Source organism: Protomyctophum bolini, assembly GCF_963924005.1.
Source record: "Protomyctophum bolini genome assembly, chromosome: 5".
Classification (NCBI taxonomy): Eukaryota; Metazoa; Chordata; class Actinopteri; order Myctophiformes; family Myctophidae; genus Protomyctophum; species Protomyctophum bolini.
Window position 1 is genome coordinate 36,821,060 of NC_137866.1, and position 144,179 is coordinate 36,965,238.

The following is a 144,179-nucleotide window of genomic DNA, read 5'->3' on the forward strand; positions in this document are numbered from 1 at the left end:
AGCTGACTAAGCGGGTGCTGCTAGTTTGACTGTGGTAGGTGTGGTTGTAAATAAATATATGAATGTATGCACGTGCCAAGTGTCGTGTGGTGGGAGGTCTTCGGTTCAGTGAGGACCACATGCACGTGCACGCACGGACACACACACACACACACACACACACACACACACACACACACACACAGGCCTCTGATAATCACACTGTTTGATGTGAAGGGCAGAGGCTCTTCTCGCTGCTGCTGAATAAATGATGGCCTACAGAAGTGTAATATTAAAGCTGCAATCCGGTACTTTTTTCGATGAATAAAACATTTGAACCAATCTGTAGAGTATGTTAATACAATGTATGCTTAGATGTACAGTATCTCCTTTCACCTTCCTGTGCTTCATGTTGCAGTGCTGAATTTCCCCCGGGAGATCAGGGTAACAGTCACCGCCATGTTTTTCACCGGCACAGGTACAGTAGAAATTTCATTCATTTCTCCATTTCAGAAAATCTGCAATATGTCTAGAGTGTAATCAAATCCAACCAGGCTCCTGGTTAATCTTAATCATGACCATAAAACATATGGGGGAGGTACAATATGTGTATATATTTTAAGAATGAAGGAACTACTCCTGTGAGACATTGCACGTACATCTCCAATTATTCAGCTGTCTGTCTGTCTTCACATCTGGTTGGAGGGGCCCGGTCTCTTTCCTCTACCAATGAAAAATGTAGACCTTTGTGTCAGTTTAGACACCGTAGAAGTAGTAGTGCTACTGTAGTAGTAGTGCTGTCAATCACCTAAAATAAAATGATGAATTGCAACTTTAACATACTGCTCTACAGTTTCTTGGGAGGCCCTGCAAGTGCTGTGTTGTTTGCCTCTCTCCAGCACTAACACTAAGGTGAAATATATAGGCTAAATAAATATATTCCTATAATATTGTAGTCGCTGATTAAAGTGATCTGAACTGAGCCACAGGAGTATGATTAGGCTTAGGCAGTTCACATGTCGTCACCTGAGAGTATATCCACCATCGTAAACTTGCTTTGCGGTTCGCTGCCAGGGGCATAAAACACGCAGCTGACGGATTAACGTAATTTGAACAAATTTGCCAAGCCAAATCACTGCATGTGTCTTTCTAAACACTCTGGACTTGACACCCGCCTGTCACTGGGACTTACCCCCAATCCAACCCTTGATGCCGAGTGCCAAGCATTGGGTAACATTTTCATTGACTTTGGTATGACTCGGCCGGGGAATTGAACCCCGACCTCCCAGTCTCAGAGCGGACACTCGAACCACAAAGCCATTCTATTGTAAGGAGACCACACAGAGAAGTGGTCTCCCGAGACCACACAGAGAAGTGGTGCAGTCCCACGCTGAAAATAGCAGATCCACAAGCTCACAATGTGTCCCAATGCAGGCATTATAACTTGTAGATCTGCTATTTTTGGCGCTAGACACACGATATAAATTAGGCATTACTTTGCTGTTATGACAAGCTCTCGATTCGGAAGTCACAGCCTGCCTTCAGAAATGCCACCATGCTGCTGGGCATATTGCCATTTCTGGGACGGGACACCACATTGGCAGAAGAAGGCTGCACAGTTGCCTGACTTGACTCATCTTCACTGGCAAACTGCAGCAGGACTTTGGCATTGCTAACAGCACAGATACACATAGGCCAGGCCAGGCGATTTCTCAAACACTTCCCATTGAATTTACACGACAGCAGGCGGCAGGCTCGTGCAGGGGATTGTGGGATTGACGATGGAATGGAGCATGTGACGGCATCGTCAAAATAACTAGATTGTCTCAACTTTGCAAATGTAGCTGACTAATCAGAGCGTTGAATTGGGTAGCAACCTTGTATTCCCAGTCTAACCGCTCATTCCCAGTCTAAATCCATCTCACAAGGAGATGAAGCCTGGAAAGGAACTACCTATTACCTAACATGTCTTAATAGAAGTACAGGAAGTAGAGAGTACAATGTCCGGCCTACCGGAAACATCCCCTGGGGGACCACGTACATTCGGTGCTTTGAAGACCTGTGGTTAGACTCTTTTTGCAGTAGCAACTGCATGTTTCTCCAATGACGCGGCACCAACTTTTCGCTGATGGATATTTATCCATCTTACATTGTGTATGACATCTGTAATCGGTTAACAATCTAAATTAATTAGAAATGGCTTCCTACAAAAGCTCATGGTGAAAGGTGGTGTCATTACATCATGTGTTAATGAAATTTGGGGATCCTTGACATGAGAATGTTTGAGAAATTGGTCTATTGATCAATAAAAGATTTGAAGTTGCCTCGACTAAATGCCTGCATGCAAGACAAATCATTTGCATGTAAAATAACTTTATTTCACCTTCTCAAAATGTCTTTCAACAACATAAATGTTCATCATGGTGAGTTGGAATAATATTCACAAATTGCAATTAATTACACATAATTCCCCCAAATCCAAATGAGCATATCATCATAATTAATCAAATGCAACAAGCTACGAAATCAGTCTATGTCCATTTTGTCCGCCATCAAGCATCTTTATAAACACACTTAATACATTTTTCTTGGGCATTGAGTTTTCAACATGCAGCATTGAAACTTTTATCTGCGATGTTAAGTTTGACAGTCAACAATCATCATAATTCTCAACATAAATACATTAAAAGTAGCTTAACACATAAACAGAGGAAAGAGTTTTCTTTATTTTTTGCAACATATGAAACAAACAGAAAATCTCATCAGAAATACTTGACAAATATCAGTATATCGCTCTTTCATTGTACAAAGAAAAAGAAGAAAGATTCAGTATTTTATTTTCATGTCTACATGGTATTGGATGACATTTGGGCAACACGTTAATTTTAGATGAATTAATGGATAAAATGTAATTTTGTCCAATCTGAGGACATTAATACAATACAATTGGGGTGGTTGAATTTTGTCTCCATGCTCTTCTATTGACACATTTAGATCGTGTCAAAGGTCATGTCTCACCTAGACGCATGATCTAACACAAATTTTGACCGGATGGTCAAGATTAAATTTATCCCCTGATCAAGCAAGCAGGCAGGCAGGCTCTATTAGCTCAGCGGGAAACCGGCTTCAAATCCAAGGTAGAAGAGGAAAGTTGCAGCTTTAACGTATTAAGTACTGGAACGCATCTCTGTCACCTTTAGCTCTTAACCACTTTAACCGTTATTTTTAAACTTTTGCTCATAGCTATGAGCTTACACATGCAGCTATTTCTGAAAACTCGTGAAAATGTGGCGCAAATCTTTGAATATATATTCTTTCAGAGCTAATGTTTTAACTCAAATCTTTGCTTCTGGGGGGTCCCTGGAACAACATATTATCAGATGGGGGACAGTCAATTACATTGAGGGGCTCCTTGACATGATATAGTTTGAAAACCACTGATAGAAAAAATAGGTTTTTCAGAAAACTGTCAGGATTTAGAAGACATTTTGTAGAATCTGGTCTAAATGGGTTAAGCCTGATTTATTTTACTCATACAACAGTGTCACACTCAGACAATGCTTCTGCGAGTTTCATCAAACGACACAGGTACATGACAGAGTATAAATTAAGCCTTACTGATCATAGCCCCCCTCTGCTGCACCCCAACACATTTTGTTTATTTTGATTTAGAATGTACTTGCATGATATCGCATGGTTAAAACTACAGTGAAATCTTGGACAAATGAATATGACATATACATAATCAACAAACACTTGTCTGTTTCTAGATATTTTATATGACCTCTAATTAACAGAAGAATTGTCCTCCCAGCTCCACATATAATTCTGTAATTGAAGGCTGGGGTTCAGTAGGCCATTATTTGAGTGCAGTCAGTCAGTTAGATCATGAACCCAAAGAAAACTCGTAAAAAAACAAAATCAAGAACAGCTGCTCCATTCCTGAATCTTACTCCTACTGGAACTGGAGTACAGTATATACAGTAGTCTTCAGTAAAAACACTACAGGATCACTACTTGTTTTGCTGGTTCTGCACCACATTGGGAATTGAAATCAAGAGTTCTTAGAGGCACCTGCAGTGTTACAAATATGTGCTCATCAGTACTGTCAATTAAGGTATTCCTCAGTTCATCATATTCATCAAGTCCACAGGAACCACTGGCCAATGAACATCAAGGTTCAGAACCTCAAAGTGACCAATGAGACCTCTTTTATTTTTCCCCTCTTCCTTTAAAACCTTGTGTAGAATTGTCTTAAAAATATGTCCCGGGCCCATGAAAGTGTTCACAAATATATTTATGTCAGATCGAAGTTATGCAGATGTGCTGCCTAGATGTGCTGGACATGCTAGCGCAAATGTGCGTATCGTACCCAAACCTCACATGACCATGTTCTTTCCACAGTCGTGCACTGTTGATTATCTCTCTCTTTCCTTTTCAAAGGTCTCAATGATTTAAGCGTAATTTAACTCATTTCTGCTTCTATAATATTATGCTTTGAGGTGACGTTAGAGCTACTATGGAATTGGAGACAAATGATAGTGTCATAAATGAAGGCCCAGGACTCTAAGGCGTGATTCATACTTTGTCGTATGATGGTGTCTTGTTTAGCTGATCTACAAGATCACAACACATCATGGATGTGACGTGATGTGAGCTCGTAGATCGCTTGTACATCGACCAAGTATAAATTAAGCATAAGGTGGTTCACACAGGCCCAGGCCACATGTTCAACCAAGGGGCATGCAGAGCCTGTGTGAAGGGACAGCATTATAAGATTCAGCATTAGGGCTGTATTTTTTTTGTTTATTTTGTTTCAAAGGCCCAGTCTGGAAGCACAGAATAATAGTGCCCTTTTGGGCACTGTGCCTTGAACTGCCGTGCACAAACCTCACTAACAAAGGAGTGACAAGATCACTTTGAAAGTGATCTTGTCATTTGAGCAACTACCAGTTGCAAAATGTCAACCCCTTTTCAGATTTCATTACATGTGCATTTATAATGCGTGCCTCATCCTTCAGTTCCAGACTGAACCTTTAGTACAGTACTGTGCACACACTACAGCTTCCTGAGAGTTAGCTAGCTACTGTTCTAATTAACACTATACACATAGCTATCAGCTCATTTTACATACAGTGTAGCAATACAGAGTCTAATGAACAATGACAAGCTAAAATTGGGAATGCTAATTGAGGCCACGTTTACACGGCAAAGGTTTCTAGAGAAAACGTCAAAATAAAATATCAGATGCGCCTTCCGTTTAGACGGCAACAGCGTTATCAGGGTGAAACCCCCTTCCAGAGTGGAAATGTTTGAAAACGCTCTGCCTGGTGTCTCCATGTAAACAGGCAATACAGTCAATCCGCAAAACGTGTGACATCATGGCTCACGTCGGCTCACTTCGCGTATGTTTATTACATTGGTGCAGAGCCGTAGGTGATATTTGAGATCCTAGGATGAGCAACCCCTCAGCGATCCTAGGAATACAAATTTAGCGAGCCGCAAAACCACGCTGCAAAGGTGAAGGTAAACAAACAGCCATGTGATAGGAAGTAGAACGGAAGTGGTTCTCCGTGCATGCCTAGTCTATCTGGCACATAGAGTATGGGATCTGGCAGTGTGTCACCGCTACCTAGCATGCACACTACAGAATTTTCAATCAATTGTGCCTCCGTCTAAACACAATAAAAAGTGAGGACGACTTTGCCGTTTTCTCTACAGACTGTTGTCGTCTAAACATGGAGTTCAATATTTAAAACATTGATTTATACGACTCTAAACTAATTGTCTGCCTAATTGTTCCGAAAACGTTACAGTATCAGCCGATCCTTCAAGTTTAGGAGTTTAGAAACTCAAGAGGTATGGACAATGAAATAAATATCTAATACTGTGTGACAAATTATGTTCAAATAGGCTACAATAAGATTACGCTTAATCAATCCGTGTAAATTTGTTGAATATTTACTTTCGGTGGAGCTTGTTATGTAAACTACTCTCTGCAGGTGACAGATAATTTGAGACGTCTCTCAGAACAGCAATCATCTCTTGCTTTGGACCCTGGCGTCAATAGCTTCTCCAGGATAGAACGATTTCAACTGCTACACTGGAGCATTCACAAAATGTGCAAACATCGCCAATCTTTTATAATAAACTTGCACAACGTAAATTATATTGCGCAGGTATTTGTATTTTTTGTGTTTTTTTACAAAGCTACGGCTATGGTTATGTTATAATTCCAGCAATTAAAGGAGAATTCCATGCTAGAAGGCTTTCTTCCCTTTATTTGTAGTTGTTACGTCCCCACCAAAGAGGTCCAGGTGTTATTTTATGCAAAAGCTTCTTATTGGCTATTTCCCCTACCACAAGCCCTAAATGAATTGCATTGAATTGAATGGGAATTGAATGGGGCTATGGGGTGTTGTGCTAATTCACTTATTTCCATCACTCAAAATTATAATTTCTTTGTATATATCCTCTCTTCATAATGTAAATAATATCCCAAGCGGCACACTTTACTACTTCTTTCGATGGAAATAAGCGAACTAGCATAACACCCCATAGCCCCATTCAATTCCCATTCAATGCAATGCAATTCATTGAGGGCTTATGGTAGGGAAAATAGCCAATAAGGAGTTTTTGCACAAAAAAACACCTGGACCTCTTTGGTGGGGACGTAACAACTACAAAGAAAGGTAAGAAAGATAAGAAAGCATTCTAGCATGGAATTCTCCTTTAACAGACGGCTAGGTTCAGGTGAGATAATTTCTGTTTGCAGGAAGCACTGCTCTGAGGGGAAGGAGTTGTGGAGAACTTCTGTCACCACAGCCTGCCACTTCTGTTACTACAGCCTGTCACCCCTGTTACCACAGCCTGTCACCTCTGTTACAACAGCCTGTCACCTCTGTTACCACAGCCTGTCACCTCTGTCACCACAGCCTGTCACCTCTGTTACAACAGCCTGTCACCTCTGTTACCACAGCCTGTCACCTCTGTCACCACAGCCTGTCACTTCTGTTACCACAGCCTGTCACCTCTGTTACAACAGCCTGTCACCTGTTACCACAGCCTGTCACCTCTGTCACCACAGCCTGTCACTTCTGTTACCACAGCCTGTCACCTCTGTTACCACAGCCTGTCACCTCTGTTACCACAGCCTGTCTCCTCTGTTACAACAGCCTGTCACCTCTGTTACCACAGCCTGTCACCTCTGTCACCACAGCCTGTCACTTCTGTTACCACAGCCTGTCACCTCTGTTACCACAGCCTGTCACCTCTGTTACCACAGCCTGTCACCTCTGTTACCACAGCCTGTCACCTCTGTTACCTCAGCCTGTCTCCTCTGTTACTACAGCCTGTCACCTCTGTTACTACAGCCTGTCACCTCTGTTACCACAGCCTGTCTCCTCTGTTACCACAGCCTGTCTCCTCTGTTACCACAGCCTGTCACCTCTGTTACTACAGCCTGGCATTATGGTCACCAGTGCTATGCCGTTACTTTTAATTGGGGTTAAAGTTACAATAGTCAGTGTTGCTGCTGTTACAGATATGTCCACAGCACTGCTACCATTGTACAGCTGGTCTGGTATTATTATGACTCATTGTTACTGATGCTACATTAAGAATCCTTGTCATTGCCAATGTCACCATAACAGCGTAAATGTTCAATCTAAACATGATCAAACTTGCAGCAAACCAGGTCACAGTACTCGGGTGATGAAAATCCATCATACAAAGGCAACAAATAGCATTAGATGCCATTCTGCCCATAATGATCACCAACAGTGTTCTTACATATAATATTCACATCCTATATTCCTGCTGTCTGCATTGCGCATAGTCACAACTACAGTTGTCTAAATTGTATCATTTTAGACCAATACAGCATTTATGGGCGAGAGATCAACCAAAACAACATCTGTGGAGTACACCATTCACTATGCTGGGCTGAATCGAGACACTAGTTAGATACTAGTTACTGTGGGTTTATAAGACCCTCCAGAAAAATGCAAAAAAAAAAATCAAATTATGCAGTTAAAAAAAAGAAGAAAAAAAAAGCATAATCGCACAAACGTCCCGCTAATTTTTCAACTTCATCTGAGCAATTTTGCAACTTCCCGCAATTTCACCTCATAAAATGATATAAAACCCTATATATTTCATCCAAAAATCTATCAATTTTAGCCTGCATAATCAAGGATCTTTGCCCGCGTTTTTCTGGAGGGTCTAGTCTATATGCACAGTGGCTTAAAACTAGATTTCTTAATTCTGTTTTAGATTGTACTGGAAAAAATATCACCCGTTGCTGTTCATTTAACTCCAAAGAGTGTACAAATGGAACCATGTGTACACTCTCATGAGTTACTGGTCCATTTGGTACCAGTACCAGTAGTACTCTCTTTGGAGTTAAATTAACACTAAATATTTTGCATGCATAAAACAAATAGAATGGTGCAAGTATTGCAGGGGTGAAATTGTAATAGGTGGCTTGTCTAAAGGAAAATGGGTACAAAGTCCTTAACAAAATTCAACAACAATTCAACCCTTTAATTCCAATTACTTGTATACCTTGTATCTTCTGAATTGGATCAAACCCTTTACATATTTATGTTTTTTTTTAAACTGCTCATACAGTACTACGATGCTCATCCGGTTAACAGGGAACACAGAATTCAAGGGCAGAAGCGCCAATCTTCAGTGCGTCCGAGTCCAATGAGGTTTTCCCAGTAGTCTGTTCATCTGCAGTAATGCTATTTACATTGTCCGTTATGTGCAGCAGAGATTTCCCAGAGATGTTATGTTTTTGTAAAGCTGCAAATGGAGTACTCCCTCTTTCATTCCTCGCGCAGGCTTTCGATGAAGATCCACATACGGCCATGTCCGTTTTCAATGTCCTTAACGGATTCCGATTCTGTAGAGAGGGTCTCTCTCGCATCACCTCATAATAACACACCTCTATCATCGCTAACAGTGAATATACACAGCACTCAAAACTGAAACTTCCTTCTGGATTCAAAAAGGTTTGAAAATGCAACATCATTGTAAAAAGTTGAAACTGCACGGTTCTTTGTCTGAAAGATTAGTTTAAATTCTCACAATATTTAATTGCAGTAATGTTTTTAATTTTTTTGTATCAGAAACTTGTTTGTTGAGAAAGTCAAGTGTTAAATGCAATGTACAACCTTGTATTTTCAAAATTGTTTTTTTCAAAAAGTATTTTTTTTTTACATACGGTATTACAGAATGCCGTTCACTTCTGCATTGAAAGTGGATGTCATCCTGATCGTTGTAGAGATAGAATAGAAGAGTGAGGAGCATAATACAGTGCACAGAGTCGAGTCACACCAAATTCACACCAGCAGCAATAGCGATTTTCCTCAGAGCGTATACCTTTGTGTGTATAGGCCTGATCAATGTCAGACCAGAGTGCACTTCTGGTTGGCTGCTGCAGCGCTGTTTTGTCTTGCCTCACAGCAGCAGCAGCAAACTTGAACTTTTCTCAACTTTACTGCACTGCTTTTCGCTGGCCCTGCCGCAGCAAGGAGAGCGGCAGCTGTACTTCACCATATAGACAATGTATGGAACCGTGCCGCTTTCAGCACTGCCGATGTGAATTCAGTGTAAGACTTCATTTGTACTTTGAATTTGTAAAAATAGCCCACCTACAAGCTCACAATGCATTGCTTGGGACGGGTTGTGAGCTTGTAGATCTGCTGTATGATGAAGAGAAGAGAAGAGAAGTCCAAGGCAGACACGTGTTCAGTGTAGTCGCTGTACTCCAACTCCATATCTCGGTTCTCTTCTGTCCCGGACTTCAATCTGAAGTACGACAAGAGTGAAGATTCAACCAAACCTTTCCTAGCCTCAATAGAGATTACAATTGATTGAAGTCTCTATACTATCAATCTCAGTCTCTGTCGCAGATCTGTGATTTATTTTCCTTATCTGAGATTGCACAGTTACTTCAAGGGGAACATGTGCATTCCTTCGAAGAAGTTTCTAATCAAGAATCACTTTTTGGGTGACAGACTGTACAAACTCATAGGCTAAACCAAACACAGGACAATATAACTACCATTGGGGAAACTTTTTCACTCAACACCATATAACAAGAGAACAAAGGGAGGCAGAATTCAAAAGTCATAAGTTATACAAGCTGCTGTAGATGCATGCACACACGCACGCACGCACGCACATATTCACAAAGTGAACTTACCCGTGATACAGCAAAATCTGCAAAGACAAAAAAGAGCATATGTGTTGGTACAGTATAGGCACAAAAATGCAACATCAGGGAAAGTATAGAAATAAATAGAAATGTTCTTGCAAGATGTAACATTAGGTCATCATCAGTTACCGGTGGCGGTGGATGGGGGAAAAATACTATAGCCTATATATGTTCTGCCCCCACAGTGTAGTGGTCATGTTTAACTATTCTGTCAAACAGCACCACCCTGTGGTACCCCAGGGTTTCTTATTTTCATGTTTGCCTTGTGCTTGCAATTAGATACAACATATATTTCAGCTGTGCTCAGTCAGTCAGTCAAATGTCTTCAGCTCCAGTGTACTGCTGTTTGTGTCTTCTCTTGGGCTAAAAGCAATGCCTGTGAGTAACTTGATTGTTGATTCTATGATGGCAGGTTATTTTATGTTGTTTCATGTTGTTTGCATTTGTACAGATGTATTTTAAGTCAGCTTAAGTGATAAGTGATTTGTACTCTGTAGATTAGCTCTGTTTGTTTGACACATGTATATATGCTTTCTGTATTGTAACAGTAATTTGGAATGTTTGTATTTTGTTGTTACAGTGTGTGTATATATATATATATATATATACACACACACACACACACACACACACACACACAGTAGTTCAGACCTTATTTCAGTTACCTGATCTCTCCATAAGGAGAGGGAAACAACATGCATTGAACTTAAAGATTGTAGTTTTTTGAGTGCATCATTTTTGCACTATCAAAGATAGCGGAAGCTATTTTTGTGAGCTTACAGATACCCCCGCCCCCATGTTACTGGAACCTCTCCAGTTACCATGGAAACCATTATGAAGATAGACCGCCGGAGCGCTGACACATCTTATGTCATTACTATCCGTCCTCCCCCCAAACACACACACACACACACACACACACACACGCACCTCTGTGACGTTTGTGGTGACTTGGGACAGCCACATATGTCAGACCAACCAGCAGCAATGTTTTTTTTTGAGAATTTAGTTGTTTACAATATTTGTCTTTAAAGAACAACTTTAGTTTTTTTTCAACCAAGGTTCATGTTTTAGGTTGTTATTAGAGAAACTAAAAGATGATTTTTTTTCCTTCTTTTCATTTGCTGCTTTCTTTCGTTTTAAGGATTTTAGCTGTTTTTGACTGGGTGGCGGGGGCATTCGAGCATGGGGCTAAATATGTATATTTTATAGGGATTTATTTTTTTATTATTTACTATAGTCCTAATAAACCCCAGTAAATTTCATCTGGCCACAAAACATCACGAGATCTACTGAATGTGTCAAACTGACATTGAGCCTATGACACACTGGCTTCCCCCCAGTAGTCTACCATCACATTCAGTAGATCCTGTGATTTATTTGTGGCCAGATGTAATTTCCTGGGGTTTATTAGGACTATAGTAAATAATAAAATAATAAATCTCCATGATATTTTGTAAAAAAATACAAATTTAGCACCATGCTCGAATGCCCCCGCCCCGCTGTACATAACAGCTAAAATCCCTAAAACGAAAGAAAGCAGCGAATGAAAAAAAAATAACACTCATCTTTTACTTTCTCTAATAACATCCTAAAACATGAACCTTGGTGGAAAAAAACTAAAGTTGTCCTTTAAAATGTAGAGAATCCAAGTAAAGTAATACATATATATTTTGCACTTATTGTGACATAAACAATATACAGTTTTGTACTGTATTTGTACATTTTGGGTATGCGGTCAGGTTTAGGCCTGGCTCAGGGAAGAGGACGCCCCTGCCATGCAAGAATGGTCAGCATACCGTGACTGATCCTTTAAGGTGTACAGTGGGTATTTGAGGGGTAATAGAGTGGGAACATTGACTCTGCTTATGTAATATGTGTGCGCGCAACTTCACTGTACAGAAGGTTCTTTTGTGTTAAATATCTTTAGCCCTTTGTCCCCCGTCCCCCCCTCCGCCCCATCCCCTCCAAATTCCCTTTCAACCTTCTGTTAACTCTCTCTAGTTCTCATCTCTCTCTGTCTCACTCTTTTCATACGGCTGTGTGATTTAAGTGTTGTGATGCAACATATTGCAAACTGAAACAGAGTGCTCCTTGACTACACCCCCCCACACTCCCATCATAAGCAGTGACATGCTGGTATTTTATTTGAGTAGCTTTCCGAACACGGGAAATATAATTCTTAATTCAGATCTAACAAATGAGAGGTAGTTAGGGTAAATTTCTTGGTTGATTTGTCATCTATGAAGGTTAAATAACAAATTGAGCCCCTGTGCCATTCACCTCTAAGCATGCTTAAGAACATACAACAAATCTAGTAAAGTCTAACTTCTGGAAAGGTCTAATTTTCAAGATGATATCCAATGGCTGTATCTCAATTGCTATTCAGCCTACTGTAGAAAGGTGGTTTGGTGTCTAACCCTATAGGTTTTAGGGCTCAAGGAATGTGACAGAATCACTGAAATAACAATCAGTTAAAATTGCCAAGCGAAAAAGCCAAAGCCAAGATTGCATCCGTCATCAACTGCATTAAAAGCTTAATTCACATGGGATCAGGCAAGCGGTAGGCGGCAAACCGGACTTCATTTTAGTGGACGGGAGCAGGACAGTAAACGGAACAGGACGGCACGGCAGCCAGAACCGGCGACAGTAACGGCAGACGGCGGTCCTGTTCCGTTTACCGTCCTGCTCCCGTCTACTAAAATGACTTCCTGTTTGCCGTCTGCCTGATCCCATGTGACTGCAGCATAACTATCATACAGAATCTGGTCAGCTGCACACTGCTCACGCAGTGCCGTATCTCACCCTCCTCACCTTTGTTGTCGACCTGCAGGTCATCCAGATAGAAGTCAGTCTGCCGGTTGCCCAGGACGAAGGCCAGGAAGGACAGGATGAGTGCGTCCAGGATGCCCATAATGGCCAGCATGTAGGCCCAACGCACAGAGCAGTCCCCCAGGGAGTACTTCCCCGTACGCTCCCCGCACATGTCCCGGATCACCTCTGCATCCCAGCCGTCCGGGAAGATCATGCACCCCAGCACCAAGCACACCCCTGTGGATGGATGGAAAGTAAAACACACTCTTGAAATTGACACTTGTGCTTTGTGGGGTATGATTTAGGGCCTTAAAGATTAAAACAAAATTAATATCAAACGTTTAATACATTCCAATAATTAGATAGGGGGCGTGGAATTGAAATAAAGTCATAAAGTCACTTCCAGGTAGAGGAATCGGCAATAGGTCAACCACTAGAGGTGACCACTAGAGTGCCCAGCTGCAGTCACACCGCTTTCGGTAAAAACATCCTCTCAGTTCAGGGCTGTCCAGATTGTACTTCATTTCCATCCTCAATCTAAAAAAAGAGTTACTCGACAACTAAACCTGCTGTGAAAATTGAAATTGTGACAGGTGAAACACTGTGAAATATACACGTGTGCTTTCACTGTGCTTACTACCCCCTAAAGTTGAAAACACAATGAATATAAACCTTTTAATACTTTCCAATAATTAGATAGGCGGGTGGGGGTGGATGTAAATCCATACATAAATCACATGTTTTGGGTTCCACACGTTAAAAACAAGTGACTGGCACCATGCCATCTAGGGACCTTAGGTAGTATCCTCAGGGCATCATTGTAGGCTACTTTAAGCCTCTGCATGCTACCTTTCTTATATGCACCACAAGAAAGCTGTATACATGGGAATGCTTTTAGAAAGTGCACAAGTAACAGGATCTGAACGCATACTGAACCTTAGAAGTAGCATATTTGGGCAGAGACTAGTTTACGACACTGTTTATTCTGTATACAGTATATCCAAAATCCGTAGACGTAGACATTACACTTGAAGATTTTAGACTAGTGTACAGTATGTTATCTGCAGCACCACTGATGGCAGTAGAGCTTAGCTATGTTAATGTATGCATACATTATTCACGCATACGTGAGTCTCGGGGGAGAAACACTACAAACAAAAATGGAAATCTATACTTTGCACCTCTCCATCAAAGCCAGCTCCACTGGGATGCTCATTGTGTAAGGTTATGTATGAATGAAGAGTAGGACCCAAATACAATACAAGTCAAAATATTTATTAAACTAATGTTTCCCCAACCAACTGGACAGGCCAAAACCTAAACAAGAACTATAATACCTTTTGACAGAAGAATCAAAGCACTACTAAAACAAATATTGCTTTGTTTGCTAAACGGAGAGAAATATTAACCAACTAGAAAAAGTGCTCCTCCAGGCCAGCTGGTCAGCTTATTGTGGCCTCCTGTTGGCACTATAATAGGTCAAAGTGAAAAGGGTGGGATTTACCATATTCCTCAGCCTAGTAGGAAAGTGCATTTTCTTGAAACATTTCAAATTGCACGCTGCATTCATGATTTGAGGTTTTTTGCTCAAAACGGGCCAATCCTGCAAACTTTGGAAGCAAATGTGAAATATGCAGGTCAAAGGTTTGTATGTGTGTACAGTTTGGCATCGACCGGGCCAACAGTTCCAGCGATTAGCTATACACAGACGGACACACGTACTGTAGTGTGCAAAACATACTCTGACCCATGTAGATCGGCTATTTTTGGTGTAGGGGGAAGGATGGGGGGACTGTCCAAGTACAGAGCCAATTAACTCAGGTCCGTTTAACAAAGTCTAGACTACGGTCAGATATCAGTGATTGCGATGGATGGTGCCATACTTCAAACAGTAGTTTTTCCCAGAACGCAGTTGTAAATAAGAATTTCGTACTGCCTGGTTAAGTAAAGGTTGAATAAAAAATAACTAAACTGTAGTCAGCCTGTGATGGTGCCATATACTGACTGGCACCAGATGTTTTTGAGGGGGTTGCAGGGTACGTGTCCCCAGCCAGCAATATGCGGACCTTCTCTTTCTCTTGAGTCTTTACTGATCCCCAGCAATATAGCATCTACTTTAACCCATACCCATAGTACAAGCTCACAATGCTGTGAGCTTGTAGATCGATTATAAAAAATGTGTAAATGTTTTCAGATGGGGTTCCGTGGTGCTACAGATTACCTTGGAGGTCCTTGAGTCTGAGAACCACTGGTTTCAACTGTAGTCAGTGTGTGACGGTGCCATGCTGGCTGCTTGCAGTCAGTGTGCCTGAGGGGACTACTGTGTGACATCACTGTGGCTCTTCACTGGATACCAGGCATGTCTTGTCCACAGGCATAAGACATGAACGCCCCATAAAACATTCAGACTTTAAGCTGAGTCACGGATACTATAGATATAGCCAGGGTTTCTGCACAACTACGTAGCACTCTACACCATATCGTCGATTCGTCGATGTCGGGTGGAAACCTCATATGTCCAAAGCTGTGACTTTTCAGGAAATGGAAAGAAAAACCTACAGTATATGTTCCTATGGATCCAATGTCGTTTTTGTTTAGTCACAAGCTCAGTGTTTATAAAACCCACAGACAGACTTATAACCACTTCCACTTTCTTCCTGCATGCGTACAGTACATGCATATGAGTGCGTGCGTGCGTGCGTGCGAGCGAGCATGAAAAGGTGTAGTGAGAGATTCAATGGCATCTATTCATACTTTCTGAATTTGAATGAGACAAGGTGAAAAAGACTATTTAAAAAAAGACCTATCAGACAGTGAGAAGTACAAAGTGAGAGGAGGACATTGTTGAAATTGCTGAATCCATGTTACATCCTGTGTAGTGGTCTAGTGTCTTATAAGAATCTTATCTTATAAGATTTTATAAGAAGATCCTTGTCTGACCGAAACACTGAAGCAGAGAAGAGTGTGCATGGGAGTAGGCAGATATTTTTTACCCAAGGGGAATTACTTCCAGCACCACAGACATTTTTGTGAGGGTGAATATCGATCTTCTCCTTTCCCAAAGCATGCCATTGAATTCAGTTCATTTCAGAACGGTATGGCAATCATAGCAGAGGCTAGGAAACAAATGGACCCATGGCGTTCCATTTGGTTACACAGTTCTATCTGGGTACCCATTGGCAAAACAAAGGAAAAATAGTGCCCTCTTTTCCTGTCACTCTATGTAGTCTCGAGAGACTACATAGAGTTAAAGAAAAACTGAGGTCCCACAGAACTAATGCAAATCAATCCTTCAAGTCGGTCCTTAAAATGTAAAAGGTTGAGAATCACTGCCCCTATAATCGACCCTTCAATAATGGAAGTTGAACCCAAATGGAATAGAAACAGTTCCTGTGGTACGGCGCGCCTGCTATTTTCTCCTTTCTTTCGCCGGCAAGGATGAATGGACAAATGGCTACTAATTTTAGTGACCCCATAGCCTTTCATCTAGCATCACCCTTAGGCCAAACGTTCCATTTGCAAGTTATCCCAGCATCAAATGGCTGGATTGCCATGAAACCTGCAGAGCGTATGCATGCCTCTGGGATGAACTTTAAATATTTTACCATTCCAGTAGTGCCTTCTTCATGGCAAAATGTCATACAAACCAAACCAAAAACTTTGCGACCTAAGATATCTCATAACCTAATCACATTCTGAGATGAACCTTTTGTTCAGTCAATGGCCTTTCCTCGGCATGTACGAGAATGCGGTTACGCCTTACAGTGGTGCCGGCCTTTCCTCTAGCGCCACCATTAGACCAACATCAGGATGTACTTTAAGGAGCTTCAAAGTAGGGTGGGGCGGGGGGCCTTCCAAACTCATTGTCTTAAAAATCACACCTGTGTGAACTGAGTGGTGCAACTCCCCCCCCCCCCCCCCCCTCCCTCTCTATCTCTCTCTCTCTCTCTCATTAGCAGGCAACAGTGCAGCTCTCTCTTTCTCTGTTTCTGGACAACAGCGCCCCTACTGGTACTAATAGTTATACTCGTGCTCATTAACGTCACATACCTAGGCGGACGACACATTGGAGTGGTTGCACCACTCAAAAAAAGAGAAAAGAACAACAACACGGGAGATAAATTTCAAACTATAGCGTGACACACCACTCCTGATGAAGGGACCACCACGACGAATGTAATGAAGGAATGCAAGAGCAATCAAAGCAATGAGTGCTACCATGGGAAATCATCTCCTTATTAGCTTTGCTACGATGATTTAGATTTTATACACAAATGTAAAATGAAGCAATGTGAAACTTTACGGTGCAATACTAATGTCACTTTGACTGTGAATCTGAAAACAACAAAACAAACTAGGGCTGTAACACGTACTGCCAGACATCAAATGAAAGGCATTGACAGTATACGTTGTATATCCACTAACAATATTTACAGGCTTTCACAAACAGAGTTTGGTGACACTTAATAGGCACTGTAGTATGACGACACCTCACTGAATGAAGGGTTTCACGTTTCTCAAAGCCCTACTGTGGTGATATTTCATCTTGTAGCGTGGAATAAGGGAGGGTTGCACTGGGTTCAAATAAGTGAGCTAGAAATAACTCCCACATCCTCCCACAACCTGAGAAAAACCCTTTGAAGTTACTACCCACAGCCCACCATGCATGCGCGCGCACGCACGCACACGCACGCACGGACACACACACGTGCACCCTTCCTTCCACACAAACACTCTCCATCCTTAAGCTTCATTTATCTCTGTCATACAACAAAGTATAAATCAGACTTTACAAAAGTGACATTCTAGAGTCATAGAAGAAAAAGACAGCAGGTGGAGAGAACAGAGAGAGAGAGGGAGAGAGATAACAGTGTGAGAGTAACAGTATGATTGGACAAGATGCACTCGTTTTCACAGATGGAGGCGCGACTTGAGAGTGAGAGTCGCCATGAGAGTCGCCGTGTCGATCGTTGCGAAGTCAACTTCAGCTGACTCAGTGCCGTCCGAGTTATGTCCCAATAGTTACAGAATCGTAAATAAAAACCGGTGACCGTGGGCAAATACATTTTATTTTGGGGATTCACATGAAACTGTTTTTTTTCTTTATTTACCCAGGGTAGTAGCTGAGCACAAGTGCTCATTTTCAGCAACGCCCTGCACATAGAGACACACACACACACACACACACACACACACACACACACACACACACACACATTAAAACCTGGGAGCTGACCAGTACAACCTCAATCTTATGCTAAGCAGCTCCACTGGAGCAGTTGGGGGTTCAGTGCCTTGCTCAAGGGCAGTGTTGGGTGAGTGATGACCAATCACTTCCCGACCCAGATTTTTTCCTGCCCGTCCGGGGAAACGAACCGGCAACCTTTAGGCAACAAGGGCACTCCTCCAACCCTTAGGCCACTGCTGGCTTCAATTGGAATATACTAGAAATGGAAATGCATGCCCCACCCAGATATTATGCACTGCAAAAAGTCGGACTGGGCTGAAGTAATATTTATTTAATAAATCTCTGTTTATTATACTTATAAAAAGGACTGTGTGCAGTTTACAATTATATTGAGCTGAATTAAACTATATAATGCACTGGATTTTACTCAATGTTCTTTGCATAAAATCAGGTAGGAATCACTGAGTAGAATTTAATTGTATTTTAGAGTCATTTCAATTATGCAGGAATTATGTAAGTTTTATTCATATGGGATAAGCTGTTTTCATACAATTTTAATTATTTATGAATAGCATTCACAATTTTGTTTGGATATAATCAGCTCTCAATAACTGAGTAGAATTTCATTATGTGTCACTAAAATGATAGATGGACAAAAAATGGGTAGATTTGACTCATTTTACTGTTATAGATGTTAATCACTGCCCTATCAGTTGAACAGCAGCATATCAGTTCTTTCTGATCTCTGGATAAAACTACATTAGGACCATTTTTCCAAAGCAAGGTTGCTGTAGCAGCTGAACATTGTTTTGTGTTACTGCAAGTTTAGTTCAGCCCTGAAACATGTCGTCTGTCGTGTGATCCATGGAGCCAACTTTGTTCTTAAAGCTGTTGCCTTTTCTAGCCTGTGTCCCTTTTATGCCCATATATGAAGTTCTTTGTCAGGCATGCCCAAATATGGAGTTTATGCAGACGTCAGAATGATGTCAGAACAGGCCAGCTCAATATATGGACACTGGGCAGAGGCCCTGTCCAGATCCCGGGCAGAGGCCTTTTGGGGCGGTGCTGGATAACTAACTGTGGGTCCGACCGACTCGACACCGGGCACTGCACGGTGTGGAACACGTGCGTCGAATTTGAAGTCGGTGGGGCGAACGGTTCTGGAGTTACATGGATTACAACAGTACACACACAGACAGACAGAGACTTGGTGCATTTATACAGTATACCGTATATATCGATTTCAAAATTCCTCCCACCCACATTTATAGCACAGCGTGGCTATTTATAGACCTGTTGCATAATGATTTTGTCCATATCGGTGCGATATACCCCCCCCCCCCATTCTAGACAGTCACACTGCGAGAAAATGATTATGTAAGAGGCCTATAAATATATTATGCATACATTGAAGGTGGTTGCACACTGGACGCGTTTTTCGGAAAACCGACTGTTTCTCCATCGGTTTTCCGAAATACGCTGTGTGATGCTTTGAAGGGAGTCCATCTGCGTGCACAGCACATGCATGTTTGCGGTCAGTGGTGGGCAGTAACTATTGTACATTTAATTGACTACTGTACTAAAGTACTATACTTAAGTATCTGTACTTGAGTATTTATTATATTTTTGGATACTTGTGACTTCCATTCCACTACATTTCATTGACCAATTTTATACTTTTTACTTTAAAAAGCCCTATGGGAGGGAGTGGGAAAATATGCTGGCTTTATGCAAAAGTATGTACATTTTTTATTGGTAATCAATTAAAAACGCAAAAGAAACCATATGGTACTGTATTAAACAGCCTGCAGAACATGGGTATAATTGTTACTGTGCACTTGTGCAGATATCCTATACACTAATACTGTATGTTGGTTTGTTTACTGTTGAGTGAAAAAACAATGTTGCACATTAAATAATGTTCTGGGGACCTCCCAAAATAATTTGGGGACCCACATTGCCAGCCACTGTCCAAATCGCTAAAATAAATAAATATTGAATCTCGATTAACATAACGGTGAGTTAATTGCAATTAAATGCATTTAACCCAGACATCCCGAAAATATAATATTTTTTACAGATTTTTTTTAAATGTTAATTGATTATGCATTTATATAAAAAATATCACTAATAGTTTGGAATTTGTAGGCTACTTTTGAATTCAATTTCTTTTTTTTAAAGCAAATGGGCCTACTATAGGGCTTTAACTCGAAAGTTTGACAGAGCAACTTTGACGTAACATTTGACTCATTGACAAGTAGGCTTACTGGGGTTGAGTACTTGTGGTCACACTTAAGAGTATGCATGCCTGTCTGTTTTGTGTGCCCAAAATAGCAGATCTACAAGCCCATCACATTTTTCGGCAAGCGACACGGTGTGCAACCAATTAACATCACACAGTGTGCCCAGGCTCCACCGCACTCGTTTTACACCCACGATGACATTAATTATGTGCGCATAAGGATCTTCAGAGCTCGAACGCACACACACACACACACACACACACACACACACACACACACACACACACACACACACACAAAGTATTCACACATTGGCTGTACAAACAGCATTCATTAGCTCCTTTGTACAAACTATACAGTGCAGTGTTTTCTGTGTCATTATCTGATACCTTTCAGTGGCTCTGCTAAATCTTCCACTTCTATTATCCTAGTACTCTAACCATAGCAAACTACACTGCAAAAAGGTATTATTAGCGTTGAAAAGGAATTAATTCAACATACAGTATAGCTTCTGTTTCCTACAGTACAAAATAATAGAGAAACATAGCCTACGAGGGAATCCCTCTGTTTTTAAGCGTAAATTGACATTTATTTAGTGTGAATATTGAATGAAAATGTATGAAAACCGAAAACCCTTCAGTTTGTGAAGCCTCTCATATAGCTAATAGCTATAAGCACTGCCTGCTGAGGTGCAGTGTGGAGCAGCGCAGTGGGGAAGGTGTGAATGTTATTGCATTAAGAAATCACGATGTCGGCCAATCTATAACGCAATAAACTGTGGGAGGTCTGCCCAAAGTGCCCATGTCCCTGCCACAAGCTGTCCTGTTCAGACCTTGGACGCGTGTCCTACATCTATCTAATGTGTGTGTGTGTGTGTCGTGTGTGCGTGTGTGCGGCTGCACGTGCACGTGGGTGTTTGCTGACAGGGCGTTTAGCAGAATGTTGCTGCCACCAAGGTCCACTTGGACACGAGTTTTTATCTCTCTTCTTCATTCTATTCTTCTCTCATCAGCTTTCTGTCTCTCTTTTCAATGTATTGTTTCCCCTGTATTGTATTTCCGTTAATTATTCAGCGTTATATTATTCAGCTAATGGGGTATTTGCTGGGATTCATGACTCTGTCCCATAATAACTTGGCGTTGAGTCGACTGAAGGTGACTTCTCAAGGTTCTGCATGGCAACTCGCTTCAGGCGGGGTGCCTCCGATGGTGAATCCGAGTGCACCTTTTTCAATCTGACTGGTTTTCCAATCATACTGTGACATGCACAGACTGTTACACACAACACACAGCTAAATGTATGCAGACTCGGAGTGTACAAATGTACACTTGTACACTCTCCTTGTGTTATCCTTGTCTTTGAGTGCCATATCATCTAAGAGAGAATCATTTGATTCTATCAACCACTACATATGTGGCTTATTTACGAGATTCTCAACCCCCTATAGCCTCTAAAACAATATGAAGATTACTTCATGGTCATGTGCACATTCTGCACAAGCCAAAAAGCTCTTTCTTTGCATATCCCTCCTAGTTACACATACTGCTTTAACCATAAGAATTCTAGCGTCCCGATTCTGGGGACGAACATTCGGCGGAAATAGACGATCTATAAGCTCACAACATTGGCTTGTATAGATTGAAACGGGTGGATCAGAAACGGGTGGAGGGGTCTAATATAGAGCCCTGGGGGACTCCTACAGTACATAATATAGGGTTAAGTGGAAGACACAAATCATAGCGTACGTTGGTCTTCCATGTTTCTCTCATGAATGCGTCTTATCAACACGATATAGCTCTGGGCTTTCCCTCATCTCTCTCTCTCTCTCTCCCCCTCTCTCTCTCCCTCTCTCTAAAAGTGACAATGCAGAGACGGGTCAAAGGAATCCATTATTCAGCCGTCAAGGCTATTTTTGGCAACACCCCGGCGACTTTGAAATTATTTATTAAGCGCCTGATAATTAAAACATGGTACGTTTGCTCGGGAAAAGCCCAACACAAATCTCAGAGCTTATAGAATGGAGAGAGAGGCAGGGATATCCCCCGGGGAGACTCTCTTTCTCCCTCTCTTTCGCTCTCCCTCTCTTTCGCTCTCTCTTTCTCTCATTCTATATTTAACTCAACCACTGCAGCACCTATTGAGCTCCCGCAGGCTACTGGAAACACATCCACGTGGACACGTTTATCTACACGCACACACACTGGTACAGCCGTTCATGCTACCAACACACGTGCATGTGCACACACACATGCACGTGCATGCACACACACAGATTCAATGTGCATGCACGGGGTCTTTACATATTTACAAGCGCAGCGAAAAAGGCGTCCGCTAGACCGCTACAGAGGAGAATGAAAAACGCTGCCATCCATTATGCAGCCATCACACACGCACATGCATACAGTTACACACACACACACACACACACACACACACACACACACACACACTCACAAACACATATACACAAAAAACATGCATGAACACATGAAAACATCTCATTCATTTACATGTAGCCTCTATGACCATCTCTCTCTCTGTCTCTGTCTCTCCCCCCCCCTCTCTTTCTCTCACTCTCTGTCTTCTAGGCTTGCTGTTACTGCATTAAGCAACATTTTTCACACTGCTTGTAAGAACAAAGAAAATCTATAGTGCAGGACACGTTAACACAATATACAACTGCCTACAGTGTGTGTGTGCCTGCGTGTGTGCGTGCATGTGCAGAGATGATGGAGTTTCCCGAATGCTCACCTAATGTAGAGGACATCAGGACAACACCCACCCACGTGCATAGAATCACACACGCACATGCACAGAATGCAAATACGTATAGAGGCATTCACATGAATGCGCACAAATATGTATAAGGCATTCACATGAATACAAATGCAGTGCAGCAGCCAAAGCCAAACACATACACGTTTCATACAATGAGAGTAAATAGAATAATTTACTTTTGACAATCCTCGATTAGTCGATTCAGTCGATTAAAAAGAAATCGGTAGAATTGCTTGGAAGATAATCGATAATTGCAGCCCTATTGAGCGTCGCAGATAATAGTTTTTCTTCTTTCTAATTATTTGTTGTAATGTGTTTATTGTCATGAGTAGTCACCTGCCGAGTTGACTTTGTCCGAGGCTTTTTAAGGTCTTTAAATAAATACTTTTTGAAAAGTCTATGGGGACAATGAATGGGGAATTATTTCCTGGTGGCCTCGTCGTTTTGAAAGGGGACAGGACTCTGACGCTCTATACTCTCATGCACTGTATGTACAGATACTGTATAATCCATGCATGCACTGCATTATTCACAGGGAAGCATTGGCTTCTGGCATGAGCCCAGAACGGAACAATGTTTTGACTGAAGTGATTAATTCCATTAGGTCACGCCAGTCTTGACAAAGAGTCAAAGCAAGACTGTACTGTTCCAGAAGTTATGCAAGGATAAGGGTTTTGACAACCAGCTCTGCTGCTACATACAGTATAGACAGTGGCGTGCACAGATACACACTAGGGGCTCCATTTTCTCCACTTTCTAAATACACTGTTTTGGGATTTAGCAGTGGGGAAGGGGTGTTCCCCCACTAAAGTTGGTATTTTGGTTACCTGTCTGAATCCCTAAAACACCTCTGTTACCCGTTATATTATGCATAGGTGTGGTTTGGGCGTTACAATAATTAAACCAATCACCAGTGGAGCCATGGATGAATTCGGACATACTGACTGCAATGAAAGCCAGAGACAAAAAATGCTCTGAACTTCTTAAATGCAAGTCCAAGCTAGCCAAGCGCAATCGCTTCGACAGTGATCTCCAAACCAAACTGGGCATCAAACCCAATGTAACAAGCTAAGAAACAGTGTAACTGCCATGACCAAATCAGCCAAAAGTAACTTGACAATGATAAAGCCGAGGAAAACAAAAACAATCCTCGGGAGCTCTGGAAGCTACTAAACAACCAACTAGGCTGTGGTCAGAAACTAAAAACCAGATTTACAAACATAAACATCAAATCGAATGACACCCTCATCACTGACAAGCTTGATGTAGCCAACCACTTAAACGTCTTCTTTACAAACATTGCAACAATGCTGGTTAATAAATGCCCTCCCACTCTGGGCGTTTTGGTGTAGAGCACATCAAAGCCTTCTAAAAAAAAAGAAAATCTAGGTGTTTGTAAAGATGATTTTAAAATGGCAATGGTAACAACTGAGGAGGTACTTAAAAAACTGAGTGCCCTCCAACCCCACAAGGCCACTAGCCATGACAATATTCCCTCCAAATTTCTCAGAGACTCAGCCATTTCCATAGCTCCAGTCATCACCCACATAGTAAACCTCTCCATCAAACAGGGACAGGTCCCCCAAGATTTTAAACTGGCCAAAGTAACCCCCCTGTACAAAAAAGGGAGTAAATTAGAACCCGGCAACTACCGCCCTAATTCTATTCTAAGCTCCATCTCGAAAGTGATGGAAAAAATAGTCTATGAACAGGTTGAAAAGTATCTTGCCACTAACAAATTAATGTACGAGTTCCAATCTGGTTTCAGAACATCCCACTCCACTGACACATGCCTCCTCTATTTGAGCGACCACATCAAACACGAGGTGGATGCTGGCAAATACTGCGGCATGGTCATGCTCGACCTCCAAAAGGCTTGACACTGTGAACCACTCCATACTGGTTAACAAGCTAAAAGCTATTGTTTTTGTGTTTTGGTGGAGGTGAACGGAACACTGCCCCCCCCCCCTCCCAGTGAGCTGGGGCGTTCCACAAGGAAGCATACTAGGGCCTTTACTGTTCCATATGTAAACGACATGACATCAGCTTGTGACTGCAACTTGTTCCTGTTCGCAGATGACTCAGCACTGCTGGTCTCGGACAGGAACAAACTGCAGGTTGAAAAGACCCTCAGCTCTGAACTCGGTAGAATCTGCACCTGGCTCGCTGATAACAAACTATCCTTACACCTGGTAAAAACTGAATCCATTCTCTTGGGATCAAATAGGAATCTCAGCAAGGCATATGGCTTCTTGGTTAGAGTGGGTGACAATATTATCACACGAAAAGATGAAATTACCTACCTAGGTTCCATCCTGGAGGCCAATCTTTCCAATCTTACCAACGTAATCAAAAAAGTCAATCAAAGAACAAGATTCCTTTACTGGATCTCCTCACTGGTCAACAAAAACACCTTGAAGACCTTAACAGGAGCCCTCGTACAAGGTTTCTTTGACTATGCATGCACCTCTTGGTACCTTAGCACCTCAAAGGCCCTTAAAACAAGTCTCCAGACCTCCCAAAACAAACTGGTCAGGCTCCTACTTGGCCTCACCCCCCGAACCCACCTCACCCCTGCCCACTTTGACAGGCTGGGATGGCTTAGGGTCGACGACAAAGTATAGCATCTTGCAATGGGTCTGGTCCACAAGATTCGATACACCACCAAGATATCCATGTACAGTACCTGTCTAAATACTTCCTTAAAACCCTTTTACTGCCACCATTTATTGAGAAATTAGGACCTAATTCACGCCAGCATTTTTTTTATTTGACCTCTTATTTTGAAAAGCCACATTTTGCCTCAACCGGAAGTGGGCTTATCCCTGCCAGCTTTACGTTGCCAAGACAACCTTTGTTTACAACTTTACATGATCGCATCATGCCGGTACACTATAGCCCTCCACAACGTCGGCTCGTGCCGTCAAAGAAACGCTTTTTTGACCAAAAATGCCATCTGGGACAAGGAATAGGAGATACAGGCGATTGAAAGAAACGGATAGAATGGATTCTTATGGAGACGACGATCTAAGATGAACGATCCAGTGCTGTGCTAACAACACAGCTAGCTAACCGGCTAACGTAAGTAGCATTATGGCTCGATCGATCAAATGTACTATAAAAGCGCAATTGCCGAAGGTCTTCGGCAATCGCGGCAAGGGGGTTAGTGTAAACGAAGTCCACACCCACAACACCAGAGGGAGTGCAACAAACCATGTACAACCCAGATTCGGCACAAACAAGAGACTAAATTCTTTTCGCTCATATGCAACCAAAATGTGGAACGCCCTACCAACAGTCATTAAGACATGTGAATCCCTTGACTCCTTCAAAACCGCTCTCAAAGGGCACCTACGGACGGCTGCAATTCGAAACTGGCCCCCGTAAAATCTGAATCCCCCCCCCCCGTTTTTCCCCTCACTGTATATGTTTCTTTTCCCTTTTTGCTTCCTTTATGATGAATTCTTGTTCTGTTCTTTAACTATATAGAAGTGTCTATTTGTACGTCTCTAAATGTTTTGATGAATTGAACATGGTGGACCCTGTTGTAAACAAGTGTAATGCTTAATTGGGTCGTCCACTCACAGTTAACAGTCTTTGTATTGAGTTTGTGCTTGAAATGTACTGTAATTCTGCAAACTGTTAATAAATATTTCAATCAATCAATCAGTCCACGTGCCATTGCCCTTAAGAGATCCCATATCTGTTGCCCGTTATGCCCAGTTCTATATTGCTTCAAGCCTTACGGTCTATAGCCCATGGAAGAGCGATGTGTTGCTGCCTTGAAGTCTTGATGCACCCTGCTCCCATTTAGCTGACAACAACATGAAGCGGAACACAAAGAACACAGAAAACAGAACACAGAGAACTGTTGACAAACTGGACATGCAGGCCTCTCATGGATAACAACACGGCCCACATGTGAGAGTCTCATTGACGTATGCTATTTTTGGCATGCAACACCGTCATGCAACAAACGGTATGAATAGGCTTACGTGTCTCATTGTTGACACTCAAAATGGTGCATTTGCATAGCGCCTTTTTGTTCCAAAGTGAACTAGTGAACCACTAGTCTATTTTAGTCTAGTCTAGTCTTGTATACACTATTCTGGTCGAATCCGCATCGTCAAATCACAATTGAAATGTATTGTTACCATCCTTTGCAGTTTCAAGAAAGGAGTAAAGAATAGGGGAAAGTAGAAACGGGTCAGATATGGCAGGTCCAAACAGCAGCAGGTGTAATATAGATTATGTACTGGATAAGGTGCATTGTTTAAAAGAAAATAATTGTCTACTGCAGTGCACCCGGTATGCTAATTAAGCGCAAATACAAACAATTGTTTGGGGTAGGGTAGCCGGGCGGCGAAGCCAATCTTTTGTCCCTGTGTGAGTAGCGTAACAGGTGTGTCTGTAGGAATATTACCTGTGTGCAAATAAATGAGAGGAGGCCCAGGCATTGTCCTTAGTAGTTATTAGAATTTATTAAGGCCAAAGGCTTACCAAATGTGACTGCATGGTAGAATCAATCCCAACAACTGTATACCATGTGTCTGTGGGGCACGGTGTTCTCTGAAACTGTGTGTGTGTGTGTGTGTGTGTGTGTGTGTGTATCAATAGCACCTTCTTGTTTCCAATTCAAAGGTTTCCCTATACAATACAATGATGTTCCATACAGGGTCTTCCTAAAGAATGTGCCAATAGACCAACTAATATCAGCCTCTCTCTGTGTGTAGGCTACCAAGTTAACTTTGTGCATACATATTATGTGTCATGTAATATGTATTACAGGGGCATGTAAGATACTACACTACACGTGTACACCGTTGTCTAAAATGGCTTGGACTCGTACTCCGAATGCCCCCAGAGCGGATCCCCGAAGTGGCCCTCAGGGAAAATGAAACGAGGCCGACCTAAGATCACCTGGCGCAGAACGGTAGAGGCTGAACTGCTGGAGATGGGTCTCTCATGGGGCACGGCGCAACTGGTTGCCAAAGAAGAGCATAAAGTAAGTATAAGTACTCCTATATGTTAGTGGGGGATTTTGGACAGCAAGAGTAGGATGGAGGGTGGAGGCACCATTTACCATTTTTGCGTGCCATACACAAATCGTACACAACAATCACTTAGGGGTAGTAGGGGAATAGGCAACATCACCCTGCACTATGAAGGTAGAGTGTTTAACCACGTAAGGCCTATAGAGCGTCGCAGTCCCTCCCCCTTTCAGAACAACGAGTGGCCCAGGAAATGAATCTCAATGCATTTTGTCCGCGGCTTAACCGTCTTTAAATAAATACTTTAAGAAAAGCCTATGGGCAAAATGCATTGAGATTCATTTCCTGGGCCACTCGTTGTTCTGAAAGGGGGAGGGACTGCGACGCTCTATAATGCACACAGTGAGTGAGCTCTACCACGCAGCTGCATAAAATGAAACAAATGTCAAAGGAAGAACAAATTAGATTAACAAACCATAATGTACAAGCCGCGAGACATGGCCAAAGCATTTTCGGGGGTCCCCAGCTAAAAACCCCTGGCTTAAAGGGACACTTCACCCCTTTTGCAACCGGATCTTATTTTAATTGTGTTTGGGAGACAAGAAACACTTTTTATTTCTGGGGTTTTTATGTGTGTAGATATTTTAGTATTTCAAAGGCCCAATCCCAATCCACTCCCTTGCTGACTCAATGAGCCCTCAATGACTTAGCTGCGTGTTCATGTGAAGTCTGCGAGGGCTTGAGGGATGTCCCACCCCTTTATGTGCCCTTTGCAAAAGTCAGCATCGATGCTGACTTTGGCAAAGAAATTACCCATAGTTCATAGCGTTACCAGGGGAATGAGGGGGATCCTCCGAACGTCAATCATTTAAGTATGCAAATTAGTTCTGTATCACGGTTAGAAAACACAATAGTGCTTTCTCACTGTTCTCAAAGGGAGACGGAATGGAAGGATAGGCTATATATTTAATAATAATAATAATAAGGGAAACATGATGAGAAATGACTAATGAGCAACGTAAAATAATATGGAAATGAAATGTATAATGAATATTATGAATTATATATTAATAACTCATATTATTCAAAGTGCTGTCCCATTCCTTTCACAACAATTTGGAGCCCTTGCAGCCTCTCACCCTCAAGCACTTACAGGTGACGTCACTAAAGTCAATGAGGGTTCAGGGCTCAGGGCTTGAGGGAGGCAAATGGGATTGGACCAAAGTGTCCATGATGTCATGGCCACTGGGCTCACTTCCTTCCTGGACTTCAATTCCCAAAATGCTTTGGTGCACTGCTCCTGGTACAAAGCAGGGGGGGGGGGGGGGGGTCCTTAGTATATATATTTTTTGAGAACTACTGGTTTAGAAGGCATTTGTAGAATCGGCCTGAGATCTTAATGGATTAAGAGTGATGTATAACTTAGTTGTGTGCCAGTGTCAAGCAATTGACAGATGCAAGGTCCACTGTTTGTTTACCCAATGTATCAAATTCACAGATGGGTGACTTCTTAATCTGATGGCCCAAACCCTATAAGCCTTAACCCTTGGTATGAAGGTGCACATTATAACTATCCCTAACCTCACCCTAACCTCACATTCTTCAGACTATATTGGGATGTCAGAATAATGGACTGTTCCATTGCCCCCCACAGAAGTGGACCTAAAATGCTTTACAGAATGTACTCTAAATGGCAAGGGAACCGTATGGGTCAGTAACCCAGACAATGTGCAAATGGAACCAAATGGGTCTGTAAGTAACTGAGTTTACAAACTGAATGAAATGGGCCCTTATGGGTCTGTAACGCTGGGATGTAGAAATAGAACCAAATGTACCCTTTGGTCTGTAACTCTGAGATGTAGAAAATAGAAATGGAACCAAATGTAACTCAGAGGGAGGGGGGGGGGGGGGGATAGACTGGATACGGGTCAAAATACGTTTGTTTTGTTACTAAAGTAACACTTCTATATTGTGGTAGAGCTACTTTTACTTTACTAAAACCTTCTGCACACACACACACACACACACACACACACACACACACACACACACACACACACACACACACAGAGAGAGATCGAGAGAGCAGGTCATTCCTCTCAGGACATCTTGTCTCTTGCGTGGTAGCATGGTGTCCTGCTTAGTTCTGTTTAATATTGCAACAGACCAGGGAACGGATGAATGACTTGATGGAGATGAGAGAGGAGAACACTTACACTGCAAAATTCTCAGTGAAAATGTATCTCTGAGACGGACAAATGGATCCAAATGGGGTCCATTTGGTTCCATGTGTCCACTCTCTGAGTTACAGTCTTCACACATGAATAAACAACACGGGAATGGGCTGAAAGTATTTTGCATCAAAACTATTCATATACGGTAGTTGCTGTCTTGTTCAGGTTGATTTGCGGTGTAAAAAAATATTAGTTCCATCGATCCCACGCAGAACACAATCGATTGATTCGTTAGAATAACCATGAAAATGCACGCAGCCCATCTTTTTTGATATGTTCAAGTGGGCCCTGATCCAGAAATAGTCTAGGGAAGCAGGGGATTACCATTCAACCCCCCTGGAAATATACTTCTAATCAGTATTTCCTGACTGGAAAGAAATAGCTGAAAATGATGATCTTCTGTGTTCTTTCACACTGTATTTAGTATTAGCTTAAGGCATTTTAACAACACAAATCTTGTAACCTCGCCTCACCAGGCTTTCCACCACCTCGGAGGAAAGCCTGGTCTCTGTTTCAAAAGTCTGTATGATCCTGTCGGGAGCGGATGATATCGTTACGTCATGTTGTAGTATTGTTTTGTAGTCGACAGACAGGAACAACAGGCGGCGGCAACTTCCTTTTCCCTCTCAATAAAAGCTCTCGTAGCCTGTAGCTTTTATTGAGAAAAATCTGTTTGAGGGAAAAGGAAGTTGCTGCCTGTTGTTCCTGCCTGTCGACTACAAAACAATACTACAACATGACCGACAGGATCATATACCCTAAATGAAATAGTGCCCAGGCTACAAATCTTGTACAATGGTCCCTGGCACAACATATTTTCTGGTCTGCAGCCAAATACAATATTAATTTGCCTATAATTTGGGGGTCCAAGTTTGAGAAAATGAAAAAAAACGATGGGTTATAGCCCATGTTTTTTGAAATTTTGAAAAAAAAAATCCAGGCCCATGAATTAGAGGATAAAGCTCACATGTTACCCAAATAGTTGAATACACAAAAGCTAAGGCACTGGTGTCGTACTTCTGGTTTACCGGAACGGGGTTCAACTCCCTGCAGTGCCCTGCTCAATGTGTTGTATTTACCGAAAAAATTGAGTGTTGCGGAGGATGAGAAACATTAGCAAATTGCGGAATGTTGCGGAGGATGAGAAACATTAGCAAATTGCGGAAATTGCGAAATTGCGGAAATTGCGGAAAAATTGCGGAAATTGAACCAGGGACCAACCTTTAAATCTTCAGCCTAACACTCTACAAACTGAGCTATTTCAGCTTGTAAGTGCCACATCCAGAATGTATTTTTCAATTGATTGTTATTTCCTGAACAAATAAAGTCATACAGTATTTCCCCCAGTGAGATCAGCCTGAGAGTCATAGGGTTGTCTGTACCTCATTTCAACTGCCGAAACCCGGGATTGAACCAGGGACCTTTAGATCTTCAGTCTAACGCTCTCCCAACTGAGCCATTTCGGCTTGCAAGTGTCAAATCCACTGTACATTATATACATTGCGTCTTTTGGCGAGCCCACGCAGTTTCTGCAGGGAACTGCTTTCTAGTTGTGGGCTCGCTACAGCGAGCACACAATAGTTATCCACAGTCTATATTTATTATTCAAATTTCCGCCACTTTTTTCGGTCACCTACTACTTCCACATACTTTATGCTAGAATTTTAGTTCAAACTTCAAACTGTTCAGCTCTTTGCAGTTATGCTTGCTTGTATACAACTTTTTACAAAGTTTTATACTTTTTATACTTTTTAACTTTTTAACTTTTTTTTACATCCTTTATAATGAGAGTCGATGGAAGAAAGGTCCCATTTTTCACAGTTAACTTTTTTGAGCTCTTATTACTCCGTCATACTTTCACTTTGAAACTTCATTCAAACTTTATAATGTTCATCTATCTTTGAACTTTCATTGGTGAAAAAGTTGTTTTGAAAAAGTTTATACTTTTTAAAATATTTAACTTTATTTATAGTTTTTTCCTGCCATTGACTTTGTATGGGATTTATCTCTAAATCAACCTCACTTTTGCAGCCTCATTACTCTGGCATACTTTGTCGTAGAAACGTCTCTGGACTTTTTCGTGGTTCAAACCGTATTCGAATACGTTAAACAGTTTTTCCGAAATCGCAGTTCAATCGCAGGCCGTTTCGCGTAATTAGTGCCATCTTAGAGTGCGGCGCTTCTTTGACTAGAGTGTGGAAACTGAAATTCTTTCCTTGAAAATTTACCAAACAAATTGTCGTCCCGGCCAAAGTATTCATTTTACACGCATGTTCTTTGGTCATTTTGTAGCCACACATGTCCTCTTTCACACAATGTGACCACCAAAGCACAGAGACATACAGAATGTGAACTACGGCCTTTTAAGTGACACAAAAACAGTAAATCTGCTCATTGACCTCCATTGTATAATTCTTACGAGGATATTATCGCGCAGACAATTCTTAACTCGCTCTTATAACCACATTTTCAATCGTACCAACACCACAATCGCACATGGTGTACGTCAATATCTCAGGCCACTCACAGCAATTAGGCTAGACACACGCAAATGCACGCACGCACGCACACACACACACACACACCCTGTCTTCTTATTGGCTGGCCTTTACACAGCTCTTGCAACGAGCATAACGAGGATAACTTTTTTTTTCAAAATTTCAAAAAACATGGGCTATAACCCATCGTTTTTTTCATATTTTCATTATTTTCAAATCCTCAAAAATGATGAAAAACGGCGTGCTATAGTATGCCGTACGATATGGGCTATAGCCCATGGTCCAAAATGATGAGAAACGAGGATAACTCAAATTGTCGTAGTGGTTAAGATGTTGGCTTTCCACGTGGGAGACCAGGGTTCGATTCCCGGCTGTTACACTATCATACAAAAGAAGACCTCAACAGCGCTAAGAAAGATCTGATTAATATGATGTTGTGTTATTTAAACTTTACTAACTGAAGGCTAACGAACAAAAGATCACTTCAAAATTACCAGGAGACTTTGCCTGAGAGTGTCTGACTGATGGTGCAGTGGTCTAATCATCAGGGTTTCAGTACAGACATTCCATGTTCAAGGCCTGTTCCTCCTACAGCTCAATGCTGCAGTAATTTGAACTTTTCAAGGCTAGAATAAAAAATAAAAACTCAAAAGCACCCGGAGACATCTGCTGAATGCGCAAAGGTGCCGTGGCGTAATGGTGTGGAGCGCTTGGCCCGATGCCTCTGCTACAGTCAGTTGGCCGGTTCAAGTCCCATGTCATGACATCAAGGTGCTGGAGGACCATCGGGAGTTCCTTCTACAGCTCAATGCTGCAGTAATTTGAACTTTTCAAGGCTAGAATAAAAAATAAAAACTCAAAAGCACCCGGAGACATCTGCTGAATGCCCAAAGGTGCCGTGGCGTAATGGTGTGGAGCGCTTGGCCCGATGCCTCTGCTACAGTCACTTGGCCGGTTCAAGTCCCATGTCATGACATCAAGGTACTGGAGGACCATCGGGAGTTCCTCCTACAGCTCAATGCTGCAGCAATTTGAACTTTTCAAGGCTAGAATAAAAAATAAAAACTCAAAAGCACCCGGAGACATCTGCTGAATGCCCAAAGGTGCCGTGGTGTAATGGTGTGGAGCGCTTGGCCCGTTCCCTCTGCTAAAGTCAGTTGGCCGGTTCAAGTCCCATGTCATGACATCAAGGTGCTGGAGGACCATCGGGAGTTCCTCCTACATCTCAATGCTGCAGTAATTTGAACTTTTCAAGGCTAGAATAAAAAATAAAAACTCAAAAGCACCCGGAGACATCTGCTGAATGCCCAAAGGTGCTGTGGCGTAATGGTGTGGAGCGCTTGGCCCGTTGCCTCTGCTACAGTCAGTTGGCCGGTTCAAGTCCCATGTCATGACATCAAGGTGCTGGAGGACCATCGGGAGTTCCTCCTACAGCTCAATGCTGCAGTAATTTGAACTTTTCAAGGCTAGAATAAAAACTCAAAAGCACCCGGAGACATCTGCTGAATGCCCAAAGGTGCCGTGGCGTAATGGTGTGGAGCGCTTGGCCCGTTGCCTCTGCTACAGTCAGTTGGCCGGTTCAAGTCCCATGTCATGACATCAAGGTGCTGGAGGACCAGCGCGCTTGGTCGAGTTCCATCTTCGTCCTTTTTTTGTTCCAAGTGTTTCAACAATGTTGCAACTTCCGGGCCACCGATTGGCCGGTGCCCGGATCGTGCAGGCTACCATTGGCTGGTTCCAACTGGGGTTCCAACCCAGGAGCCAATGGGGGCATGGTCCCGCCCCTACCTCTCAGTAATTCCAAAACAGCACGGCGGCGGCCATCTTGTTACAGTGTGCGGTGGATGGAGGTATTCATAATTTTAATAAATCGTACAAGGTGTTTGGAAAATATTTAAAGGCAGCAGGGCTTTCTCCAGGGGCCAATAAGGGAACGATTTTAATTTGGAACATTTCTGTCCATTTTTGGCTTAGTTATGGACATGTAGTATCTGTTAGCATGTTAGCTAGCTGCTGGATGATGATGATGATGATGGGTTCTTAATATTATGTGTGAATATTTCATATTTTTTTATTAAATCGTACAAGGCGTTTGGAAAATATTTAAAGGCGGCAGGGCTTTCTCCAGGGGCCAATAAGGGAACGATTTTAATTTGTAACATTTCTGTCCATTTTTGGCTTAGTTATGGACATGTATAGTATCTGTTAGCATGTTAGCTAGCTGCTGGATGATGATGATGATGATGATGGGTTCTTCTTATTATGTGTGAATATTTCATATTTTTTTATTAAATCGTACAAGGCGTTTGGAAATTAGTGAAAGGCACCGTGGCGTCAACCAGGTCTCACCAAGGAATCGACTTTAATTTGGAACATTTTTGGTTCATTTTGGCATAGACATGGACATTGCAGCATATGTTAGCATTAGCTGCAATGGGTTCTTCTCATTATTGCGAACGCAGTGATTGCGAATCCAGTGAGCACTTACTATGAGACCTAGCAGATCATGTCTGTCTGTCTGTGTGTGTGTCTGTCCCGCTATCCAAATATGGAGTGTGTTGCATCAGCAATCACTCAGCTCCATATATGGCCACAAAAGGGGCCAGGTCCACTCAGCTCCATATATGGGCACAAAATGTGAAAATGATGTAATATGAGCCAGATTGTAGATTGGCTATTTTAGTATTTTTCTTGTTTTATTTATTTAACTGTCTAGGCCTATTCACATGCAATGAACTCAAGTGTCACAAAGCAAAGCAACACGAAAAGCGATGGTAATAGTACTATTAGCCAGCTTCTGCTGACCTATATGGGGTGCGAGGCCCTGCATTGCTCAATAACCTGCTTTGATGACACTTTTGTCCTTTTGTATGTTTAAATCAAATGTCAAATTATAGTTCAAAGACACCAAGAAGATAGTCTGTGATTACAATATCAATTTAAAATGTATTACCCATTTCTTGTTTCCTGTTTTCCACTTCATGATAAATGCTTTTATGTGATGTATTCCCATGCTTTTGTTCTTGCTTAATGTAAGTCGCTCTGGATTAAGAGCGTCTGCTAAATGCCTAAATTGTAAAATCGTAAATTGTCCCCTTGCGCGCAGGGTCCGGCCCATTCCTCTCTGTTATGTCATATGACGAGCATTTAACTTTTAATATCACAATTATTGTAGCTAATCTTTAACTGAATCTGGAAGTATTCCTTTATTAAATGATTCTTCATAGTCTGGAATTATAACTGATCAATTTTCTTTTGTGACTTTCGCCTTTATTTTATATGGAGGGACAGTCAGTGGTGTAAACTTTATTTATATAGCACATTTCATACATAAAATGCAACTCTGTCACATTCTGTCTCTCCCTCAGTCTCCACACTGGCCTCCCATATCCCATTCCAGCACACCCAGTTCCATTTACACACCTGTCAACTACCTAATCAGCCCAGCAGTGAACACTTCTCCAATCAACCTGCTCACTATAAAACTGGACTCAGTACAAACACTCATTGTCAGTTCATAACCTGTGTCACAGATGTCCTGCCTGTTCATGTGTTGACTTTGATGTCATTCTGATTCATGCCTGATTCCTACCTGCATTCCCCTGTGTAAGATATCTCGTAATTCTTTATTAAATACTTTATTATTATACTCTAGTTTGTTGTGACTTTGCTCCTGGGTTCAACTCTGTCTGCATCCTTGACAACTAAAGTACTTCACATATTAAACTTTATTTATATAGCACATGTCATACATAAAATGCAACTCAAAGTACTTCACATGAAAATAAAATAAAAAATAACAAGCAGCGGAATGCCAGAAACAAAAAGTAGGTCAATCTACAATTAGCAAATAAAAATAGCAATACAAAACTAAAACATTAAAAATGGTAAGGAAATTTGTATTGGATAATACATTTTAAATTGATATTATTTGATATTCAACTTTATTGACATTTATAATTAAATTGGTGTCTTTACACTGTAGAATCCATTGTTGTTTGTTTCTGTTGCTTAACTCTGTTGCTTTAACTACATATAAGTGTCTATTTGTTTGTCTCTAAATGTTTTGATGAATTGAACAATGCCCTTTGTTCAATTCATGCCATACTATAGCACGCCGTTTTTCATCATTTTTGAGGATTTGAAGAAAATTCAAAATTTCAAAAAACATGGGTTATAGCCCATCGTTTTTTGAATTTTTGAAAAAAATGTTATCCTCATTTTTCATCATTTTTGAACATGGGCTATAGCCCCTACCGTACGGCATACTATAGCACGCCGTTTTTCATCAATTTTGAGGATTTGAAGAAAATTCAAAATTTCAAAAAACATGGGTTATAGCCCATCGTTTTTTGAATTTAAAAAAAAAATGTTATCCTCATTTTTCATCATTTTTGAACATGGGCTATAGCCCCTACCGTACGGCATACTATAGCACGCCGTTTTTCATCATTTTTGAGGATTTGAAGAAAATTTCAAAAAACATGGGTTATAGCCCATTGTTTTTTGAATTTTTGAAAAAAATGTTATCCTCATTTTTCATCATTTTTGAACATGGGCTATAGCCCCTACCGTACGGCATACTATAGCACGCCGTTTTTCATCATTTTTGAGGATTTGAAGAAAATTCAAAATTTCAAAAAACATGGGTTATAGCCCATCGTTTTTTGAATTTTTGAAAAAAATGTTATCCTCATTTTTCATCATTTTTGAACATGGGCTATAGCCCCTACCGTACGGCATACTATAGCACGCCGTTTTTCATCATTTTTGAGGATTTGAAGAAAATTCAAAATTTCAAAAAACATGGGTTATAGCCCATCGTTTTTTGAATTTTTGAAAAAAATGTTATCCTCATTTTTCATCATTTTTGAACATGGGCTATAGCCCCTACCGTACGGCATACTATAGCACGCCGTTTTTCATCATTTTTGAGGATTTGAAGAAAATTCAAAATTTCAAAAAACATGGGTTATAGCCCATCGTTTTTTGAATTTTTGAAAAAAATGTTATCCTCATTTTTCATCATTTTTGAACATGGGCTATAGCCCCTACCGAACGGCATACTATAGCACGCCGTTTTTCATCATTTTTGAGGATTTGAAGAAAATTCAAAATTTCAAAAAACATGGGTTATAGCCCATCGTTTTTTGAATTGTTGAAAAAAATGTTATCCTCATTTTTCATCATTTTTGAACATGGGCTATAGCCCCTACCGTACGGCATACTATAGCACGCCGTTTTTCATCATTTTTGAGGATTTGAAGAAAATTCAAAATTTCAAAAAACATGGGTTATAGCCCATCGTTTTTTGAATTTTTGAAAAAAATGTTATCCTCATTTTTCATCATTTTTGAACATGGGCTATAGCCCCTACCGTACGGCATACTATAGCACGCCGTTTTTCATCATTTTTGAGGATTTGAAGAAAATTCAAAATTTCAAAAAACATGGGTTATAGCCCATCGTTTTTTGAATTTTTGAAAAAAATGTTATCCTCATTTTTCATCATTTTTGAACATGGGCTATAGCCCCTACCGTACGGCATACTATAGCACGCCGTTTTTCAACATTTTTGAGGATTTGAAGAAAATTCAAAATTTCAAAAAACATGGGTTATAGCCCATCGTTTTTTGAATTTTTGAAAAAAATGTTATCCTCATTTTTCATCATTTTTGAACATGGGCTATAGCTCCTACCGTACGGCATACTATAGCACGCCGTTTTTCATCATTTTTGAGGATTTGAAGAAAATTCAAAATTTCAAAAAACATGGGTTATAGCCCATCGTTTTTTGAATTTTTGAAAAAAATGTTATCCTCATTTTTCATCATTTTTGAACATGGGCTATAGCCCCTACCGTACGGCATACTATAGCACGCCGTTTTTCATCATTTTTGAGGATTTGAAGAAAATTCAAAATTTCAAAAAACATGGGTTATAGCCCATCGTATTTTGAATTTTTGAAAAAAATGTTATCCTCATTTTTCATCATTTTTTAACATGGGCTATAGCCCCTACCGTACGGCATACTATAGCACGCCGTTTTTCATCATTTTTGAGGATTTGAAGAAAATTCAAAATTTCAAAAAACATGGGTTATAGCCCATCGTATTTTGAATTTTTGAAAAAAATGTTATCCTCATTTTTCATCATTTTTGAACATGGGCTATAGCCCCTACCGTACGGCATACTATAGCACGCCGTTTTTCATCATTTTTGAGGATTTGAAGAAAATTCAAAATTTCAAAAAACATGGGTTATAGCCCATCGTTTTTTGAATTTTTGAAAAAAATGTTATCCTCATTTTTCATCATTTTTTAACATGGGCTATAGCCCCTACCGTACGGCATACTATAGCACGCCGTTTTTCATCATTTTTGAGGATTTGAAGAAAATTCAAAATTTCAAAAAACATGGGTTATAGCCCATCGTTTTTTGAATTTTTGAAAAAAATGTTATCCTCATTTTTCATCATTTTTGAACATGGGCTATAGCTCCTACCGTACGGCATACTATAGCACGCCGTTTTTCATCATTTTTGAGGATTTGAAGAAAATTCAAAATTTCAAAAAACATGGGTTATAGCCCATCGTTTTTTGAATTTTTGAAAAAAATGTTATCCTCATTTTTCATCATTTTTGAACATGGGCTATAGCCCCTACCGTACGGCATACTATAGCACGCCATTTTTCATCATTTTTGAGGATTTGAAGAAAATTCAAAATTTCAAAAAACATGGGTTATAGCCCATCGTTTTTTGAATTTTTGAAAAAAATGTTATCCTCATTTTTCATCATTTTTGAACATGGGCTATAGCCCCTACCGTACGGCATACTATAGCACGCCGTTTTTCATCATTTTTGAGGATTTGAAGAAAATTCAAAATTTCAAAAAACATGGGTTATAGCCCATTGTTTTTTGAATTTTTGAAAAAAATGTTATCCTCATTTTTCATCATTTTTGAACATGGGCTATAGCCCCTACCGTACGGCATACTATAGCACGCCGTTTTTCATCATTTTTGAGGATTTGAAGAAAATTCAAAATTTCAAAAAACATGGGTTATAGCCCATCGTTTTTTGAATTTTTGAAAAAAATGTTATCCTCATTTTTCATCATTTTTGAACATGGGCTATAGCCCCTACCGTACGGCATACTATAGCACGCCATTTTTCATCATTTTTGAGGATTTGAAGAAAATTCAAAATTTCAAAAAACATGGGTTATAGCCCATCGTTTTTTGAATTTTTGAAAAAAATGTTATCCTCATTTTTCATCATTTTTGAACATGGGCTATAGCCCCTACCGTACGGCATACTATAGCACGCCGTTTTTCATCATTTTTGAGGATTTGAAGAAAATTCAAAATTTCAAAAAACATGGGTTATAGCCCATTGTTTTTTGAATTTTTGAAAAAAATGTTATCCTCATTTTTCATCATTTTTGAACATGGGCTATAGCCCCTACCGTACGGCATACTATAGCACGCCGTTTTTCATCATTTTTGAGGATTTGAAGAAAATTCAAAATTTCAAAAAACATGGGTTATAGCCCATCGTTTTTTGAATTTTTGAAAAAAATGTTATCCTCATTTTTCATCATTTTTGAACATGGGCTATAGCCCCTACCGTACGGCATACTATAGCACGCCGTTTTTCATCATTTTTGAGGATTTGAAGAAAATTCAAAATTAAAAAAAACATGGGTTATAGCCCATCGTTTTTTGAATTTTTGAAAAAAATGTTATCCTCATTTTTCATCATTTTTGAACATGGGCTATAGCCCCTACCGTACGGCATACTATAGCACGCCGTTTTTCATCATTTTTGAGGATTTGAAGAAAATTCAAAATTTCAAAAAACATGGGTTATAGCCCATCGTTTTTTGAATTTTTGAAAAAAATGTTATCCTCATTTTTCATCATTTTTGAACATGGGCTATAGCTCCTACCGTACGGCATACTATAGCACGCCGTTTTTCATCATTTTTGAGGATTTGAAGAAAATTCAAAATTTCAAAAAACATGGGTTATAGCCCATCGTTTTTTGAATTTTTGAAAAAAATGTTATCCTCATTTTTCATCATTTTTGAACATGGGCTATAGCCCCTACCGTACGGCATACTATAGCACGCCGTTTTTCATCATTTTTGAGGATTTGAAGAAAATTCAAAATTTCAAAAAACATGGGTTATAGCCCATCGTTTTTTGAATTTTTGAAAAAAATGTTATCCTCATTTTTCATCATTTTTGAACATGGGCTATAGCCCCTACCGTACGGCATACTATAGCACGCCGTTTTTCATCATTTTTGAGGATTTGAAGAAAATTCAAAATTTCAAAAAACATGGGTTATAGCCCATTGTTTTTTGAATTTTTGAAAAAAATGTTATCCTCATTTTTCATCATTTTTGAACATGGGCTATAGCCCCTACCGTACGGCATACTATAGCACGCCGTTTTTCATCATTTTTGAGGATTTGAAGAAAATTCAAAATTTCAAAAAACATGGGTTATAGCCCATCGTTTTTTGAATTTTTGAAAAAAATGTTATCCTCATTTTTTATCATTTTTGAACATGGGCTATAGCCCCTACCGTACGGCATACTATAGCACGCCGTTTTTCATCATTTTTGAGGATTTGAAGAAAATTCAAAATTAAAAAAAACATGGGTTATAGCCCATCGTTTTTTGAATTTTTGAAAAAAATGTTATCCTCATTTTTCATCATTTTTGAACATGGGCTATAGCTCCTACCGTACGGCATACTATAGCACGCCGTTTTTCATCATTTTTGAGGATTTGAAGAAAATTCAAAATTTCAAAAAACATGGGTTATAGCCCATCGTTTTTTGAATTTTTGAAAAAAATGTTATCCTCATTTTTCATCATTTTTGAACATGGGCTATAGCCCCTACCGTACGGCATACTATAGCACGCCATTTTTCATCATTTTTGAGGATTTGAAGAAAATTCAAAATTTCAAAAAACATGGGTTATAGCCCATCGTTTTTTGAATTTTTGAAAAAAATGTTATCCTCATTTTTCATCATTTTTGAACATGGGCTATAGCCCCTACCGTACGGCATACTATAGCACGCCGTTTTTCATCATTTTTGAGGATTTGAAGAAAATTCAAAATTTCAAAAAACATGGGTTATAGCCCATCGTTTTTTGAATTTTTGAAAAAAATGTTATCCTCATTTTTCATCATTTTTGAACATGGGCTATAGCCCCTACCGTACGGCATACTATAGCACGCCGTTTTTCATCATTTTTGAGGATTTGAAGAAAATTCAAAATTTCAAAAAACATGGGTTATAGCCCATCGTTTTTTGAATTTTTGAAAAAAATGTTATCCTCATTTTTCATCATTTTTGAACATGGGCTATAGCCCCTACCGTACGGCATACTATAGCACGCCGTTTTTCATCATTTTTGAGGATTTGAAGAAAATTCAAAATTTCAAAAAACATGGGTTATAGCCCATCGTTTTTTGAATTTTTGAAAAAAATGTTATCCTCATTTTTCATCATTTTTGAACATGGGCTATAGCCCCTACCGTACGGCATACTATAGCACGCCGTTTTTCATCATTTTTGAGGATTTGAAGAAAATTCAAAATTTCAAAAAACATGGGTTATAGCCCATCGTTTTTTGAATTTTTGAAAAAAATGTTATCCTCATTTTTCATCATTTTTGAACATGGGCTATAGCCCCTACCGTACGGCATACTATAGCACGCCGTTTTTCATCATTTTTGAGGATTTGAAGAAAATTCAAAATTTCAAAAAACATGGGTTATAGCCCATCGTTTTTTGAATTCTTGAAAAAAAAATTATCCTCATTTTTCATCATTTTTGAACATGGGCTATAGCCCCTACCGTACGGCATACTATAGCACGCCGTTTTTCATCATTTTTGAGGATTTGAAGAAAATTCAAAATTTCAAAAAACATGGGTTATAGCCCATCGTTTTTTGAATTTTTGAAAAAAATGTTATCCTCATTTTTCATCATTTTTGAACATGGGCTATAGCCCCTACCGTACGGCATACTATAGCACGCCGTTTTTCATCATTTTTGAGGATTTGAAGAAATTTCAAAAATTCAAAAAACATGGGTTATAGCCCATCGTTTTTTGAATTTTTGAAAAAAATGTTATCCTCATTTTTCATCATTTTTGAACATGGGCTATAGCCCCTACCGTACGGCATACTATAGCACGCCGTTTTTCATCATTTTTGAGGATTTGAAGAAAATTCAAAATTTCAAAAAACATGGCTTATAGCCCATCGTTTTTTGAATTTTTGAAAAAAATGTTATCCTCATTTTCATCATTTTTGAACATGGGCTATAGCCCCTACCGTACGGCATACTATAGCACGCCGTTTTTCATCATTTTTGAGGATTTGAAGAAAATTCAAAATTTCAAAAAACATGGGTTATAGCCCATCGTTTTTTGAATTTTTGAAAAAAATGTTATCCTCATTTTTCATCATTTTTGAACATGGGCTATAGCCCCTACCGTACGGCATGCTATAGCACGCCGTTTTTCATCATTTTTGAGGATTTGAAGAAAATTCAAAATTTCAAAAAACATGGGTTATAGCCCATCGTTTTTTGAATTTTTGAAAAAAATGTTATCCTCATTTTTCATCATTTTTGAACATGGGCTATAGCCCCTACCGTACGGCATACTATAGCACGCCGTTTTTTATCATTTTTGAGGATTTGAAGAAAATTCAAAATTTCAAAAAACATGGGTTATAGCCCATTGTTTTTTGAATTTTTGAAAAAAAAATTATCCTCATTTTTCATCATTTTTGAACATGGGCTATAGCCCCTACCGTACGGCATACTATAGCACGCCGTTTTTCATCATTTTTGAGGATTTGAAGAAAATTCAAAATTTTAAAAAACATGGGTTATAGCCCATTGTTTTTTGAATTTTTGAAAAAAATGTTATCCTCATTTTTCATCATTTTTGAACATGGGCTATAGCCCCTACCGTATGGCATACTATAGCACGCCGTTTTTCATCATTTTTGAGGATTTGAAGAAATTTCAAAATTTCAAAAAACATGGGTTTTAGCCCATCGTTTTTTGAATTTTTGAAAAAAATGTTATCCTCATTTTTCATCATTTTTGAACATGGGCTATAGCCCCTACCGTACGGCATACTATAGCACGCCGTTTTTCATCATTTTTGAGGATTTGAAGAAAATTCAAAATTTCAAAAAACATGGGTTATAGCCCATCGTTTTTTGAATTTTTTAAAAAAATGTTATCCTCATTTTTCATCATTTTTGAACATGGGCTATAGCCCCTACCGTACGGCATACTATAGCACGCCGTTTTTCATCATTTTTGAGGATTTGAAGAAAATTCAAAATTTCAAAAAACATGGGTTATAGCCCATCGTTTTTTGAATTTTTGAAAAAAATGTTATCCTCATTTTTCATCATTTTTGAACATGGGCTATAGCCCCTACCGTACGGCATGCTATAGCACGCCGTTTTTCATCATTTTTGAGGATTTGAAGAAAATTCAAAATTTCAAAAAACATGGGTTATAGCCCATCGTTTTTTGAATTTTTGAAAAAAATGTTATCCTCATTTTTCATCATTTTTGAACATGGGCTATAGCCCCTACCGTACGGCATACTATAGCACGCCGTTTTTTATCATTTTTGAGGATTTGAAGAAAATTCAAAATTTCAAAAAACATGGGTTATAGCCCATTGTTTTTTGAATTTTTGAAAAAAAAATTATCCTCATTTTTCATCATTTTTGAACATGGGCTATAGCCCCTACCGTACGGCATACTATAGCACGCCGTTTTTCATCATTTTTGAGGATTTGAAGAAAATTCAAAATTTAAAAAAACATGGGTTATAGCCCATTGTTTTTTGAATTTTTGAAAAAAATGTTATCCTCATTTTTCATCATTTTTGAACATGGGCTATAGCCCCTACCGTATGGCATACTATAGCACGCCGTTTTTCATCATTTTTGAGGATTTGAAGAAATTTCAAAATTTCAAAAAACATGGGTTATAGCCCATCGTTTTTTGAATTTTTGAAAAAAATGTTATCCTCATTTTTCATCATTTTTGAACATGGGCTATAGCCCCTACCGTACGGCATACTATAGCACGCCGTTTTTCATCATTTTTGAGGATTTGAAGAAAATTCAAAATTTCAAAAAACATGGGTTATAGCCCATCGTTTTTTGAATTTTTGAAAAAAATGTTATCCTCATTTTTCATCATTTTTGAACATGGGCTATAGCCCCTACCGTACGGCATACTATAGCACGCCGTTTTTCATCATTTTTGAGGATTTGAAGAAAATTCAAATTTTCAAAAAACATGGGTTATAGCCCATCGTTTTTTGAATTTTTGAAAAAAATGTTATCCTCATTTTTCATCATTTTTGAACATGGGCTATAGCCCCTACCGTACGGCATACTATAGCACGCCGTTTTTCATCATTTTTGAGGATTTGAAGAAAATTCAAAATTTCAAAAAACATGGGTTATAGCCCATCGTTTTTTGAATTTTTGAAAAAAATGTTATCCTCATTTTTCATCATTTTTGAACATGGGCTATAGCCCCTACCGTACGGCATACTATAGCACGCCGTTTTTCATCATTTTTGAGGATTTGAAGAAAATTCAAAATTTCAAAAAACATGGGTTATAGCCCATCGTTTTTTGAATTTTTGAATAAAATGTTATCCTCATTTTTCATCATTTTTGAACATGGGCTATAGCCCCTACCGTACGGCATACTATAGCACGCCGTTTTTCATCATTTTTGAGGATTTGAAGAAAATTCAAAATTTCAAAAAACATGGGTTATAGCCCATCGTTTTTTGAATTTTTGAAAAGAATGTTATCCTCATTTTTCATCATTTTTGAACATGGGCTATAGCCCCTACCGTACGGCATACTATAGCACGCCGTTTTTCATCATTTTTGAGGATTTGAAGAAATTTCAAAATTTCAAAAAACATGGGTTATAGCCCATCGTTTTTTGAATTTTTGAAAAAAATGTTATCCTCATTTTTCATCATTTTTGAACATGGGCTATAGCCCCTACCGTACGGCATACTATAGCACGCCGTTTTTCATCATTTTTGAGGATTTGAAGAAAATTCAAAATTTAAAAAAACATGGGTTATAGCCCATCGTTTTTTGAATTTTTGAAAAAAATGTTATCCTCATTTTTCATCATTTTTGAACATGGGCTATAGCCCCTACCGTACGGCATACTATAGCACGCCGTTTTTCATAATTTTTGAGGATTTGAAGAAAATTCAAAATTTCAAAAAACATGGGTTATACCCCATCGTTTTTTGAATTTTTGAAAAAAATGTTATCCTCATTTTTCATCATTTTTGAACATGGGCTATAGCCCCTACCGTACGGCATACTATAGCACGCCGTTTTTCATCATTTTTGAGGATTTGAAGAAAATTCAAAATTTAAAAAAACATGGGTTATAGCCCATCGTTTTTTGAATTTTTGAAAAAAATGTTATCCTCATTTTTCATCATTTTTGAACATGGGCTATAGCCCCTACCGTACGGCATACTATAGCACGCCGTTTTTCATAATTTTTGAGGATTTGAAGAAAATTCAAAATTTCAAAAAACATGGGTTATACCCCATCGTTTTTTGAATTTTTGAAAAAAATGTTATCCTCATTTTTCATCATTTTTGAACATGGGCTATAGCCCCTACCGTACGGCATACTATAGCACGCCGTTTTTCATCATTTTTGAGGATTTGAAGAAAATTCAAAATTTCAAAAAACATGGGTTATAGCCCATCGTTTTTTGAATTTTTGAAAAAAATGTTATCCTCATTTTTCATCATTTTTGAACATGGGCTATAGCCCCTACCGTACGGCATACTATAGCACGCCGTTTTTCATCATTTTTGAGGATTTGAAGAAAATTCAAAATTTCAAAAAACATGGGTTATAGCCCATCGTTTTTTGAATTTTTGAAAAAAATGTTATCCTCATTTTTCATCATTTTTGAACATGGGCTATAGCCCCTACCGTACGGCATACTATAGCACGCCGTTTTTCATCATTTTTGAGGATTTGAAGAAAATTCAAAATTTCAAAAAACATGGGTTATAGCCCATCGTTTTTTGAATTTTTGAAAAAAATGTTATCCTCATTTTTCATCATTTTTGAACATGGGCTATAGCCCCTACCGTACGGCATACTATAGCACGCCGTTTTTCATCATTTTTGAGGATTTGAAGAAAATTCAAAATTTCAAAAAACATGGGTTATAGCCCATCGTTTTTTGAATTTTTGAAAAAAATGTTATCCTCATTTTTCATCATTTTTGAACATGGGCTATAGCCCCTACCGTACGGCATACTATAGCACGCCGTTTTTCATCATTTTTGAGGATTTGAAGAAAATTCAAAATTTCAAAAAACATGGGTTATAGCCCATCGTTTTTTGAATTTTTGAATAAAATGTTATCCTCATTTTTCATCATTTTTGAACATGGGCTATAGCCCCTACCGTACGGCATACTATAGCACGCCGTTTTTCATCATTTTTGAGGATTTGAAGAAAATTCAAATTTTCAAAAAACATGGGTTATAGCCCATCGTTTTTTGAATTTTTGAAAAAAATGTTATCCTCATTTTTCATCATTTTTGAACATGGGCTATAGCCCCTACCGTACGGCATACTATAGCACGCCGTTTTTCATCATTTTTGAGGATTTGAAGAAAATTCAAAATTTCAAAAAACATGGGTTATAGCCCATCGTTTTTTGAATTTTTGAAAAAAATGTTATCCTCATTTTTCATCATTTTTGAACATGGGCTATAGCCCCTACCGTACGGCATACTATAGCACGCCGTTTTTCATCATTTTTGAGGATTTGAAGAAAATTCAAAATTTCAAAAAACATGGGTTATAGCCCATCGTTTTTTGAATTTTTGAATAAAATGTTATCCTCATTTTTCATCATTTTTGAACATGGGCTATAGCCCCTACCGTACGGCATACTATAGCACGCCGTTTTTCATCATTTTTGAGGATTTGAAGAAAATTCAAAATTTCAAAAAACATGGGTTATAGCCCATCGTTTTTTGAATTTTTGAAAAGAATGTTATCCTCATTTTTCATCATTTTTGAACATGGGCTATAGCCCCTACCGTACGGCATACTATAGCACGCCGTTTTTCATCATTTTTGAGGATTTGAAGAAATTTCAAAATTTCAAAAAACATGGGTTATAGCCCATCGTTTTTTGAATTTTTGAAAAAAATGTTATCCTCATTTTTCATCATTTTTGAACATGGGCTATAGCCCCTACCGTACGGCATACTATAGCACGCCGGTTTTCATCATTTTTGAGGATTTGAAGAAAATTCAAAATTTAAAAAAACATGGGTTATAGCCCATCGTTTTTTGAATTTTTGAAAAAAATGTTATCCTCATTTTTCATCATTTTTGAACATGGGCTATAGCCCCTACCGTACGGCATACTATAGCACGCCGTTTTTCATAATTTTTGAGGATTTGAAGAAAATTCAAAATTTCAAAAAACATGGGTTATACCCCATCGTTTTTTGAATTTTTGAAAAAAATGTTATCCTCATTTTTCATCATTTTTGAACATGGGCTATAGCCCCTACCGTACGGCATACTATAGCACGCCGTTTTTCATCATTTTTGAGGATTTGAAGAAAATTCAAAATTTCAAAAAACATGGGTTATAGCCCATCGTTTTTTGAATTTTTGAAAAAAATGTTATCCTCATTTTTCATCATTTTTGAACATGGGCTATAGCCCCTACCGTACGGCATACTATAGCACGCCGTTTTTCATCATTTTTGAGGATTTGAAGAAAATTCAAAATTTCAAAAAACATGGGTTATAGCCCATCGTTTTTTGAATTTTTGAAAAAAATGTTATCCTCATTTTTCATCATTTTTGAACATGGGCTATAGCCCCTACCGTACGGCATACTATAGCACGCCGTTTTTCATCATTTTTGAGGATTTGAAGAAAATTCAAAATTTCAAAAAACATGGGTTATAGCCCATCGTTTTTTGAATTTTTGAAAAAAATGTTATCCTCATTTTTCATCATTTTTGAACATGGGCTATAGCCCCTACCGTACGGCATACTATAGCACGCCGTTTTTCATCATTTTTGAGGATTTGAAGAAAATTCAAAATTTCAAAAAACATGGGTTATAGCCCATCGTTTTTTGAATTTTTGAATAAAATGTTATCCTCATTTTTCATCATTTTTGAACATGGGCTATAGCCCCTACCGTACGGCATACTATAGCACGCCGTTTTTCATCATTTTTGAGGATTTGAAGAAAATTCAAAATTTCAAAAAACATGGCTTATAGCCCATCGTTTTTTGAATTTTTGAAAAAAATGTTATCCTCATTTTTCATCATTTTTGAACATGGGCTATAGCCCCTACCGTACGGCATACTATAGCACGCCGTTTTTCATCATTTTTGAGGATTTGAAGAAATTTCAAAATTTCAAAAAACATGGGTTATAGCCTATCGTTTTTTGAATTTTTGAAAAAAATGTTATCCTCATTTTTCATCATTTTTGAACATGGGCTATAGCCCCTACCGTACGGCATACTATAGCACGCCGTTTTTCATCATTTTTGAGGATTTGAAGAAAATTCAAAATTTAAAAAAACATGGGTTATAGCCCATCGTTTTTTGAATTTTTGAAAAAAATGTTATCCTCATTTTTCATCATTTTTGAACATGGGCTATAGCCCCTACCGTACGGCATACTATAGCACGCCGTTTTTCATCATTTTTGAGGATTTGAAGAAAATTCAAAATTTCAAAAAACATGGGTTATACCCCATCGTTTTTTGAATTTTTGAAAAAAATGTTATCCTCATTTTTCATCATTTTTGAACATGGGCTATAGCCCCTACCGTACGGCATACTATAGCACGCCGTTTTTCATCATTTTTGAGGATTTGAAGAAAATTCAAAATTTAAAAAAACATGGGTTATAGCCCATCGTTTTTTGAATTTTTGAAAAAAATGTTATCCTCATTTTTCATCATTTTTGAACATGGGCTATAGCCCTACCGTACGGCATACTATAGCACGCCGTTTTTCATCATTTTTGAGGATTTGAAGAAAATTCAAAATTTCAAAAAACATGGGTTATAGCCCATTGTTTTTTGAATTTTTGAAAAAAATGTTATCCTCATTTTTCATCATTTTTGAACATGGGCTATAGCCCCTACCGTACGGCATACTATAGCACGCCGTTTTTCATCATTTTTGAGGATTTGAAGAAAATTCAAAATTTCAAAAAACATGGGTTATAGCCCATCGTTTTTGAATTTTTGAAAAAAAAATTATCCTCATTTTTCATAATTTTTGAACATGGGCTATAGCCCCTACCGTACGGCATACTATAGCACGCCGTTTTTCATCATTTTTGAGGATTTGAAGAAAATTCAAAATTTCAAAAAACATGGGTTATAGCCCATCGTTTTTTGAATTTTTGAAAAAAATGTTATCCTCATTTTTCATCATTTTTGAACATGGGCTATAGCTCCTACCGTACGGCATACTATAGCACGCCGTTTTTCATCATTTTTGAGGATTTGAAGAAAATTCAAAATTTCAAAAAACATGGGTTATAGCCCATCGTTTTTTGAATTTTTGAAAAAAATGTTATCCTCATTTTTCATCATTTTTGAACATGGGCTATAGCCCCTACCGTACGGCATTTGTAAGTGTAAGGCTTTATTGGGTCGTCCACTCACAGTTAACAGTCTTTGTATTGAGTTTGTGCTTGAAATGTAGGCCTACTGTAATTCTGCAAACTGTTAATAAATATTTCAATCAATCAATCAATCAAAATTGACATTTCAACTATTGATCAGACGCTGTGCATTGACGACACCTAGTGGTCATTCATTTTAATTGCATGCATGCAGAGAAATCACAACATTGTGAGACGCACTGGGTCGTTGCCATGTTTTGCCACGGAAACCAGCGACCTGCCTTGTGTAAGTAAGTAAATTTTATTTATAAAGCACCTTTCTTAACAATGTTACAAAGTGCTGTACAGTGACACAATAAAATCAATCATAATTAAAACAGGACAGTACAACAAGCAAATAAGAACAACATAATCAAGTCAAATAAAATCAGAAAAATGTTCCCGAAATAAAAACGTTTTCAGTGGACGAAGCCAGGCTTGATACGAGCAGACGTGGCAACGCGATCGAAACACAGGGGCAATCTCCCGTTGGCCGAGAGGTTGGAACTCACGGGCCAATGGGAGCCTGTGTCGTGTAATTTCTCCCTTTACACTGACTATAATTCTATCTATTTGAGACAGAAACGGCTAAGCAATACGGCAGGCTGTAGGCTGTAGTCAAAAGCACCGGACGAATGAAGGCAGGCAGAGAGTGTTCTGAAGTGTAGTGTAGAGTCGATCATTTTATTGCAACCGAGACCAAGACAGAGAGCTTCGCCATTGTCCCTGAGCCTGGAGCTCAGGGACTCCCTCGTACTGAACCGCTGCCGCGGCCAGTTTAAGACTCCGTAAACCTTGCATTTTACAGGACATATACAGTGTTTTTGCATAGACACAGATATACGGAGGTGGAGACTGAAACTTTACATACCGGTATTCATCAACATATTGCCACTTGGTAAGCAAAGGTCTCTCCTGGATACAATAGAATGCTAAGTTCCCTATCACACCTGGCCAGGCCAAGCTACTTGACTAAGGCCCACGACACCTTGACTTTAAATATCAAAGACAGGCCTCTGCAGACACAGTGACTGCAGATAGTGACAGTTGACTTATTTAGCATGCCCTTAGCACAGTGACCAAATGTATAAGTCGGACATTTTAACATGGCTTATATATGAATATCATGAAATATAGATACCACACCTGCATGCTTTTGGGCGGCCAATAAGGGCAGGGGTAAAACAGAGAGAATTGTTTCCGGATCCTTAACATCAACTAGCACAGAAAAGCTGAGTTGTATTAACCAGCAGTTAGCTCAGTCTGATGAGTGTCTGTGTTTGTGATCCACAGGTCCAGGGTTCAAATCCCACATTATTCATGTGTCTCTGTGATTCTTTGCTTTGCACACTGACTTTCAGAAGGACAACTTTAAAGCAGCACAGAAATTCCCAATGATTGTGTGCCTCAGTGGACCAACGGATAAGTCAAATGATATCCGTAGTATACCTAGTAGAAGTGTGCCGGTTCGAACCCCGACATACTCAAATCTTTACTGACACTTTGCATTCCACACTAACATCAACTAGCACAGAAAAGCTGTGTTGTAGTAACCAGCACTTAGCTCAGTGTGATGAGTGGCTGTACTTAGTTGTGATCCACAGGTCCACGGTTCAAATCCCACATTATTCATGTGTCTCTGTGATGCTTTGCTTTGCACACTGACTTTCTTGAATAAAAAATAAAAACTCAAAAGCACCAGGAGACATCTGCTGAATGCCCCAAGGTGCCTTGGCTCAATGGTGTGGAGCGCTTGACCCAGTTGCCAGCTTCAGACAGTTGGCCGGTTCAAGTCCCATGTCATGACATCAAGGTGCTGGAGGACCATCGGGAGTTCCTCCTACAGCTCAATGCTGCAGTAATTTGAACTTTTCAAGGCTAGAATAAAAAATAAAAACTCAAAAGCACCCGGAGACATCTGCTGAATGCCCAAAGGTGCCGTGGCGTAATGGTGTGGAGCGCTTGGCCCGTTGCCTCTGCTACAGTCAGTTGGCCGGTTCAAGTCCCATGTCATGACATCAAGGTGCTGGAGGACCCCTGAAGAACATTTTCAATGTCCATCTAAATTCTAAAAGGCTTGTTAAATATGAGTTCCCGGTTATACCTTACATGCCAGTGTGGCGCAGGTGATAAACCGGGGGTTTGTAAACAGGACATTCAGGGTTCAAGTCCCCTGAAGAACATTTTCAATGTCCATCTAAATTCTAAAAGGCTGGTTAAATATGAGTTCCCGGTAATTCCTTACATGCCAGTGTGGCGCAGGTGATAAACCGGGGGTTTGTAAACAGGACATTCAGGGTTCAAGTCCCCTGAAGAACATTTTCAATGTCCATCTAAATTCTAAAAGGCTGGTTAAATATGAGTTCCCGGTTATACCTTACATGCCAGTGTGGCGCAGGTGATAAACCGGGGGTTTGTAAACAGGACATTCAGGGTTCAAGTCCCCTGAAGAACATTTTCAATGTCCATCTAAATTCTAAAAGGCTGGTTAAATATGAGTTCCCGGTTATACCTTACATGTCAGTGTGGCACTTAGCTCAGTGTGATGAGTGGCTGTACTTAGTTGTGATCCACAGGTCCACGGTTCAAATCCCACATTATTCATGTGTCTCTGTGATGCTTTGCTTTGCACACTGACTTTCTTGAATAAAAAATAAAAACTCAAAAGCACCAGGAGACATCTGCTGAATGCCCCAAGGTGCCTTGGCTCAATGGTGTGGAGCGCTTGACCCAGTTGCCAGCTTCAGACAGTTGGCCGGTTCAAGTCCCATGTCATGACATCAAGGTGCTGGGAAGGACCATCGGGAGACGGTGCTCTCTCCCCCTGTTTCCTGAAAAGTAACGGTTGGGGGTTATGCCGTACGATATAGGCTATAGCCCACGGTCCAAAATGATGAGAAACGAGGATAACTTTTTTTTTCAAAATTTCAAAAAACATGGGCTATAACCCATCGTTTTTTTTTTTTTTCATTTATTCCGCAATTTCCGCAATTTCCATTTCCACAATTTCCATTTCCGCAATTTCCACAATTTCCATTTCCGCAATTTCCGCAATTTCCATTTCCGCAATTTCCGCAATTTCCATTTCCGCAATTTCGCAATTTCCATTTCCGCAATTTCCGCAATTTCCGCAATTTCCATTTCCGCAATTTCGCAATTTCCGCAATTTCCACAATGCCGCAATTTCCGCAATTAGAATTTCCGCAATTTCCGCAATTTCCATTTCCGCAATTTCCGCAATTTCCATTTCCGCAATTTCCGCAATTACCATTTCCGCAATTTCCGCAATTACCATTTCCGCAATTTCCGCAATTACAATTTCGGCAATTTTGCAATTTCCGCGATTTCCATTTCCGCAATTTCCGCAATTTGCGGAAATTGCGGAATAAATGAAAAAAAAAAAAAAAAAACGATGGGTTATAGCCCATGTTTTTTGAAATTTTGAAAAAAAAAAAATCCTCGTTTCTCATCATTTTGGACGGTGGGCTATAGCCTATATCGTACGGCATAACCCCCAACCGTTACTTTTCAGGAAACAGGGGGAGAGAGCACCGTCTCCCGATGGTCCTTCCCAGCACCTTGATGTCATGACATGGGACTTGAACCGGCCAACTGTCTGAAGCTGGCAACTGGGTCAAGCGCTCCACACCATTGAGCCAAGGCACCTTGGGGCATTCAGCAGATGTCTCCTGGTGCTTTTGAGTTTTTATTTTTTATTCAAGAAAGTCAGTGTGCAAAGCAAAGCATCACAGAGACACATGAATAATGTGGGATTTGAACCGTGGACCTGTGGATCACAACTAAGTACAGCCACTCATCACACTGAGCTAAGTGCCACACTGACATGAAAGGTATAACCGGGAACTCATATTTAACCAGCCTTTTAGAATTTAGATGGACATTGAAAATGTTCTTCAGGGGACTTGAACCCTGAATGTCCTGTTTACAAACCCCCGGTTTATCACCTGCGCCACACTGGCATGTAAGGTATAACCGGGAACTCATATTTAACCAGCCTTTTAGAATTTAGATGGACATTGAAAATGTTCTTCAGGGGACTTGAACCCTGAATGTCCTGTTTACAAACCCCCGGTTTATCACCTGCGCCACACTGGCATGTAAGGAATTACCGGGAACTCATATTTAACCAGCCTTTTAGAATTTAGATGGACATTGAAAATGTTCTTCAGGGGACTTGAACCCTGAATGTCCTGTTTACAAACCCCCGGTTTATCACCTGCGCCACACTGGCATGTAAGGTATAACCGGGAACTCATATTTAACAAGCCTTTTAGAATTTAGATGGACATTGAAAATGTTCTTCAGGGGTCCTCCAGCACCTTGATGTCATGACATGGGACTTGAACCGGCCAACTGACTGTAGCAGAGGCAACGGGCCAAGCGCTCCACACCATTACGCCACGGCACCTTTGGGCATTCAGCAGATGTCTCCGGGTGCTTTTGAGTTTTTATTTTTTATTCTAGCCTTGAAAAGTTCAAATTACTGCAGCATTGAGCTGTAGGAGGAACTCCCGATGGTCCTCCAGCACCTTGATGTCATGACATGGGACTTGAACCGGCCAACTGTCTGAAGCTGGCAACTGGGTCAAGCGCTCCACACCATTGAGCCAAGGCACCTTGGGGCATTCAGCAGATGTCTCCTGGTGCTTTTGAGTTTTTATTTTTTATTCAAGAAAGTCAGTGTGCAAAGCAAAGAATCACAGAGACACATGAATAATGTGGGATTTGAACCGTGGACCTGTGGATCACAACTAAGTACAGCCACTCATCACACTGAGCTAACTGCTGGTTAATACAACACAGCTTTTCTGTGCTAGTTGATGTTAAGGATCCGGAAACAATTCTCTCTGTTTTACCCCTGCCCTTATTGGCCGCCCAAAAGCATGCAGGTGTGGTATCTATATTTCATGATATTCATATATAAGCCATGTTAAAATGTCCGACTTATACATTTGGTCACTGTGCTAAGGGCATGCTAAATAAGTCAACTGTCACTATCTGCAGTCACTGTGTCTGCAGAGGCCTGTCTTTGATATTTAAAGTCAAGGTGTCGTGGGCCTTAGTCAAGTAGCTTGGCCTGGCCAGGTGTGATAGGGAACTTAGCATTCTATTGTATCCAGGAGAGACCTTTGCTTACCAAGTGGCAATATGTTGATGAATACCGGTATGTAAAGTTTCAGTCTCCACCTCCGTATATCTGTGTCTATGCAAAAACACTGTATATATGTCCTGTAAAATGCAAGGTTTACGGAGTCTTAAACTGGCCGCGGCAGCGGTTCAGTACGAGGGAGTCCCTGAGCTCCAGGCTCAGGGACAATGGCGAAGCTCTCTGTCTTGGTCTCGGTTGCAATAAAATGATCGACTCTACACTACACTTCAGAACACTCTCTGCCTGCCTTCATTCGTCCGGTGCTTTTGACTACAGCCTACAGCCTGCCGTATTGCTTAGCCGTTTCTGTCTCAAATAGATAGAATTATAGTCAGTGTAAAGGGAGAAATTACACGACACAGGCTCCCATTGGCCCGTGAGTTCCAACCTCTCGGCCAACGGGAGATTGCCCCTGTGTTTCGATCGCGTTGCCACGTCTGCTCGTATCAAGCCTGGCTTCGTCCACTGAAAACGTTTTTATTTCGGGAACATTTTTCTGATTTTATTTGACTTGATTATGTTGTTCTTATTTGCTTGTTGTACTGTCCTGTTTTAATTATGATTGATTTTATTGTGTCACTGTACAGCACTTTGTAACATTGTTAAGAAAGGTGCTTTATAAATAAAATTTACTTACTTACACAAGGCAGGTCGCTGGTTTCCGTGGCAAAACATGGCAACGACCCAGTGCGTCTCACAATGTTGTGATTTCTCTGCATGCATGCAATTAAAATGAATGACCACTAGGTGTCGTCAATGCACAGCGTCTGATCAATAGTTGAAATGTCAATTTTGATTGATTGATTGATTGAAATATTTATTAACAGTTTGCAGAATTACAGTAGGCCTACATTTCAAGCACAAACTCAATACAAAGACTGTTAACTGTGAGTGGACGACCCAATAAAGCCTTACACTTACAAATGCCGTACGGTAGGGGCTATAGCCCATGTTCAAAAATGATGAAAAATGAGGATAACATTTTTTTCAAAAATTCAAAAAACGATGGGCTATAACCCATGTTTTTTGAAATTTTGAATTTTCTTCAAATCCTCAAAAATGATGAAAAACGGCGTGCTATAGTATGCCGTACGGTAGGGGCTATAGCCCATGTTCAAAAATGATGAAAAATGAGGATAACATTTTTTTCAAAAATTCAAAAAACGATGGGCTATAACCCATGTTTTTTGAAATTTTGAATTTTCTTCAAATCCTCAAAAATGATGAAAAACGGCGTGCTATAGTATGCCGTACGGTAGGGGCTATAGCCCATGTTCAAAAATGATGAAAAATGAGGATAACATTTTTTTCAAAAATTCAAAAAACGATGGGCTATAACCCATGTTTTTTGAAATTTTGAATTTTCTTCAAATCCTCAAAAATGATGAAAAACGGCGTGCTATAGTATGCCGTACGGTAGGGGCTATAGCCCATGTTCAAAAATGATGAAAAATGAGGATAACATTTTTTTCAAAAATTCAAAAAACGATGGGCTATAACCCATGTTTTTTGAAATTTTGAATTTTCTTCAAATCCTCAAAAATGATGAAAAACGGCGTGCTATAGTATGCCGTACGGTAGGGGCTATAGCCCATGTTCGAAAATGATGAAAAATGAGGATAACATTTTTTTCAAAAATTCAAAAAACGATGGGCTATAACCCATGTTTTTTGAAATTTTGAATTTTCTTCAAATCCTCAAAAATGATGAAAAACGGCGTGCTATAGTATGCCGTACGGTAGGGGCTATAGCCCATGTTCAAAAATGATGAAAAATGAGGATAACATTTTTTTCAAAAATTCAAAAAACGATGGGCTATAACCCATGTTTTTTGAAATTTTGAATTTTCTTCAAATCCTCAAAAATGATGAAAAACGGCGTGCTATAGTATGCCGTACGGTAGGGGCTATAGCCCATGTTCAAAAATGACGAAAAATGAGGATAACATTTTTTTCAAAAATTCAAAAAACGATGGGCTATAACCCATGTTTTTTGAAATTTTGAATTTTCTTCAAATCCTCAAAAATGATGAAAAACGGCGTGCTATAGTATGCCGTACGGTAGGAGCTATAGCCCATGTTCAAAAATGACGAAAAATGAGGATAACATTTTTTTCAAAAATTCAAAAAACGATGGGCTATAACCCATGTTTTTTGAAATTTTGAATTTTCTTCAAATCCTCAAAAATGATGAAAAACGGCGTGCTATAGTATGCCGTACGGTAGGGGCTATAGCCCATGTTCAAAAATGATGAAAAATGAGGATAACATTTTTTTCAAAAAATCAAAAAACGATGGGCTATAACCCATGTTTTTTGAAATTTTGAATTTTCTTCAAATCCTCAAAAATGATGAAAAACGGCGTGCTATAGTATGCCGTACGGTAGGAGCTATAGCCCATGTTCAAAAATGACGAAAAATGATGATAACGTTTTTTTCAAAAATTCAAAAAACGATGGGCTATAACCCATGTTTTTTGAAATTTTGACTTTTCTTCAAATCCTCAAAAATGATGAAAAACGGCGTGCTATAGTATGCCGTACGGTAGGGGCTATAGCCCATGTTCGAAAATGATGAAAAATGAGGATAACATTTTTTTCAAAAATTCAAAAAACGATGGGCTATAACCAGGGGGGCAGTCAGACGGATATTTTGTGAAGCCACTAAGGAAATGAAAGTTCATATAATGGCCTGTTGTGGCGCTCTCACTGGGCTCAGAAAAACCCATAGCCCCATAGAAGTCCATGTATTTTGGCCCAACTTCACCTAGACTGTATTACCTTAATAAACATGGTCATGAATACTTTTTTCTTCCAGTCACTAGTTTAAAGTCTCATTTCTAATGTCATAATATTCTTTTTGGAAAATTATGGTCCCATTTATTAAAAAAATGACCATAAAGTCGCGCATGTTCTGAGGGGCGTGGCTACCGTTACAGTCTATGAACGGGATCCCCCTCCCACTCGAGTCAAAATAAAAACCAACAAAGAAGAAGGGGGGAAGTCCCGCCTCGTTGTCTGGGCCAGCCAATGGCCAGCTGGGCCAAAACGGATCTAGAAAGATGGCGACTTACAATACAAGGACTGACAGGCTTCATTTTAAGTTCACGTTAGACCCGCGGAACGCTTTGTCCATATTTTTTACAGTCTATGGCTATAACCCATGTTTTTTTAAATTTTGAATTTTCTTCAAATCCTCAAAAATGATGAAAAACGGCGTGTTATAGTATGCCGTACGGTAGGGGCTATAGCCCATGTTCAAAAATGATGAAAAATGAGGATAACATTTTTTTCAAAAAATCAAAAAACGATGGGCTATAACCCATGTTTTTTGAAATTTTGAATTTTCTTCAAATCCTCAAAAATGATGAAAAACGGCGTGCTATAGTATGCCGTACGGTAGGAGCTATAGCCCATGTTCAAAAATGACGAAAAATGAGGATAACGTTTTTTTCAAAAATTCAAAAAACGATGGGCTATAACCCATGTTTTTTGAAATTTTGAATTTTCTTCAAATCCTCAAAAATGATGAAAAACGGCGTGCTATAGTATGCCGTACGGTAGGGGCTATAGCCCATGTTCGAAAATGATGAAAAATGAGGATAACATTTTTTTCAAAAATTCAAAAAACGATGGGCTATAACCCATGTTTTTTGAAATTTTGAATTTTCTTCAAATCCTCAAAAATGATGAAAAACGGCGTGTTATAGTATGCCGTACGGTAGGGGCTATAGCCCATGTTCAAAAATGATGAAAAATGAGGATAACATTTTTTTCAAAAAATCAAAAAACGATGGGCTATAACCCATGTTTTTTGAAATTTTGAATTTTCTTCAAATCCTCAAAAATGATGAAAAACAGCGTGCTATAGTATGCCGTACGGTAGGAGCTATAGCCCATGTTCAAAAATGACGAAAAATGAGGATAACATTTTTTTCAAAAATTCAAAAAACGATGGGCTATAACCCATGTTTTTTGAAATTTTGAATTTTCTTCAAATCCTCAAAAATGATGAAAAACGGCGTGCTATAGTATGCCGTACGGTAGGGGCTATAGCCCATGTTCAAAAATGATGAAAAATGAGGATAACATTTTTTTCAAAAATTCAAAAAACGATGGGCTATAACCCATGTTTTTTGAAATTTTGAATTTTCTTCAAATCCTCAAAAATGATGAAAAACGGCGTGCTATAGTATGCCGTACGGTAGGGGCTATAGCCCATGTTCAAAAATGATGAAAAATGAGGATAACATTTTTTTCAAAAATTCAAAAAACGATGGGCTATAACCCATGTTTTTTGAAATTTTGAATTTTCTTCAAATCCTCAAAAATGATGAAAAACGGCGTGCTATAGTATGCCGTACGGTAGGAGCTATAGCCCATGTTCAAAAATGATGAAAAATGAGGATAACATTTTTTTCAAAAATTCAAAAAACGATGGGCTATAACCCATGTTTTTTGAAATTTTGAATTTTCTTCAAATCCTCAAAAATGATGAAAAACGGCGTGCTATAGTATGCCGTACGGTAGGGGCTATAGCCCATGTTCAAAAATGATGAAAAATGAGGATAACATTTTTTTCAAAAATTCAAAAAACGATGGGCTATAACCCATGTTTTTTGAAATTTTGAATTTTCTTCAAATCCTCAAAAATGATGAAAAACGGCGTGCTATAGTATGCCGTACGGTAGGAGCTATAGCCCATGTTCAAAAATGACGAAAAATGATGATAACGTTTTTTTCAAAAATTCAAAAAACGATGGGCTATAACCCATGTTTTTTGAAATTTTGACTTTTCTTCAAATCCTCAAAAATGATGAAAAACGGCGTGCTATAGTATGCCGTACGGTAGGGGCTATAGCCCATGTTCGAAAATGATGAAAAATGAGGATAACATTTTTTTCAAAAATTCAAAAAACGATGGGCTATAACCAGGGGGGCAGTCAGACGGATATTTTGTGAAGCCACTAAGGAAATGAAAGTTCATATAATGGCCTGTTGTGGCGCTCTCACTGGGCTCAGAAAAACCCATAGCCCCATAGAAGTCCATGTATTTTGGCCCAACTTCACCTAGACTGTATTACCTTAATAAACATGGTCATGAATACTTTTTTCTTCCAGTCACTAGTTTAAAGTCTCATTTCTAATGTCATAATATTCTTTTTGGAAAATTATGGTCCCATTTATTAAAAAAATGACCATAAAGTCGCGCATGTTCTGAGGGGCGTGGCTACCGTTACAGTCTATGAACGGGATCCCCCTCCCACTCGAGTCAAAATAAAAACCAACAAAGAAGAAGGGGGGAAGTCCCGCCTCGTTGTCTGGGCCAGCCAATGGCCAGCTGGGCCAAAACGGATCTAGAAAGATGGCGACTTACAATACAAGGACTGACAGGCTTCATTTTAAGTTCACGTTAGACCCGCGGAACGCTTTGTCCATATTTTTTACAGTCTATGGCTATAACCCATGTTTTTTTAAATTTTGAATTTTCTTCAAATCCTCAAAAATGATGAAAAACGGCGTGTTATAGTATGCCGTACGGTAGGGGCTATAGCCCATGTTCAAAAATGATGAAAAATGAGGATAACATTTTTTTCAAAAAATCAAAAAACGATGGGCTATAACCCATGTTTTTTGAAATTTTGAATTTTCTTCAAATCCTCAAAAATGATGAAAAACGGCGTGCTATAGTATGCCGTACGGTAGGAGCTATAGCCCATGTTCAAAAATGACGAAAAATGAGGATAACGTTTTTTTCAAAAATTCAAAAAACGATGGGCTATAACCCATGTTTTTTGAAATTTTGAATTTTCTTCAAATCCTCAAAAATGATGAAAAACGGCGTGCTATAGTATGCCGTACGGTAGGGGCTATAGCCCATGTTCGAAAATGATGAAAAATGAGGATAACATTTTTTTCAAAAATTCAAAAAACGATGGGCTATAACCCATGTTTTTTGAAATTTTGAATTTTCTTCAAATCCTCAAAAATGATGAAAAACGGCGTGTTATAGTATGCCGTACGGTAGGGGCTATAGCCCATGTTCAAAAATGATGAAAAATGAGGATAACATTTTTTTCAAAAAATCAAAAAACGATGGGCTATAACCCATGTTTTTTGAAATTTTGAATTTTCTTCAAATCCTCAAAAATGATGAAAAACAGCGTGCTATAGTATGCCGTACGGTAGGAGCTATAGCCCATGTTCAAAAATGACGAAAAATGAGGATAACATTTTTTTCAAAAATTCAAAAAACGATGGGCTATAACCCATGTTTTTTGAAATTTTGAATTTTCTTCAAATCCTCAAAAATGATGAAAAACGGCGTGCTATAGTATGCCGTACGGTAGGGGCTATAGCCCATGTTCAAAAATGATGAAAAATGAGGATAACATTTTTTTCAAAAATTCAAAAAACGATGGGCTATAACCCATGTTTTTTGAAATTTTGAATTTTCTTCAAATCCTCAAAAATGATGAAAAACGGCGTGCTATAGTATGCCGTACGGTAGGGGCTATAGCCCATGTTCAAAAATGATGAAAAATGAGGATAACATTTTTTTCAAAAAATCAAAAAACGATGGGCTATAACCCATGTTTTTTGAAATTTTGAATTTTCTTCAAATCCTCAAAAATGATGAAAAACGGCGTGCTATAGTATGCCGTACGGTAGGAGCTATAGCCCATGTTCAAAAATGACGAAAAATGAGGATAACGTTTTTTTCAAAAATTCAAAAAACGATGGGCTATAACCCATGTTTTTTGAAATTTTGAATTTTCTTCAAATCCTCAAAAATGATGAAAAACGGCGTGCTATAGTATGCCGTACGGTAGGGGCTATAGCCCATGTTCGAAAATGATGAAAAATGAGGATAACATTTTTTTCAAAAATTCAAAAAACGATGGGCTATAACCCATGTTTTTTGAAATTTTGAATTTTCTTCAAATCCTCAAAAATGATGAAAAACGGCGTGTTATAGTATGCCGTACGGTAGGGGCTATAGCCCATGTTCAAAAATGATGAAAAATGAGGATAACATTTTTTTCAAAAAATCAAAAAACGATGGGCTATAACCCATGTTTTTTGAAATTTTGAATTTTCTTCAAATCCTCAAAAATGATGAAAAACAGCGTGCTATAGTATGCCGTACGGTAGGAGCTATAGCCCATGTTCAAAAATGACGAAAAATGAGGATAACATTTTTTTCAAAAATTCAAAAAACGATGGGCTATAACCCATGTTTTTTGAAATTTTGAATTTTCTTCAAATCCTCAAAAATGATGAAAAACGGCGTGCTATAGTATGCCGTACGGTAGGAGCTATAGCCCATGTTCAAAAATGATGAAAAATGAGGATAACATTTTTTTCAAAAATTCAAAAAACGATGGGCTATAACCCATGTTTTTTGAAATTTTGAATTTTCTTCAAATCCTCAAAAATGATGAAAAACGGCGTGCTATAGTATGCCGTACGGTAGGGGCTATAGCCCATGTTCAAAAATGATGAAAAATGAGGATAACATTTTTTTCAAAAATTCAAAAAACGATGGGCTATAACCCATGTTTTTTGAAATTTTGAATTTTCTTCAAATCCTCAAAAATGATGAAAAACGGCGTGCTATAGTATGCCGTACGGTAGGAGCTATAGCCCATGTTCAAAAATGACGAAAAATGATGATAACGTTTTTTTCAAAAATTCAAAAAACGATGGGCTATAACCCATGTTTTTTGAAATTTTGACTTTTCTTCAAATCCTCAAAAATGATGAAAAACGGCGTGCTATAGTATGCCGTACGGTAGGGGCTATAGCCCATGTTCGAAAATGATGAAAAATGAGGATAACATTTTTTTCAAAAATTCAAAAAACGATGGGCTATAACCAGGGGGGCAGTCAGACGGATATTTTGTGAAGCCACTAAGGAAATGAAAGTTCATATAATGGCCTGTTGTGGCGCTCTCACTGGGCTCAGAAAAACCCATAGCCCCATAGAAGTCCATGTATTTTGACCCAACTTCACCTAGACTGTATTACCTTAATAAACATGGTCATGAATACTTTTTTCTTCCAGTCACTAGTTTAAAGTCTCATTTCTAATGTCATAATATTCTTTTTGGAAAATTATGGTCCCATTTATTAAAAAAATGACCATAAAGTCGCGCATGTTCTGAGGGGCGTGGCTACCGTTACAGTCTATGAACGGGATCCCCCTCCCACTCGAGTCAAAATAAAAACCAACAAAGAAGAAGGGGGGAAGTCCCGCCTCGTTGTCTGGGCCAGCCAATGGCCAGCTGGGCCAAAACGGATCTAGAAAGATGGCGACTTACAATACAAGGACTGACAGGCTTCATTTTAAGTTCACGTTAGACCCGCGGAACGCTTTGTCCATATTTTTTACAGTCTATGGCTATAACCCATGTTTTTTTAAATTTTGAATTTTCTTCAAATCCTCAAAAATGATGAAAAACGGCGTGTTATAGTATGCCGTACGGTAGGGGCTATAGCCCATGTTCAAAAATGATGAAAAATGAGGATAACATTTTTTTCAAAAAATCAAAAAACGATGGGCTATAACCCATGTTTTTTGAAATTTTGAATTTTCTTCAAATCCTCAAAAATGATGAAAAACGGCGTGCTATAGTATGCCGTACGGTAGGAGCTATAGCCCATGTTCAAAAATGACGAAAAATGAGGATAACGTTTTTTTCAAAAATTCAAAAAACGATGGGCTATAACCCATGTTTTTTGAAATTTTGAATTTTCTTCAAATCCTCAAAAATGATGAAAAACGGCGTGCTATAGTATGCCGTACGGTAGGGGCTATAGCCCATGTTCGAAAATGATGAAAAATGAGGATAACATTTTTTTCAAAAATTCAAAAAACGATGGGCTATAACCCATGTTTTTTGAAATTTTGAATTTTCTTCAAATCCTCAAAAATGATGAAAAACGGCGTGTTATAGTATGCCGTACGGTAGGGGCTATAGCCCATGTTCAAAAATGATGAAAAATGAGGATAACATTTTTTTCAAAAAATCAAAAAACGATGGGCTATAACCCATGTTTTTTGAAATTTTGAATTTTCTTCAAATCCTCAAAAATGATGAAAAACAGCGTGCTATAGTATGCCGTACGGTAGGAGCTATAGCCCATGTTCAAAAATGACGAAAAATGAGGATAACATTTTTTTCAAAAATTCAAAAAACGATGGGCTATAACCCATGTTTTTTGAAATTTTGAATTTTCTTCAAATCCTCAAAAATGATGAAAAACGGCGTGCTATAGTATGCCGTACGGTAGGGGCTATAGCCCATGTTCAAAAATGATGAAAAATGAGGATAACATTTTTTTCAAAAATTCAAAAAACGATGGGCTATAACCCATGTTTTTTGAAATTTTGAATTTTCTTCAAATCCTCAAAAATGATGAAAAACGGCGTGCTATAGTATGCCGTACGGTAGGGGCTATAGCCCATGTTCAAAAATGATGAAAAATGAGGATAACATTTTTTTCAAAAATTCAAAAAACGATGGGCTATAACCCATGTTTTTTGAAATTTTGAATTTTCTTCAAATCCTCAAAAATGATGAAAAACGGCGTGCTATAGTATGCCGTACGGTAGGAGCTATAGCCCATGTTCAAAAATGATGAAAAATGAGGATAACATTTTTTTCAAAAATTCAAAAAACGATGGGCTATAACCCATGTTTTTTGAAATTTTGAATTTTCTTCAAATCCTCAAAAATGATGAAAAACGGCGTGCTATAGTATGCCGTACGGTAGGGGCTATAGCCCATGTTCAAAAATGATGAAAAATGAGGATAACATTTTTTTCAAAAATTCAAAAAACGATGGGTTATAACCCATGTTTTTTGAAATTTTGAATTTTCTTCAAATCCTCAAAAATGATGAAAAACGGCGTGCTATAGTATGCCGTACGGTAGGGGCTATAGCCCATGTTCAAAAATGATGAAAAATGAGGATAACATTTTTTTTTTAATTCAAAAAACGATGGGCTATAACGCATGTTTTTTGAAATTTTGAATTTTCTTCAAATCCTCAAAAATGATGAAAAACGGCGTGCTATAGTATGCCGTACGGTAGGGGCTATAGCCCATGTTCAAAAATGATAAAAAATGAGGATAACATTTTTTTCAAAAATTCAAAAAACAATGGGCTATAACCCATGTTTTTTGAAATTTTGAATTTTCTTCAAATCCTCAAAAATGATGAAAAACGGCGTGCTATAGTATGCCGTACGGTAGGGGCTATAGCCCATGTTCAAAAATGATGAAAAATGAGGATAACATTTTTTTCAAAAATTCAAAAAACAATGGGCTATAACCCATGTTTTTTGAAATTTTGAATTTTCTTCAAATCCTCAAAAATGATGAAAAACGGCGTGCTATAGTATGCCGTACGGTAGGGGCTATAGCCCATGTTCAAAAATGATGAAAAATGAGGATAACATTTTTTTCAAAAATTCAAAAAACGATGGGCTATAACCCATGTTTTTTTGAAATTTTGAATTTTCTTCAAATCCTCAAAAATGATGAAAAACGGCGTGCTATAGTATGCCGTACGGTAGGGGCTATAGCCCATGTTAAAAAATGATGAAAAATGAGGATAACATTTTTTTCAAAAATTCAAAAAACGATGGGCTATAACCCATGTTTTTTGAAATTTTGAATTTTCTTCAAATCCTCAAAAATGATGAAAAACGGCGTGCTATAGTATGCCGTACGGTAGGGGCTATAGCCCATGTTCAAAAATGATGAAAAATGAGGATAACATTTTTTTCAAAAATTCAAAAACAATGGGCTATAACCCATGTTTTTTGACATTTTTAATTTTCTTCAAATCCTCAAAAATGATGAAAAACGGCGTGCTATAGTATGCCGTACGGTAGGGGCTATAGCCCATGTTCAAAAATGATGAAAAATGAGGATAACATTTTTTTCAAAAATTCAAAAAACGATGGGCTATAACCCATGTTTTTTGAAATTTTGAATTTTCTTCAAATCCTCAAAAATGATGAAAAACGGCGCGCTATAGTATGCCGTACGGTAGGGGCTATAGCCCATGTTCAAAAATGATGAAAAATGAGGATAACATTTTTTTCAAAAATTCAAAAACAATGGGCTATAACCCATGTTTTTTGAAATTTTGAATTTTCTTCAAATCCTCAAAAATGATGAAAAACGGCGTGCTATAGTATGCCGTACGGTAGGGGCTATAGCCCATGTTCAAAAATGATGAAAAATGAGGATAACATTTTTTTCAAAAATTCAAAAAACGATGGGCTATAACCCATGTTTTTTGAAATTTTGAATTTTCTTCAAATCCTCAAAAATGATGAAAAACGGCGTGCTATAGTATGCCGTACGGTAGGGGCTATAGCCCATGTTCAAAAATGATGAAAAATGAGGATAACATTTTTTTCAAAAATTCAAAAAACGATGGGCTATAACCCATGTTTTTGAAATTTTGAATTTTCTTCAAATCCTCAAAAATGATGAAAAACGGCGTGCTATAGTATGCCGTACGGTAGGGGCTATAGCCCATGTTCAAAAATGATGAAAAATGAGGATAACATTTTTTTCAAAAAATCAAAAAACGATGGGCTATAACCCATGTTTTTTGAAATTTTGAATTTTTTCTTCAAATCCTCAAAAATGATGAAAAATGGCGTGCTATAGTATGCCGTACGGTAGGAGCTATAGCCCATGTTCAAAAATGATAAAAAATGAGGATAATTTTTTTTTCAAAAATTCAAAAAACGATGGGCTATAACCCATGTTTTTTGAAATTTTGAAATTTCTTCAAATCCTCAAAAATGATGAAAAACGGCGTGCTATAGTATGCCGTACGGTAGGGGCTATAGCCCATGTTCAAAAATGATGAAAAATGAGGATAACATTCTTTTCAAAAATTCAAAAAACGATGGGCTATAACCCATGTTTTTTTTAATTTTGAATTTTCTTCAAATCCTCAAAAATGATGAAAAACGGCGTGCTATAGTATGCCGTACGGTAGGGGCTATAGCCCATGTTCAAAAATGATGAAAAATGAGGATAACATTTTTTTCAAAAATTCAAAAAACGATGGGCTATAACCCATGTTTTTTGAAATTTTGAATTTTCTTCAAATCCTCAAAAATGATGAAAAACGGCGTGCTATAGTATGCCGTACGGTAGGGGCTATAGCCCATGTTCAAAAATGATGAAAAATGAGGATAACATTTTTTTCAAAAATTCAAAAAACGATGGGCTATAACCCATGTTTTTTGAAATTTTGAATTTTCTTCAAATCCTCAAAAATGATGAAAAACGGCGTGCTATAGTATGCCGTACGGTAGGGGCTATAGCCCATGTTCAAAAATGATGAAAAATGAGGATAACATTTTTTTCAAAAATTCAAAAAACGATGGGCTATAACCCATGTTTTTTGAAATTTTGAATTTTCTTCAAATCCTCAAAAATGATGAAAAACGGCGTGCTATAGTATGCCGTACGGTAGGGGCTATAGCCCATGTTCAAAAATGATGAAAAATGAGGATAACATTTTTTTCAAAAAATCAAAAAACGATGGGCTATAACCCATGTTTTTTGAAATTTTGAATTTTCTTCAAATCCTCAAAAATGATGAAAAACGGCGTGCTATAGTATGCCGTACGGTAGGAGCTATAGCCCATGTTCAAAAATGACGAAAAATGAGGATAACGTTTTTTTCAAAAATTCAAAAAACGATGGGCTATAACCCATGTTTTTTGAAATTTTGAATTTTCTTCAAATCCTCAAAAATGATGAAAAACGGCGTGCTATAGTATGCCGTACGGTAGGGGCTATAGCCCATGTTCGAAAATGATGAAAAATGAGGATAACATTTTTTTCAAAAATTCAAAAAACGATGGGCTATAACCCATGTTTTTTGAAATTTTGAATTTTCTTCAAATCCTCAAAAATGATGAAAAACGGCGTGCTATAGTATGCCGTACGGTAGGGGCTATAGCCCATGTTCAAAAATGATGAAAAATGAGGATAACATTTTTTTCAAAAATTCAAAAAACGATGGGCTATAACCCATGTTTTTTGAAATTTTGAATTTTCTTCAAATCCTCAAAAATGATGAAAAACGGCGTGCTATAGTATGCCGTACGGTAGGGGCTATAGCCCATGTTCAAAAATGACGAAAAATGAGGATAACATTTTTTTCAAAAATTCAAAAAACGATGGGCTATAACCCATGTTTTTTGAAATTTTGAATTTTCTTCAAATCCTCAAAAATGATGAAAAACGGCGTGCTATAGTATGCCGTACGGTAGGAGCTATAGCCCATGTTCAAAAATGACGAAAAATGAGGATAACATTTTTTTCAAAAATTCAAAAAACGATGGGCTATAACCCATGTTTTTTGAAATTTTGAATTTTCTTCAAATCCTCAAAAATGATGAAAAACGGCGTGCTATAGTATGCCGTACGGTAGGGGCTATAGCCCATGTTCAAAAATGATGAAAAATGAGGATAACATTTTTTTCAAAAAATCAAAAAACGATGGGCTATAACCCATGTTTTTTGAAATTTTGAATTTTCTTCAAATCCTCAAAAATGATGAAAAACGGCGTGCTATAGTATGCCGTACGGTAGGAGCTATAGCCCATGTTCAAAAATGACGAAAAATGATGATAACGTTTTTTTCAAAAATTCAAAAAACGATGGGCTATAACCCATGTTTTTTGAAATTTTGACTTTTCTTCAAATCCTCAAAAATGATGAAAAACGGCGTGCTATAGTATGCCGTACGGTAGGGGCTATAGCCCATGTTCGAAAATGATGAAAAATGAGGATAACATTTTTTTCAAAAATTCAAAAAACGATGGGCTATAACCAGGGGGGCAGTCAGACGGATATTTTGTGAAGCCACTAAGGAAATGAAAGTTCATATAATGGCCTGTTGTGGCGCTCTCACTGGGCTCAGAAAAACCCATAGCCCCATAGAAGTCCATGTATTTTGGCCCAACTTCACCTAGACTGTATTACCTTAATAAACATGGTCATGAATACTTTTTTCTTCCAGTCACTAGTTTAAAGTCTCATTTCTAATGTCATAATATTCTTTTTGGAAAATTATGGTCCCATTTATTAAAAAAATGACCATAAAGTCGCGCATGTTCTGAGGGGCGTGGCTACCGTTACAGTCTATGAACGGGATCCCCCTCCCACTCGAGTCAAAATAAAAACCAACAAAGAAGAAGGGGGGAAGTCCCGCCTCGTTGTCTGGGCCAGCCAATGGCCAGCTGGGCCAAAACGGATCTAGAAAGATGGCGACTTACAATACAAGGACTGACAGGCTTCATTTTAAGTTCACGTTAGACCCGCGGAACGCTTTGTCCATATTTTTTACAGTCTATGGCTATAACCCATGTTTTTTTTAATTTTGAATTTTCTTCAAATCCTCAAAAATGATGAAAAACGGCGTGTTATAGTATGCCGTACGGTAGGGGCTATAGCCCATGTTCAAAAATGATGAAAAATGAGGATAACATTTTTTTCAAAAAATCAAAAAACGATGGGCTATAACCCATGTTTTTTGAAATTTTGAATTTTCTTCAAATCCTCAAAAATGATGAAAAACGGCGTGCTATAGTATGCCGTACGGTAGGAGCTATAGCCCATGTTCAAAAATGACGAAAAATGAGGATAACGTTTTTTTCAAAAATTAAAAAAACGATGGGCTATAACCCATGTTTTTTGAAATTTTGAATTTTCTTCAAATCCTCAAAAATGATGAAAAACGGCGTGCTATAGTATGCCGTACGGTAGGGGCTATAGCCCATGTTCGAAAATGATGAAAAATGAGGATAACATTTTTTTCAAAAATTCAAAAAACGATGGGCTATAACCCATGTTTTTTGAAATTTTGAATTTTCTTCAAATCCTCAAAAATGATGAAAAACGGCGTGTTATAGTATGCCGTACGGTAGGGGCTATAGCCCATGTTCAAAAATGATGAAAAATGAGGATAACATTTTTTTCAAAAAATCAAAAAACGATGGGCTATAACCCATGTTTTTTGAAATTTTGAATTTTCTTCAAATCCTCAAAAATGATGAAAAACAGCGTGCTATAGTATGCCGTACGGTAGGAGCTATAGCCCATGTTCAAAAATGACGAAAAATGAGGATAACATTTTTTTCAAAAATTCAAAAAACGATGGGCTATAACCCATGTTTTTTGAAATTTTGAATTTTCTTCAAATCCTCAAAAATGATGAAAAACGGCGTGCTATAGTATGCCGTACGGTAGGGGCTATAGCCCATGTTCAAAAATGATGAAAAATGAGGATAACATTTTTTTCAAAAATTCAAAAAACGATGGGCTATAACCCATGTTTTTTGAAATTTTGAATTTTCTTCAAATCCTCAAAAATGATGAAAAACGGCGTGCTATAGTATGCCGTACGGTAGGGGCTATAGCCCATGTTCAAAAATGATGAAAAATGAGGATAACATTTTTTTCAAAAATTCAAAAAACGATGGGCTATAACCCATGTTTTTTGAAATTTTGAATTTTCTTCAAATCCTCAAAAATGATGAAAAACGGCGTGCTATAGTATGCCGTACGGTAGGAGCTATAGCCCATGTTCAAAAATGATGAAAAATGAGGATAACATTTTTTTCAAAAATTCAAAAAACGATGGGCTATAACCCATGTTTTTTGAAATTTTGAATTTTCTTCAAATCCTCAAAAATGATGAAAAACGGCGTGCTATAGTATGCCGTACGGTAGGGGCTATAGCCCATGTTCAAAAATGATGAAAAATGAGGATAACATTTTTTTCAAAAATTCAAAAAACGATGGGTTATAACCCATGTTTTTTGAAATTTTGAATTTTCTTCAAATCCTCAAAAATGATGAAAAACGGCGTGCTATAGTATGCCGTACGGTAGGGGCTATAGCCCATGTTCAAAAATGATGAAAAATGAGGATAACATTTTTTTTTTAATTCAAAAAACGATGGGCTATAACGCATGTTTTTTGAAATTTTGAATTTTCTTCAAATCCTCAAAAATGATGAAAAACGGCGTGCTATAGTATGCCGTACGGTAGGGGCTATAGCCCATGTTCAAAAATGATGAAAAATGAGGATAACATTTTTTTCAAAAATTCAAAAAACAATGGGCTATAACCCATGTTTTTTGAAATTTTGAATTTTCTTCAAATCCTCAAAAATGATGAAAAACGGCGTGCTATAGTATGCCGTACGGTAGGGGCTATAGCCCATGTTCAAAAATGATGAAAAATGAGGATAACATTTTTTTCAAAAATTCAAAAAACAATGGGCTATAACCCATGTTTTTTGAAATTTTGAATTTTCTTCAAATCCTCAAAAATGATGAAAAACGGCGTGCTATAGTATGCCGTACGGTAGGGGCTATAGCCCATGTTCAAAAATGATGAAAAATGAGGATAACATTTTTTTCAAAAATTCAAAAAACGATGGGCTATAACCCATGTTTTTTTGAAATTTTGAATTTTCTTCAAATCCTCAAAAATGATGAAAAACGGCGTGCTATAGTATGCCGTACGGTAGGGGCTATAGCCCATGTTAAAAAATGATGAAAAATGAGGATAACATTTTTTTCAAAAATTCAAAAAACGATGGGCTATAACCCATGTTTTTTGAAATTTTGAATTTTCTTCAAATCCTCAAAAATGATGAAAAACGGCGTGCTATAGTATGCCGTACGGTAGGGGCTATAGCCCATGTTCAAAAATGATGAAAAATGAGGATAACATTTTTTTCAAAAATTCAAAAACAATGGGCTATAACCCATGTTTTTTGAAATTTTTAATTTTCTTCAAATCCTCAAAAATGATGAAAAACGGCGTGCTATAGTATGCCGTACGGTAGGGGCTATAGCCCATGTTCAAAAATGATGAAAAATGAGGATAACATTTTTTTCAAAAATTCAAAAAACGATGGGCTATAACCCATGTTTTTTGAAATTTTGAATTTTCTTCAAATCCTCAAAAATGATGAAAAACGGCGCGCTATAGTATGCCGTACGGTAGGGGCTATAGCCCATGTTCAAAAATGATGAAAAATGAGGATAACATTTTTTTCAAAAATTCAAAAACAATGGGCTATAACCCATGTTTTTTGAAATTTTGAATTTTCTTCAAATCCTCAAAAATGATGAAAAACGGCGTGCTATAGTATGCCGTACGGTAGGGGCTATAGCCCATGTTCAAAAATGATGAAAAATGAGGATAACATTTTTTTCAAAAATTCAAAAAACGATGGGCTATAACCCATGTTTTTTGAAATTTTGAATTTTCTTCAAATCCTCAAAAATGATGAAAAACGGCGTGCTATAGTATGCCGTACGGTAGGGGCTATAGCCCATGTTCAAAAATGATGAAAAATGAGGATAACATTTTTTTCAAAAAATCAAAAAACGATGGGCTATAACCCATGTTTTTTGAAATTTTGAATTTTTTCTTCAAATCCTCAAAAATGATGAAAAATGGCGTGCTATAGTATGCCGTACGGTAGGAGCTATAGCCCATGTTCAAAAATGATAAAAAATGAGGATAATTTTTTTTTCAAAAATTCAAAAAACGATGGGCTATAACCCATGTTTTTTGAAATTTTGAAATTTCTTCAAATCCTCAAAAATGATGAAAAACGGCGTGCTATAGTATGCCGTACGGTAGGGGCTATAGCCCATGTTCAAAAATGATGAAAAATGAGGATAACATTCTTTTCAAAAATTCAAAAAACGATGGGCTATAACCCATGTTTTTTTTAATTTTGAATTTTCTTCAAATCCTCAAAAATGATGAAAAACGGCGTGCTATAGTATGCCGTACGGTAGGGGCTATAGCCCATGTTCAAAAATGATGAAAAATGAGGATAACATTTTTTTCAAAAATTCAAAAAACGATGGGCTATAACCCATGTTTTTTGAAATTTTGAATTTTCTTCAAATCCTCAAAAATGATGAAAAACGGCGTGCTATAGTATGCCGTACGGTAGGGGCTATAGCCCATGTTCAAAAATGATGAAAAATGAGGATAACATTTTTTTCAAAAATTCAAAAAACGATGGGCTATAACCCATGTTTTTTGAAATTTTGAATTTTCTTCAAATCCTCAAAAATGATGAAAAACGGCGTGCTATAGTATGCCGTACGGTAGGGGCTATAGCCCATGTTCAAAAATGATGAAAAATGAGGATAACATTTTTTTCAAAAATTCAAAAAACGATGGGCTATAACCCATGTTTTTTGAAATTTTGAATTTTCTTCAAATCCTCAAAAATGATGAAAAACGGCGTGCTATAGTATGCCGTACGGTAGGAGCTATAGCCCATGTTCAAAAATGACGAAAAATGAGGATAACGTTTTTTTCAAAAATTCAAAAAACGATGGGCTATAACCCATGTTTTTTGAAATTTTGAATTTTCTTCAAATCCTCAAAAATGATGAAAAACGGCGTGCTATAGTATGCCGTACGGTAGGGGCTATAGCCCATGTTCGAAAATGATAGAAAATGAGGATAACATTTTTTTCAAAAATTCAAAAAACGATGGGCTATAACCCATGTTTTTTGAAATTTTGAATTTTCTTCAAATCCTCAAAAATGATGAAAAACGGCGTGTTATAGTATGCCGTACGGTAGGGGCTATAGCCCATGTTCAAAAATGATGAAAAATGAGGATAACATTTTTTTCAAAAAATCAAAAAACGATGGGCTATAACCCATGTTTTTTGAAATTTTGAATTTTCTTCAAATCCTCAAAAATGATGAAAAACGGCGTGCTATAGTATGCCGTACGGTAGGAGCTATAGCCCATGTTCAAAAATGACGAAAAATGAGGATAACGTTTTTTTCAAAAATTCAAAAAACGATGGGCTATAACCCATGTTTTTTGAAATTTTGAATTTTCTTCAAATCCTCAAAAATGATGAAAAACGGCGTGCTATAGTATGCCGTACGGTAGGGGCTATAGCCCATGTTCAAAAATGATGAAAAATGAGGATAACATTTTTTTCAAAAATTCAAAAAACGATGGGCTATAACCCATGTTTTTTGAAATTTTGAATTTTCTTCAAATCCTCAAAAATGATGAAAAACGGCGTGCTATAGTATGCCGTACGGTAGGGGCTATAGCCCATGTTCGAAAATGATAGAAAATGAGGATAACATTTTTTTCAAAAATTCAAAAAACGATGGGCTATAACCCATGTTTTTTGAAATTTTGAATTTTCTTCAAATCCTCAAAAATGATGAAAAACGGCGTGTTATAGTATGCCGTACGGTAGGGGCTATAGCCCATGTTCAAAAATGATGAAAAATGAGGATAACATTTTTTTCAAAAAATCAAAAAACGATGGGCTATAACCCATGTTTTTTGAAATTTTGAATTTTCTTCAAATCCTCAAAAATGATGAAAAACGGCGTGCTATAGTATGCCGTACGGTAGGAGCTATAGCCCATGTTCAAAAATGACGAAAAATGAGGATAACGTTTTTTTCAAAAATTCAAAAAACGATGGGCTATAACCCATGTTTTTTGAAATTTTGAATTTTCTTCAAATCCTCAAAAATGATGAAAAACGGCGTGCTATAGTATGCCGTACGGTAGGGGCTATAGCCCATGTTCAAAAATGATGAAAAATGAGGATAACATTTTTTTCAAAAATTCAAAAAACGATGGGCTATAACCCATGTTTTTTGAAATTTTGAATTTTCTTCAAATCCTCAAAAATGATGAAAAACGGCGTGCTATAGTATGCCGTACGGTAGGGGCTATAGCCCATGTTCAAAAATGATGAAAAATGAGGATAACATTTTTTTCAAAAAATCAAAAAACGATGGGCTATAACCCATGTTTTTTGAAATTTTGAATTTTCTTCAAATCCTCAAAAATGATGAAAAACGGCGTGCTATAGTATGCCGTACGGTAGGAGCTATAGCCCATGTTCAAAAATGACGAAAAATGAGGATAACGTTTTTTTCAAAAATTCAAAAAACGATGGGCTATAACCCATGTTTTTTGAAATTTTGAATTTTCTTCAAATCCTCAAAAATGATGAAAAACGGCGTGCTATAGTATGCCGTACGGTAGGGGCTATAGCCCATGTTCGAAAATGATGAAAAATGAGGATAACATTTTTTTCAAAAATTCAAAAAACGATGGGCTATAACCCATGTTTTTTGAAATTTTGAATTTTCTTCAAATCCTCAAAAATGATGAAAAACGGCGTGTTATAGTATGCCGTACGGTAGGGGCTATAGCCCATGTTCAAAAATGATGAAAAATGAGGATAACATTTTTTTCAAAAAATCAAAAAACGATGGGCTATAACCCATGTTTTTTTAAATTTTGAATTTTCTTCAAATCCTCAAAAATGATGAAAAACAGCGTGCTATAGTATGCCGTATGGTAGGAGCTATAGCCCATGTTCAAAAATGACGAAAAATGAGGATAACATTTTTTTCAAAAATTCAAAAAACGATGGGCTATAACCCATGTTTTTTGAAATTTTGAATTTTCTTCAAATCCTCAAAAATGATGAAAAACGGCGTGCTATAGTATGCCGTACGGTAGGGGCTATAGCCCATGTTCAAAAATGATGAAAAATGAGGATAACATTTTTTTCAAAAATTCAAAAAACGATGGGCTATAACCCATGTTTTTTGAAATTTTGAATTTTCTTCAAATCCTCAAAAATGATGAAAAACGGCGTGCTATAGTATGCCGTACGGTAGGGGCTATAGCCCATGTTCAAAAATGATGAAAAATGAGGATAACATTTTTTTCAAAAATTCAAAAAACGATGGGCTATAACCCATGTTTTTTGAAATTTTGAATTTTCTTCAAATCCTCAAAAATGATGAAAAACGGCGTGCTATAGTATGCCGTACGGTAGGAGCTATAGCCCATGTTCAAAAATGATGAAAAATGAGGATAACATTTTTTTCAAAAATTCAAAAAACGATGGGCTATAACCCATGTTTTTTGAAATTTTGAATTTTCTTCAAATCCTCAAAAATGATGAAAAACGGCGTGCTATAGTATGCCGTACGGTAGGGGCTATAGCCCATGTTCAAAAATGATGAAAAATGAGGATAACATTTTTTTTTTTAATTCAAAAAACGATGGGCTATAACCCATGTTTTTTGAAATTTTGAATTTTCTTCAAATCCTCAAAAATGATGAAAAACGGCGTGTTATAGTATGCCGTACGGTAGGGGCTATAGCTCATGTTCAAAAATGATGAAAAATGAGGATAACATTTTTTTCAAAAAATCAAAAAACGATGGGCTATAACCCATGTTTTTTGAAATTTTGAATTTTCTTCAAATCCTCAAAAATGATGAAAAACAGCGTGCTATAGTATGCCGTATGGTAGGAGCTATAGCCCATGTTCAAAAATGACGAAAAATGAGGATAACATTTTTTTCAAAAATTCAAAAAACGATGGGCTATAACCCATGTTTTTTGAAATTTTGAATTTTCTTCAAATCCTCAAAAATGATGAAAAACGGCGTGCTATAGTATGCCGTACGGTAGGGGCTATAGCCCATGTTCAAAAATGATGAAAAATGAGGATAACATTTTTTTCAAAAATTCAAAAAACAATGGGCTATAACCCATGTTTTTTGAAATTTTGAATTTTCTTCAAATCCTCAAAAATGATGAAAAACGGCGTGCTATAGTATGCCGTACGGTAGGGGCTATAGCCCATGTTCAAAAATGATGAAAAATGAGGATAACATTTTTTTCAAAAATTCAAAAAACAATGGGCTATAACCCATGTTTTTTGAAATTTTGAATTTTCTTCAAATCCTCAAAAATGATGAAAAACGGCGTGCTATAGTATGCCGTACGGTAGGGGCTATAGCCCATGTTCAAAAATGATGAAAAATGAGGATAACATTTTTTTCAAAAATTCAAAAAACGATGGGCTATAACCCATGTTTTTTTGAAATTTTGAATTTTCTTCAAATCCTCAAAAATGATGAAAAACGGCGTGCTATAGTATGCCGTACGGTAGGGGCTATAGCCCATGTTCAAAAATGATGAAAAATGAGGATAACATTTTTTTCAAAAATTCAAAAACAATGGGCTATAACCCATGTTTTTTGAAATTTTGAATTTTCTTCAAATCCTCAAAAATGATGAAAAACGGCGTGCTATAGTATGCCGTACGGTAGGGGCTATAGCCCATGTTCAAAAATGATGAAAAATGAGGATAACATTTTTTTCAAAAATTCAAAAAACGATGGGCTATAACCCATGTTTTTTGAAATTTTGAATTTTCTTCAAATCCTCAAAAATGATGAAAAACGGCGCGCTATAGTATGCCGTACGGTAGGGGCTATAGCCCATGTTCAAAAATGATGAAAAATGAGGATAACATTTTTTTCAAAAATTCAAAAACAATGGGCTATAACCCATGTTTTTTGAAATTTTGAATTTTCTTCAAATCCTCAAAAATGATGAAAAACGGCGTGCTATAGTATGCCGTACGGTAGGGGCTATAGCCCATGTTCAAAAATGATGAAAAATGAGGATAACATTTTTTTCAAAAATTCAAAAAACGATGGGCTTTAACCCATGTTTTTTGAAATTTTGAATTTTCTTCAAATCCTCAAAAATGATGAAAAACGGCGTGCTATAGTATGCCTTACGGTAGGGGCTATAGCCCATGTTCAAAAATGATGAAAAATGAGGATAACATTTTTTTCAAAAATTCAAAAAACGATGGGCTATAACCCATGTTTTTGAAATTTTGAATTTTCTTCAAATCCTCAAAAATGATGAAAAACGGCGTGCTATAGTATGCCGTACGGTAGGGGCTATAGCCCATGTTCAAAAATGATGAAAAATGAGGATAACATTTTTTTCAAAAAATCAAAAAACGATGGGCTATAACCCATGTTTTTTGAAATTTTGAATTTTTTCTTCAAATCCTCAAAAATGATGAAAAACGGCGTGCTATAGTATGCCGTACGGTAGGGGCTATAGCCCATGTTCAAAAATGATGAAAAATGAGGATAACATTTTTTTCAAAAATTCAAAAAACGATGGGCTATAACCCATGTTTTTTTGAAATTTTGAATTTTCTTCAAATCCTCAAAAATGATGAAAAACGGCGTGCTATAGTATGCCGTACGGTAGGGGCTATAGCCCATGTTCAAAAATGATGAAAAATGAGGATAACATTTTTTTCAAAAATTCAAAAACAATGGGCTATAACCCATGTTTTTTGAAATTTTGAATTTTCTTCAAATCCTCAAAAATGATGAAAAACGGCGTGCTATAGTATGCCGTACGGTAGGGGCTATAGCCCATGTTCAAAAATGATGAAAAATGAGGATAACATTTTTTTCAAAAATTCAAAAAACGATGGGCTATAACCCATGTTTTTTGAAATTTTGAATTTTCTTCAAATCCTCAAAAATGATGAAAAACGGCGCGCTATAGTATGCCGTACGGTAGGGGCTATAGCCCATGTTCAAAAATGATGAAAAATGAGGATAACATTTTTTTCAAAAATTCAAAAACAATGGGCTATAACCCATGTTTTTTGAAATTTTGAATTTTCTTCAAATCCTCAAAAATGATGAAAAACGGCGTGCTATAGTATGCCGTACGGTAGGGGCTATAGCCCATGTTCAAAAATGATGAAAAATGAGGATAACATTTTTTTCAAAAATTCAAAAAACGATGGGCTTTAACCCATGTTTTTTGAAATTTTGAATTTTCTTCAAATCCTCAAAAATGATGAAAAACGGCGTGCTATAGTATGCCTTACGGTAGGGGCTATAGCCCATGTTCAAAAATGATGAAAAATGAGGATAACATTTTTTTCAAAAATTCAAAAAACGATGGGCTATAACCCATGTTTTTGAAATTTTGAATTTTCTTCAAATCCTCAAAAATGATGAAAAACGGCGTGCTATAGTATGCCGTACGGTAGGGGCTATAGCCCATGTTCAAAAATGATGAAAAATGAGGATAACATTTTTTTCAAAAAATCAAAAAACGATGGGCTATAACCCATGTTTTTTGAAATTTTGAATTTTTTCTTCAAATCCTCAAAAATGATGAAAAATGGCGTGCTATAGTATGCCGTACGGTAGGAGCTATAGCCCATGTTCAAAAATGATGAAAAATGAGGATCATTTTTTTTTCAAAAATTCAAAAAACGATGGGCTATAACCCATGTTTTTTTAAATTTTGAATTTTCTTCAAATCCTCAAAAATGATGAAAAACGGCGTGCTATAGTATGCCGTACGGTAGGGGCTATAGCCCATGTTCAAAAATGATGAAAAATGAGGATAACATTTTTTTCAAAAATTCAAAAAACGATGGGCTATAACCCATGTTTTTGAAATTTTGAATTTTCTTCAAATCCTCAAAAATGATGAAAAACGGCGTGCTATAGTATGCCGTACGGTAGGGGCTATAGCCCATGTTCAAAAATGATGAAAAATGAGGATAACATTTTTTTCAAAAATTCAAAAAACGATGGGCTATAACCCATGTTTTTTGAATTTTTGAATTTTCTTCAAATCCTCAAAAATGATGAAAAACGGCGTGCTATAGTATGCCGTACGGTAGGGGCTATAGCCCATGTTCAAAAATGATGAAAAATGAGGATAACATTTTTTTCAAAAATTCAAAAAACGATGGGCTATAACCCATGTTTTTTGAAATTTTGAATTTTCTTCAAATCCTCAAAAATGATGAAAAACGGCGTGCTATAGTATGCCGTACGGTAGGGGCTATAGCCCATGTTCAAAAATGATGAAAAATGAGGATAACATTTTTTTCAAAAATTAAAAAAACGATGGGCTATAACCCATGTTTTTTGAAATTTTGAATTTTCTTCAAATCCTCAAAAATGATGAAAAACGGCGTGCTATAGTATGCCGTACGGTAGGGGCTATAGCCCATGTTCAAAAATGATGAAAAATGAGGATAACATTTTTTTCAAAAATTCAAAAAACGATGGGCTATAACCCATGTTTTTTGAAATTTTGAATTTTCTTCAAATCCTCAAAAATGATGAAAAACGGCGTGCTATAGTATGCCGTACGGTAGGGACTATAGCCCATGTTCAAAAATGATGAAAAATGAGGATAACATTTTTTTCAAAAAATCAAAAAACGATGGGCTATAACCCATGTTTTTTGAAATTTTGAATTTTCTTCAAATCCTCAAAAATGATGAAAAACGGCGTGCTATAGTATGCCGTACGGTAGGAGCTATGGCCCATGTTCAAAAATGATGAAAAATGAGGATAACGTTTTTTTCAAAAATTCAAAAAACGATGGGCTATAACCCATGTTTTTTGAAATTTTGAATTTTCTTCAAATCCTCAAAAATGATGAAAAACGGCGTGCTATAGTATGCCGTACGGTAGGGGCTATAGCCCATGTTCAAAAATGATGAAAAATGAGGATAACATTTTTTTCAAAAATTCAAAAAACGATGGGCTATAACCCATGTTTTTTGAAATTTTGAATTTTCTTCAAATCCTCAAAAATGATGAAAAACGGCGTGCTATAGTATGCCGTACGGTAGGGGCTATAGCCCATGTTCAAAAATGATGAAAAATGAGGATAACATTTTTTCAAAAATTCAAAAAACGATGGGCTATAACCCATGTTTTTTGAAATTTTGAATGTTCTTCAAATCCTCAAAATTGATGAAAAACGGCGTGCTATAGTATGCCGTACGGTAGGGGCTATAGCCCATGTTCAAAAATGATGAAAAATGAGGATAACATTTTTTTCAAAAATTCAAAAAACGATGGGCTATAACCCATGTTTTTTGAAATTTTTAATTTTCTTCAAATCCTCAAAAATGTAGAAAAACGGCGTGCTATAGTATGGCATGAATTGAACAAAGGGCATTGTTCAATTCATCAAAACATTTAGAGACAAACATATAGACACTTATATGTAGTTAAAGCAACAGAGTTAAGCAACAGAAACAAACAACAATGGATTATACAGTGTAAAGACACCAATTTAATTATAAATGTCAATAAAGTTGAATATCTAATAATATCAATTTAAAATGTATTATCCAATACAAATTTCCTTACCATTTTTAATGTTTTAGTTTTGTATTGCTATTTTTATTTGCTAATTGTAGATTGACCTACTTTTTGTTTCTGGCATTCCGCTGCTTGTTATTTTTTATTTTATTTTCATGTGAAGTACTTTGAGTTGCATTTTATGTATGACATGTGCTATATAAATAAAGTTTAATATGTGAAGTACTTGTTGTCAAGGATGCAGACAGAGTTGAACCCAGGAGCAAAGTCACAACAAACTAGAGTATAATAATAAAGTATTTAATAAAGAATTACGAGATATCTTACACGGGGGAATGCAGGTAGGAATCAGGCATGAATCAGAATGACATCAAAGTCAACACATGAACAGGCAGGACATCTGTGACACAGGTTATGAACTGACAATGAGTGTTTGTACTGAGTCCAGTTTTATAGTGAGCAGGTTGATTGGAGAAGTGTTCACTGCTGGGCTGATTAGGTAGTTGACAGGTGTGTAAATGGAACTGGGTGTGCTGGAATGGGATATGGGAGGCCAGTGTGGAGACTGAGGGAGAGACAGAATGTGACAGAGTTGCATTTTATGTATGAAATGTGCTATATAAATAAAGTTTACACCACTGACTGTCCCTCCATATAAAATAAAGGCGAAAGTCACAAAAGAAAATTGATCAGTTACAATTCCAGACTATGAAGAATCATTTAATAAAGGAATACTTCCAGATTCAGTTAAAGATTAGCTACAATAATTGTGATATTAAAAGTTAAATGCTCGTCATATGACATAACAGAGAGGAATGGGCCGGACCCTGCGCGCGGAGTTCCTCCTACAGCTCAATGCTGCAGTAATTTGAACTTTTCAAGGCTAGAATAAAAATAAAAACTCAAAAGCACCCGGAGACATCTGCTGAATGCCCAAAGGTGCCGTGGCGTAATGGTGTGGAGCGCTTGGCCCGTTGCCTCTGCTACAGTCAGTTGGCCGGTTCAAGTCCCATGTCATGACATCAAGGTGCTGGACATGACATCAGTGTTCTTTGGACGGCTAATGGGTCTCGTCCCTTCGAAGTTCTTAAAAAAAAAAGATTCCCTGTCCTTTGCTTCCTTCCGTACAGCGTCTCCATACCATATGTGTATGCCTCTCCTAAGAGAAACGGAGTCGCTTTCTAGACTCAGAGGTCTCCAACATAATAAACGTATGCAATAGCCAATTGAATCCTCATTCTTTTATAATGTAATCTGAGGGGGTTATCATTTGTGCCAGCCAAACAACACCGGTTTGAGTCCACATGGTATACATTTTTACAATACCTTATGAAAAGTTTTCCACTTTTCTTCACTACGTCTCTGAAGATCATGTCGGTTTCTTCACTAATTGCTAACATTGGCGATGCGATGAAAATGGCTGCGTTGTGGATTACTTTATTTGTCTTACTTGATTAATGGCTTTCTGTGTGAGAGATTCAATTCCTGTTAAGTCATGAAGAATTGCACGGAGAAACAGCACAACATAATGTCTACTGCCAGTCTCTGTTTTGTGTTTTTCTGCTGATTGCAGAGCACTGAACGCCCTCCAACCCACTCTGCACAACACAAAACACAAAAAACAACAATATGGAAGGAGAAAAAAGTGCTGATCACTCTCTCTCTGTCTCTCTCTCTCTCTCTCATTCAGTATGCTGACTTGTTTCATTAGAGATCTTACACCCACGCTTGTTCTGCCTGGCCTATTTATCACACATCGATCGGCTCCTAAAGAACAGAGATAGGATACAGCCGCTAGAATCTTTGTGAACAAATTCACGCACATTCTGTAATCTTCCAGTATGTACAGAGGCGACTTCTGGGCCACACGGGACGGGTCAGCATAGTCCCTCCTATAGGATACATCTGTTCACCGTGGACTTAAACTGTTGTTGTACACCGTATGTGTGAGGTGAATGGAGCTTCAGTATAAACTGTTTTAAAACGCGATGGTTGCTCAAGCGTTTTCATTTCAAGGACCTCCAGTTTCAGTTCATGTGTGTACGCTCTCAGAGTAAGGGTTCATTTGGTACCTAACTATGAATAATTATAGCTCGGGAACCCCTGGAACCCTCTCAAGGAACCCTGGGGGTCCCCGTACCCCAGTTTGAGAACCACTTACATAATGGTTTGGGGTTTCTACATTGGCATGGGGAAATTAACCACTTAAATGTACATCAATTAGCAAAATATAGCTGATCTACAAGCACAATGTGTTGCATTGTGACAGATTGTGAGCTTGCAGATCTGTTATTTTTGACAAATGTATGCCTATTTTTGTCCACGTATTATATCTCTGCTGTCGGGAGGACTCCAAAACTCCAAAATGTTCATTTTTCAGGAAATTAAAAATATACATTTTTCAGGAAATAAAGAAAATCTTATATTTTTAAAACAAAGCAATACAGTCTCATCAAAGTTGGTGTTATAACTTTATATTGTTAATTACTTCCATAAGAGGGGGAGAGGTGGTGGAGTTAGTTGCTTTAGCAGACTTTTTGAGGGTCCAATGGAGTTAAGAGGTTTTGTCCAAAGCACTTTTTACTACTTTCCATTGGTTCAATATTTTTGAAACAACACACAGACGTAAAGGGAGTTCAATTGCACTGATTTATGCAAAATAAATCTAAAAACAAAATAATTGAGTTATGAGGTTTCCTCCCGACAGCAATAATATCTTAGCTTAGCTTTTCTCAAATGGATCTCTCAATATCCCTGTGATAGACAGCTCCCCTGGGAATAGAGTTCCCCAAGCTAGCAAACGGAGAACTGAGGTTTAAGTCTGTGATTACATCAGCGAGAAATAAAACCACGGCTCGCAAATGGGGAGCCTATAAATTATGGATACATAATGATTGAGAGAGTTTCAACACGTAAAAGGCCCTATTTATTCATTTGTATTAAACATTTAAGAACCAAACACTCTTAACCACTTAGACCCTCTATACTTAACAAAATAGATCTGAGGCTGAGTTGCAGTGGTTGCACTGTACACCAAATCGCTTCGCCAAAAATCGCTGATCTACAAGCTCACAACGTGCCACAACAAGACGCGCTGTGAGCATATCTGCTATTATTGATGTTGTTCCCGCCAGAATAGGGATGCTGGGGCTCAAATGGTTAACAACACCATGGTTAATGTGTGTGTTAGCAAAGTTAGCGCCTCATTCACAGTCACAGCAGCATCTTTGAGTGTTTGCACTCTTGTCAGAAGGAAACCACATCCGCACACTCAGTTCTTTGAAAGAGTCAGGGACCTTTTTAAGGCATTTTAATCACAATAATGTAGTTATTAACATGTTAATAATAACCTTCAACAACACATGTGAAATACATGACACTACACTACTGTATATATCTACCCTCTATAGTTCTCTTGTGCTTAATTGATGCTGGCTTTTCTCCAGCATCACCTATTCTCTAACTGTATATTGTTGCTGTCGGGCAAAACCTTGTTATCTCCATCTTTCAACTTTTTTTTTTGTTTTGTTTTCTTTATAATGCATTCTGTTCATTAATGTCATACCACAGTGTCACACTGCACAAAAGGTAGCTGGAACAACCGATCGCAGTGCGTCATGTTGTGAGTTTGAAGATTGGGTATATCCGTTAAGTAAAAGTTTTACATATTGAACCAATGAAAAGTATTATTGTGACTAATGGTAATCACATTATTTGGATCCATTGAAACACAGGTTATTATTATTTTTTCCATTTCCTGAAGAGCTTGTGACATACAAGGTTTCCGCACGTGACGGTGACGAATGTGACAATATGAAAAGAAGCTGATCCGTGTCATCGCTGCAAACGTTATTCTATTCAAACATCTATCATACAAAGCTCACCTGCCTGGATACAGTAATCCAATCAACCCGGATTCCACCCTCAAAATAGCCAGATTGCATTGACAACCCCCACTACACCGTGGCCTATATGATGGGCTGAAATGAGTGAATGAATAAAATTTGCATTTGATCAGCATAAACACAAGCGACCCGCGCCACTCTCTTTAGAAAAGCGAACCGCCTGTCCCTAGAATGCTGTGTCGTGACAGCCCAACAAAACCTATTAGTAGCTATTGCTTCACTGTCTACACTATATTGTGAGTTTGGTTGAATAATGAAATGGAAATACAACAGAAAATAGACTTTTGTGTACAGACAATAGACTGTTGAATATCAATTTAGGTGGATTAATTGGATTAATTAATTAATTAATGGACGGACGATATTGCTTCAAGAAGACAAATTAAAGAGCATTGTTGCCAGGGCCTTAGAGCAGCAATCTGAGTCCTGTTCTGTCACAGCATTTGCTGCTGTCGTAATTAACCATGGCAAGACATGTTACACCACAAATCGAAAGAGGGGTCTGGTAGCCCCAGGGGTCCTCGAGGGAGTTGCAGGAGGTCCACAGCTAAATAAGTACTTTAGCTTACTAAAAAAGCACTCTTATCATCATACATATATCATCTCATTCTGGCCAATCACAGTTTGCGTCCTCACTTTTGTCTTCAATGTTTGTGTTTACACACTTTTGTCTGTGTAAACAATGTTTGTGTTTACACAGAACCTAAAAGCTGGACATAGGAGGGGCTAGTGCCCCTCAAAAAAAGAATCAGAAGAAAAAAGATTTCACCAGTTAGCCCAATGAGAGTTGTAGTAATGAAGTTCAGATCATGGAAAAATCTTTTCAAATGGGGGTGTGACTGCAGACTAATAGGCTATAGGCTATGTATCAATTTGGACATGAAAATGTTTGAGAACCACCAGTCACTATTTCTCACCAGAGGCATCATTGCATGAACCTTGTTTTTTAACATGTTTGCCTATGATATGACCTATGGATATGACACATGTCACATAGATGGAGGAATGGATTGAGAAATCAGCTGAATCTGCCAAAACAACCCATTCAGAATCAGAGGTGGAGAAAGTTTGCACAAAATAAACTACATTTGAGGTTAAACACGAACTCTCCCAGCCAGCCCCCCCCCCCCCCAAACAAAACACACACACACACACACACACACACACACACACACACACACACACACATGCGCGCACGCACACTCACGCGCGCACACACACACACGCGCGCACACACACGCACACGTTCCTCCCCCACCGGGCCACCTACCGCACAGCAACTGCATCCAGGCGCAGGTCTTGTAGACGGTGGAGGTGTTGCAGAAGAAGAAGAGGGCCATGCAGGCGATGCAGCTCAGGGTGAGCACCATGGACAACAGGATGAACACCGACGCCACCTTGAAGGCCCCGGAGGGGATGGAGGCGAAATCGGCGAAGCTGCCGGAGCACGTCAGCTCCCGGTGCACGCCCCCGGGCGAGCCGACGGCGCCCACGCAGTAGTGGAAGAGTCCGAAGTAGCCCACCTGCGGCGTGTCCACGCTGTCGCCGATCCAGTAGGGCTGGATGAACACCACAACGTTGACTATGGCGAAGCAGATGGTGAAGATGGCCCACAGCACGCCGATGGCCCGCGAGTTACGCATGTAGTTATCATGGTAGATCTTGGAGGCTTCTTGTGAAGGCAACATGTTTTTGTTTTTCCTTTTTTCTCGACTCGCGCTTAAAGGGATTTCTTGAACTCTCCAGCAGCTAGACCCTCACTCAGTTGTAGGCCTACCCCCCTCAAGTCTTTGTATATTCACACACATTTCACAAAAATGTTGCTGTGTTATGGCTATTGAAAGGGCCTGATCTTCTCTTTCACACTATAACACACCATCTAACCTGCAACAAATCAATATTATATCTAGGCTACTATGATGGTGATGATGGTGAAATGCTAAAGAAACAAAATAACAATATTGTAAATGCTACATTGACACAATAAAAAAACATCCTATCTGTCACTGATTAATGTATCAGCTAGGGACCATGATTCATTGGGGCTGTCTCTAATTAAGGTTCCAATTCCATGGGGCTATTACAAATAATAAAATGAACCCATCAAAATGTATATCCCCATCCCCCCCCCCCCCTTATTCCTTCTATATTTCACAGGCGGTGGGTTAAAGCTGTTTTTCATCGTCATCCATGATCAGTCCAGTCAGTGCTGTACCTTCACACACACCACGTCCTTCATTTCCATCCGACGGGGAGCCGTTTGGAACGACCATTCGAATCCTCCGCGGGGGGGTTCTCCTCATCCCCTCTGCTGCTCCAGCTACTGGAGGCGTCGACGCCGCATTTGGACACGGGGGATACAAAATAAAAATAATCACCGCGAACAGGATCCCGTTAAATCTGTACAGTCCTCTGTTCTGACAGATCCGACATTCTCCCCTGCCTCGACTCCATTATCAACATGTATACACGCCTACCCATGCTACCCTCTCTCTCTCTCTCTCTCTCTCTCTCCCCCCTCTCCCCCCCCCCCCCCCCTCTCTCTCTCTCTCTCTCACACACACACACACACACACACACACCCTTATCTCTCCCTGTGTTGTCTGTGCAGACTGCAGAAGATGCTGATGTATAGGCTACTATACTGATGACAGGCTAGCGATGGAGCGCGTTTCAGGCGCGCACCAACAGCAACATGTATGGAACGTAGGCCTACACGTGTGTGTGTGTGTGTGTGTGTGTGTGTGTGTGTGTGTGTGTGTGTGTGTGTGTGTGCGCATGCGCGTGTGCGCGCGTCAGTCCGCGCGTGCATGCGTGCGCATGTGTGTATGTGTGTCTGTGGCTAATCACATTCACAATTCCACTAGTGCACTAATTAAAGTGCGGTGCATTGTACTGTGATACTCATGTGTTACAGTGTTTGTAACCAACTACGCCACCCTTTGATTAAACAGAGTAGCCTAAAGGGAACTCTGACACTTGTCATTCCAGGTCAACACAGGTTCGAGATTAAAACCAGGTAAAAGAGCATAAAATAGCTAAAACACAGGGAAGGACTGAAACAGAAACAGGATGTTGAGGGGTTACAAAAAAAGGATAAGGAATTTTATTGAGCTAATACAGGGGGCACTCTTAAAATGGCTTCATTAAAAATCACCCTAAGCCTAAAATCCCCTAAAATCCCCGCAATACTACTTCTCAGGATACTTACAGGCCACCCAGGTATGAAACCTGGGCCCGTCTGTCATCGGCATGTAGTATTGCAACCGCTGCTGTCCTCTCTCCGTCTCGTCTCATCTCTGGGCAGGCCCCCACGGAAAGGGCACACGCTCTGGGGGTCGTGGTCGTGGCGCTTACAGCCCTTTTAGCGTCGACAACATGGCTACCACTGGCCCCCGGCTGCATCCTGGCCCCCAGCCGTGGTAGCTGCCCCTTGTTCTCCACAGAACCTTCTCTCTCTTCTCCGCTTCTGAAACAACTGTCCTCCAAACACACTGTCTCTGCTATGGGCTACTGATTGGTGGGCCACACCCAACCCAGGTGCAGGTCATTAGCTCAGTCTAGGTTGTGTCAGTCAGTGGAATAAATAAGGTTTACAAAATCATGCAACACTCAAACACAAATAAGCAAAACAAAAGTAAAATCACTTGACAATAATCTCACTCTACAACATGCAAAATTATAAAACACAGCAAATCATGAAAATCACATAAACCAAAACACATCTAGATTTCCACCGGCTCACATATGGTATAGCTCTGATCCATAGCCCTAATGCCCTTTGTTGCCGTTGCATTAAGGCTATAGGACCGTCCTCTTCCTGGCTTGCATGAAATGCAGACCAGCCTTAACCTGACTCCGCCAGATGGCGCCAGCAGTGAGTTCCTCCTGCTCCCATCTGGTCCCTCTCGGCAGAGACCGATGTACTCCGATCCGGTTCTGATCTGAGCGATATGCGGCCGTATGCGCCCGCTAGAGGCGGGATCAACACGAGACTGATGACGTATTGAAGAGCTGCCACATCACAAATGTAAACACAACCTAATAAGACTACAACTCGAAATTATTATGGAGATAGACTTTTGTCCCGCTGCTTCCGGTTCATCGTTTCTGCTTGAGAGAGACCAGATGCAGGCAGGAGGAGGGAACTGGTGAACTCAATACTGCCACTATAATTACACAAACCGCCTTTGTATTGGTGAGTAGGTGAAATGTTCTTCACAACCTCCAGATCATGTAACCAATGTGCTAACTCACTGAGCTACTTGAAATGTAGGCTACTGTAATTCTACAAACTGTTAAATAAATATTTCAATCAATCAATCAATACTTGCTACCTGCCACAAGACAGTCTTCCTTTGCCTTTGAGTAAGAACATTGATCACAAAAGAATACAAAATAAATAAAATAACAGGAGATTTGTCTATTGTTTGTAGACGTTCGAATGTTTATGAACCACAATGGAAACAAGCCTCTGGCTGGCTCTTCTATCAATATCTATTTGGCTTTACACAGCAAGCACAGTGGCTCACAGCTCAATGGGTAAAGAACCTGCCTGGGAATCTGGAAGCCAGAGAGAGAGAGAGAGAGAGAGAGAGAGAGAGAGAGAGTGATTCATTTTCCGAGGACCCCTTGGAATATGACCCCTGTGTGAGCGTGCGTGTGCGTGCTGGGTGGGGTATTCATTGTACCACACTTTAAATACTAGGCTACTGTGCGATTAGGCTGCTCGTGGGACACCACTAGGTCAAATTTATTTTATTATTTCTTATTTAAGAGAGCCCTGCAAAGATGCTACTCTGTCTGACCATTGAGGTACTATCTGAGCACAGTCCATTAAAAGCCATATTACTCACTCTTGGGAGGAGCGCTTCTGTCCTCAAGCCTCGAGTATTGTAGTACATGTAGAACTAGGCCATGATGGTGGTCCAAGACACGGTTGTTTGTGTGCGTAGTGCGTGAATGCGCGCGCGTGTGTGTGTTAAGGCTGTACCCTAGCCCTTATTTTAGGACTCGAACTTCGGCAGGAATTTTCGAGTGAACATTCGGACCAATCATGACAAACACAATTTTTCGGGCCAAACAAAGAATTAGAAAGTAGATAAAACGGCAGGTTACAACACGTTTTGTTCTTCTTTGTAATTATTTGGTCCAAAATAGTGTGTGTTGTCATGATTTGTCACGACAAGAGTTGGCTTCGTACGACGCTTAAAAGGTCTTTAAATAAATAAGTTTTGAAATGCCTATGGAGAAAATGAAATGGAGAATAATTTCCTGGGCCACTCGTCGTTCTGAAAGGGGGAGGGACTGCAACGCTCTATTGTGCAAAAGGATTAAATGTAATCAGCAGGGCACAGCAGGGAATCGAACCCCATCCCAGTAAACTAGGAGCTCCATGCCTGTGCCAAAGTGCTTAGTTTGCGACGCAACGCAAAAACCTACCCTAGGAGTAGGAGCCCTACCCTACCAGCCCTACCCTACCAGCAGCAAAGAATACAAAAACAGATACTTACCGTGAACCATCACGTTCTTCTGCAGATGACAGGCAGTGTCCACAAGTTAGGTGAAATGACAGAACCGGCCGAAATTGTGGCAGTCGACGCAAAAGACGCAACGCAAACGAGTGCAACAGCAGGCAGCCCGACGCGACGCAACCGCAGGAAGCCGGAACGCAAACGCAAAGAGCAACACCATCAGTACCCTGCAGAACCACACCAGCGACAGCAAAGGACAATAAACAAGTTTTGTACTCACTGCGCAGCAAGCAGCTCTTCCCAGCAGCAGCTATAGCGTATTCCTACCTCAATGTCTTGTGCAGGGGGGCATCGGTCTGGGACACTTCACATGGGCTCCAGGGTGGGGGTCCTCGGAAGCCTAAATTGGTGGGGCTGTGGGGCCCACGGACATGGCTCGTCTCAGGGTCCAGGGCTTGGTGCTGCCTACACCACTGGTGCAGTGACTCTTCATATTCTGGAATTACATGAAGAGAAAAGATAAGTGTCATTAGTGTTATGTAGGCCTACGTCACATTAGAAACACATGTGGCTGTATAGCCTTGTCAGCCCCCACAACCCATATTTTACAACTTAACATCCCTCCCCCATTTTTAATATATACCTTTTTCCCCCCAACTTTTGAAATATGTTTTCCCTTCAGCTTTGAATGAAGTTTAAGCCCAACATTGTATTGTGCGTTTGTGACAATACCAATTTTATATTGAAGATGAAGTGTTACCATGTTTAACCAAATGGACCCTTACAGCTCTCTGTGTACAAATGGAACCAAATGGACCCTGTCCACTGTCAAGAGTTTGAATGCCAGTCAAAAAGACACCATGAGCCATATTGGAACAGTTACCTTAACTCTTGTTATAAAACATAACTCACATCTCAGTGGCATTCATTCACAGATCAAGTTCCCCAAACTGAATCATTTAAAACAAAGCTAAAGGTTTAAGTTTAACATTTAGTTACCTTCTTGCTACAGCCAGACGGTGTGTAACTTCTTGCTATACAGACAGACCAAACACACACCAGGAAGAATACTGCTTCCACTTCCGCTTTATATAGTTGAGGCCATCACAGGAGCCAAACAGCAGCTTGGCTCCTCCTAAACGTTAGCCAATCACACACACACACACACACACACACACACACACACACACACACACACACACACACACACACACACACACACACACACACACACACACACACACACACACACGCACGCGCACACACACACACACAGACAGATGCATGTGTCACACATGCAGAAACTGCATTCTCTCTCATTTGTTGTTTTGATGATGGTGTTAAATTTGTTTGGTTGAGATCTGGTGACTGTGAAGACCATATAGCATAATATGAGTCACACTATGTATTTTCATCAAACCATTCAGGGAACACTCATGCCATGTTGAAGGCAACACTGTCATCCTGGAAGAGAACACTCTCCCAAAAGTGTTTCGGAATCACCATAGGATAAAAACATAGTGACTACTACAGTAGGTACAGAGTACTTTTAGGCTGGCTGTTTTGAGCCCCTCCAACGTCAGCAATCAGCATTCCCCTGTGACGTCATGCGGCAGCCACATGGGCGCCCCTCACTTCACACAAGTGTGATTTCTTTCCTTCCAGCGGCAGCCAGGACTACCTTTTCAATCCTTAACAATATAAGGCAAAAATGTAAAAATAAAATCATTATGCCTTACTGTAAGCAGTACCGGTATGTGACGTGTCAAACTAAGGGGTTTTCATGATTCTTTCATGATTTTTGCACAAAAAACCACTCCTTAGACTAAACACGGCCATAGACGTCATCACAAATGTGATGAGGTCATTACAAATGTGATGAGGTCATCAAATTTGGACACACTGGTCAAACTGGAATGTTTGCATGTAGAACTTGCATCCATCTGTCAGAAGGATGTGAGGGAGGTTTGAAGGCATGTCCTCCATGTCTTCTCCAGAATCCCTGCCCTCCACATCCATCTGTCAGAAGGATGTGAGGGAGGTTTGAATGCATGTCTTCCAGGTCTCCTCCAGAATCCCTGCCCTCCACATCCAGGGGATTGATACCATTTTCAGGTTTCTGATCCGGTCGGGAGCAGAAATAACTGGTGGGTCAAACTGAACAACCAATATGTCAATTTGAAGCTATGATGATTCCCTGCTTTCATATGACACGAAAAAGAAAAAGAAAATCCAATGGCAGCTTCTTCACAACATGGTTTTGCCGACACAAACACATTGTACAATATATTGTCTCGTGCTGCCATCTTGTGGAAAAAGGGAGCATTGCAAACACCATTTGCTATATCTAAAAAGCCCAATTTGAATTATTTTGTTATGTGGTGAAAGCGATCTATCAGTTTTTTCAATGCAATCTGAGTATCTGAGTCTGACTAAACTTCGCCCACCATAATCCGATGTTCGGCTACCGGTAAGCATGCCATCACCTACTGTAACTAAATAAATGTAGGAATAATTAAATCAATATGATCAATTATGATCACTAAATTACATCTTGGGAAAGAATACATATATATATATATATATATATATATGCCTCAGCCTAAAATCTTCATGATTTGAGTCATTTTAAAAAATCCACCTGTTGGTGGCGCTGTAAGTCTAGACTCCAGGTCAGCTAAATCTTTAACTCTAACAAGTACTGTACTCTTAGGCAGACATAGAATAGTAGGCCTACAACAATAGTACAACAACAACAACAACAACAACTATTTCAGTAATGGAATTTGAAGTAGACCTACTGTACTTTTAGGCAGACATAGCAGAATAGTAGCCTACAACAACAACAACAACAACAACAACAACAAATTTCAGTAACAATGGAGGAATCGAACACCTTTCCGGAATGGAACTTCCAGAACAATGGAGGGGGGTGAGCCATTAATTATCCATGCATCATTTTCATTTGACCGACAACAACAAACTGGTTCTAAATATTCTCCTTTGACAAACAACATTGATTCTAAATGTTCTAATATGAGAAATAAGGTAAAATAAACATGGGGCGAGATATCCGTGCTTTGGGGCGAGATATCCACGCTTTGGGGCAGGCTATCCACGGCTTGGGGCGAGCAGTCTTCACTTTTCACGGGGGCGAGTTTGCAAAGGGGCGAGATGACCTGTTACCTTGGGGAATTAGTCAATTTAAATGAACTTCCCCAAAGATTAATTAAATAATGTGACATTTACAGATGCAACTGTATGTGACCAGTCAGTCTGTCCAAAAGTCTCAACCCAAACACAGAGTCACAGCATTCACACATTCTTAGTATTATTTTTGCAGGGGGTGGCAGTGGCTCAGGAGGAGTGGGCTCCCAGTTAAATCCTGCCTTCTCCTGCATGCAGGCATTATGTCCTTGAGTGCCCCTGAACCCCTGCCTGCTCTCCAGATGCTTGTATGTTGCTTACTGCTTCTAATAATTAAGAAGCACCATTCCATTATGTAAATGTACATAATGTAATACATTCAATATATATATATATAAATATATATATATATGTATATATATACACACACACACTACAGTACTTGGCTAATTCTACCATTTCTCTTTTCAACGGATGGTGGAGATTAATACAGTATTGCTCAGTGACAATTTGCATTTGTATATGAGCATTTATAACTTATGAAAATCAAATTATTCTTACTGAATGGACTGTCTGTCTTATAATGGAAATGTTTTTGTATTAGTAAAAATAGAATTTCATTTGTCCAGTCTAATTTAGACTGTGAAGCAACACTGTGTTTCAGCAGACAATTGAAACGACTAATACAATTGAATGGTCGACAAAGGCCAATGTTTAATTAAAGGACCTATAACATAAAATTCAACTTTTTCAATTTCTTTTGTGTTTTTGGGGCTCCCATATGTGTTTTTAATCCCCACAAATAACCAATTTTGAACAATCAGTGCCAGATTGTGCCCCTCTGATTAAAACCTCTAAAACTATAAGTGTGAGAATGAATTAACATTCACAGACAACTTCAGAACAAAGATTTTATTTTGAACAATGTTTCACGAGATAGCTGTTGTTCGTCCTACTGTACTATAAGGCATTATAAGCATTGCTCATAAGGCATGGTAAGGCAGTGCATTTTGCTGTGCTAGACAAAAGAGAGGATATACAGTAAGGTTGTAGAATGGAGTAAATGGTGTGCATTGTGCACTGAAGCATGGCATAGGTGTGTAGTGTGATTGGTACTGTACAGTATGTGTACACAGTCAAACATTGACCATGTTTCTCTTGTCTGTACTGGATAAAATACAACCTCTGTTTTTTTTTTTACATTCATTTGTGTGAAGTTAATAAGTCAGAAGCAAATTATTCCTTCAATTATTCCAACATACACCTTAAACTTAAAGTATCAAGAATCAAATATCTTTTGAATCCCATCAGCTAAATGGTAAAAAAGCATAGAATAATTTAACAGAAAATATTGTAGACTACATTCTGAATATGAATATGTATAATATACAAAACATGATTATACAACCTAGCAAAATCAGATTTTTACATATCTTTATATTATTTTGTAATCCAGTAAATAGCCATTTAAAAAACTTTGAGCATTACTGCAAGCAGATTATAAATTCTATATCTAAGCATTTATAGACCCTGTGAATTCAGCTCAACTATAATATGACATCCTAACTATTAAGGACTGCAATGCCAACTGATGTTTATGATTGATAAATGAAATGATTGATTCAACACCTATGTACAGTAAGTAAATCATCTTATCCAAAACATTTCTAGACTGTATAAGTGAGAAAGAAAATCTGAGAGTTTTAATTACATCAAATCAGAAGAAATAAAATGAAAACATGCTTATGATACTGTAGATGTTATTATGTTCAAGTGCTTTAGCAAAGTCATTGCAAATACATAATTTGATAATGAATAGTCAACATTGTGAACAACTAGTCATTCTAATATCACAAGTTATTGTACTAGGTTATGAAACCTCAATGACGGAATTGAACTGTGAGGAAACATGTTTTCACTGCTGGCCTTTTGCCCTCATAAAACATTTATATACCCACAGGAATCAATACAAGATATCCCCGTGGAATCTATTCATAACCAAGACCACAACTGTGATGTGAACTGATTTTTTATACTATATGAAAAATTAAAGACGCCTGAGGGCGAGAAATCAGGGCGAGGACGCGTGCACACTGCACGCATCTGCCTCGTTGACGGGAGACTGCTGGGCGAGCGCTGGTGCTTTGGCATGGGGGGTCAGATCAACATGCATGAATTCTGTATGTGCAGGGTTTGATGAGGTCAGATCAACATATGGAATGTCAGAACAGGTCATATATGGAGATCTAAGGGTGGTAGTGGGGACATTCTCTTGAGTGTATAGGGTTTGATGAGGGCCCAGGTAGGGCCGGGCCTTAATTTTCGGGCCTGTTGGGAACTCTAGTTTGCTGCCAGACCTGGGCACCATATATGGTTCCCGACACACTAACTGACAGGAAATGCTCGATTCCATAGTTAACTGGGACCTTTGGTCGCAATAATAATCTAACACAAATTGAGTAAACAAGACAGATGATCTTGAAGTCATTTTGATGTCGAAGTTCTAGATCAGTGGTTCTCAACCTTTTCTGGATCAGGGCCTACTTGAAAATCGTGAAAATGTTCCGGGCATGTGCATTTTCAGAGTTTATTAATGATCAGTCAATAGTGTTCCACTTTGGATCAATGGAACTATAGTGTAGTATATTTCACGTCCTTGTTTATTGGTGTGACTTTTTAATATATCAATGTTGACTTGTTATCATTAAAATATGAGTGTCTTGCCAACTAGTTGAGGACCACTGTCCTAGATCATTCCAGCTAGCCAAGGAGGAAGGAACAGTCCTACAGATCCCAGTATACATACCAGTACAAACATCCAGAGAAATATCCTGTCAATGACCATCGCCACATATTTCCAGTCCTCCTTCACCTTCAGAGAAGAATAAAATAAAAATAAAATACATTTTTCATGTCAACTTCCTTTTTGACCAGCTGTCAATTTCAAAATGAATTATTATTCATTTAGACATTTCATTTAGAAAGAAGGGTTCACAACTCACTTTTATTATGCTACAAATTTTATTATGTTGATGTTTCGACCTTCACTGTGTTCTTCAGCTTTAAAAGTAGTCGAAACGTCACCATAATAATGTTTGGAGCATTAAAAAAGTGAGTTATGGGCCCTTCTTTCTAATCAAGTAGTATTTATACCATGTCTAAATCAATGTACCCAGTAAGCTATTAGTCATCTGTTCCATGCCATGGCAGTAGCCTACTATTATTTTTGTTTATGAAAGAAAGTAATGAACTGTTAGATAGACCAAAATGAAGGAATACTGTATGTCTGAATGCAGAAGTCAGTTGCAGTGTCCTTGTCAGTATGTGTAAGTTGCTAAGGTGTAAAAAGGTAGGGGTAATCAAACTAATCACTTTAACGTATTTTAACAAAATAATAATACATTTTAATAAAATAATCAATTTCCAAAAACAGCTTTAATTGAGGAATTGTGCGCTTTTAGACTGGCTAATTTAGCAAATTTTCACACGTTTGCTCGGCACCATTGTACGAATAAATATAAAACAGAGGCTGCTCCACATGACTTAATAGTGTCCTGACTCCTGGTACACACATATGCACTGTTTGTCACCCTTCGAGCTGTCGTTCATACAGAACCCAGCAGTAGAGCTCTCAACGGGCCTGAAAATTAAGGCCCGGCCCAGCCCATGGTTCTGTATGAACGACAGCTTGAGGATGACAAACGGTGCGTGTGTGAGTACCAGGACACTATTAATAGACGATTCGTAAAAAAACCCCAACAACAACAACAAATGTTAGCCGTGCTACTAAAATACTCACATCAGACAACTACGTAGCTTTCTACCATTCTAGCTGCATTTTGCAGCTGGGAAATGGACAACAGGGGGCATCTAGGAAACAATTCCAGCCCATGCCAACATGTACTGTATGTTGGTACAGGATTATAGGCTGATTCATGGGTACATGTGTTTTGGTCTGGATTTCTCCTTTAAGAATTGAGAGAATATACTGAACCATCATCAAAGTTTGTTTCAATTGATATGACAGAAATGATAACATCAGCAAACTTACTGAAAAGTCGGCATCCAATGTCCTGAGATGATCAGCAATGTACTGCACTCCTTCAATGGCCTGTCGCATAGCTGGAGAGATAGTGGTCATGGTGTTCAGATGGATAGATTGTTCTTTACTGGGCTCTGTAGTGGCACTTCCTGAAGGCTGTTTCTGTATCCTTGCTGCCATTCCGAGGCCCCGGCTCTCGCATTGGACTGCAGCTCCGTCCTCCAGCAAACAGCAGTACTGGAAGCTGGAGGAGCGACATCGGTGTCCAGTCCTCTGGTTGTCACACATTTGCTCGACGCTCAAAGAGCGCCCTCCTGAGGCCAGGGTTTGTGGCTCTTCCCTCGGCAGGGTACAAAGGGAGGCAAGATGCAGGATAGGCTGCGAGGTGGACAGAGGGGAGGATGATGAGGCTGAAGAGTTGCGTCTGTGCTGCAGAGGATCCTCTGGGAGAAGAGAATACTGACTGGAGGGAGAACTGCAGATGAGCTGGGTTTTCAGAGGAAGTTCTTCCAGGTTGAGGCCTACAAGAGACGAGGAAGGTGGAGAAGGGGAGCACACACGGACGTTGGGGCTCTCATATGGAGTGGTTGGAGCTGTGGCTCCTAGCTGGCTCATATGTTCCAAACTCGTCTCCAGTCTTGACCAAAATGGCTGTGAGTTGTCCATCGCGGGTATCGTGGTTGGAGCTGCGCCTCCTAGCTGGGTCATCTGTTGCAAACTTGTCTCCAACCTTGCCCACAATGGCTGCAAGTTGTCTAACACGGGGATCGTGGGTGGACGGTGCATCATTTCTATGAGTTTCCTGCAGTTCTGCTTGGCTGTGGCTGGCGGGCGCTTCATGAAGAGGACACGGGGCACCATGTCCAAAAATACTCTACGCACCCACTGAGGCATGCCATGGGTCCGAGGTGACCGGTGATGCACGTTGAGCACAAAGACGGTAATTATGATGGAAAGTGTAACAAAGATCATGGTGAAGAGTAAGTACTCTCCAATGAGGGGAATCACCAGTGACGTTGAGGGTATAATCTCTGTGATGAGGAGGAGGAACACCGTCAGAGAGAGTAACACTGAGATACACAGTGTGATCTTCTCCCCACACTGCGATGGCAAGTAGAACACCAGCACGGTCAAGCAGGAGATAAGCAGGCAGGGGATTATAAGGTTGATGGTGTAAAATAGAGGAAGCCTCCGGATGATGAAGTAGTAGGTGATGTCCGGATAGATCTCTGTGCAGCACTCATACTTTTTGGAGTTGTACTTGCCCACAGCATTGATGATGACCCACTCACCGCTCTCCCAATAGTCCATCTGGTCCACTTGGTTGGACATGCTGACGAGATCGATCTTGGCCTGGTCGTAAGTCCATGAGCCAAACTTCATTTTGCAATTCTGCTGGTCGAAAGGGAAAAAGGTCACATCGATGCTGCATGAGGACTTGTAGATTGCGGGGGGCGTCCACTTTATCCGCCCATCATGGAACAGTTGTGCCTTGGTCAGGTGAGTCACAGCAAAGTCACCATCAGCACTGCAGGGGAGGTACGTATAAAGAATATAAAGGGTGGAGGCATTTCAGTGAAGATATTTGGTGAAGAGGGGAAAAAGTACCTATAGACCTGAGATCAGATTCTAAAAATGTCTTCTAAATGTCTTCTACATCTTCTGACAGTTTTCTGAAAAAGCTATGTTTCTATGTCAGCCGTTCTTCGATTTTTCTAAAATAGCAGACCTACAAGCTATGAGCTTGTAGATCTGCTATTTTTCAATAGCTAAAGCATATCATAATGCTAACACCAAAAGGGGTTCCCGCACAAAATGGGTTAAGTGGTTGAATAATGAAATCACTTGACAGGATCATTCTTGATTTTCTTTTGTCTGTTACCTGCTTAGCTTTACTACCACTTTGGTCATCTTAATTCATCATTACGATAAACCCTGATGTTGTACCTTTTCCTGGAATAACTTCCAGAAGTGACGCTGAGAGCTTTCACAACGTAAACACAGCAATGTTGTGCATGTGTGGGTTCACAATGATGAATTATGTTGACCAAAGCAAGTACAGCTCTGGGACTTATTTTAAGAGCTTTATTTGTTTTGCCAACACTGGTCAGTGGTCATACTTGTAATTGGGATAATTGAGAAGATTGTGGAAAATACTAGTGCTGTACAGGGTGTTGGATGATGTTTCATATGATCTGGCAATGACGATGATAAGCTTAATTTATTACTGTACACAATGATTGCCATTTTACAGCCAGAGGCTATGGGGGCCCTTGCCAGCCTGGATTAATGCACAGGCTCAGGGCTACAGCTAGCCCCAGGGCCAAAACTCTGGAGGGCCAGGGCACACAACACCTGGCAGCGCCAATCAACTACATTTTCTTTCTCCATCCCGTGCCTGTCTTGTGCCTCGGTACCTGACTCACCCACTGGTCTGTTAGTGTGTCTGCAGCTAAAGCTGTATGCATTTATTATTTCAACATACTGACACTCCACAGAGGATGATACACAAGTTAATGAGGCTTCAGTGCTCCGTGACATAATGATACGTATGGAGACCACAATTGTGCATATTTTGGAGCTGTGTGCTATACAGCTCCAAACACGTGCAAGCTGTACAAGTTGCTCTTTGTGGACTTCTCGTTCCAAAAAGACAGACAGAAGTGCTTCTGAATGACAGCTTAGGAACCCCTGAGCTAAATTACAAATGACATTCACATGGAAGTTGAGCAAAGTAATTTCCCTCCTCTCACCCCATCTGTTGTGACATTGAGTCTCTCTGTGAAACAAATTCCTCGCTGATGAACTCTTGAGAGTGTACTTCATGCAAATTATAACACCTTCTCTACATTACGGCAATGATACTAACTTGTTATACAGTACTATGTCAGGCCTCCAGATGATCTCAGAAGGAATGCGGATGGAGGTGACATTCTCATATTCCGCAGGGTTCCAACGTAGTTTATAGTCATTCCATTCCTATAGAGAGCATAAATACTGTGTCATACAGTAGCTTAAGCCGTAGTCCACACAAAAAGGCTTAGACGGTTTGATGTCATTAATACGTACTTGTTTCACCCAGACGTTTGTGGTCATCATTTGGTTCTTCTCATCCTTTTTTCAATAAAAACAGCAAGGGCATCAATTAAAATTTCATCTCAATGTTAAAACAACTTATAACGAAATACTTCATCAATATTCTCACATAGCCAGGTGACCAGATACCTCACTATTCAAGCCCCAGCATTGAATTTAGATTTTCCCATAATATTGGTAGGAGATCTCTAATTATCTGCAGGCTACGTGAGACTACTTTATCATATACCGATATACGTAAATACAAATACAATTAAATAATAAGACAGGGTCTAATAATGGCACGTCTTCCCTGTGAATATTTGATGTCAAATTGATGACGTCAGTCTCAGCCCAAATAGGGATAGTGATAGATAGATTATGAATTCACAAAACATTCACAAGCACATGCACACACACACACACACACACACACACACACACACACACACACACACACACAATTCAGGGATTTACTTGTATGGACTACTGGCAGCATGCTCAAGAAAAGTTGCCATCCGGGGGTCAGTGGTCAATGGGGTCAGTGGTTTGGGAGATTATGTGTGGACAGATAGAGACACACCCTCTTCTAGACAGCCATTTAATGTACCCTTGTCTATAACATTTCAAGGACTGCATGATTCATCATCTGTATTCATGAATGATTTATAGCTTGAGGCAAATCAACATGCATAGCATTGTTTAGGCTGGACTGCATACGTCTCTTGTCTAGCTACAGTATACTGCCTCTACTCAAGCTGCCAAACAATGCCCCTGGAGCACCATGCTGTCTGAGACGGTACAGTTTGAAAAGCCCTCGGGAGCAACATCTGTCTACAGTTGAGTCTCATTACTGGATACATGAAATGCAGAAATTCAACAGATTTGATGTGAACACCCTAAGGACCATCTCTACACAAATTACAGCATGGTGTTAGGCTAATTTATACTCTTTTCAACAGATGAAAAGTAAACATGGTCTATCGACAATGTAAATAATGTTATGTGAGTAAATTGAAACACTTCATATTTCTTATATGTTGTTGCCACAATAAAACATTTAAGGTGCAATAAATTGCCTCCGAAAATGTATGAAGAAAATCAAATGAAATAATTATCAGGAAAAAACATTGCACTGTTGTTTCTGGTCAAATGAACAAACTACACTTTTACTAACCACATCAATAAGCTGGGCAATTGAGAGGCCAAAGTGGACCAGCACCACATCCGTGGTGTTTTCCACGGGCCGGGAAAGCTTGTTGTAGCGGACAAAAAGGTTCCTGATCAGCCTTTCCTCAGCATGGGCGCGAGGTCCCTGGCGCTGGGTACAGACTGAGGAGAATAAACAATAGATAGACATGAATCCTCTGAAACAAATCATTTTTAATGTGGACCCATCACCCATGCATGCAGCTCAAGTTACCTTTTCACTATTTTCTTAACAATGTGATAGATAATTGTAAATGACATCTCTGCTGTTTCATCTCTTATTGTAAAGTAAAAACTAAAATCACACCCGTGTGAAGTAAGTGGTGCGTCTCCGTGTGGGGGTCCCGGGGGGTCCCCGGAACTTCTAGACCGTATGGCGGTCCCTAGGGGTCCCTAGGGGTCCCCGAAACATCCAGACCCCCATGAATGTGCCAAGAGGGACGGGCCGGTTCCAGTGAGCCGCCCCACGTCCGAAACGGTTGAGAAATGACAGAGTTACCATGTGGGGGTCCCCAGGGGGTCCTTCTACTGTACTGTACTGTACTGATACACCTGAAATCATCATATACAGTTAATATGTATGTGTGTGTTAGGCTGCACAACAGTGACACAGGCACAATGACACAAAGCTACTTAAGGAAGTGGTTGCACCACTTAAATATAAAGTTTCTTTTTTGTAACAGTATATCTATTAAGATTGCTATCTATTTCCACCACTGTTTTATAAGTTGCCTCGCTGTATTTGTGTAGCCCTATACACTGGTAGTGCGATGATTTATATTACTAGATAGGTTCATCTCATGCAACCGAAATAATATTGTAACAGGGTCTCCACCAATTAACCTCAATTCTTCACCTTATGAGACTGTATAAACAAGACTAATTTTAGACTATATTTTCCTCATGTGGACCGTGTATCTATAACTGCAGTGCAGTCTATAGAATGTACTGGCACATGATTAGCGATGATTTATTCCCCCATATTATTCACCCATAAATTAATTCATAATAATGCCACACAAAAAAAAACATCCTCATTGTTTACAGATCTATTTTTGTACTGGCAGCAGAGTTAAAAGAACACGGAAGACCTTGCTGTGTAATGCTGTTGAAGTCATAAGTCACACAACAGGAACACAGGTGTTGTTTCCCCTCTGGTTCTGCTACAGCAGTGGTTCTCAAAAAGAATCATGTCAAGGACCCCCAAATTAATATGAATTTGCCAGGGATCACCACGACCCCCGCCTGAACATATTTTAGTGCCCATACTAAGATGTTTCAAAAACAGATTTTGATGCTTTATTAATTAATTTTGCTGGGGTCCTCCTGGAACCCCCTCAAGGACCTCTGGGGGTCCCTGGACCACACTTTAATAACCTGTGCTACACACTCAGTCAGAGCTGTCCTTTACTTGCCTGGAAACTGGCATCCTCCTTCATTTTTGTATATAAGGCTTACGGATCAATATCCTATTAAATTTATACATTTATTTTCCCAGACACCCTGATTTCCTGTTTACAGCTGAATCTGTATGAATCAGATGTCTGTACAGACATTGAATGACTTTGACACATCCAAGTTTTAAGTTCACTATAAAAAATTCTGAATATGACTGATATCACATTTCTGGTCACGCAAGCAGATTCCAAAACAACCTTGTAAGTGACACCGTTCAGGTAGGACTTATATTAGACCGATGCTCGACTGTGATATAATAGTTTGGTAAGGCGGAACAGTAAATAGTATACAGCCCTTGTATTAAACTAGGTGACTCATGTTGGTTATGGACTGGCAGAGATAATGGTTACACTGTCTGTTGTCCTTTGTGGAGGTACAACCCCGCAATGCCATGGTTAGCTGCTCTAAGAGGCAATAATTCACCTGAAAAACATAATTTCCACTCTGCCTATTCCCTGGGCTAATAAGAAGTGATGGAAATTCCACATCAAGTCTTGTTTACTCTACAAGGAAATAATTCACCTTTTAAAACATCAGTTCCACCGGAGATGACTCGTGGGCAATGAGAAGTGATGGAAATTCCACATCAAGTCTTGTTTAAATCTGTATAGTCAAGTCGCTTCAAAATGCCAATTTAATCAAATGGCACTCTGTTCAGTGCAATTTGATGGGTCTTGGTTAATATAGCTTCTCTCTCTCTCTCTCTCTCTCTCTCTCTCTCTCTCTCTCTCTCTCCCTCTCTCTTCTTTTTACGTTTTTGTATAGTGAGCAAATTTTGAACAGTTTAGAACAAGTAGCATGAAGAACACATTTAATGTTTATTGATTAGTTAACATTATATTCAATGTTACAAACCAAACACTGTATGTATGTCATTCTGGTACCAGTGCCACTGGACCTAGTTGTGTCTGTTCTGATTAATGCTCTTCTCTTAGCAAATAATTTCTGAGCACAGTGACCGTGGAGCAAAAAGGAAGGCAACATTGTTTACCTTGAGATGGATTGGTGAAGAACAGGATGCCCATCAGACCAAAATATTTGGTCAAATCCATAGTTCATACCAGACTGGGTCAGGCTCTGGCCAGCTCATCAAACTTCAAACCTACAAATTCTGGAAGTGGATCAAAGTGGAAATACAGATTAGTTGTGGTGCTGAGGGTCAGGCTAGTCCGTGTTGCTCCTTGACCTGGATGCTTAAGGTCTTAAGTCTTAATTAATTAGTATGAAGAACCTCACATCTCTATCTTAGCTCCCTTCCTCCTTCCTCCCTACATGGAGTCTTTTAGCAAATGTATACGTACAGCTCACTCTCTCTCTCTCTCTCTCTCTCTCTTCCTCCCTCCCTCTTCCCCCTCTCTCTCTCTCTTCACTCAAACCCACATTGCTCCCTCCCTCTCCTGTCTTCTCTCTGTCTCTTCATCCCTGTATCTCTCTCTCTCTTTCTCTCTGGCTCTGTATTCTCTCATTCCCTCCCACCTGTTTTTCTCCATTTTCTCTCTCCTTACTTCTCCCTCTGAATGACATTGAGCCCTGAACTGAACTGGGGCAGATTTTCTTCTCGGAGAGACGGGAGGTGTATAGAGAGAGACAATAGAGAGAATACAGGAAAGAATGTACTGTATGTGAATGTCTTGAGAATATGAGGGGTATTTTTATCAAGGTGGTGTACCTGTGGCTGTGGGTGTCTTTGCCGACCATTCATTTGTATGCGGATTCTGTCATTCCATACATGACTATAGAGTGTGTGTGTGTGTGTGTGTGTGTGTGTGTGTGTGTGTGTGTGTGTGTGTGTGTGTGTGTGTGTGTGTGTGTGTGTGTGTGTGTGTGTGTACCTATCCTTTAGATCATATTTCTTGCCTCCTCATCAACTGTCATTTTCACTGTCTGTCCTGAGCATGGACACATGCTCTGCGTTTTATCCCTCTGTGCTGTCTGCACAGTTTACAGTACAGAACAGTAGGCTACAGTACAATACCACTTTCAACCTGGCATGCCTATTTTGAGCATGACATAGGGGCAAAGTCTTTGTCAATGTCAAAAGATTTTCCAAAATTTCAAAACAAAATTGTTAAAATAGCTTTGTTAAAAAAAGCTCAAAGTGTGTTACTCTCAAAGTAGACCTGTGCTGTGCATGTCTTTTGTTAGGGTGTATGCTTTTCACAAGCCGATTGATTTCTTTTCTCACCGCTCAATGACATTTTCCTGATGTGGTGACAACAATCAGGGCCCAGACACAGACGTGTTGTGGATTCTGACCATGTATTGCACAGGAAACAGTGATGGACAACACATCCACAGACAAGAATCCAATAAGACATTTGTCAGCAGGGCAACAGGAATTTCAGTCTAAGGATATTATTTGCTCAGTGAATCCCGGGTTGCTCTCTCTCGCGCACACACACACACACACGCAAGCACACATGTGTGCACATGCATGCACACATGTGTGCGCATGCATGCACACACGCGCACACACACGCACATGCACACACACACACACACACACACACACACACACACACACACACACACACACATATTTTGCTTCCTAAACATGTTTTCTTTCAAACTAAAGCAAAATAAAATACAGATTTAGATGTTTATTTTAGTAGGCTAGTTTATTTTAGCCAATGACAGCTCGTTTTGCTGGGTGAAAATCCACCCTCTCTATTTTCACGATTGGTTGCTGGTACAAAGGAAGGGACCATAATTGGACCAGACCTTTCCAATGATATATGGCATATGTTGTTGCCAAGGTTTGGATGAGATATTTTTTCTCAAAATAGCGGCTTAAAATAAAACGTTTTGGAATTTTACAATACAAATCTTTAAAGGCTGTTTTCTCAAAATTAGTTTTCCTCATACCTGGGACAAAGAATCTCCACTTCAGTTGCACTCACATACACCAAACTTTTCAGTCTTATTCATAACTATATTCTGCAGGAATTTACAGAGGGGTTTGTTAATATATCATTCACAGCCTGATTTACATCACATTTATACCTACTTTTTTTTATACCACCTCACCTTATCCTGTCGTCCCTTCACAATAAAGTGTCTCCCCTTTACCTCCAAATGCCGCACATTTTACCATGGTTATTAACAGGAAACAGGTGAAACATAACATTGTGGGTGGGAGAGTGAGAGTGAGTGAGTGAGTGAGTGAGTGAGTGAGTGAGTGAGTGAGAGAGAGAGAGAGACAGAGACAGAGACAGAGACAGAGACAGAGACAGAGACAGAGACAGAGACAGAGACAGAGACAGAGAGAGAGAGGGCCAAGGGGTTGACTGACGCCTGGTGGGTGGAGACCCGTTTCAATTGAAACTGGTGAAACATAGCAAAGGCCTCCTATGTATACGTATGTACACACACACACACACACACACACAGTACATATATATATATTATAGGCCTAGCGCAGTGAGAGAGGTATATGTATGATTCGCCAGAGCACAGCAGCTTCCTTAATAATTCAACCTGCGTTTGATAGAAGGGTGATACCGATGGTCACGGACCAAGGAGGTCGCAAAGCAACGTGACCTTCTTTCCGCTTCCTGGTGACCCATTCTATCCGTTTCTAGATGGTTGAGGGTTGACAGCAGATCAAAACACATTGATACAACTGGACCCTGCATGCACGTAAAGGATAATCTCCCCCAAAGACTTATTTTCCCCCATCTTCATATTTCTAGATAAACTATAAACATACCTCAAATTACAGTATATGTAATTTTAAAGAGGGGAGAGAACAAGCCATACAACGGCAGATGCAAACAAAGAATCTGCACACTCATCCTGCAATTGTGTTTTAAATCAACAGGTCTTAATTAGTATGAAGAACCTCACATCTGTAGATTAGCTTTGAGTCCTTCCTCCGTGTCCATAGAGTCTGCCCGCTCTCTCTCTAACTAACTCAAACGGTGGGTGCTGGGCCAATGAAACTATATATGAAAACAAAAGTGGTAGCTAGAGCCTGCACACCATTTTCCAGGTAAAGGAGTTTATTCGCAACGTTTTGATCTCACAGGATCTTCATCGGGTCGTATGTTCCATTATGTTTAACCCTTGTACTCCAAATTGTGTACCTCCCCTGGGGGAGGCTCCCCCACTGTGTGCCACTCCCACAGACATGCAGGTGTAACTGATCACCACTGATGAGCTGGGAATTTGACATGCCAGAATATACAAGTTCTGGCATAGGAAAACAACAAGTACCACAATACAAAAAAAATGCTGATGTACAGTAGGCCTACAAGCTCACAAAGGGTTAAGGTGCCACCCTGTGAGCTTGTAGATGAGGGGGTGAGGGGATGTGGAGGATGAAAAGGAGAAGGAATGATGAAGGTAGAGGTGTGACTAGCCTGGGAGTCCAGGGTCACATACCCCTCCCTCTCCCAGGATGTTCCCTGAGGTCCCTGCAGACCTCAAAAGGTCCACCAATGAGACTGTCCCCAAGCACAGGGTAGCATGTCTGAATGACTGGAGACCTAGCTGTCACAAATTCACAATTAAATAGGCCTTCGCTAAACCCCACCCGAAAAAGAGATAGGCTAATGCCATTAGTTATAACAACCGTTGCTATGCTGGGCAAGCTTTCAATACCTCATAGCTGTCAGTGTTATTTTCCATGGCTGTGTTGTTGAACACGTACACAGCTTAAGTCGGGAAAGTTACACGACTGAGTACTGACCATAACCGTTGCTTACGTGGACAGGGGAGGGACTTAGCGAAGGGCTAATTGTCAGCAAATGCTTTGAGAGGCTGGTGAGACACTATATCTGTTCCTTGCTAACTGCCTTGTTGGACCCATGGCAATTTGCACACCATCAAAAAACAGATCCACCAACGTTGGAATTGTCACAAAGTTCAGAGGCCTACCACGTGCAGCTGTATACTTTCTGACGAGCCACTGGCAAGTGGTGAGAAAGGACAACATCACATTCTGACCCTCAAAAAAGGAGCACTTCAGGGCTGTGTGCTGATTCCTCTCCTCCATTCCATGTACACACAAGACTATAGGGACAATAATCACTGACTGCTATGGTGTCAGGAGAACAACTGTGTATACGTATAAGCTCTCAACGACAACATGACCAAGGAGCTGATCATGGACTACAGGAGGCCTCTCTTGTGCTGCTTTGTATAAGAGCTGAGAGAGAAGTTATGAGTTGTGATTATTACTGTATCTGGTGCGGTCTTCCGTTCTGAACTCCAATTACTGGTTGGGCTAAACATGAAATGAGTGGTGGACGGAGATGGAGGAGATTAAAAAAAGGAGACAGGAGGCTGAAATTGCGTCTGTGTTGCTTGGCAACCATTCTGCTAAATGTCACAGAACTACATTGCTAGGTGGGAAAATTATTATTTGTTATCAATAAATGATTGCATTTTGTATTGCTGTGTGTTTATTTTATGACACCTTGCCAGGTAGGCCTACATATGTATTTACCGTGTTATAAAAGCAATAAGCCAAGCAAGTCAGTGGTCTACAGTGGTTTTAGAATAGCTAGGGGGTTTTATTGTATTGATTGCATGTACACCAACAATGCCCCTTAGCTATTCTAAAACCATTGTAACCTACCGTCTCTTGGGGCTTATTGCTTTATTATTATACTGTAATACTTGCCATGTGCTTGCTGTTGTGTAGAGAGAAAGAAAGTACAATGCATCTGTCATTGTGTTGCTGTATGGAAACCTTATAAGCACTTAAACCTGAATTATGTGTAGACTTGAGACATGGGACAGCAACCATAGCAGGCATTATTGAGTGAGAGTTCACCAAAACTCAAAAAAAATTGGGTAAAATTACAAATTGGCTTCCTCTCTTAACACACCAATGGCCAATGCCTGTGTGTATGGATGAGGACAGATAGACAGAAGGAGAGACAAAGGTTTCCTCAATTTATATAGTAGGATTTCTATATACCCAGAGTACTAGGGATGATAGCGTTCATGTAGTTAAATAAAACAGTAAATGTTGAGTAGATGTGGTATGAATGCTGAACAGCACCGGCGTTCCAGACACACCACAATTTCAAAACATTCAACGATGTTATTGTAATGCAAAACATGAGTTATAGATTTCATGTTAATCAGACAGTTGACACTAGTCATCAGGGGAGTGGATCTTATGAGAATAGCAACTTTATTGATATCTCTCGAACCCATTGAAGCATCTGTGGTATTGATTACACTGCGATGGGAATTCCCAATGGGGTACATTTCTCTTTTAGGCTTGCTCCTGGAAACAGCCCCGGGATCTGTGTTTAGATAGCTCTCAACAACCCATGTTTACCCGGATGATTCACATTATCCTTCTTTGAACTTCACATCCTGAGATACGTCCACCTTCAGATACAAAAACACACATACAGGCATGTGTTTCATCCCTTGCATGCACAAACGCACATCACAGGACTCTACTTGTCAGTCATGGTCACTGCTTTCTTGAAGTGGGGCCACAGAAATGCCTTGGCATAATATCTAAATATATATATTTTTTTTTATAAACACCGCCTCCGTCTGTGTGATTACTATCCCACGATTTTGTAACCCCATTTTCTTTTTCACATGCAGGTGCCAATGTCTACTCTCCATCTGCCAACCTGTGGAGAGCCCCGAACTGAGCTCATGCTTCCTTCAATATATGGCCATTGGTAACATGCCCATCAATGCCTCCATTAGGAGCTACCCTGCCCCTGTTGATTGAGAAAGCTGTGTTTTCTTACAAGGACAGTGTGGGGTTGTACTGCTACGCTCAGAGTAGAGTTCAACCAATTTGTGGTCGCTGCCCGCTGAGCCAGTACCATAATGCACTTACCACATGCTCCTTGAGTCATGGGGACCCAGGTTGGAATCGAATGTCTTGCATGTCTCCACTCTCTCTATACCTCGGTTTCTTGTCTCTCTGTAAAGTAAAAACATATAGTAAGTAAAAACGTCAACCAACTTAAACTTCTGTTTGCCCTGACCTTTCAAAGCACAATCAATTCTTTTGAGATGAGTGGCGACAGATAAATAATAATAATAATAATAATAATAATTGTAGCTGCCCCTCGATTGATGAAAGAATGACAAGTTTGGGTGGTCTCGACGGGTGTGTTTATTGTTCCAACACCGTGAAAACTATAAGGATATAGAATAAATACAGTTACAATCGAATAATCTCATATAGTTTCACTACTAAAATCTGTGCATTAAACTTGTCACTTCAGCAGTACAATAAAAATGGTTAATTATAAATACAGTGATACAAAACTCAAGTCATTTCAATTATAAGACAAGGAAAATGCACAATAACCAAAAGTACCACAACCAAACGAAAACCAAACAAATACAATCATGAATGAATCATGATATACTCCAAATGGAAACTAGACAAATAAATAGTCATGTATACCTCACTCCGCGTATCGAGGGTGCTAAAGGGCTGCATAACCAACTTGAACCTCAGCGCACATCAACAGTCACCGATGGTCACATTTACACATAGTGTGACGGACAGGCACTGTAGACAATAGACAACTTGAGTCACTAAAAGTTCACTACCACTGCAAATGTCACAGGCTTCAGTCAACGCTGCTTAATCAATAAGAATACCAAACATAATAAGAGTCACATAAACAGTCAAACATTTCATACCGTGTGGTCTGGTGCAAACACACACACACTGGTGCTCTCTCCCTCTGCTCACTCTGGAGTCTGGCTGTGTGAAATGAGTCTATTGGTCTGAGGTGAGTGAAGCTAACAGGCTTCAGCTATATATGGATAGGTAACAGGAGGTGTCAAAGTAAAAGTATGCCAAATTACAGGAAGTATCCAAACAAACAACAAAATAAGACAAACAATAAATAAAGAATAAACAGACTTCAAACTAAAGAAATTATTGCAGAACCAACTGTCACTGGCAGTTACAATAATAATAATAATAATAATAATAATAATAATAAAAATAATATTATATTATTATATACTCAATGTATGAGCCTATGAGGAGTGACTCGAGTGAGCAGTCTGACCTGACAGAGTTTCCCCAGTTGGACGTATAGCGCATGGAAGGAACACATCGTTATTCCAACCAGTTCCTTTCCCCTCCATCAGGCTGACCAGGGGGAGGCAGTATAGAGACCAGGATTACTCCATGGTTTTTTTGTGAGGGTACCTATAGGGGACACGGCGAGAACATGCAAACTCCACACAGAAAGCCCCTTTCACCAACCCCACCTAGGGTATGGATGCTGATGATGCGTGGACAGAACACACCCCTAGCACCCACAGCATCTCCAGCAGGAATCAAACCCGGGACCTTCTAGCTGCATGGTGACAGCGCTACCATCTGCGCCACCGTGCCCCCCAAACAACCTTTTCTGTCAAATGACTTTCATACACTGGTTTTGTTTTCCACATCAACCTGAACCTGAACCTGATCAGGTGTTGGGAGGTAGAAAATTAGTTTCCTTCAATTGTGCCACCATGCTGTGATACTAATTAAGAACTGAGTACTTCTCTTTCAGCAGAAACTGAGAATAAGAATGGTATATTAAAGATGCATGAGTGATAATTGTGTTCTGGAGCTTGACGGGACTTCCTGGGGTTTCTCTCACCACCCACTGTGTTGTGAGGCACACATTGTAGGTTATTGCACTCGCTTTGAACGTTATCAACTGATATCAACCAGTAGGTTACTTATCAAGACCATGCAATTGTGCCAGTAGGCTCTACTGGAGCCTACTGGCTGCGATTAAGAAACATGGAAGTGAAATTACTGCCACCGAAGCGAAAACATAGTGAAACTGACTTACGTGGCCGGTTAAGACTTGCTGCCTATGTGGCCGGCTTAAGACTCGTTAGTGTTATATTTCCAGTAGAGCCTACTGGCTCTATTGCATCCACTATAGTTATTGTCACTGTCGGGATGTATGTTTCCATTATGTATAGTATGTTTCCATATTTCCATATAGACAGACTTTCAACCTGGCATCCATGTTTTGGACAATACATGCAGAAAATATATTTCATCTGATGGGAGGCGTTGCAAGCTTGTAGATCTGTTATTTTGGACTTGGAATATGGAGATACAATCTTTCTGCCTGGCAGCAATGATATCCTTCACACATAATTCAGTTCAAAATGTAAATTTTTATATTATAATCCAATGAACTGACCCCTGAATTGACCCCCACAGACCTATCAACTCATTTGATTGCTTATGAGCCCACTTGATCACATATCCTATTTTAAACTGAGTTTACTGCAGTGCTGGGTCAAATGTAGAAAAATGATTTCCCTTGGCTTGGTGATCACTAAACACGTATAAACTTGTGATGTGAAAATTAACTTGTAGTTGAAGTTGGAGCAGACTCACCAAAGCATTAAGCCTGATTCATGCTTTAATTGTCACACAGTGCATGGTGTCACGCAACAAAAAAGCCGATCTACAAGCTCACAATGTGCTGCACATCTTACTTTTTGTGAGGATGTCGATCGGCTTTTGTCAGCGTGCGATACATAATTGGATGGAGCATAAATAAAGCATTACTCTATGCCTGTCAGTCTCTGAGTGGATGGGACCTCGGGAACACACGTTTTTAATGAGAAGCATCCCTGCTAAGCGCAACCAAACCATCAGAATCTGGTGACCAAGCGTGTCCGTGTGTGTGCTCCCGACTTGCTCGTCAATCATTCAGGAGTGAGCAGTATAGCAATCTTATTCTTTTTTAAACAACATCACTGCTCAATATTCAACCCATTAGACAGTATGTTAATACAGGAAAAATGTTCCAAAATAATTAAAAATAAATAACATTGAAACCAAACTTTAGTTATACCAAACAGGGTTAAATGCAAATGGTGTAGAATCTGCACCACTTAACGATACTGACCATGATACTAACCATGATAAAGATGATACTGACATGATTTTGACCATGATACTAATCGTGACACTGACATGATGATACTGATGATGATGCACACGGTCTGCCGCAGGCCTGTCACAGGGATGTCAGACCCTGTCACAACTGTATCACCTGAAAGGGCTGTGACATCATGGTGACAAGGCCTGTGACAGGGACACGTCAGCCCTGTCATTCAGCGCTATTGGAGGGGCCTGCATGATGTGGTAGGGCCTGACATGACATCCATTATACAATTGTATTAATCGTATCAGGGTTTTTCCCCCTCTCCCTGTGAAGTAGGTTATAATAATAAGATAATAATCGCATACTGTACTAACATTCCAGTTTGGTGATGAAATCTGATATTTAGAAATTTATGAGATGTTTTCAAAATTAAATAAGCAACACAATAAAATAAAACATATTACCTACATGCACTGAGTGGTACGCACGGCAGCTTAACTAACAACACTGTAGAGCTCAAGACCGTGATAGGAGAGTATTGAGGGCAACGATTCACTGTTGGCTAGACCGCACTCTCGCATCGCATCGCAAAGCTTACATATTAATTAGGCCTGGGGGGGGCGGTAAGGGACCTGGATATTTGATAGGGGCACTGGCCCCAAAAAGGTTGAGGAACACTGTTGTAGACATTAGGCTGCAAAAAAACAACACCATCAAGAAGTTTCACATTTTCTTAATTTTTAGATTGTTGAGGTACATACTTACTTACTTACTCCTCTTCGTCCCCAATGGGACATAAGGCTTCAAAGAGCACTCTCCATTTCATTCGATCCCTGGCAGCAACCGCAGCATGTTGCGCCTCTCCCCAGGACAGGTTCATCTGTTCCAGCTCCTGTGTCACAGTTCTGCTCCAGGTGGTCTTGGGCCTCCCAGGTTTTCTTTTTCCTGGTGGTGTCCATCTTAAAGCCGCCTTTGTGATGCAGTCCTGCTCCATTCTCAGTACATGAGGTACATACACATCGGGAAAAACACGACAGTGGCCTATGTTTGTTTTATCTGAACTATTGGTAACATGCCCATCAATCTTGTCCATCTTACAAGGACAGTGTGGGGTTGTACTGCTACGCTCAGAGTAGAGTTCAACCAATTTGTGGTCGCTGCCCGCTGAGCCAGTACCTTAATGCACTTACCACATGCTCCTTGAGTCATGGGGACCCAGGTTGGAATCGAATTCCCGTCATGTCTTGCATGTCTCCACTCTCTCTATATCTCAGTTTCTTGTCTCTCTGTAAAGTAAAAACATATAGTAAGTAAAAACGTCAACCAACTTAAACTTCTGTTTGCCCTGACCTTTCAAAGCACAATCAATTATTTTGAGATGAGTGGCGACAGATAAATAATAATAATAATAATAAAAATAATAATAATAATATTAATAATAATAATCTTGTTATTTGAAGTAATTATAATGAAATAATATATTTGTTTTCTGTATTATGTAAGTCTTCTTTGTTGCTCACTTGCCTGTAATGCATATTCCTGTAGAGGGAACAAAGGAATCAATCAAGACTACAGTACAATGCACAAATCCTGCATGGAAAAACACCAAGTTGAATTATATGTGAAAACATATGGCTATGCACATCATGAAATTGTTGTGGCCAAAATGTTGGGTTCTCATCTTACTTAGGAGTCACAGAAAGTATTTTATGATACCAGATCTCTGCCTGAGTTTGCAGTCTGATTGTCACAATGAAAGCTAAGCTCACCCATCTGGTCCAGCCATGAAGGTCATCCTTCTCAGTCCAGTTCTAAAAGAGTGTCCAGGTGAATCTCCATACAGAGATTCATCAGACGTGTTAACGTTCACTTTCATAATTGTATTAGTCATTTTGTTTTCCATCAGTAAGGATACTCAAGCTTACTGAGGCAGACCATGTCTCGTTTACATTGGAAATGAGGGCCTGCTGCCCCTGAACTGTGCTCCGAGTTGACATAGAGGTTATGATGATGATGTCAGGTCGGTCCTGTGTGTAACCAGTGAAGAGTTACATTGTGTTTGTGTGTGACAGAGATAACAACCCAAGATCTGTGTGGAGTTGATCTCTCCACACTGGTAGAATCTTATGAATGTTATGTTTGCTTCAGCTCCTCTCTCTCTCTCTCTCTCTCTCTCTCTCTCTCTCTCACACACACACACTCTCTCTATTTAGGAAGTTAAAAGGGCAGAGTAGGCTTCTTTATTTCTATGGCCTTGTGTTCTTTTTGATATATGTGTACGCATGATTTTCTTTACTTTACTTTTCTTTTGAGTTACAGTATATAGAATGCCAGTGTATAGTCAGTGGGAGGATCTGCAACCCAATTCCAATTAAATTATGTAATTCTTGAGAAAGTCCAGGATATCAGCTAACGACTGCCCTTGCAGTCTCCTATTGGTGCTCGGCTTGATCTCTCTGGATGCAGAGAACTGAAGAACCCTGGCAAAGACAAAGCTTATGGGCTCAGACGCTCCCAACTGGACCCCCATTGAAAAGGGAAGTAGTATACCCTCATGTGCAAGATACAAGTGAACTTTATTTTAATCTTAACTGGGTTTAAATGCCAGAATCTGTGGTAATATAATGACTCAAATCTTAGTTATTTAATGGATGTTAACCCTGGGGCCTGGACTGTGTTGAAAGGCAACCCTCCCCTTCCCCCCCAAAAGGATAGAACCAAATGCCCCTCCCCCCATATTCCCCTGCTCCAGCTTTTATTGATTTATTATTGTGTAATCAAAACAATTGACTTTGAACGTCGTAACTCGCGTTGTTGGTTTTAGGATATGGATAGAATAATCTGTGTAAATGCTGAGTTAGTCACAAGCTCTTGTTAATACCTTTAATCAGTTCAGTTTATTTCATTGTTTTCAAAAATAGACAATCTTCTATTTTTGCTACTTGTGAGTTGTGACACTGTATGACAAAGTAAGTTGAAATAGAGGTTTGGTTTCTGCCCGACAGCAACATGTTTACAATGATTATTATTATGAATGCTGCTACAATGTCTGAGGAACCAGAACAAATTAATATTCCTATATACCTCCATCCATCTCTATGTTAAATTAACACTCCAGATGTTGCTGTGCATGCTGCCCTTGCTTGACATTAATCACAGTCTGCTGACGTTATAGATAAACAAAATGTTTACATTGAACCCACCAGGCCAATGCATACATAATTAGCCACATCCAAGGACAGAGGATCAACCCTGCTGATCAACAATATGGTGTCTCTGTCAGTGGAAACCTTCTATCTCTGTATCACCAAACTTCATATTTTTATATGTTTTCATATCGTATGCCCTATTTTATATTTTGTTGTATGACTCTCAAAAGTAGTGACAATAGCCAGGCTGCAATTTATTGTATGTTAGAATTGTTGAACATTTTCACCTATAATGGGCGGGTAGTGGCCTCAGGATTGGGAAACGGAACACTGAACACTGAAGAACCTCTAATAACTGCTCCTGGTGAGCAGCAGGTTGGTGCCTTGCATGGTTTCTTCTGCTGCCAGTGTGTGACTGACTGGTGCACTTTGAATAAAGATGCTATATAGTATGCACCAATTACAATTTGTTTATAGTGTGATGCCCAAAAAAGTTAAAGTGGAACACTGTGTGTTTCATAAATATTAAGTTGAAGGACACGTGCACATGGTGCTGGATAAAAGATAACTTGCAATGTAAGACCTATTGAGGTCAAAATATTGTGCTGCTGATAAAGTCCACTGCTCAGAATGTATTTTCTTTTCAACGTTTAAAAATATGTTCCACATTTGGAGTATGGTTGCTAAACTTTCATTACTTTACGAATTAACATTACACCTTCTCCATCTTTATTTATTTTAATTGATGTATCCCAACTACAGTTAAACGGCACTCGCAAGAGTGTCTTCTTTGCTGGTTTAACAGTGGCAAAGAAGTTGGTTGCTACGCAGTGGAAACCTCCTCACACATTAACATTTCGGGCTCTTTTAGATAACCTTTTTAGATATTGTCTATCTAGAGATAGAACGGCAAAGTTACATGGAGCAAAAGAGGAAAATGTTAATATTTGGTCTAACACTGCAGATAAAATTAAGGATATGATTTAGTCTTGTTTTTTTTAACAGAGTGTTAAGAAATTTGGCACAGGTATGCTTTTTGTGACATCGTTGGTCCTGGGAGGGAGGGGTGGTGGGTGCGTGAGACTTGTTTGTTTTTATGTTTCTTATTTTTCTTTTACTATCTATATACTATACATATATCCTGTATTTGTTTTCTGATATTCATTATAACTTAAACACTTAATCACATGTCGTGTGACATCACTGTTATGGTATAACATTGGGTATGTTATTGTTATAGGAATTAGGAAAGTGAAATTGTTACAGCTTTCCTCTGTGTTGTCAGTAGTGAAACATCAGCACAAGTCATTACCAAAACGCACCCGTTCATCACTTTTGACAGAGTTTTTCAAGAGTCAGAACACTAATGGTTTCATTGATTTCTGGTCTTTGGCATTTATCATGCTCCATGCCTCTACCTAATCACTTTATATCTATTACCCGTCTACTGCACTATTCCTACCCTTACTTAACTCTTCCCATAGTGTACACTGCAGTTCAGTGATTGGGATTTTGTTACAGCCACAGTTTATTATTGCAAAATTATACTATATAAAAGGTTTTATCAGTACTTTATGCTCAATCATTTCCCAATAGACTGTTTTTGAGGAGTGAAAGAGAGGCAATTGTCCTACGTACAGTACGTACTAATTTCCACTAAGCTGTGTCCATAACATGAATTGGGGGCTTGTGATTTTCCTATATTTCTATTTGGCAAGTGCCATTGAATATAATGGAGTTGAGACATCTCTTGGTTGAGAGGGGTTTGTTCACCGCAGGAAAGGTATATAGTGCCTGTGCTGCCTATCATGTCCACTCCGGCTCCCAATCCTCCCATTTAGTAACACGGCTGACAAGACAATGGAGGTGAAGAATCGGCGAGGTAAAAGCTATGCACTTTGATGTCAAGACTTTAGACCTGGAACGCCACCCTAACGTTGCATGCTCCCCACTGCAGGTCACGGAAAAAAGAAAGAGGGAGAGACGGAACTCTCTCCCTCACAGCTTTGCTGTGTACACATACTGGTGGCACCATCTGTCATGATTTATGACCTCATCTGCCTGACTCAGTGACAAAACATTTATCTGCATTGATAACTACTGTATCAGAGGGACTGACTGTATGTGCAATATGATGAGATCATTGAGATGCATGCTTGTTCCTGCTCATTCTTTCTTAATTTCCATAATCTACTATAGGGACAGTGTAGATCCACTGTTCTTATTGTATAGTTCTCTGTTCTCTGTGTAATAAACTTCAGAAGATAATGTGCAATACTTCGTTGTGTTGGCATTATGTTCTCGGCGCCTGCGACTCAATGGATTCAAAATCACAACACCATGTCAGTTAAATACAGCTTGAACTATGATGATACTGTTACGTGTTGCATTTAGATAGACCTTACGGATGTATGAAGTGTCAACAAGAAATATGTGGTGTTCTTTTGTTTGTTGTCGACTTTGTCGTCTACCACAGATTATCAATTTCTACATTCAGAAGTACAATGAAATATCTTCAGTAATATATTAGAAAGGTCCTGTAGGACAGTGATACTCAACCTCAGGCCTGCGGGCCACATCAGGCCCGCGGGACCATTATGACTGGCCCACCAATGAAAAAAAATCTGGAAAATGAAATAAAAATAAATAAATCTGAATGAAGTTATCTTTAATTACATTATTATAAGTAATACTATTAGAGTTGTACTATTACTCGAACGAAAATAAAAGCTTGGGGGGGGGGGGGGGGGAGATGCAATGCAAATGAAAGACATATACTGTGTATCCCTATTCCCTGACATAATTTTATAGCTAAACGGACAGAATTCTATTTTATTTGAATGATGAAACCCAGCTGCCATTAATAGTTGGAAATGGAAATGGAAATTGCGGAAATGGAAATTGCGGAAATTGTAATTGCGGAAATTGCGGAAATGGTGGAAATGGAAATTGCGGAAATTGCGGAAATGGAAATTGCGGAAATTGCGGAAATTGAGGAAATGGTAATTGCGGAAATTGCGGAAATGGTGGAAATGGAAATTGCGGAAATTGCGGAAATGGTAATTGCGGAAATTGCGGAAATTGCTCTTCACTTATAGCTATCTATTTTCAGGTAGATTTTTTATATTTTACTCAGTCAGCCATATCACTACTCATTTTTTTTCATGAAAAAGGTCATAGCTGGGTAATCTATTTTCAGGCAAATTGTGTTTATTGTATTTTATTTTACTCAGCCATAACAATTTATTTTCTGTTAACCAACTTGCTGGCTGGCAGGCAGGCAGACAGCTACTCATAGACTTCAGTGATGCTTGCGGAACTCGACTACGTCTCGTTTCTGACCGCATCACTGTCGTGGCAATAATAATGTTAAACCACACCCTCTCGTGTAATATTGCATTTAAAATGTAAATTTTTCCATTTCAATAATTGAGATTTTCTTTGCTGTTCTTTGTCTGTGGATTGTTTTGACAGAAATATCTACAGCCAGCCAAGGCATTGCTGAGAGAAAATAAACCTTGAGGTGTTCCATTGGAATTAATTTGACTTTTATTAATGGGCCGATCAATTTCTATTTGTATTGCCCTTTCAACTAACCGTACCCTCAGAGCACTTAACAAATTACCTGACCTGGGGTCGGGGAAAGGATGGGGGAAAGATTCTTCTGCCCAGGCCTCTACATTAAACATATCTGTCAACCTTTAGTTTTACCAGTGCTTTCCTCCAAAATTAGCTTGGAGAGAATGAATGGAATTGACAAAGCATATATTGTGTGTGTGTGTGTGTGTGTGTGTGTGTGTGTGTGTGTGTGTGTATATATAATATATATATATATATATATATATATATAGAGAGAGAGAGAGAGAGAGAGAGAGAGAGAGGAGGGAGGAGTATTTGTATATAGAACATGCACACACGTGACCTTGGAAAAATGACCTCTACAGAGGATTTCAATATGACTGACCTGAACGACTGGAAAAGGCAGTGTAATTAGAAGAAACATTTATATTCAAACTCGTATACCAACCATGAATTACCCTGTATGGTATACAGGTGAAGTGTCCCCTGGACAAGCAAGAATGTTCTAATTGAAACCATTTACATTGACTGAATTGTGTAAATACATCCTAAAAATATCCAACTAATGCATGCAGGAACTTGGCCAATTCTCTCTTCTAATTGTTGACATAAAAAAATTATCAGTCGAATTTCACATGTCCTACTTGAAGCCTTAATTACGTCCCAGTTCTGGACAAGTCATAGTAGGCAAACATTCGCAACCAAATGGAAAAATGCGCCCAGATTCTGATTCCACAATGTGTTGTGAGCTTGCAGAATTTCTTCCTTGGCCTAATGGGAATGTGCATGTTTACTTAGCATACTTACACACACGCAAACACAGTCAAGTATTTCCTCTAACTTATGTAGCCTATTCATTGAATTATATGTCAGTCTATTTCCACTTTCACTTCATTAAAAGTTGCAAATCTATAAGAAAAATTATCACTGAACATTGATTCTGATGAATTGAAAATGGTGGACCCTGTTGTAAACAAGTGTAATGCTTTATCCGTGTCGTCCACAGTAAATTTAGTTGTGCTTTCATGTGAAATGTAGGCCCTACCCATTCTGCAAACTGTTAATAAATACTTCAATCAATCAATCAATTCAAAATCATATGCTTACAGCTCCTGCTCGCCACCTAGTGATGCTTGGTCACTATTACAACTTGCCATATGCATTGGTCAACAGTAGACACAAAACAAAACTGTTACTGTGAAGATGTGGAATTGAATAATAGCCTGGGAAGAAGTACAGTGATGTACAAAGTTTATTTTTCTGCAGCATGAAGAAAAGATGCAGTCACATGATGGTGAACTAAAGAGTTATAACGTGAGAATGCTCAGAGTTCATTTTCTTTGGTTGTAGAACACATGCCAGCAAGCAGAAGAAACAAATAAAAACTAAATAAATGTAGTGGCTACCTTTTATATGTCTTACAGCATAATTTACATAATATATTATACCGGTACTCCATTTTGTAATTGGCCTGAGTGGAAACCTATAGGTTTCCACTCAGGCCAATTACAAACACACATATATTATATGTGTGTGTGCGCGTGTGTGTAAACCAAGGGAATGTGGATCATAATGGTGCATTTCTAATTTTCTTCATAACATAGAGAAGGTTGATCTATCCTTGATCATTCAACATGCTGCAGTTAACTCAATCCATGGGAAATTACCAGGGTACCAAATGTGTCAGCTGGTTTTCAATTATTCTCAAATTCCAAACAATAATCTACATCAACTATTCATTAGTTACAAACTCTTAAAGTATATATTATGAAATGGATTTGAGTATGAAAAGTAAGGCCTTGTCAGTACAAGCATGGTTCTTGATTGCCATGTTTTATTGCATTTCTTCATTTAGAACTGGATCAACATAGCAGTGGATTCTTTGTGTCATTGTGATGCAGTCTATTCATACTACTGGGGTGAAAATAACTAAAACTCTTGTTTCAGTCTAGTATAAAACTTTTATCTATAACATTATGTTTTGTGGATTTACAATAAATGTACTTTACATTTTAATGTTATATGGTGCCTTAAACAATCACCTTTGTGTCCAAGATGCACTATAAGCATTTTTGTCCACAAAAGGAGATAGCAAGCCCATGGGTTTAGATGATTGAAATTCAAGCAAGCCACATAATAAAATTAACATGCAAGTGTTATTTTTTTTATTTTTTTATTTTGCCCATAGACTGCATGTTTGTGACCAAGTAAAATGCTTGTAGATTAGTTTTTCTTGTTTGATTCTTTTGTTTGGTTTATTCCCTGTGTGTTGGTACTAAATTCAACAACCTTACATGCCATGCAGGAAGATCCTTGGTTTATAAATCTAACTGATTATCTTAAAGTAATTTTTTTCCTTCATCTTAAAGGCGTTCCAAGTTATAGACATTAAGCAGGGTACAAGTTTAAAGGTATATTCAGTGATTTCACTTAATTCAAATATCACTTATTTTTTGTTTTGTTGTGATAATCCTCCCTACTATAGAGTGTGCTGACCATATAAGGAGTTCCTCTCTGTCCCCAGTGAGCCCCTGTGGTAAAAAAAACCTAAGGTTTCGTTTTTGGCTAAGTGGCCAAGTCTTCATCCAATCAGGATGAGAGGGGCCTTCCGCCAATCACGATCAAGTGGGGGCGGGCCTTGGTGGGTGTCACGTGTCCCCCACTGTAGTGCGAGCATGTGCACATATTGTTACCTGGGCGGACCGGGGGTTTTACAAATCACTGAATGCTCCTTTAACAGTCACCTAAAATATCACTCTCATTGGGTTTTTGAGGACTGAGGCCGTGTGAAATTGAAGTGCAGAGTGCACCTGCATCATTACCTACAAAAACAAATATCTTCTCTGTGAATCACTTTTAACTATACTTGGTGCAAAATTGCACTTATATCATTAGGAACCATATACCTTCACTAATAAATCCACAAAAATGTCTCCCAGCTTTGTCAATAGAGTATTGTAGAGCATGATTCTTGATTGCCATGTTTGCTTAGAGACATCTAAAAATCATAATGCTAACCATAAAAAAGGCCTACTTCAGCATTTTAATGAAAGGTATACTGAGAAGCGTTATGGCGCTTCTCAGTATAAAAATAATGTTTTTGGAAACCCATTTCCTTATACACAGTACACAGTGGTGCTTTTACCGTGTTTACTGGCATGACAGCGTTGCAGAGCCGAGCCGAGCAGAGCCGAGTTCCATAAGCAGCGCTGAAGTGCCGATAATCACGGTAAAGTAGGCTACACCCACAAGTGTAATATTGAGATTATACTCTAAAAAAAACATGTCAGCTCAATTTCATTCAATTGAAATTCATTATTTTGTGTCCGGTCCTGAACTTCCCGTGAAAATCGCTAGCGCAGCCACTTAGCATAATGCTGGGACATGATTTTTGAGTGGTGCAACCACTCCAAGGAACAGCAATGTCCGTGTTAACCTAGGTTTGTGACTTGTCCGTGCTAACCTAGGTATGTGACTATGAGTACCAGTGTTGTGAGAGAGAGAGAGAGAGAGAGAGAGAGAGAGAGAGAGAGAGAGAGAGAGAGAGAGAGAGAGAGAGAGAGAGAGAGAGAGAGAGAGAGAGAGGAGGTGGGGTGGGGAGAGAGGGGAGTTGCACCACCCAGTTCACAGTCACACGGGTGTGATTTTTTATACCTTTTGATTAGATGTAGGCTACTGTGCGGGAATGCTCGTTTGAAGCATGGGTAGAGCCATTTCAACTGGAACTACCTATAATTCCCTTTCTTCTCCGGTGTACAAATGTATAGGGTAGACTTTCAGAGTTAAATTAACCCTGAAAACCCTGGCCTATGGAGCAACAATTGTCTGTGATTTTTTCTGTGCTCATGCAAAAACATGGCATTTCTTTAAATGCACTCGTTTGACAGTTTTGACATCGTCTCGTTTAAAGAAGAACAATGTTTGAATATAGGCAATTTCCATAGAGTTGGGAGGTTCTGTACATTCATTGTAGAAATAGATATAGATATTAAAGGAATGTGCTGACATTAAAGAAAATGTAGCCTACTTTTGGATACTTCTGAAAGGAATCATAATAAAAAGGATCATACTGGTGAACATCGTTAGGTCACTTGAAAGCTGCCTCATGAGTTGCAAGCAGTACTATTTTGAAGGGTCAGAATTGTCCCTTACATTCAGAACTAAGAGATACAGACAAGGTTTCTGCAGACATTTGCGCTGAGTAACAATGGGCCTTTCATAAATATTAACGAAGATGTTTAAAGGGGAAATCCTACTCAGTATATCTTAAGAGCTATTCAAAAATGTAAAGGGTGACCTTTGTGTTCTGTTGATTAACAACTGATCATTATCATCATCATCAAGTATTATAACATTATCAGAAAGTCATTCAATCAGATTGGCTACTGGGTCTCAACTTGAAGTATTACAAATTAAAACACTAACTTGTATCACAATAGCCTTCCTATGCCAGGCAGGCATTGGATCTATTTGGGTCCTGGCCATGGCCTCTCTCCACTAGGACCTTCTCCAGTAAAGGACAGAGGTGAGGGAGCGTAGAGATCAGAGTCGGTGTCTGACTCTCCCTCTGCTATGAAGGGTCGAACCCTGGCACAGCGTGAAGGTCCAGCTACATCCCCACTCTCAGCCACAGCTACAGGTCCCTCTCCGCCTGTGAAGAAAGAAGGCCCAAAGAAATCCTCCTTGGCCTGGGAGATGCTGAAGCCACTGAAGGAGCGATCAAGCTCCTCGTGGTCGACAGACGGGATGGAGATTGACGTGTCACTCTCGATGGCGGCCACCTGCTCGCACCTCCGCCTCCTGTTGCGCCTCCTGCTCTGTGCACTGCTTTGCCTGCAGCCACTCTGGCCGGAGGAGGACCGCTCAACGTGAACCGGAGCTGGCGGAGGCGGTAGGCGGAACAGAGTGGGCGACTGCTCACGGCTGCCTCCGACAGGCGAGGGAGTGTTTGCCATGCTGCTGTTCCAGGCCGGCTGGCTGAGTGGGTGCTGCAGTTGGTGCTGCCATGACGTGGACGGACGGCCGACACTGCCAGAGGGAGTGCCCACTGAGACAGCCACCGACTGACCTAGTAAAGGATCTTTCTTTTCTACGGCGCCTCCCGAACACGCGACCTCCGCAGCCGAACATGCCTGCACCTCCTTTTCTTCCCTCACTTCCTCTAAACATTCCCTTTCCTTGCTCTCTTCTGGGCTGAGGTAAGGCGGGGCCGGATAAGGATCCTTGGAGTTGAAAAAGGCCTCCGTCTGAGTGCGAGGGATTCCCATGCGTTGCACGTAAACATTGACCAGGAAGTCAAGTTTCTTGTCCATACCGCCAACCTATAAGAAAGAAGGCACGTTCGAACAATAGTATGCAATTATGTAGACATCTCACCAAAGACAACATAATGAAAATATTTAAGGAACAAACTACTCATATTTTATGTTAAGTCCATTGCCTCAGTATTCTTTACAATACTGCCGTCAACCTTCCAAAGTCTAAATATCTTTGTTTGTTTGTTTGTTTTGTTAATTTTTGAATATTCACAGTTTCTCTATAATGATTCAATCAAACTTCCAGGTGAGGGGGATAAATCAGAAAACAAGGAAAAAAACTAAATACACTCCAACATTACCTTAATCTCTCAACGAATCTCTACTTATGCACATAACACAGTCACAATAATCAAATCACCCCAGGGTTTTACTCATAAGAATATGAAGCACCGACTGAAGGTATAAATGTACAAATATACCCAAAGAGTAACACAAATAATAAATGATGCAGAGCCACCTACCTCCCAGACAGAAAAACCTGGATGATTTATTTATTTTTCTAACACAGTTGTTGTATGGGGATTTCAACAAAGAAAATAACCCCATGGGCACGAACCAGGGGAAAAACACCCTGTAGTGCCAGTGACGTCAGACTTCAGTGCTCTATACACCACACAGACTACCAGTAAGACGCCTGCCTGGGGGCGAGAAGCGACCATGAGCGTATCTTGAGTGTACATGAGATCAGATCAAGATATGGAATGTCAGGTCAGACCTGATCAAGCTGGAGACATAGGCTTAAGCTACAACAATAACGATCAACTGGAGACCTTATTGAAATCCAACCAGAGGATAGAGATCTCAACACGGCCGGAAATTAAGGTCTGGCTCTACCTGGACCCTAAATGGGGTGGCCCGATCGAGGCCGCGCTAGCACACATTTTACGCCCGAAAACGTGAATACAAAAAAAATTAAAGTTCCATACAGTATATGGGCATTTCCAGCTGAATACCCTAATACAATCCCCGTTAAGCCCATACTGTTAAACCCATATTTGGGAATGCCAATACAGTATATGATAATATTGTGACAGTCTCATGATAACCACTGTGGTTGCCGTAAAGGTTGCAGTTAACTATGGTATCATCACAATGACCTGGGCACCTGGGGGCCTGCCTGGGGTGACCAGGGGGCTAATGTCACGCTGATCCGGGGGCTTGCCTGGGGTGACCAGGGGGCTAATGTCACGATGATCCGGGGGCTTGCCTGGGGTGACCAGGGGGCTAATGTCACGATGATCCGGGGGCTTGCCTGGGGTGACCAGGGGGCTAATGTCATGATGATCCGGGGGCTTGCCTGGGGTGACCAGGGGGCTAATGTCACGATGATCCGGGGGCTTGCCTGGGGTGACCAGGGGGCTAATGTCATGATGATCCGGGGGCTTGCCTGGGGTGAGTGACGGGAATTGCGAGTGTCGTGACAGAGTGACAGGGATTGTGGGATAGGTGTCAAAAACGCACAATTCCATAGTTAACTGCGACCTTTGGCCGCAATCAATAAAATAAAAACGTGCCACTTCATGTCAGAAAGGTTGCCGACCCCTTCCATATATATGTCATCAGGCAGCGGTGGCCGAACGGTTTGCGGAGCGGTCTTGCTATGGGAAGGTCGCTAGTTCGTATCCCCGGAACGGCACGTTAAAATTACCACCGCTGAAGTGCCCTTGGACAAGGCATTGAACCTCTACCATGAAATGTTCTATGAGCAGGGCCTGGCAGTAAACAAGTTCTTGAGCTTAGTCCAGTTACCCTGGGTAAACATAGTACCTTTCCTTTCCTTTCACTAAACAACTCAAACTCAACAATATATGGGCATAAAAGGAATACAGACAGATGCAGAAATCTGCAAATATACATAAATTAAGCATTGCATAACTGGGTGGGGCATTCATTTCCAACTTGCATCGTTCCCGACTCCGAGTAGGCTAGTGTTCATAAAGAGCTCAACTTCATTAAAATGGGATTTGGATGCAAAATGGCTGAAATGTAACAGCTGACAAACATTTTCTTACCTGTTTTTCCACTTTCATTATACGTCCCATCATGCTTGGATCCTCCGCAGTATCTTCTTCACCTTTCGAACCTTTGCCAACTATCTGGTCAACTCTATTTTTTGAGAAGGCAATAATATCTGGAATTAAAACAAAGAATTTGTCCCGGCACATGGAACATAGGCGGAGTGGGTCATCATGTTTTTTTTTTTGTTTTTTTTTATGAATCTTAGGTTCAAAACTGATGGCATGATATACATAACTTCCCCATGGATATATTAGACTATGAAAGCATGTACACGGTTATATGAACATAAAACCACAAAAACAAAGGTTCTGAAAGAAAGAAACAATGACGGGGCTGATGAATGACTGAGTGAATTGTTGGATGATGGTTGTAGACGCATGCATTACCACTTCAGGCCCCGTTGAGGATTTTCCATACGGTCTTTGCACACCGGGAACGCAATAAATAAACGATCCGAAAATGTGCCAGCTACTCTAATATATTTTATTTGCTATTCATATAGAAATTGCAGTGAAAATTCTACATAATATTTGTGTTCTGTGTGGCACTGATCATTTTGTTGACTAAGACTAAGACTAAAATACAAAAATACAAAAATACAAAAATACAAAAATATATATATTTAGTCGACTAAAACTAGACTAAGACAAAATAATAATAGGACTAAAACTAAAGGTGTGTCATTCAAAAGACTAAATCAGAATTTGCTGTCAAATTTAACACTGCTGTGTGGATGTATATAACACCACCACCGCTTCGGAAAAAAATAAAAGAAAGCACTTCCGTTGTGTAAGGACCGTTAGATGAACAATGATGATAAAGGAGACATTTTGTAAGTGCCAAAATGCATCATGTGACATGCTTTCATAATGCTTCATGCTTCATTTCTATTGCATCCCTCTCTCTCTCTCTCAACTGAGAGCAGGCATTACTGTATGTGTCGAACCCCTGTTGAGTGTGGCTACATCACTGGTTCTCAACACGGGGTCCAGGGACCCCCAGAGGTCATTGAGAAGGTTCCAGGGGGTCCCCAGCTAAATCATTGATAGGTCATATGGGCCCTTACAGGCTGTAACTCTGAGAGTGTACAAATGGAACCAAATGGACTCGTAAATACAATTTTAAACACAGATTTGACAGTGCAGATTGGGGTCCCAGAGATAACAATCGTAATCAAAAGGGGGGTCCGTGGCCTAATGCACATCAAACTGGGGGTCCTTGAAATTAAAAAGGTTGAGAATCACTGGGCTATATAACCCAGCTCTTTACCTCCGCCAAGCAGGTAACGTCTCCACTGCGTCTGTTTGTCTGTCTGTGACCAACATACAGAATCCATCCGGATATGTCGGTCACAGATGTGATGTGATTGCCATGAAATTTGCTGTGTACACACAAGTCCTCAGTGTTCATTTAGCACCAAAGAACGTTACCAAAATGGACCTGCAAGGGTCCATTTGGGTCAATGTGTACACTCTTGAGTTAAATAAACACTGGGGATTTTACTGTGCATCCATGCTCCAAAGAGGAAGAAACCTATTTGATTTTGGTGACCCCATGTCCATGACCTTTCCTCTTGCACTGCCATCAGGCCAGAAATGTGTGGGCTTTGGCAGAGGTTCTTGTTGGCATATTGTATGATTTTGGCATGTTTTAAATGGTTCGAATAATGTATTCAATTCACTGATGTACAGTAGTCCACTAAAAAATTATAATTCAGTAATTTTTATTTCAGAATTTCACCCACCAGATCAAGTCCAGAACCAAATTGAAACATAAATTTGGATTTCAATTAATTCTACCACATCTTTAATGTTAAATTAAAGCTACATATGACATTCATACCCATGGCACAACAAGAAAAGTCATGTGGCTAGAATTCAAAAGGGGTTTTGACAGTTAAATAAAAATAAATTCACCGTGTTACTGCTTTGAGCATATTGTTATAGACCAGTAGCATAATGCCGGAAAACAATATTCATTGAATTGAGTCTATTGACCTAACCTAGGACCTTCAGTTGACTTCTTGCGAGGTTTTGCTTCGGGAACAATCATATCTATCCTGGCAAAGCACACAGAGACGATATGAGTGCAATGCAAAATGAAGCACAACATGGGAGTTACATCAGCTATGGCACAACATATTCCACACACAGAAAACAGTGAATTTGATTTGCTTTATGAATGGGCATGTACACGCATAGTGATATTTAAGTGTTGGGATATATGTATATTATGTGCTAGACCACAAGTAATCACAACATGTATAGCCTATTTGTGGAGAACAGATTGAAGCGGCAATGGCGACACTGAAACTTGTATTTAAAATGAAAGGCAATTTCTTTTTTTAGATATGCCAAGCACACATAGGAGCATACATGTGTCCATGTACAGTATCAACCTGTGGAAATCTGAACATCTACACCATGTGGTTGCAACTCATAAGTTGCAAGACACAAGTCCTGAATAATTCTGCCGTCTGACATATTAATATTGGTTTTAATAAAAGCAACTGGCCTCTTTTATAGGAGAAGAATTCACATGTTTTACAATATACCCCATATACAGTATGCCATCAAGAAGATAAATCCATACATTCCCAGTTACAGTAATCATATATGACCTCTCTACACCAGGCTTCTCGTGGAAAAAGGGGTTATTAGTGTTATTCATAATAATATGAAGGAAACATGCATTGTGCTTGTCACAGTGCATGGTGGGTATACAGAATGTGTGTGTACCTGTACTGCAGGCTCTTGATGCGAGAGAGCATGTCCAAGTGACCAGCAGAGTACTGCTCAATCACATCCATGACATCGTAAGGCCGCAAACTCTCCTTGAACCTCCTCTTTGTAACCAGAAACTTCATGATGCTTAAAGAAAATTCATGTTTCAATGAAACGCAAAGTGAAGAATGTATGTGTAACATTATTTGTTGTATAAATAATGTACACACTTTCTTCTAGAGGTAGTCCAGTTTATCGGATAGACCGATATATCGGGCCGATATTTGCATTTTGTACCATATCGGAATTGGCACAAGGAAGCCGAAATGACAGATTTAGTTTTATTTCCCCCAAATCTTTTTAAGATTAATGTTTGTTTCAAAATAGATCATTATGCACATTGTAGATAACAATGTTAATTATGCAGTGTATTTTTTAATACAGTTTTAAAGCACTATACTCTTAAATAGCCATTAAGAGTGATTAAAGTGTTTGACATTTAAAATATAGGGTAAGGGTAAACATGTATGTCTAGAATGAGAGGCATGTGCGCAGACAGTGGAATCATATGCATTTTAGGACAGAATCACTGCATCAATTATGGATTCATGAGACATTTTGAGAGATACAAAATCGGTTATTTTACAATGACGTCACAGTGTACAGTTTAGTGTGTGTGAATGAGGGGAGGGGATCAAAGTCACATGGGTGTGTTGGAGATGCAAACAAAGGTTGTCCCGTTTGGATGTTTATCATTACAGGTCCCTGCACTACAATACATAACCATAGTTTTGCAGTAGGACAGTAGGAAAAATATATCACTGTGTACAAAACGAAGCTCAGACTAAAGAAGAGCGAGAGAGAAAGAGTGGTTATCACCAGAAACACTACGCAAAGTCCCTAAAGAGGAGACGTGAGATGAACAACTGCAGAGCAAGGACAACCAAGGAAAAGTCCAGAAAGAATACACAGAGAACAACAAACAGATGAAAAGAAATGCCACCAAGACAGCAGCTAAATGAGATGAAGAGGCAGCTGCAAAAGGAAACATGGCCGATCTGTACAACACCAACAAGAAACTGTCAGTCAGAGTGACCAGTGAAAAACTTTGAGGAGCACTTTGAATAGACCAACACCAACTAAACCTCCAGACATTCAACCAGCCGAGACAAGCCTTGTCATTGTGGAAAGCCAACCAAGCTGGAAGTTAAAAATGGCTGAAGAACGGAACGGCGGCATGGACCAGACATAACCATAGTTTTGCACTAGGACAAAAAAATACATCACAGAAAGTGCTCAGACTAAAGAAGAGCCAGCAGAAAGAGCGTTATCACCAGACACACTACGCAAAGTCCCTAAAGAGGAGACAAAATAAGTCTCCTACGCAAAGTCCCTAAAGAGGAGACAGAAGAAGTCTGACATGAACAACTGCAGAACAACCATCCCATTGTCATTGTGGAAAGCCAAACAAGCTGGAAGTTAAAAGGCCATCACTCAAATGCAAAGGCGGCAAGATCAGACAAAATCCCAGCAGAGTCAGACATACACTTCTGTAGAGATGAGGAAATTCCAACAGACTGGAAGGATACTGGTCAAACTCCCCAAGACAGGAGACCTCAGCAAAATGTCATAATTACAGAGGCCAGTCACAATCGGATGCAAGAGAAGATAAAAGTGCTTGCAAACACCTCATCACAAGTAAGCCTCACCATCCATGAAGGGAAAAAAAAGTTATCAAGGTCAACATACAGTAACTGTAACGCCGTCTGAGAAGGATCCTCAGCATTCACTTAGCAATAATGATCCCTGGCAGAGAGCAGATCTACCACCAGTGGAAAAGGTGGAGATGGATGAGCCACATGCTCCAGTACCAATACCAGCATCACCCGACAAGCCCTTGAAGATGCTTACATCCAAGCAGTGTGGGCCAACATGGAATCAGGTGGAAAATAAGATCCCCGGAGAGAGGACTCTTACAGACTGTTCAACGGCCTATGCTCCATGAAAATGTGCGATAAGCATGAGTAAGTAGGCTACTATAAGTAGTATGTTATCCGTGTCAACAAACGTAATGCTGACACGTGTTGTTTGCACCTCCAAGACAATGACAGATTTGACCACGCCCCGAAATACCTGCAGGTGTCTCAAAGAATCAGCTTTCCTGGTCTCCAAAATATTGGAATTGGTCTTAAATAATCCATATGGGACAATTAACCTATACATTCTTCACTGTTTCAGAGTTAAGGTTAAGGTTATGAGAATATCATATTCTGGCAGGGGGGTGGGTGTGTGTGTGTGTGTGTGTGTGTGTGTGTGTGTGTGTGTGTGTGTGTGTGTGTGTGTGTGTGTGTGTGTGTGTGTGTGTGTGTGTGTGTGTGTGTGTGTGTGTGTGTGTGTGTAGCAAAGTGGCTCACAGCCCCAGCCTGATAGCCTAAAAGCCTAATATCCCTGGCGGTTAAGATGTTGGCTTTCGATGCGGGAGACCCGGGTTTGAATCCTGGGCGTTACGCTGCTACATGTGCATTATCATCAGATAATTGTGGGGCTGCAATTTCATCTCCAGTCTAAATGAATACTCATAACAAACATGGTACTATATAAATAGTTTGTCTACAGTTGGTTTTAAGCTATCATCAGCTGCAGTCCATCCTTAAAAACAACAATTTCTATATAGGTAACTTTCAATCTTGTTATTACTTGCTGGAGTAGGAAGGTAAAGTTAATTCGATGGTTGATTATAATGCCAAAACAAATTTGTAGTGTGTATGGCCCCAATTATGAATATACACTACTTTTATTTTTTAATAAATAAACTCTTTTTCCTTTTGGCAAGTGGCCATGGCATGAGCAGAGTAATCCACTCTGAGCAATACAAAAACAACAACAATGCACGTTGTGAAGACAAAACCCCCTCAGCAGCGTGCATTATTTGCAATAACTGCATGGATCATCATGGATTATCTCTTCCAAACTGTATGACAACTACACCAAAATACTATGACATCTAATAATACCACCAGTAGAAATTGCCAAAGCATGAAAAGTTGAAAACTATACAGACTGTACAAAATAAATAGCTGTAGTAGAAAAGACATTGAAAAACAGGATAAGCAAACTCTTACCAGATTGCCCTGATCGTGACTTTCACACCGTGTGACAATTCTGGACCAAGAAAATCGCAGTCACAACTCTTATCGTCACCAAGGTCCTCTACAGGGAGGCTTGATTCTACAGACCAAACACAAGGGTATTCTTAAAGTATTATTCATTGCCTCCAACACCCTACACACCTCCCTGACAGAAGGAAAGCAGATGTTTTATGAAGCCTATTTAGCTTCAAGGCAGCAGAATTCGATTATTAAGTTGGTTTCAAGCCAGTTAGTGACAGTAGCATTGATTTAGTACTTAGGTGCCCTTGTGGAATAACAAGGAAGCCTGGGTGCAGAATTGAAGGATAGATGGTGGAAACATTTACTGTTAAAGGGGGCCTATTCTGTCCATTTCTAGCTATACTGTGTCTATTCTGGTACCCCAGTAGCTTTGCATGATTCAAAGTCTCTGCCTGAAAAACTCCTCTCTTTAGAGCCCCTTTTCCTTCCATTTTTGTGTTAACTGTAGAGGCAATGTGGTGAGAGCAGACGGCTTAAGAAATCCATCATGTGTTGACGTCAACACATTTTGAAAGTAGAACAAACTCTTGTAAAACCAGCATTCAGTGCAGACTGGATTATTGTATCATCAATTTACCTACTTATTTTAAACTCTGGCAATGTTTAATATGAATCATCATCATCATCATCATCATCATCATCATTTTTCGACCGTGGTCGAGATCATGGATTCCACAATGCTACGCCAGACTTCCCAGTCCTTCATTGCCACCCCCAGTTCCTGCCTACAGAAGCACCGGTCCTTCATTGCCACCCCCAGTTCCTGCCTACTGAAGCATGTGTCCCTAGCATTGACATCAGGGAATGACAGCTTTCTACCTCTGGTCCGCCCTGAGGCAGGACTCCAGAGAAGAAGGGAAGATATAACCTCATTGTCAGCTCTGTAGCAGTGGCCGGCAAACTGCGCTCTTCTGGATGGGACCAGTGAAGAAACACGGGAAAGGTAATAGAATAGGTCCCGTTTAACCCCTCCCCTCCACCACAGTCCTAGAAACTTACCTGGCAGATACATACAAATCAGCCAGTGGGCTGGTCTGTTTTTCATAAATTGTGAAGCATGTCACATACACAAGTAAGTGTCTGTACCTCGGCACTGTAGGAAAAATAAATCCTCTTCATGCAAGGTTATAAGCAAGGCTTTCTGACCGATGATTTTTTTATTTTCTTCGAACCACTTGAACTTGACTTGAACCCACTATTATTGTCTTGGCCTACCATTGCCATACAATAGCCGTATTACGTTGAGGTGGGAGGTATATGTTTAAGGAATTCTCAGTATGCAAGCTATAACATTCATAAAATGCTATTGGTCTGAATGCCGCTTCAAACCTAAAGTCCCAAAATGGAAAAGAGGGTTCAAGTCAAGAAAGCAAAATTCAGTAGATATAAGCATGCATGTTTCCCACACTGGCCAATAATACACCCCCCCCCCCCCCCCCCCCCCCCCCCAACCAACAATAATGCATCCCAATGGCTTACTTATTAAACCTTCAATTGCTGCAAAGAAAAAGAGAGGGGAGACATGAAGATATTTGTTATGGAGCATGATGACAATGGCAGAAAGATCTATCCCAAACATGGGTGTATGTATGGAGTGTGTACCAATCACATATTGTACACTGTGTTGAATAGGTCATAAAAAGTAGGCTACATCTGGACAATATAATGTTATGCTAATTCTATTTTAGATGATGATGATGATGATGATGATGATGATCATGGAGACTTGTCTAACCTGGAGACCTCTTCACTCCAATGTCTTCATCCCGCATTTCAATTAGCACTTATGCCGTGTAGCAGAAGAAGAAGACAAAAAAGCTAATGTGAATCGATTTTAAATACAAAAAAAAGAAGAGAAGAAAGTGTGAAGGAGACAAATATCTTCGTTGGTAGTGATAGTGGATGATGTATGAATGTAACAATAAATGATCGCTGGACATAATTGTCATCAAGATCAAATCCTCTGACGTCCAGTGGAATGGTAAAATGCCTACTTCAGTCTGCAAATGTGACCTTGTCTTATCTTCCTCACAGGTTTGCAATATTTTGAGTATGATAGAAATGACATTAATTCATTAGTGCCATGTGTATCCCTAAAAAGTTAGGTTATTGTTGCACATTAACTGACTATGGAGCTGAGAGACTGACAACAGAGTGAATTGTTGATGAAAAGATTATTTGCTCTGTCTAGACACAATCCGGTGGGAGTGTTATTTCAAGCCTGAAGTTTCCATACCCTCTGAATTCTGTCTGCCTCGGACACGGAAGGCAGTCTTGGCGCTCCAGCTCGTGCTGACTTTGGTGGGGCTGCCTTCAGGCTCTTCTCCCCCAAGTGATTGGTTTCTGCCCTTGGGCCCAGGAGTTTTGGAAGGACTGGGGAACACCTTTTCTTTCAAGCTAGGCTTCCGGCTGTAGGAAATCAGGATGGACAGGACATAATTAGAAAGTATTAAGCATGAATGTATCTTTGATTTATTCTTGTTCTCCAGCTGGGCTATTAGGGTAAATGTTCGGCAGTTGTAATGTCAGGCACTGATGCAACAGGAAATCTTACCTTCAAAACAACGCAAAGGAAATATCCTACAGTTGAAGGAGCTGTGTCCATGTGTGAACACAGGCAGCATTAGTGGTTCAGGCAAGCAGCAGGAAGCAACAAGCAAGCATGCATGGAAAGCACAGTGACACGGGCAGGCCTCAAAAGGGGTTGTGGTCTCATTCTATATAAAAGTAAAACACAGTGACATCATGCAGAGAAGTTTCATCATTTGTTCCACCTAATTCACCGGAACTGTTCAAAAGAAAATGCACTGTTATATTCAGCAATATGCATCTTTACTCAACAGACAGTTCATAAGGGCTGCTGCAAAAAACGGCTGCAGGCAAATTAACCAAAAAGACTTACTTAAGAGAAACCGTAAATCAACCGTAATAAGGTGATAATATCACACACCTGAAGCGGGGTTAGTGGATTTATTTCTGACTGACATCATAGCATAGCATCAAAGCATCATTTATAATCCATACTCCAAGTGTGTTGCTTGCCAAAAAGAACTGGGAAACTAACAATGTGTTGCATTGTGTTATTTGCATTGTGTGTCGTTAGCTTGTTAGTTATTTTTGGCAAGCGACACTATCGTACTTCAGAGTATTAATTTGGGTCACACAATTCTCAGTATCAAAGAAAGAGGAGTGTGCTTCCTCTACTGGGCTACACTTCTGTTAGGAGAGGGAAGTGACGGCGGTAGGTATGGCGGGACACACAGACTCAAATACTTGCAGTGCAGTTGTTAGTATCTGTGCATCAACTATACCTAATTGGTCTTGGCCAGCACCCACAAAGTCTGTCATTTTGTACATTGTCAATACTGGAGTGGCTGGCAGTAGAGGTAGAGAGTAGTAGAGATAAAATAGCATTGGATAAAGTAAGTGCTTTTGATAAACAAAAAGTGCAGTGTATGACAAACTCTGATGTCACTTTACAGACTACTTTGTATCTTTGCAAATTGACAACTTGATATATAAGAAATCACTCAGCACAACGTATAAATTGTTAGTTGCTATAGGACACAGCATTACTCAATTAGCTTAAAAGTGTCGAGACTAGCTCTAACTGTTAATTAAGTTTAAATTAGTTACCAATAAGAAAATAACTATATATATATTTTTTAAAGTTTTACAAAGATCTAAATAATCATGAAGTGATAAATAATAAGTAATACACATTTTTATAAATAAAGGAAGGCCTTTCATGTAGTCTCACATTAAATGATCACTTATGATAAAATGTGAAGTGCCAGAGAATAGATGAAGACAAAATATAGCTAGAACTTGATCTTTGAGCATCATGTGGTGAATGCAGCATGACTGTTCTTGAAGGAGGCACTTAAGAGTCAGTATATCCATCATTTCATTTAGAGCAGAGCTTTCTGGTCTTAGAGTGACTCTCTCTCTCTCTCGCACTCACATGCCAGATTCTGCGCGCGCGCACACACACACACACACACACACACACACACACACACACACACACACACACACACACACACACACACACACACACACACACACACACACACACACACACACACACACACACACACACACACACACACACACACACACACACACTCCCCCAAGAAGAGTGCCTCAGCAGCAACTACAAGCTGAATGGTGGGGTGGTGATGGTACAGTAGTGATGGTGGTGGCGGGTGCGTGGGGGGGGTGAAGAATTCAATCAGATCACTGACCTGGGAGTGGTTTCCACTTGAGACTCCTTCCTGCATGTCCATCACCAAACACACGTGCACATGCGAGTGCGCACACAGAAATTGAATTGTTAAATTGTGGTATTATATTATTTATCAGAAGGAAATGCATGTATTCAGAGTAGACTAAAGAAGGAGGGACAGAGCATATCAACCTTGCAGATAAAAAAGAATGACCATATCAAAATCCAACCCTGATAATATTCATACCTGAATGTCTTGCCCTTCAAATTCCTCAGTAGATCAATTTGATTCAAGGGGGGAATGAGTCTAGAAAGAGAAAAGACATTACACTGTTCACTTAGCCTAATATCAGACTGAATTGTCAACCTGCTGGTGGTCAGAGAGTAGGGAGTCTAGGGTCTGGACCTACTGTTCACTGCCCTAGCACTGAAAGATCAGAGGATGCCTTTGGGTTAAAACAGCATCCAGCCGCCCTGGTTTCAGCTAGGGCCAACTCCACAGAGTACATTAAAACTAATTGGGAGATTACCATCACATCAGAAGAATGGGCAAACATGTGCAAAACACAAATTACATCCACCAACTCAAGAATGTGGAGAGAATTCTGTTGGAAGAACTTAATGAGATTTTGTATTACTCCCAAAATTAAATCAAGACAACTGAAAACAGATCAGCCATGCTGGAGACAGTGTGGCCACAAGGGGGTGAGCCACGCTCATATTTTCTGGTCTTGTCCTAAAATTCAGAAATACTGGCAGGATATCCACTCCACCTTGGAGACCATTCTGTGTTTTGAGATACCTCTGTCTATTTCTTTTCTACTGTTGGGAAATATCCCTGAAGAGTTTCTAATACATGATAAATATTTACCAACAGGACCCACCAACGAAAGATCAATGGATGGACATTATTGAGGAACTGTATTCTATGGAAAAACTAACATTCATACTGAGACTACAAGAGGATAAATTCTATAAAAAGTGGGAAAAGTGGAATCTCTTCTCTCAGCCTAGCGATATTGCAATAGGATTTCATTGAATGTTTGTTGTAATATGAAAAATGCAGACTTTTTGTAACTTTTTGTAACTTTCCGTATTGTCTTGTTAGTTGTGTTTTTTTGTCTGTTCTTCCTTCAATAAAAATTAAGTGAAAAAAAACAAAAAAAAAACAGCATCCAGCCCTTGTTGGCCTTAGCAAACACAAGTCAACAAAATTGCTATTGCACTGCAGTGATTACAGTACGATTACAGAATAGAAAATCTAATCATTTTGCATCCCCCTTGTGGCATTTAGTTCTTCACGTCTAAATGTATTTCTGTGGTATGTTGTATATTGTCTGTCTATGTATCTTAAGTTATGCCCTTGAAGGGTTTAATGGTATGTCCATGTAATATCTCTGCCCATGTAATCTCCGTTTGTTGTTTTTTTTGCCTCTGCTTTGATGTGGTTCATGTTATCAGATTCTGTGTTATGCGCAGATTTAATGCAATATCATTGAAAGTGTCTGACTGAGATGTGTTCACAGTCACACTACTACCATCAGGCAGACAAGACCATAGCAATGAATGCTGAACAGACTATGATGGACAGTTTGCACAGCCATGCCATAATCAGGCTGCTCATGCTCACTGTCTCAGCATGTTTACATGCTCCCATAGGTAATATCACATATCACATGTACACTCCAATTCACATACATTTGATGCATACTTGATATCTGCTGCTATTTGATACGTCTTCTCTTTGAACAAGACACTGAGGAACTCCGAATCTTTTACACACTATGTATATTTGATATATGCCTTGATATTATATTCTTATACTGTTCTTATTGCAATTCATGGGAAACTTGTACTGAAGAGCTTCACCCACTCTTTTATACCTGATGTATGCAGTGTGTGTGTGTGTGTGTGTGTGTGTGTGTGTGTGTGTGTGTGTGTGTGTGCGTGCGTGCGTGCGTGCGTGCGTGCGTGCGTGCGTGCGTGCGTGCGTGCATTCGTGTATAGATCTGGTTTAGCTCAAGCAAAACAACTTATATCCTGTGAGCCAAAGAGCACTCCAACATATTAAACCAATTAACTCACCAACCGCTGAACCTATTACAGCTAAAACTGAACACCAACGGAGAACCAAATAGAGGTCATTCACTAATGACACAAGCCTATAACTTCTGAAATGGAATACCAGAAAATGAGCCCAAGAACCATGCAGGGATCAATTTTCAACTGGAACTACTGTTCAAGCAACATGGCAGAATATGATATAGCAAAAAAGTATCTTTCTATTGGAAATGTGAACAATTGGCAACATTTCTTAAAGGCTATTTGGTCAGTTACCTGTATATTGGATCCACCTGCTCATAGAACTCCCAGGTGGATAATAGATCTGTGCGGGTGAGGTTGGTAGAATGAAACCTCCATGCTCCCTGGTTGGGGATGTATTAAATAATTATAGTTAGTCTTTTAGCAGAATCTTCCTTTGTTGCTATACAACAATACCAGATGAATAATTACCTGGATGAGGCCTGCTGCCGGCTGCCGTCTCTTCTCAAAATGTTTCTGTCTGTGTTGCTCCTGGACCTTCAAAGCAAAGCCAGAACCTAGGATGCCCTGTGTGAAGGTGACAGACAGGAACATACAGTATGATTACTACTGTACACAGGTTTCTGATCGCAAGCTGGAGGCGTTAAACGTTGGTGCTTGAATAGTGAATGGGCAAGTCGTTGTCGTTGTTTTAAAAACCACTCTCATTAGGGGCGCCCGCTGGCCAAGTGGTCCAGGCGCATGACACATAATGGACTCGAACACGCGACGCGCTGCCAGGCCAGAGCCTATATTATAGGCTCTGGCCTGGCAGCGCGGCGCGTGTTCGAGTCCCGTTCATGACGACCTTTGCCGCATGTCTCCCCTTCTCTCTCTCTCCCTCTTTCCTGTCCATCTTCACTTGATACTATCAATAAAGGCAGAAAAGCCTAAAACAAATCTTTCTAAAAAAACAACAACGAAAAACTCATTGAACAAAGAGCTGTACAGACTGTACAGTTAGCTGAATCAGAAATACAAAAATCATATACAGTACATAAATCCAGATTTACTGTATAGCTCAAATTCACTAATAATACCGTCCCATTAATGTTGTAAGTGTCGATACATGCCGTACAACACTGACGCATTTATACTCAGGAGTGTCAGGAGATATCCTCATCTGATATCGGATAGGCTATAGGATAGCCTACTATGTTTATGCCTCTCGATCAAAATAATGAGAACGAATGAGAATGAGAGGTCTATGACTACTGGACTATATGTTGCTATATCAGTGGTGCTCAAACCTTTTCATGTCATGGACCCCCAACATTATATCAATTTGGCCACGGACCCCCATCTCAAAATATTTTGTTCCAGGGAATGCTCATAAGCAAAGATTTGAGTTAAAAATGTTCTCTTTAAAAATATGTACTGTATTCAAATATTTGCCCTCATTTTCAAGATTATTCCAAAATAGCAGATCTACAAGCTCACAGTGCGACACGAAGTGACGTTGTATGAGCATGTGCATTTTTCACAGGATAAAGTGTGAATCTGAAAGAGCATATAGACTCAGAAAGTCCACTCTGACAAGAATTCGTTTTAAAAAAGGGACAGAGCTGTAACATTATTGGCTAATGAATAAAGAAACGTTCCAAAACTCACAGCAGGGAGTGCAAAGAAGGCCACTCCGATCAAGCTGAACGTGGCAGCCAGAAGGCGTCCATTCCAGGTCTGTGGAACCTTATCGCCATACCCGATGGTGGTGAGAGTGATCTAGTGGACACATGAAAATGTACACTGTAAAAGGTAACTTATATTTAGCACCAGTTATGGAAATCAAGAAACACTGCAGATACCATTTAGATCCAGTAATATACAATTATTGATTACTGTGCTTTGCTAACAATTATTAGTAATACCTAAGGGACGCACACTCTCCGAGGTTGTTTACATGTAGGACTTTAGCCATGGCAGAAAGGGGGTAAATTGGGAAATATAACTGTTTTTGAGGGGCGCTATCCCCTCCTATGTCCAGCTTTGAGGGTTTGTGTAAACACAAACATTGTCCTAACACAAACATTGAATGCCATTGACAATGTATTGAATCATACATGAGTCATACCACAACAAAAAATGCTTAAACATTATGTCAGCCCAGCAGCAGTATTAATCAGCAAGTGCTGCTTTCCCTCAAGCAAGTACCATAGCATGAATGATAATGTCAGGTAAATCTAATTTTAAAATTGTTAACAATAACAATAGTGCCATGTTGGCACCTTGAACAGAAAAGCTCCCAGATGAAATGAAAAATGGATGACTTCCAGACACTTCCAGTCATCCATTTTCGGTCAGACTAAAGCCTGATTTATACTTCACTGTACAAGGGTGTCACATGCCGAAAATAGCTGATTTACCAGCTCAGAGTCACAGCGCATTGTTTGATGCAATGTGTTTAAATCTGCTATTTTTAATGCGTGGAACCATAGTACAACAGGCTGCAGCTAGTCAGGCTACTGTATTCTTTTCAGTAAAACAGTTTAGTTGTACTTCAACAAACATTGAGACATACAGTAAACCTAAATTAGCCCTATTTAAACTGTATGTACTCCTTTTAAGAATTGATAATGGAATTAAAATCATGTCAATGCCCATTCAAGGATCAGAGAATAACAGAATATGTTTTTAATTAAAAGGGTTTCTCACCAGCCCCCACCAAAGGGCATCCGCGTACGTCTCAAATTCATCGTTTGAGTCCTTCTCCACCGAGTAGACCAGGAAAGAAGCCAGGATGAGACACAGGAAGCCTATGTACCATGCCGTGATCAGCTCCTGCATGGGAATACTACAAGGTTAAACCACTTAAAGCCTACAGTATATACTTGTGTTGCCTGGAGTCCTACAGGGGTCGATACTGCACTCCTCACGTGAATAGATATGTTTCTATAAATGTCACAAAGGAAAAGATTCAACACATTTCAACTCTGGCAGTGTGTGTGAGAGACACACAGACAACAATTACAATTTTAATTTTAAATCCTCCCTAAAGAACCAGTAGGTGTAACCATGCCGGGCAGGTGCCAGAGCCAGAGTATAGAGGTCGAACGAAAACCAGCAACTGGTCCTCCAGGTTGGGGGTTGGGTGTGCGGCTAACAACTCCACCCTCCAAACACTTTCAGTTACAGAAATGCCAACAAGAAAACAAAAAGACGACACGGCCCTGGGAGAGAAAAGCTCTTCAGTTCGAAGACGCTTTACCTTGGGTGGTGAAAGCCAGGAAGATGGAAACTGCAGGACCGACGATTCATGTTTTTACTGGCCATCATCAACAGAACAAAGGAAGAATGGAAGACAGTGGACATTATGGACACAGCGAGATGACTTGGACTTTGCAGACGCACAACTGTCACATAGTCACCCATCAGATGCAGGACAAGACCAAAACACTTGCAGAGACTTCCTCACAGGTAGGACTTATCATCCATGAGGGAAAAGCAATACAGGATAAATACGACCAGTGCAGAGCCAATCATTATAGGTGACAGCACGGTAGGAGAGGTCCTTCACCTATTGCGGACTATTATTAACAGTCAGGGTGGTACGGATGCAGATGTGAAAGCGAGGATAGGGGAGGCTAGGACAGCATTTCTACTGCTCAAGAACAGCTGGCGCTCTAGAGAGATATAGCAAAAAACAAAAGTCTGAATCTTCATTTCAAATGTAAAATCAGTCCTGCTTCATGGGGCAGAGACATGAAGAATATAAGACCACAATCAA

The 144,179-nt window shown here is 39.4% G+C and overlaps 3 protein-coding genes across 6 annotated transcripts in view; all 3 read right to left on the reverse strand.

The window, feature by feature from the left end:
- Positions 1–9,735: 9,735 nt before the first annotated feature.
- On the reverse strand, positions 9,736–87,610 carry LOC308316343 (LHFPL tetraspan subfamily member 4 protein-like; the record flags this gene model as incomplete). Its single annotated transcript, XM_080764905.1, has 4 exons — positions 9,736–9,795; positions 10,193–10,209; positions 13,019–13,255; positions 87,193–87,610. 4 exons carry the CDS (start codon positions 87,608–87,610, stop codon positions 9,736–9,738), a joined length of 732 nt encoding a protein of 243 aa, XP_080621031.1.
- Positions 87,611–97,289: 9,679 nt separating this feature from the next.
- LOC308315102 (neuronal acetylcholine receptor subunit alpha-4-like) lies at positions 97,290–102,969 on the reverse strand (the record flags this gene model as incomplete). The annotated part of the gene is made up of 5 exons (XM_080762931.1): positions 102,838–102,969; positions 101,655–101,699; positions 101,455–101,564; positions 98,595–100,113; positions 97,290–97,415 (listed from the first exon to the last, which is right to left on the reverse strand). The coding sequence occupies exons 2-5, from the start codon at positions 101,682–101,684 to the stop codon at positions 97,290–97,292; spliced, it is 1,785 nt and encodes a 594-aa protein (XP_080619057.1). The 5' UTR covers positions 101,685–101,699; positions 102,838–102,969.
- Positions 102,970–124,818: 21,849 nt separating this feature from the next.
- The window catches only part of LOC308315649 (potassium voltage-gated channel subfamily KQT member 2-like), a gene marked incomplete at its 5' end in the record, with an annotated part of 31,251 nt that continues 11,890 nt past the window's right edge, over positions 124,819–144,179 (reverse strand). Inside the window, 15 exons of one of the 4 annotated variants that reach the window (XM_080763740.1) lie at positions 124,819–126,236; positions 128,246–128,339; positions 130,255–130,311; positions 130,991–131,122; positions 134,098–134,203; positions 135,625–135,642; positions 135,881–135,928; positions 136,382–136,554; positions 137,457–137,510; positions 138,393–138,422; positions 138,621–138,703; positions 140,728–140,799; positions 140,888–140,983; positions 142,067–142,177; positions 143,108–143,233. In XM_080763740.1, coding sequence (XP_080619866.1) covers positions 125,382–126,236; positions 128,246–128,339; positions 130,255–130,311; positions 130,991–131,122; positions 134,098–134,203; positions 135,625–135,642; positions 135,881–135,928; positions 136,382–136,554; positions 137,457–137,510; positions 138,393–138,422; positions 138,621–138,703; positions 140,728–140,799; positions 140,888–140,983; positions 142,067–142,177; positions 143,108–143,233 — 2,055 coding nt within the window. In that variant the 3' untranslated portion in view covers positions 124,819–125,381. Of the gene's footprint in view, positions 126,237–128,245; positions 128,340–130,254; positions 130,312–130,990; positions 131,123–134,097; positions 134,204–135,624; positions 135,643–135,880; positions 135,929–136,381; positions 136,555–137,456; positions 137,511–138,392; positions 138,423–138,620; positions 138,704–140,710; positions 140,800–140,887; positions 140,984–142,066; positions 142,178–143,107; positions 143,234–144,179 lie in introns of all 4 variants that reach the window. The other 3 variants (XM_080763742.1, XM_080763743.1, XM_080763741.1) reach the window with 3 other exon arrangements.